The sequence below is a fragment of the Melospiza melodia genome, chromosome 5, assembly GCF_035770615.1.
Source record: "Melospiza melodia melodia isolate bMelMel2 chromosome 5, bMelMel2.pri, whole genome shotgun sequence".
NCBI classification, from domain to species: Eukaryota; Metazoa; Chordata; class Aves; order Passeriformes; family Passerellidae; genus Melospiza; species Melospiza melodia.
This window is the reverse complement of record NC_086198.1, coordinates 37,915,992-38,032,007: the sequence shown is the minus strand read 5'-3', so window position 1 is coordinate 38,032,007 and position 116,016 is coordinate 37,915,992. Positions and strand designations below refer to the sequence as shown.

Sequence of the window (116,016 nt, the reverse complement as noted above, 5' to 3'; positions counted from 1 at the left end):
CTTGTTCTAGTAGGCAATTAATTTAAATACTAATAAATAATCATAAACTATTATCTTTTTCCTGCTGCTGGAATAACAAAGCAACTCCCAGTATTATTCAAAGGCTACTTTACAGATACATATTTACTTATTAGCAAAGGCTGGGAGAATTCCAATTCTACACTTCAGTTCATCCTCACTTCCAGGAATAGTATTAACTGCACTTCTTAATATACTAAATTGTACAAAATTGGCATTTACACTTGAAAATATGCAATTCCCACATGCAGCCACTGGATGGACTTATGGAACCAGTGAAACCTTTTGACTATAGGCAAGATGCTCAATTAAGTGAGCAACTGGCAAGAGATTTCCCTTCTGGCCAGGAGAAGCTTTCTGCAAAAGAGGGTTTGAGCCTAAAAAGTGAGGTACCAGCAGAAATTTGAGCTTCTCCTTTCAGTCAAGTATTTCTTTTTCAACACAGTTTAAAGAACAACTAGTTGTTGAAATGAACCAGAGCGATAAGAAAATTGGTTTGTAGAACATACAGGTCAGTTCCAAATGTGATTATTTGGCATTCAAGTTTTAGGGTAAAAGCACTAAAAATGGTACTGAAAAGAAGCTAGTGGTTTTTGGATAGCCCAGTTTGCAAACAGAAGCAGATCATAGTTATTTAAAATACTGCTTAATTTTTTAAATGTATGCTATTTTAAAATGCTCATATTCTTTAAGAATAAGATAGAACAGTATTTGCTTAAGCTCCCTTACCCTTTTCTGGAATAGGAACCCACTATTCTGCATAGTAAGTGTAAAACAAGCTCTGCATCAAGAGTATGGTCATCCACGAATATAAAAATTTTATTTCCTTTTTTATTGCTGGTGTTAAAATTACTCCTGAGTATTTTGTGTGTGTTATATTTAACTTACATTATTATTAATACATTATATTTATATTAAAATGAATTTAATGCATTTTTCTAGACCAGTTACCATTCCAGTGTATACAACAGTGATAAAACACAAATGTAATTCCATTCACTGTGTTTTTCTGTTGTGCAGGTAAGAGTATATCAGGTATTTCAGGAAGTTGTATTAGGTATCACTTGTAGCAGGAAAACTCAGTAAATTCACCTCCAAGGAAGCAAACAGGGCTGCTGTGGAGAGAACTAAGTGAAAATGGGGAATGAAAACAGATGTATGAGCTCAGGAGATGAAGAGCTGTTGCATAAGTCTCCCCATACCTGCAGTTGTCAGTCTGTGGGCAGTGACAATGACAAACATGGTCCCTTCACCCCCCCTCTGCAGACCGTCTCAGTAACAAGATCTAAAAGGGGATCGTGTGGTTTTGTCATTTTGTCTGTCTGCCCTCACCCTATTCTGTCCCAGACAATTCAGAATGGCACCAAACCTAACTCCTCATGCCTGGATTTCTTCAGTCTTTGTGTTGTGAAGGTCATATGCAGAGTCTGTGTAGTGAGTGAATGTCCTCTGACTCTTCCTTTAATTGCATGGGATAGTCTTACTAGAGTACCTATTATAGCCAGGATGAATGAGAGACAGTGAGAAAACAGCCCAGCCAAGGAAGGCTGGCTCAGGTTCAGTGCTGCTGTCTATTGCTGTCAGTCCTCTCCTGGAACAAGGCATGAAATGAGACTGCAGACATTTGTCAACTAACAACCCCTCCCCAGCTTAATTCACTTCTTCCCTGTGTGTAACAGCAACTCTGTGCATAAAAAAACACCTGCAAGAAAAATCCTTCTGGATCCCACTAGTTTTGCTGTTTTTTACCATATTCTTTCAAATCCTGTTATTTTTTAGAAAAGCAAGTTGCTCACAGGGCCCAAAGAAACTAACTGAGCAGCCACATTTAAAGTGATGCATGCACTTTAACACCATTCTAAGTCAGGAGCTGACATCCATGAATTAATTGCCCACAAGGATCACACAAACCATGGAACAGGATGGAATAACACTCTTACAATAGTCATGGTGCCCATCACTGGGCACAGAATGCATGCAGTGTGTCCCTGGCATGCCAGGACTCCTGAATGCCATATGCTGTCCTGACCTCAGATGGGGGAATACCATCTGGCATAAAAGCCCCACAGTTGGCACTGCAGACTGCAGGCTCCTCTCTCTCCCACTCCATTTCTCACCCTACCCCTCCTGACAATTAGAGAAACAGGAATCCTGCAGGAATGAAGTCAGGCTACAGGAATATTGGATGCCTGACTCAGAGACTAGGAATGGGGCTGGAAACTCCAGTGCTGCCTGGCATATATCATTGCCTAAAAGCAAAATTGTGACAAATCAGGTTCTCCTGTACCATGCACCAGGCAATGAGATCCCTTCCCTGTTCTCCCTACTATACAGTGTCATGTCACAGGTGTGTGTTTCCCTGCTAAAATCTTCCAGGAAAAATCATCCCTCTGCCAGGAATGCTTTCCCCTGCAAAGCCCCTGAGCATAGCTTGCTATTCCTGGCTTCTCCTGACCTCCTTTAATTTCTTGACCTTGTTCTGGAACTAGGTGTTGGTCCACTTTTAACCTCAGCAGACCAAGCAAGCAGGAACCCTCCCATAGCAGTGTTGATTTGCAAAGCCTTTGCTAAGCTGCTGCACTGGGAATCTTCCACCCTGCAGAGATGAGGTCACAGACTTCCTTCCAGGGTAGGTAGCACCAGGAGCTGCCAGCTCTGAGCTAGGACAGTAAAATGGGTGGGGCAGCATTGGAATATGACACAGGGAGACGCAGACAGAGCCTGTGGAATTAGTGGTATCACTAATTTAACCACCTACATAAGCAAATCAAGTGAATTGTCTGCCTTACTGGTCTATCAAGCCTCTGGCACACACATGATACTGGGTATATAATGGGGGACTGGCTCACATGAATTAGATTTTTAAAGCGCTTCTAAATTACATGTTACAATTCAAGTTGCTTAGAGACATGAGCTCAGTTTGGGAGTGGTCCTCCTTCAGACAGAAAATCTCAGCAATTTCTTATTCTGCCTGAACCACTGCATACCAAACTGTTTATTCCTATAAAGAGAATATTTGTCTAAAATTCTAAAACCAAGGAATTGAAGAATAATTTCATTATTCTACTGCTATGACAATTATTCCAATCTACTCTAGTTAGGAAATATGAAGTATCTACACCCATAATGCTGCTTTTATGTAGAGTTCTGCCAGGCAATTAGCTGTTAGATTCCCCAATGACAAAACTGATGCAAAACTCAGAATCTTTCTACTGACAGATTGCCTGGTAAATTGGTTTATTTGCTTTGGATGCACCACTAAAACCATTCAAATTAGTAACCAATCAGTTCCTGTTACTGTACACCTGAAAGTGTAGTAGCAAATCTGTCCTGCTACAGCCAAATGACAAATAGCAGGAGAACTGGTGCCAAGGCTGCCTGGTTTTTCTGTGTTGAGGCCTGTGGATTCCCACCTGTTCTGTGCAATGCCACTGCTTATATTAAGTCACAGCACAGGCTAAGCACAGCTTGGAACACTGCAAGTGTGGACAACATGTGATATTCAATATGAATTCCCCTAAATTAATTAACATGGTGTACTTCCTTTGACACACAAACCAAAATTAGTAGCATATTCTTCAAATTTAGAGATTTGATTTCTCTCTGGCCATTTGTACATGCCATTCTGAGGAAGTAACAAGATAAAGTGCTCACAGTGTTTAACCCCAGCAGTTGATATGTCTAAACTTCATGCCAAATCCTTTTCTGAAAACCTAAAGTGCTTACACACACTCATGCTGATAGGTGTTTCTTATCTCCTGACAGTTCAGATTAGCTTTTTAAAGGACATTCTTCTACTACCAGGACATGCTTCCATGCATTCTGTAACACATTTCAGACTTTAATTTCTGATACCACACACACATAGGCTTTTCTCATTGAAAGCAAACTCCAATGCAAATGTAAAGGAAAAAGAAGAAATCTGAAAGAAAAATAAGAATTTGCAACTGCAGAAAAACAGATGAAAATTTTGATAAACATTCTATCCTGGGGAACAGCTCCTTTTATTAATGCATAATCAAATTCCAAAGCCAGAAGTTGGTTAGAACAGATTTGTCTCCCCACCAGCTTATGTGTGTATCCAGAGCTGACCAATTTCATAGGCACAACGAAGCAGGTCCTGATCCAGGGTAGCCCTACTTTTATTTTGCTGTTCCTCAGTGATTCCTTGTCCTATGTCCCTGCTATCCATGCCTGACTTTGATCCTCACTGCTGTACAATGAGGTATGTCTTTTTATGAATTTGTTCTTTACCTAAACTCATGAAAATCAGATGTGGAAGGGTGTTACACAGTGTATTCCTCCTTAGAAATGCAAGTCTGATGTGGAGATTGCATGCTGTGCAGATTGCATGCCATAAATCCACCCTCATTAGGCAGCCAATCCAACCCTAATAAGGGAATGGATTCCTTGAAAAGAAGTGGGAAGGACAATGCAAGGTATTAATTTCATGTACCAATATGCATTGGTATGTGCCAATATGTATTCTAATTTCATGGATGCATTTCCTTTTCTGCCATTCAGAGCCTCTGGATGAGCTCAGAGCTAATGATGACTCTAAAAAATCAGTGGAATGGCCTTTCTAAGTACATTTGAGACATATTGATGGAAAGAGAGGCCACAATTACATAGGGAAAATGTACATTCAAGTGTATGGTAATTAAAGAGGAATTGAGTGGTTCAGCATAAATTGTAAAACTCAGCACTAAAGAACAGAGAAGTGTACTGTGACCTTTTTTGTAAGATGCTGTTCTCGCATTAAGTGGCTTCTAAATATAGCAGCATTCTGTAGTCAGACTACTTAGATAAAATGGAGTGGCAATGCTATTTCATCTAAAAATAGTGAAACACTTCTCCCTCAAAATACCTAGAACCTGTACCTGTTCTGGCAATCTGCTTGCACACTCATGGAAAGCAGCTGTCCTGTCTTCCACCCTCTGTTTGTCAGGATCTGCTCATGGTGATAACTCTCCACTTCACAAAATGGTGTTGAGCCTTGGTCAGAGGCAGGAGATTTGGCCTAATTTCTTCTTTGGCCAAATGCAGTGAAACACAAACCTCTCTGAGGTGTGCTCTGATCATCAGGCTAACATTTGGCTCTTGGATGAGGGCTGGAGCAAAGGGAATGGTCAGGCTCTGGTAGTACTTGAAGTTGTGCTGCTTGAAGGGAAACCAGAATTCCAAGCTCATTGGACAAGACAGAAAGCACTACACTCATCCTTTTATGTAACAAGAAACAAAGAAGGAACTCATCCTCATGACATGATGACCAACTGTAGGTATGGGAAACAGCTCTACACATGAACAAGGGGGAAAAGAAGATTTAACTTTCTCACACGTGAGCTGCTAGTTACTGTCAATTAAAATCAAAACAAAAACCCCAACTCAAACCACAGATCTGTCCTCTAAAATTTTAAAAGTCTGGGATTTTTTTCATACATCCAGGTGGAACCCGCATGTTTATTATTAAATTTAATTTGCTTTATCAAGTATTATATTATCAATTTACTTCACATTCATTTACTTTATCAACTCTGCAGTTCCTGCTGCAAGGTAGCACTCATACAGAAGCCCCAATTTCCATCTCAAATTCCTTCCCAATTACCAAAGCTATGTGCATAATGACAATGACAGGTATTGCTAAAATGTAGCTTATATTGTTGTCCACACAATTTGGATTCATTACCCACTGTGCAACAAGCCAATAATTACACACTCAAAAGAGACTTGGATTATTTAATTCAGAGTTGCACAAGCCTGGCTGCTCAGTGGTATTCCACAAACAAAGCACACCAACTACCAAAACTTTTTTACTATTTACACATTTTAGCAAGCAAGGGAATTGGTGTTCATTGGCTACAAGCCACATAGTGCTCTTATTAATTAGTAGTCCATCTTCTATTGGTTAATGATTCCCTCAGCTCTAATGCTAATTAGCCTGCATGCTCAGACTCTCTCTTCTTTTGGATTATGTGTTTCTTGGACTGGTGATCTATGAGTTGGTGGCCACAGATCTACTCCTGCCAGAGCTACCTTTCAGCCACTTGGAGCTGATTACAGCACAATTTCTCACTTGGGTTTATTAGTTCCTTCCTTATCTTGGGGGTTCTGCTAAACATCCTCACAGCTCCTGAATTCTGCCTTCTTTGTGTCCTCTATGAGTGGTACCTCCTTCTTCCCAAGCTTGGTTAACCTCTCCTAAGTCTGAGATCATTGAAGCATGTCCAGCCCTAAACCTTAACAAGGCAATTCTGCAACAGGTAATTTGTCTTTCTAACACCTGGGCATCACTTAGATCTTGCTAGGTGCTACCTGCTTCACAGATCAAATCTCCTTTCTTGCTATTTAGGCCTGACACCATACAAAGATCAAACATATAAGAACACCCTTGCTTAAAAAAAAAAATTACATATTCCACATTTTGCAACAATCAGCTGTGAGATTTTTTGAAAAGGTACAGACATCACCAGTCCTATTTTTGAGTTCCTCTTCCCTGAATTGTACAAAAGAGTGACAAGGCTACAGAGCCTCATTTCTACTTTTTTCCCTTCCTATGGGCTGCAATGATTGCCTTTCATTCTCAAGATGTTTCCAATTGTTGATACCAAGGGAAGGAGAATTGCTGTTACAAGACTGTAAACAAGGAGACTGATTGAAACCCTGTGTCATCTTTCCACAGACATCACACACAGAACTTTCATCCTCAGCCTCAAAAGCCACCTGAAGACTTTCAGATTGGGCTGTCCTGTTAAACCAGTACCTCTGCTGCTCCTTACCAAAGAGCTTTCTCATGAGTTGACACTCAGTCACCTGAATTTTCAACTCAAAGAGCTGCCATGCCCTCCCATATCCACAGCAACCCTCACACCAAGGCAGAACATCTCACTCAGATGAACCCGCAAGTGCCAATCAACAGAGAGGATACAGAAGGAAAAAGTAAGGATTGGCCACAAACCCTGCAGATCCCCAGCAAGACAATCATTAACTGCCCATTCCAGTTGAAATCTGCAGTAAGTCACAGAACTTTCCTTTTTTCTGGATCATGAAGAGCAGTTGCAATATGGATATTTCTAAGCCTTTCAGGACATGGAGTAGGAAGGTATTTAAACAGGGAGACAAGTCTGTATCAGCTGCTCTTTGAAGCTGGCTATAAAATAAAGTAACACTTGGATTCCTACCTGTAAAATGTCTGGAATTCAGTCTGGTTTGAACTCTGTGTGCATATGTGGGTCAGTTCACAAGGCAGGACACTGCAAGTTGTTGGCTGTATCTGAGAAATGTATTGCAGGTCAAAGAGAAAGAAATAAAATGTGCAGGGTGGCCAGGTGGCTGCTGGGAAGTGCTGGCTGAGAGGGCATTAGTGACACTGCAGCATCTCAGAACACAAGGAACTGTTTTCTAAAATAACCTGTTTCAGCTGGGAAGGAGGAAGGAAAGGGAACTGTTTGATTTCAGTCTGCTGTTCTTGCAAGATCTCATTCTGCTTCTTCACTTTTAACTGTGATCTACTTCAGAGTACAGAAAGAGTAAATATAATCAGCTATAGATGGGGCTCCTGCAGCTCAGAAACCTGCTATTGCCTGCAGCACAGCTAAAGGCATGGAAAATTCAGCTGAGATGTGAGATTTTATGATTGCATTAATCAAAGTGCCACTGAAGACACACACTCCATGAGTGGGCTGGAATGGAACCGTTCACAGCTGATTGCAGGAGGGGAGGAGCACAGGTACAAATTACAGCAAACACAGCTCTGCTGATGCATGGAGGGGCTGTACCCTTGCTGGGCCAGCAGGTGACTGCTCCCCTTCCCTTTTTGTACAGGGGGACAAACAGATCACAGGTATCCACAAGATGGGCTTCTTTAAACTCAAACTATGCCTAATAGCACAATTAGAACTTCTGATTTTTCATAGGCAAAAATATTTTTTCAATGTTCTTACACTGAACAATGCTTTTACAAAAAAAATATCTTTTTTTAATGAAATCAAAGAAGAGTATGAAAGGGTGCCATAATGAAGCATCCAATCTAAGAACTCTAGTTGTGCTTCATTTTCCAAGATTAATTGTCAAAAACTTCTAGGATCCTGCAAGAAGAAACAGAACTTTTGGGGTTTTTATAGTACTAGATCAAGTTTTCTTTCTTAACAAATCCTTTCCTGAAAAGAAGAGTGTTTTTTCCTCTTCTTCTCTTTAATTAGTCCGTTAGACAAAAGCAGTATTAGCTAGACTCTGTCACAATTACCCACATTCGGTAGCTAATTACTCCTTGAACAGTCTTAAGGCTAGCAGCGATTTCAGTCCAATTGGCAGCCCGGGGCCCCCAGGAGCTGTTCCAGCAGCCAAGAATAGCTGGAACAAGGGGGCGGGCCAGCCCTGACCCTTTCTCCTCAGCCACAACCTAACGTAGCTGCAATGCCAAAGGCAAGAGTAACACAGAGATGAAAATATTCCCGCGTGGCTAAACGTGCTCTCTTTATAGCCTTTTTAAACTAATGGAGTGGCATAAAGGGACTACGGGGAAATAGAAAATAGGACCTTTTAAATGCTAAAGCATTGGCAGGACTACTAATGATTTTTCAATTTTGCAATGTTCCATTAAAACAACGGTACTAAACACTTATATGGGATCAAATTCTGACAAGAGAGTTTGATTCTAGTGCAATTTTATTCACTGATGCCTCATATTGCAGCAATTTACATCACTGCAATATGGGTGTCAAGACAATAAAAAATGCTGACTTGATTTAGTAACACTTCACATGCATTTTACACAGGTAGAAATTACTTCACAAGGGACACAGCAATGTCTGTGATTTCAGTAAAATTATTCCTGCTGTACACTTGTGTGACACCAGTGGAAGACTAAAATTAACATAAAAATTTAAATGAAGACCTCAGTTTTAAATACACTCCTAATTCAGATTCTATTCCACAACTGCAAAGAGCATCAGCAGCACTGTGCTTGTAAAGAGCCAGGAATTCCTTTTAAAAAAACTTCACCCATTTATGAGGCATCCTTTTCCACTACATTCTTGAAATTTAACCTTTAGCTTGCCACTGCTGATGAGCAAATTGTTAGGAGTACCTGGATGTGGCAGCATTGCAGAGGCTGACAGTAAGATGGACACAACAGCAACAGCTCAGCTGCCAGCAGCACAAGGCTGTGCATTTGGACAGACATTGCTTTTGGCAGCAGGATTGACTTAAGATGCCTCCAATTTTTCCTTCCTTGCTGCCTGTCCTGTTCTCTCAAGGGCCATATGACTTTTATCAACACAACTATCTGTAAGGGCACCCTGTGAATCAGGCTCAGGGAATTTAGCAAGTATTAGAGAAATTTTTTTAAAAAAGCATTATTAGTCAGTTTAACCTGAATCAGTTCCCAAACATAAACACATACAGCTGTGTTGGCACAGCTGAAAGGGTTTCAGGAACAAGCAGCTGGCAGTTGAGGTGGGCCCTGGCAATTCCTGGAAACAGGCTGCTGCTGGCAAAAGTGTGCATGGAACAATACATTCACTGCTGGCATTGCTTACCTGCATGTGCACTGGCCACTTACAGGGCTGTTGTCCACAGCTTTAAGTACTGCAGGAAGTTGAGGCAGCAGAAATCCTTTAGCAGTGTTTGGGAGGGAATCTGCCTGCATTTCTGGGAGCAGAGCAGGGATTGGAGAAGCAGCAGTGCTCCTAGCACTTGACTGCAAATCACCAGCCTAAAGGAAAACAAAAATAAGGCATCAAATTTGGGTTGCAGTCAAGTGCAAACCTTGATCCTCCTGACTGCCCTTAGCAAAAGGTATTCCTCAGTGGCAGTTATATTAAAACCTTGGCCAAAGCACTGCACAAAATCCTCTCTGGTTTTAAAATCCAGAAGGATCCCCATGATAACTCTGTGGTGGTCTGATTCAAGATTTCCTGCCAGTTGTGCCCCGTGAACATCAGAGCCCAAGACCTGAAGAACAGACAAGTGCAGCAGATTCTGAAGAGATAAAATTACATCCTAAAATGGTCTTGGTCATAGATTAGATAATAGGGGAGATGGATTGTAGGCCAGACAGAACAGCTACTGTAGAAAAATTTTAAAAAACCCAAAAAACAGAAAATATAGAGAAAGATAGTCCAACAGGTTGTCCAAAGGTGTCTGTGGACTCTCCATCCTTCAAAACTCAACAGGATAAAGCCTCAGCTAATGTGATCTCAAATGGCCCTGCTTTAGTCGGAGATTGAACAAGTGACCTCCAGGATGCCTTCAAATTAAATTATTCTGCAATTCTGTCACCAAGGAGTCCCACGGGCATGACTGATGAGGCTCTAAGAAGTTCAACTAGGTAATAGTTTAGGAACAATCCCAAAAAGTGGTCCAAAAAAAGCAAAGCCTCAATCCTTTTTATCACTTATCCATTTCCTCAAGCTCTTAAGGTTACAAAAACAAAAAAAAAAAAAAAAACAAAAAAAAAAAACAAACAACTTTTTTTAACTTTAATTCCCCACTAAATTATGACACGTAAGCACTTGATAGTAACAGGTGGTTTGGAGAAGCTCAGTGTTTAGAAGCAACACCAGAAGGGTGAAGAGTTCTGTTCAATTTCAGTTTTGATAGTAGCAAAGGTTTTTAGCCTCTTTCCTGACAACGCAGCTCACATGTCTTTTCCCACCTCTCATTCCAAATGCTTTGGAAATTAAGGAAACACCCACAGCTCTGTCACTGCTAGTAGTTGCATCAGAGCAGTGAGGGAAACAGCAGCTTGTTTATAGCACAGGAAATGCTCTCACTCTTTCTTAGCAACTCTTACAAGAGTAGAGAGCTTATGGGAAGCCTTGACATTAGGGAAGCTTAAGTGCAATTCAGGAAAAATTGAGAAGGATAAGGATAAGAAAAAAAAGCCTTATCTTTCCAAACCAAAAAAACGTTGCAGTTGAGATGGCCACCATACACAGAGTATCACTGTACAATTTCAGAAATTTTTAAGCATTCTGCCATACACAGTAACACCCCACCTCATCAGAAGGCTTCTGGTGTCTGCCCACACAGCGTAACATCCTGCCACTTCAGAAGGCTGCAGGCATCTGCCCTTCTTGTCCCTCAGCCCAGCCTTTTATCCCCTCCTGTTGATGCCCTGCACCTGTGTGCCCTCTGCTCCCTTTGGTGGTTGGGCAGTGCCCCTGGGCTCTCGTTACCTTCAATAGCATTCACCTGCTGCCCACAGCTGTGGCCCATTGGGGATGAGGCTCTGCTGCAGCCCCACTCCCAATCACCACAAACTGTCTACAAAGAAAAGAAGTAAAATAAATACTTTATAAGAACAATATTATTATTTTCTGTAAGGCTAGACAACGTTAGGAGACCTGCTCAGGAAATCAGAATGTGGTTTTGCCTTGCATTAGAGCCTTTCCAAGCACTTTTTGTTTGGGGGAATTCCTTTCCTATCATCCGTGGACAAAGCCTAAGTTAGGTGTGCCATTATCATTGCTGTGCAATGAGATCTAAGCACACTGGGAGTTAACAGCATAGCAATTATAATAATTGCATATAATTATAAATTGTGTGAAATGTTTCTGTGCATTTTGCCTCACTAGTGCAATGTGAGAGCTATGGGGTTTTTAGAGATTTCTATCTAAAAAAGGCTAATTAGACCTACACAAAACCTGTACACATGACATGTTAAAAGTATACCAAAAATCCCTTGGTATATTCCTCAGTCACATCCCACTATTCTCTCTCATATTGTCCATGTCCAAAATGGAAGAGTAAAGTGTCAATGTATTTTTTAAATATCCTGTATATTTTGAATTCTGATAAAGGCCCAGCATGTGTGAGTTTTCTTTTTGGGAATCTTCACATCTTCTGCTCTAATGTAATGTTGCACCAAGGCCTGTGACCAAGCTCAGTTCACAAGTGGCCTCAGAAAATTTGAATTCTAGTCCTCCCTGTACTTTTGCCTTTTCTATACAAAGAGCAAGAACACTTAGGTGTTCAGGATAGCATTAATGGGAAGGGCACCAAAAAGGCAGAGGAAAATTCCAACTCTTAGAGTGTGATGTTACACAGATTTGCCATTACTTTACAGGAAAATGCACCAAGAGAAATCCCATGCATGGAGGTTTGTTGTGGTTTTTTTTTCCCACAACTCTGATTCCCATCTGGTTTACCCCAAAATTAACAGGTCCTATCATTCAAGGAGATTGGATCCTCTTGGAGTATTGAGCCATACTCAACAATCTTCAGCAGTTCCTTTACTTGAGGATTTGTGGTCAGTCCTGAGAGCATCCACAGCAGCCTGCCTAAAAGAGTGGCCCTATAAGGCCTGCTGCTCAGCAGCTGGATCCATTCCTGGAACCACAAACAGCACAGCAGGTCTTTCTCTTGCAGGTAGAAGTCAAATATATAAATCACTTTTTGGCTTAAGTATTCTCATATGCAGCAAAGTGCTATGTATCATCAGCCCTTAACTTGGTATATTTCAGCAACTATCCCTTGCAAGTGTTTTCTGTTGATGAGCTTTTTGCAAAATTCAACCCCAAAGGATGTTTCAAGTTCTTGTATATGTTTAGTACTTGCACATAATGTAAAGTGATTGCAGCTAAAATGGCACTGCTGGTGCAGATTCCCTCAAAACGGTCTGGAGTCCAAGTCTGTGTCTGTCTGGAGTGAGAGGTGGGAGTGCTTTGTAGGAATTGCATTGTGTTGTGCTGCCCGGTTATTCCTGCAGAGGAAACTGGATTAGAAATACCAATCTCTCAGTACAGTCTGGTCCCATCTGGAGAACAAACACAAGCTTTTAAGAGGTAATAGTGGTAGAAGTAGTAGTAATGGAAGAATGCTAAAGATGCTCCAGTTGTGCCAAGACTGCTTTTGGAAAGTTCACCAAAATGTATGCAGGGAAGTAAAATGGCTCTTCAACTTCTAAAAGGCAACTTCTGCATTCTCCCACAGTGCTAGCTTAGTAGAATAACAGCTCTACAAACTCAGACCTGCATAATGGGAATTCCTGTTTAATTGGGGTGTGCAATGTTTACAGTAGATGGGTATTTTATTTACTGATTACTGATTCCAATTTTTAGGGATGTTATACCTGTAAAAGTTTCATTAGCATCACTCTCTCAGTTAGGAGGAAATTTTTATTAACAATGATACCAGCACCACTGGTATAGATGTAGTCATACAAGGACAAATCTGACATACAGCCCCCAGTGCATGCTGTACTTTTCAAGTGTTCTTCTATCCATATGAGTGCCTCTATTCAGGATATCTTTACCTGCTGGCAAGGAGGTACAGCTATGCTCTTACCTCAAGTTTGCTAGGGATAATACTCCTTTCAGTTTATTCCACACTGCCATCATACCCTTGTGCCAGGTCTGCTGGAAGTTCTCAGATCCAATTGTTTTCATAGACTGGGTAGTTTGAAGGAAAAAAAAAAAAAAAAAAAAAACAAAAAACCAAAAACCAACCAGTGATAGTGCCAGCTGTCATAATTCCTGCTACTCTTCAGTTAAATCAGTTCCATAGGCTGGCCTAGCAAGCACCCACTGCTGTTCCAGCCCAGGAAAGGCTGCAGTACAGAAAAAGGTAGCCAGGGTGGTTTGAGCAATGCTAAGCAGTGCTGTCATTGAATGTTGCACTGCAGTCACTCACAACTCCTGGCCAAAGACTGACAATGGTGCAGTGACAAAAATAAGCTAATAAGTTCTAATGAAATTTAAATGAAAATTAACAAAATCCCAACAGAAATCTTACAGGACCTCAGCCAATTTTATATCCAAATTGGTAAAACCTGCATATGCTTACTGATGGATTCAGCCCTCCAGCTTAGGAGATCTCAAAAATCACTGGGTTCACTCTATAATGTTCTGGTTTGCTATTTTTACTTCCCACAACTATTGTCATGACAATTCAGCTTCAGAATGAAATGCCAAGTATTCATAATATGGCATAGAAGCTACATGTTTTAAAGATGAAACATGGTGGGACACACAAAATCAAATCCTTTTTCTTTCACAACATGGGCCCAAACCTAATCAAATAATTTCAAGAATTATGTTTCTAACTATCACTATGACTCATTTTTTTTCCCACCTCATTATTTACATTTACACATGAGTACACTCAAAATTTCTATACAAATCATATTCTGGAACATTTCTGTACTTGCCGAAGGTGTAAAATATAATGTGAGTTTGTGACTTTCCCCTCCTTTCCCTCTGAGGAAAAAATTGTCAGTCTATTTACAGCTAATCAGCTATAGACATGCTTTGACTTTAAACAGGTTTTTCTAAGGTCTATGCAGGGTTTATAGCATATTAGGGTGGTAGGCTATCATTCTGTGTGATTGTAAATAGCTTGAAGAAATAATTTTGTCCCAGGAGAGGTCCTATCAGATGAGATACTGTCTGTTTGGACCACTCTAACTTTGTGCTGGATCAAGCATAATTTATCAGGCTCAACTGACAGAAAGCTGGCATAAACCCTGAATAAACAATGTAACATATGCTCTGGCTCATTTGGTAAAAATGCAGTCGTGTGCTCACACCAATACAGATCAAATTTCAACTGCCAGGAAATCCCACATTCACAAATTTTATATGACTTGCTGCAGAACCACAGCCTTACACTGCTTTATTTTCTTCTACATATTAATTAGGTTTTAATTACTTTGTGGTGGTCACAAATAAAGAATAAATAAAGAATACAGGTATTTGAAAAAATAAAATAAAAAATATTTGACAATTTCCCTGATAATTATCTTGTGGAATGAGTCTACTATAGCATAATGGTTCCTCAAGTAGGGAAAAACATGATTTCCAGAGAGTCCCAATGTCCCTTCCATAACACTGGTGGACATGATTGTGCACCTTTGTGGTCTGTACAGAAGTTAACTCACAGCAAAGCAGGCTGTAACATCCCTCAGCAATAAAGATGTTGGGCTGGCAGTGTATCTGCACCACAGGAGACAAACTCATGTGTTCTTTTGGGCTACTTTTCACCTCTTTGCAGCCATGAACAGCACTGGAATAGAGGAAACAGGTTACTCTGGCTTCCAACAGCTCCAAGTCCTGCACAGGCTCTATGTTGTGTCTGAGCTCTCCTGTGCACCTCTGCATACTTGAATCCCTTTTCAGCACAAATTAATACAAGTGCATGGTTGCTGTTACCATTGGAGGAAAACTTCAGGCTCTGAGATGACTTCCTCAAGTCTGCATCAAACACAGATTTTAACAGCAAAGTTCCCAAATCCTTACCTGTGTTAAAGACAACCTCTCTGACTCTCTCCAGGCTTTGTTTCTGCCTAATGTCTGTCCAGCTTCCAATTCTAACAATCTGATTGTTAAATTCTAATATTGCATTGCCTCTTTGGAACATGGATTTCTCACTCAGTTTCAGCCTAGTCCTGGTCAGTACTCCAAATCCAAAGGAAGACACAGGGGTACAGAGATAACAGATGGATATACACACACTAAGCCTGCTTTTCCAGTGTTTTGTGTTTTCATTAGTCACACACAGGCCTGCCAGGTGACTGCAGAACACAGGACAAGGGCTCCTGTTTTAATCTCTTAGTATTATTTACTTACTTGCAAAAAGGTTTTAATAACCAATGAACTTAAAGATATCTAGTGTATCTCACTTGTGAATTAGAAACTGAATCTAGCCTTGGATAGTCTCATAAATATTTCTTGAGAAAACATAACAAAACACAAAAATTATGTTGTTCTTCTTTCCAGTTGTCCTTCAAATTTTTAAATACTTAATGTATTTATTATATGCACATAATTACACTCCTCTCATCACAGGATCTAGATTACTCCTAAAAGAATATGGTTGTGTCTTCTCAAATAAGGTTTGTGTATATCAACTACCAGAGGAAGTACTCCACCTCCAGAAGAAATATAAGTCCAGTTCTGAATGTCTTGAGGAATTTGGTGACACCTATGTAAACACCACTATTTTCCAGTGCCAACCACTGCAAGGACAAACTGGAGCCTTGCTCAGAACCAGTGGCATTGCTTGCAGTGAATTAGCAGTTGTTAACATACTTGGGTTAACCTCATCTACCTTCTCCTGACATTATTTTAGGAGCAAGTCCCAGACAATGTGAGAGCTGCAGAGAAGAATCAGCCATTGTTCTCAGCCAGTGCTGAAACAGAACATGGGTTTGGCAGGCAGGACAACACGTCCTTTTATGCTATCAACACTTTACACTCATTTGTAGCCAGCTTCACTTTGCACCTCCACTTGAGAAACTGAAAGTGAGGACTCTGACAAGGTTTGGATCTTGCAAACTTTCTGTTAGGAGTTGATTTGAGCTGACTCACACTTTTGGGAAGCATCCATGCTTTTGAAAAGAAATCAGGAAGACTAAAATTAGAATGACTACGTGTATTCAGATGAGGCCATTTTAGGGAGCAGTTTATGGCTGACAGACAGGGTGGTTTGGTGCTAGGAAAATGGTTTGGAACCACCATGCCTGTATGTTATGAGGCTTTTATAAACCTGTGCTGCTTATTCTTTAACAAGCTTTAGGTTAGATGGCCATAAATCTCAGCTTTATGGTGCCAGAATCATTGTAAGGCTTCCATAGGGTTGATTGCTTTTATAGATGGCTTGTCAAATTAAACGTAAATCTTGGTGTGCACTTTTCTGTGAGCACAGGGTGCTGTTACAGCTGATCTCACAGGTTAGTTGCTTTAATTGTCTTCAAAAATTCTGAAAATGGCATGATGGCCATTTCTTCATTATTAAGTGAACAAAAATGTCTAAACAAACAACTTAATTAACATTTAAAACATTTCAAAGGAAATGTTTAAGAGCAAGGCTATCAAACCTCCTGTCAGCTAGCAAAACCCTGGCTTTTAACTACCTAGTGGAGCTTGGCAGACCAAAGCCAAAGTGAAATCTGTGAAAATAAACTCTATAAATGCACTGTCATAACTTTTATGTGCTACACTACACAAGTTATTGCTCAGGGACCTTGTAATTAGTCTTTACAGAATTTGTATCTGCACATAAACTTTAGATGCTGGAAACTCTTCGTTGCCCTTCTAGCAAGTGCCTTATTCCCTTATTTTTCCTCATGTCAGAGTATCTTATTCTTTGTTCCTGAAGTACCCGCTGCAAGTTTGGAATTTGGTGTTCCTCTTGTGCCTCTCCACAGCAATGTCACTGGGAATGAGATACAGTTCCTTGCTACCTGTGGCAGAGGCTTTGCTCAGCCTCCTAACTGGCCCTTCCATTCTCTGAGTACCTGCACAACTGGAGAAAGAGGATTTGTTGATCTGAGATTTCAAAGAAAAATGTTGTCAGGCTTGTCCCTGATAAAGGCCCCAGTTTGCAAACTGAAACACAAAGGCTGTGCTGTCTAAGAAATGAAAAGGTGTCATGTTCCAGTACAGCAATGTCCTCAGCCAGTGAAAAGGTTTTGTAGACTCTGTGACAGGACCATGTACAAGTGAATGTGAATCCTAATAACAGAAATTACCCAGAAAAATTAACTTTATTCATCAAACCAAAATCAAAATTCTGGCTGTGCAAGAAGTTCACATTTTATTAGAAAGTGGGAAAGGCTACTGATGAGCTGCTGATGTGTGATCCTACCTGATACACAAAACCTGACTGTATTCCTCAACTTCCTCCCCTTTCTTCATCAAAAATAGACAAATACAAAGGGCAAACCCTGAAACAAACATGGACTTTGCCACAGAGGACTTCAGCAATTCACTCCTTGCTAGGACGGCTTGCCAAAGAACGGGAGCTGCATGTGTGCAGTTTCTACACACACCCCTCCCAAAAAGAAGGAAAAAAAAAAAAAAAAACCAAAAAAAGACAAGGACAGACAGACTTTGGTGACTTTGAACCCTGACAGGCTTTGTCCAATGAAGAGGTCTGATTATCATGACAACTCTATCTCGATCTATTTGCCACTATGTGTGAATGATGCAGTTCTAGATTCTGCCAGCACACAACAGCAAAGGCACCTGAGAGTATGAATGGTGCCTATTTAAAATATATAGGTCACTACTGTGACACATTTCCACTTGGCTGTGTATTTACCATTCTCCCTCCTCCACAATGAGCAGGACTTGGAAATGGAAGAGAGGCCATAAACTCGTGTGTAAGCTCAAATGGCTTTTGCCCTTTACAGAAGCTGATCTCTCCAGGAAAAACCAACACTGTAACAGATAGGGCTGAAAAAAATGGATGTTGGCTTGGGTTCCTCCACTTTGATCCTGTGGAACATGTCAACACAACAGCATTTTACAAGGACAACCCCAAGAGAGAGTTAAAATTAAAAACACCATTTGTAAAAACTAAGAAATAACAGTTGATTTGTTACCAGTGAAAAACTGAGCTCCAGACCAGTAAGTCTGAAGAATATTAACCCTCTCCTAGCCCAAACCTGCACAGTGGGCCAATTCTGTTATGTGACTGTTCATACTGCATTTTCAAATTTTTTAATTAAATTCCTGAACAATTCGGCAGCCCTTCTTTAAAAGACATGATATTAAATGATTTTTCATAGGTCTACCTAGTAGAACTTGAAAAAAATATGTGCAAAGGAATTCAGGCAGGTACTATCTTGAAATAAGACCTCAAGCATTGCATTGACCTCATCAGTGTTTTCAAGCTGTATCAGCTTAAAACAAAATGGTTGGTGCATCCCACACATTAACTGGGTTTAAAAATACCCCAGATCAATGGAGCTGATTGATTGTTCTGTGACTCCAAATTTACTGTGAAATCCCTGCATTCCTTCACACACAGTGCACCTCCTATTCCATCCTGTGGCCTTGTCCTTGCACAGTAAGAGATGTCTCTTCAGCTCCAAAATCAATGGGAATAGGCCTCAGCCATGAGAGGGGTTGGCAGCAGAGCTCAGTTCCTGTCCTGGGCTCTCCTTGTGCTCTTCCCTGAGTTCTCTTCTTTCCAGAGGCTGTAATGAGCAGTGTTTGAAAAGTAAAAGTGAGCAGCATCACTCTGAGTCAGGGCATTCACCTCCTAATGGATAAGTTACCCAGAAGATGAAGCAGAACAAGGTGAGACTGAGTGTGAATGCAGTGATGAGTTATTCACTTTCTAGGTGTACTCTGAATTTTCTCAGGAAAAAAAAAAATAAAATTAAGCAGTTACTCAAGAACAACTAAAGCTATAGCATCTGTAATTAGAAACTTCTTTCATACATTTTTTCAGGGCTTGTTAAGCACTTTACGGGAAACTGTCATATGTAAATATTATTACTATTATGTGAATGAACTAACTGTGCGTGGATCTCAGAATCTGAAACATTCTGGGTTTTTTCCCCCACAGAGCCCAACTTTCACTCCTTTAATCATATTCCTGCAATTACATACATTACACCTGAGCTTCCCAATCACAGATCAGCATCTACAACAGCTGGCTGTCAATCAGATCAAAATAAAATATTTATCACCCTGAATAACCTCTGAGGAGCAGAGGGAAAGAACAGCAGAATGCTGAGAGACTTCTGGAGACCATTTATCAGTTGTGTAACTCTCACACTGTGCAGGGACAGACTTCTCATCTTGGCAAACCAGTCAGGCAAGGAAGAAACGCTGGGAAAAGTCACAGTGGAGAAACTTTCCTGGCATTTTTCTTCGGCAGGTCAAGCTAACAGCACTGTAACATTTGAGAGGTTTGGAAATGGACTAATCCAGATTTATTTAGTGTTTGCCTATTTTCTACTGCTTCAATTCCTTGCAAGTACAACTCTTCTAAACGTGGTGTTTTAAATTATTTAGTGTCCTTAGGGCGGGTTCCTGAAATTCCTCTTGGTTTCCAGCTCTTATCTGGGGATCAAAAAGAGCCACCATGGCTCACAGAACTAAGCCAAGGTGCCCCAGCCAAGCAATATAATCTCTTAAGAAGGCATCCAGAACAGGAAAAAATGAAGATTAAAAGGAACTATTGCAGTTGCCACACTGATTTTTTTTAAAGTATTCCTGCCAGGAATTGCCACACCACCACATTCATGCAGTGGGAAACCACTGGTTTGCAAAGAAACATGTAGAATGATTTAGCCTCTCTGGGTGGATTTAGAGGCAAGATCTTTCTAGGAAGATGGGTGAAAGTACTTCACATCTCTTACCATTTGTTTTTGTTTTCTGAAATAAAAAATACAAAGGAAGTTAACAGAACACTTTAAGATGATGTGGAAAAATTTGTATTAAACTTAAGAGGGAAGGAAATTCAGAGATAAGACTGTGTCTTTTTCTGATCTGCACCATAGCTGTGCCCAGACAATTTACACGTTATAATTCTGTAATAAAAACTGCTGTTAACCACAATCAAGCTGTGACTTGCTCAGATAAAAGGACTTTCTTAATAGTGTTTACTTAGACATATAATAAATAGAGCCAGCCAGGTTAAGGAGAATAGTGATAAGTATTTTAATTGCAGGTCTTTAACTAGCAAGAACTTTATCCTGTTTCCTCACAGAGGTAGTCATTACTGAACCGGCTCAGAGGGCAGAAGATTAAACACCTAATCATTATATAGGGTGTTGAAAACTCGGGCCTTCACGAAAATGCCAAGTATCCTTAATGTTATTTCACACTGGGTTTAGTCCCCCGTGCTGTCTTCCCAGCTTTGTGAAAACATTTGAGTTACATGATTGTAAATTACTCCCACAGCTGGTATTGGGCAGGGATGGAGTTACGTGGGGTACCAGGGTTTCTCAAGCCCGAGGTACTCCCTGCACAGCATTCCAGCCGCAGGGAGAGTGGCCGAGCCAGGCTCACATTGCCAGAGCCCTGGTGCACGTCCATGGAGTGGCTTTGCCGTATTACCCGATGGGATGGTCCGTGATGCTTGGGAACACCTTCACCAAGTGAGAGGTGCACCAGGGCTCCATTCTGCTCCCAGGTCTTTGCCTTCTCTGCAGGTGTGCTCCTGAGACAAGCTACAGCACCATCTCTAACCTCTGGAAATAACAAAACCTTTAAGAAGTCTTTCTCCTCACGTAACCGAGCAAGCAACTGAGGAGCACGGGTGGTACGTAACGAGGTATACGAGAGCCATCTATGTGCTGCCAGCGATACATTTCACAGCACGGGACGCCATCCTACTGCACCAGCCCTATGCCAGCAAGCACCCCGTTTTCTGACAGCCATAAACGGAAGAGCACATTCACCCTAAGCACCGAGCAGCCCCCAGAGCCGCCTCCGCCCCACAGCCCGGCCCTGTACCACCGGAGAGGGCAGCGCCGCCGCCTCACAGCCCTGCGCGGGCAGACGTGTCGCTCACTCGGCAGCTGCCCAGCGGGCCCCACACGACGTGGCCGCACCGTGGGGGCCCAACGCCGCGCCGGCCGGCCTTCGAGCCTCTCGCCGGTGGCGGGGATGGGCGCCGCTGGCGGGGATGGGCGCCGGTGACGGGGATGGGCGCCGGTGACGGGGATGGGTGTCCGCGGCTATCGCGGCGCCCTCAGACCCTGCCGCGGTTCCCGGCGCTTTTCCCGCCCTCAGCCGTGAGGCGACGGCGCGAGCGACACCCCCCCAACCCCGCGCGCGCCGCTCCCGCCAACGCCACCTGGACGCGCGGGGGCGATGGGGGGGGGGAGGGGGGGAAGGCGAATGGCAAGGGGGGGGGGGGGGGGGAGTTGGGGGGAGCGCATGCGCGCTGGGGGTGGCCGCGGCGCCTCTCGCGCGAGCGGCGCGCGCGCGCCGTTGGGCCGGGCGCGGGGCGTGCCCGCGTCCCGATTCGCCGGCGGGGGGCGCGAGGCGGGCGGGGGCGGGGCCGGCTCGGGGCGGCGGCCAATGGGAAGCGGGAGGGGCGGCGCGCAGGGGGCGCGGCCGCGGCCGGGCGTGTCCCGGGCGGGCGGGCGCGCGCTGTCCGGGCAGCGATGGCGGACGATGGGCAGGGGCGGCTCAGGACTGAGGAGGGCCCGGCGGGCGGCGCGGCCCTGGCGGGCGGCGAGATGCTGCTGCTCGGCGTGGGGCTGCTGGCCCTGGCGCTGCTGGCCGCCTACCGGCTGTACCTGCGCTGGGGAGCGCGGAGCGGGCCGGGGGGCGCGGCCCGGCAGGGCGAGGCCGCCGCGCTGCCGCGCATGAAGCGCCGGGATTTCTCCCTGGAGCAGCTGCGCGAGTTCGACGGCGCTCGCAATCCCCGCATCCTCCTGGCTGTTAACGGCAAAGTCTTCGACGTGACCAAAGGCAGCAAGTTCTACGGGCCCGGTGAGACGGCGGGGGGATGGGGGGAGCCCCGGCCGGGGACCCACCGGCGCTGTTCCACCGGGGATGATGCTCAGCGGGAATGGGTTCTCCTCAGACAGCCGTCCTTTGCCCAGATGCCTCCATTTGGATGTGCCGTGGTTAATTCTATTTTTTTTTTCTTTTTTCCCCCCCCTTTCTGTCTTCTCTAGTAGGTTTCCCAAGTGCAGCTGAGCAGTGCTTTCTTCGTTCTAGCGCTTGCGGCTCAGGAGAGGAAGGCAACCGGCTGGTTATTTATTTAGGTGTAAATGCCATATTGAGTGGGACTTTTAGTCGGGATAAAGATAGGCAAGGAGAGCTCTGGCACTAGTGTGGTGCTGCTGCTGTTGGGAAGAGTGCAGAAATGAAGCCAATCTCGTAAACAGCCAGCCAGCCAGCACTCCTCTTCGGAGACGAAATGTGTATTTCGAAGGTTCACAAAAGCAGGCTTCAGAGAAATGTTCTGGTTTTGTATTCACCTTGTACTCTGTGAAACTGCAGCACACTTTGTCGTGATAAGCAGCATTCTTAATGATGAGGTGGGTAAACTTGCTGCTGAGCACTGTGCTCACGACTGATGCCAAAGGAAATGAGGCTTATGAGTGCTGATAATTTTCTTCTTTAAACAATGGTGGTTTGGAAAACTTGCTCTAATCAAACTGTGCAGGAGTTTTCATAACCGTGGCAATCTTCCTTGGGAGAGGGGTGGAGGGGAGAGAGGATATTTCCCACTCCCCCAGGAAATAGTTCAAGTTAAGTAATCATTTATTACTATTTAATAATTGAGGTTCCAAAAAGAAAAATACAAAGCTGGCATGTTACAGGCCTTTGGTTCTTGGCAGGGAAGGGACAAGCAGTTCTGTGGTTGAACTGGGCTAGAATTTTGTAACTACTTCATGCTCCAAGTTGGTGATACCAGCTGCAGAAAGTGAACCTGCTGTAATTGAGCTGAAATGCTTTTTTGGCTGGGTACTGTAAAAGTTCACAGTGGAATCCCAAGTACCTTGCCGTGCTTTATGTTGTTTATTAACCAGTAAAGCTGAGAAAATGCAGCCTGGTGAGCTGCAGCTTGCCTGCCACTTAATCAGGCTAGTTCTTTTGTCTCTCTTATTTAGGGGTTTTTAAACTGAGACCTGTGTGCTGACATGAAGTGCAGGTAATACACATTTACACATATACAATAATACACATACTGCATGAAACTTCAACACCAGTGAGCTGCCAGAGTGCTCTGTGAAATAATACTGAGCCCTGATGTAAACATTGGCTTCCTCCCTTTGGTGTATCAGAGTTAAATGTTGGGCTCTCCTCTCCAGATACCATCAGTGGTTCACACTGTCAACCTTTGGAGGCCTCTCATTGTGAGGAAGCTAAAACTTCATGTTCTAGGACATCACTCTGCTTTCTGATAACTGGGAGCAGCTGGTTTTCCTTAGAAGCAGTGCTTCTAGCTTTTCATCTAGAGGGACAAAGGCTTTTTTTATTTTTTTGTCCCTGTAGTGAAAGATTGCCTTTTTCTAACAGGAGTGACATGGTTTTCAGATCTGTCACTTGGGATGGTGCATGTGCTGATGTTTCAGGCTGTGGCTGTGAGCCTTTAGCAGATTGTGAGGTGCTGATGTGCAGAGAGTGCCTCAGCTTGGAGGGCAGTGGGGAGCAGAGCTGAGGGCTGGGTTAATGTCACGTAAAGTGGCTGCCTCAGGTGGCAGGTCACTGCTCATCTCTTCATAGTAATGTCAGCTTTTCCTCCTCCAGTGTAGTTTGGATGCCAAGGTGTTCCTTTTTCTTCTACTTACAGCAGAAAGTTTAAAATGCACAAAACTGTCACCTAGTCCAGATTTTTGTCCAACTATTGAGATTCCATTAAAGCTGCCACCAAACTTTTGGTTTTATTCAGAGTTCTCCTGACTTTAAGTTTCCATCCAGCAAATCCTGTTATACTTTGGTCCATTTCATTGAAGAGCCCTTTACATACACACAGTAAAGGTATTTTTAAATAATGATAGACTATTGAAGCCCTCCTTTCAAACAGCCATGACTGAAAACTTCATTTTTTTGAACATTTAGTCCAAATGTTTCCCAGTTTTTATTTTTTTTGTTTTTGTCATGCTGTCTTTAAGCCTTCTGCAGTTTATCTCATTGGTATCCTGTTAGTCTCTGTTATCTCTTAATATATTTTAGCTAAGAATAAAGAAAGGCTACACTGTACATATAACAGTCTGTGCCTCCAAAAACCACTTTAAAATTTTATTTGCCAAGTTCTTTTCCAAAATGCTGCCCTGTCCTGCAAATACACCATTTGTTTCAAGACTTCACTTAGGTGTATCCAATTCCACCTCTGCTTGTGTCCAGATGAGTAAGTGACATAGAATGCTGTTACTGATTATTAAATCTAATTCATTGCCTTTCCCTTTATCACCCACAAACTCCAAAAGAGATAAAGTCAACAATTAGTGGTGCACTATTAAAAATATCACATAAGCAGACTGTTAGAGAACCTCTGTTGGGATGATTTCCCATCTGTAATCACATCTCATGACTTAGGGTCTAGTCATTAATACCTTCTGAGTGTGCTGTGTTGGTTTTATATCTCACAATGAGAGACAGTTTTTTACTTTTCATTTGTAGTAACATTGAACTTTGTGTACTTGCATCAAGGTTTCTGGTTGTGTATCTGTCAGTAGAAGAGCATTCTAAGAGTTAATGTACTTTATGTCAGCAAATCTTAATATTTAGCAGTTAAATTTGCATGCCAAGGTAATGCCACAAACAGGTTTTGATTAGCTTATTAAATACTTTGTGTATTTATGAAAAATACACATCTTTGAGCATGACAAAGCAAGATTGTGTGCAACCCTGAGTATGCAACTGTTCACGTCACTTCTGTTTCTTAATGTTTCATGATCTTAAAAAAATCAATTTCCTGACTTTCCTTCACTGCAGTGTGTTGTCACTGTCAACTCCTCTCTCATCCCACTTGTCTTTCACCATATCATGAAGATCTCTGATTTTCCAAGAAGAATAGATTAGATAGTAGTAGTTCCTTCCACAAAAAATATTCCATCACATTTCATTTTCCAGGAAGAGAAATCTGCCTTTATTTCATTGTAATAAACAGCCATCATTCTTTCTGATAATTTGTATAAAAATAATCTGATGCTGTTAGACTTTCTTTGGAATTGAGTGCCATAAATTTCCCTGTGTCTCTGTTGAGCACATGGCAATAGTGCTTTTCCATACATCCTTTCCAAGGGTATGCTTAGAGTGAAATGTTGCAGGAGGGACTCTCCAGATGTTGTATTTGGAGAATACTGTTAAGGGTGGCCTTATCTGGAGAACACAACAGGCTGAGGGGTTACAGATAAGTACAGAGGATAAGACTGGGGCAAAGAAATGTTTTCTGTAAAGTCTGAGAGGTCTTCTCAGTGGTTCTCATGTTTGTCACCACTTTGTCTATGTAGTGGAAGTGTCTCTTGCCTTGGGATTCAGCATTTCTGGACAGAGAAGAGGAGTTCCAGCCAGAAGCAGTAAAACTAAAAGGTGTATGCACACATATTGGTGAGAGATTGTTTCATATTCTGGTTAAAGAGAGTGGTGCCTCTGCTGCCAGAGTGGAGGTTGTTCTGAGCCTCCAGGCCATGCTCATGGAGAGCAGTGAAGTGGTTTTGTGCAGGAGGATCAGCACTCTGTCTCCTCTGTTTCTGCCCTGTGTGTCTGTCAGCTCTCTCTTTTTGGTTTTTAATTTTTTTTCCCTTTTTCACAACCTCAGTCTATCCCCTAAAACTTGAACAACTGCATGTTTCATAAGAGCTGTGTACAAATTCCTAGTTCCTATTTAAACCAATCATGTTCCAGTCACAGAATTGATTAGGCTGGAAAAAACCTCTGAGATCATTGATTCACCTGACATTTGAGGGTCCTGATCAAGCAGGTGTGCTCCAAGCAAGAGAATATGAAATGTGATAGTGACATCACAGGAATTGTTAGTTAATATGAATTGTCACATGCAGATGTTAAGTCCAGTACACAGAATGAAAAAACCTGGCCAGCTTTGCTTATTAGGAAATAAACTGGTGGTCAGAGCATTTTTCACTAAACCAAGATGTGGAACCTAGGTCATCCTTAAGAAAGCAGCTATCTTCCAAAAAGCTCCTGTGGGCTCTCTTACCAGTGCTTGCTGTCTGCCCCTTTAGTTGGAATTGGGTCATTGATTCTTGCACTTTTTTTTTTTCACGGAGTTAAAAAGCAAGTAAGCAAAAGAGAGAGTGAGACTCTCTGGCCTTGTGGTGCCTGAGGAGTCAGGTTTAGACCCCTGTTCTGGGCAATTCCCATCTTAGATCTACATTTCACATCTGTAGAGTTCCCTTTGAGCATGTGGATTGGTCTCCTAAGGACACATCCTTTCCATGCAGGCTGTAAGTTAAAATTGACCCACATCTTCCCTTTCATGTGAATCTGGAGCAGTAAAGTTAAAATTATGTCACCTTGAATTCCCAGTGATAAATGTTATTAGAAACCTTCTGCTTTCAAGCTACATCTCCAAATGGCTTAGTGTAACTTGCAGTTTTTCATTCTCTCCTGAAAGATGCAACACTGAGCAAACACGTGTCAGGATTCAGATACAAAATTTGAAACAGCCAGTGAATGTTTCACTTCAGTGTGGAGTGGAGAAAGTAAGCAAAGTGATAGAATAATGGAGTTGTTAATAATTTTGTAGCCTGTCTCCCCTTGCCCTTACTCAAAGGGAGATTAGTCCTTATTCTTGTCTGCAGATTAATGAGTGTTATCCATGAGTATCTAAACTTCAAACAAATCTGGGGTTTATTTCCAGTGCTGTATGGACCCACAGATGCATATTTGGTGATTGCTTCAAAGTGCTTTTTGACTAGATGAAGAAACCAAAGCTGCTGCTTTAAAACTGAACTTTGTTGTTAACCTGTGTGCCTTCTTTAGAGAGATCACATGGGCCTTGTGAAAAGGAGCACAATTCTGAGCTCAGCTCTCACTTCATTAGCTGTAGAGTCCACATGTGGCTGTCTGTGGTGTATTCCCTGTGCTGCCCCTTGGAGCCATCCAAAGGTCAGTGTGCAACGTTGCTGTTGGAGCAATAGTCTGGGATGTTCCACAGAGCTGCTCCCAAACTGAAATGCTCAGGGAGCCTCTTGGCAGCCAGGAATATGCTCTGAAGTTGGATCCAGCATAGCTTTTGCTGGGGGAACTATTGGCCAAACTGGCTGAAAATTGAAATAGGTGCTGTTCCAAGATCCAGTTCACCCTGTTTTGGAGGAAGTGACTAGAAGCAGTACTTCCAAATAAAAACTTTGTTGTTCAAAATTTTTAATATGTTGCTTTAAGTTGAATAGATCTTTTCCTTGTCTGCAAAGAGAAATTAAATTTTCATTAGAGAATCAAACCAATGCTAGGGGATGCAGAAATCTTTTTGAAGATTGTATTTTTATGGTCTGAAGAGACTTTGACTTTACCAAATCTCAAGGTTTATTGTGAATAGAGACAAATATCAGGCAGAGCAGGGTGTCAAATTCATCCAGGCTGCTAAAGTCTTAACTGGATTGTGAAAGGAAGTGAAGCTGTGCAGGTGGTGGGTAGCAAGGTTTTGCATGTGTTGTAGCTGAGAGAAGGGTGTACTTTATCCAAGGTGGAGTTGTAAGGTAGATGAGGACTTTATCCAGGGGAAATGCAGAGTATGGACGTGGAGGTACAGATGTGCAGATAGGCAGGCAAATCTGTGGGCTTGATAACTGCTCTCAGGGCTAAGATAAACACAGGCTCTGGAACAGAGCTCTTGAAATGTGAAAGCCATGATGGGAATAAAAGCATTCTTCAAGGAGCAGCTTTCCTTTGTGGAAAACTTGTGCCTCCATATACCCAAGTAACCTATAGCAGACATGTTTTAATTGGTTTTGACACTTCCCTGACTCTTGTTGTTGTACTATCCCAAACAGGAGTGGGAGGAGAATTTTTTAAAGATATATTTGACTGTGAAATGGGTAATTTGGGAATACAGCAAAAAACCCCCACTGAAATGTAGTGATATGTCTCAGAAGCTTGCTTTGGTTTCCATACCTGTGCTCCAAGCCACTGTTCCTGCCTCTCTTCAGCCTGTCTGTCATGTCATGCTGCAATCAATTATTTACAGCAGCAGCCAGGCTAAATAGGTGGGCAGACAAAAGGAAAGGAAAGGAAAGGCAAGGAGGACTGTGGGTAGGGCCTGCAGAGTAAATTGCATCAGGCCATGAAAGAGCTCTGTGGGAGGGTGTCTGGGGTTGCACTGATGTCTCCACCTCAAGCATGTTCCTGAAAGATAGTTTCTCCCTGGGATTTTGTGTGCTGGCACCTTCCTGGACACTTCCCCAAGTGCAGTGAAATCTGATGTGCAAAATGGCTTTTTCAGGCTGTTGCACCAGTTCTTTATATAAAAGGGAGTAATAGACTAGCAGAGCATAACCCCAGAGCTGTATGTTTTTTATTAATATATTAATATTTGTACTTAAACTCTGTGTAGAAGCACCTGAATGGAAGCTTTAAATCTTGAAGTAGATCTTGCTCATACTGGGATTGCTGAACTTCTGCTTTAGGAAGCAAGGTGAAGCCAAGCTTGCACCATTTACTAATAATCACAATTCAATATTTACCTTTTAGTATAGGATTAAAGAATAGAACACATTTCTAAATTCCATTTGCAGAGCTGGAATTTCAAATGCTGTCTGCTCAGTCCAAAGGTTGGTTTTTACAAGTTAGCATTCCACTGAGTGCTTGGATGTGGCTTGATGAGTCCTCTGTGACTTCTGAATACTTCTGGAAAAATCATTCTGCAATCTTAAAGTTCAAATTCAGTTTTAGGAAAGAAAAAATCATTGGTGTGGCATCTGAGATTACAAGATGCTTGCAGAAATTTTGCATCCATTGATTTTAATGCAAGCTGATGTATTCTAAAAGTTTTCATGCTTTCAATTAAGTGTGTTATTGAGATTTAAGAATGTTCAGTGCTTGATACAGATAAATATCATTCTCTTTTTAATAGAAGTCATTGGAATCAAGCTGGTGGACCAAGAGGTGGCATCTCAGCAGGTTCTGTGAAACTCCATAAACCACTAAATGCAGGGTAGAATGGAAGGGCAGCAGGGTGCTACTCTCTGATTAACCAGAGTTTGGAAAACACCTTGTGCAAATAGTAGGATTCATGGACATTTGCTTGAAACACTTCAGAGAAAGGAAAAAATGGGGACAGAATACTGTTAGTGGGGTCAGAATGTAACAATTTCTAATTGCTTTTAAGGATTTACTAATTGTGATGTTTGTAAGAGCTGTTTATACAAAAATCAGATCACTTGAGTGAGCAATCATTGGGTTTTGCTTGAAGCAGAACTTTTTGTTTGCAGAAACTCTGTGTTGTGTTGCAGATGATGGTCATTGGTGCCTCTCAGCCTGTCCTCTGGAAGTGACCAGGCATGCAGAGTGCATTGCCATAGGATTGATTTCAGTCTCTAAATCCTGCTTTTCAAATAAATAGCTAATTCAGGACACAGATAGCAAAGGGAGCCCTCTTGGCTTTGTGTCCCTGAAGCACTGTACCTGTAGTCCTGATCCCTGATGGATCTCATGGGTGCTGTTCTTGAGCTAAATACCTGAAAGGATGAGCACAGAGATGCTGTTCATCACTGTGGTCAGACTGGTACAGTGCAAACTTGCAGCTGGTAGTTCATTCTCTAATTCCTCCTTCTGGTGAATGGTGCTTTGAAACCAGTTGGTTTATTTGCAGAGAGAGGAGGGAATTGTCTTTGGCACCCAGGACAACCTTCTGTTCTCAGGTTTGACTGTGAGCAGCTCACAGTGCCAACACTCTGGGCTGGAGAGACAGGAGCAGTTGTGGTGAGGACATCATTTCTCCTGGTCCACATGGTGCTGAGCTTCCCTGCCTCAGGAGCTGGCCCAGCAGGAGCAGATAGGTGTGGGAGCCCCTGGGCAGAACCAGCCCTTTGGAATGATTCCCCCTGGCTCATCCTGCTGCAGAGGAGCTCTGAGGTGCTCCAGCAGGCAGTACAGGGGTGAAGGACAGTGTGTGCCACTTGTTCATTCTTGCCCCTGGGTGCTGCCTGTTCTTCAGGCTGGTGGCCACTGTTGAGAGGTAAGCCAGAGAAGGGTTCTGGCCTTTTACCACTCTGTAGCAAGCCTGCTGCTGCAGTTACTGCAGAAAATGTTAAAGTGTATTGTTATGATTTTTGAGGTTTTTTGTATTGGTTTTGTTTTTTTAATTGATCTGAATTTAAGGTATTTGGTTTTAGGTCAAGAAGATCTAAGATAACAATATGCCTAAAGTTCTTTGAGTTAATTAAAATTTGGGAAAGCCAGTTACTGATCCTACCCTGCAAATTGTTGGTTTACAAACCATCCATTTCTCTCAGTAATAATATTTATTTCACAGTCATTGCTCAGAATTTTATTGGGATATTTGTGCTGCTTTGCATTGGTCAGAAAGCACAGAGGAAGCAGTTGCTTTATATTCCTAATTTGACAATTTGTACTGGTTTCAAGAGCTTTACACCCTAAGGGTATAGGGGATCTGCTGCCCAAAATAAGTGAGTACTTCCTCAGAAGTGAGAAATGTCACAAAAGATGTAGAAAGTTGTTGTGATTCTGTAAGTGAAGTGAAATCATTAATTAGCCCTCTTAAGTTCTATTTATTTATAATAATGGATTTCTAATTAAGATGTCTATGCAGTTTGCTTCTGTTCATATCTGACTTGTAAATATTCAATGTATTGCTTAATAGAAGTGTATTTCTTTTGAATTCCAGCCTCTGGTCCCTTTGGAATTTGCATCAACTGGCTTGCATCAACTGACAGGGATTTTTCCAGATATCCCTTCAAAGCTATTTTCCTGGTTCTGCTTGTCTCAGCAGACTTTATCTCCTAGTGATATTAAAGATTGAATTGCAGTGCTGTTGAATGTCAAACAGCCATGGCATTGAAAGTGCTGCTGTTCCCATCACTGCAGAAATTTCATGTTTGGCTTTGGCAGACTACATAAAGAACTGAGCTTTGGTCACCATAAGCAAAGACATGAAGGTATCAATTTTGTCTTTTTGTTTTCAGAGGGTCCATATGGAATATTTGCTGGCAGAGATGCCTCCAGGGGACTAGCAACTTTCTGTCTAGATAAAGATGCACTCAGAGATGAATATGATGACCTATCGGACTTAAATGCTGTACAGATGGAAAGTGTAAGAGAGTGGGAAATGCAATTTAAAGGTAAATTCTGAAATTATCAGCTTAAGGAAATGCTTTTAATAAAAATGATTTATTTGGGCTTGGGGAAGCTTTTAAAGAGATGTTGACAGTAATATTATCACAGAATATGCTGAGTTGGAAGGGACCCCCAAGGATCATTGATTTCAACTCTTAGCTGTGCTTTTTTCCACAGAGGATTTCACTATATATCACTACAGCTTTTATAAACTTTTATTTTTATACAAAAAAAAAACTGTTCTGTTAGCTCTTTGGCACAGAATTTCACTCCCAAATCTCATCTGCTTAGCTAGTGGAACTCCTGCTCGACGTTGTTGGCTTTGGATGCCATGGAATTATCATTGGGACTAAGAGTTGTTTTAACATAAAGAGTTGAATGAGTTGTCTTGAAATAATTTCTGACAAATAAGGAATTATGCCTCTGGAGGGAGGGGGAATAATTTTTCACACTAATTGGAATCAAAACAGGCTGAAGGATTGGAGAGCATTGGTTTTTAGCCCTTGGGTGATAAATCTTGCCTGATCAGCTGGAAGAGAAGGGAAACAAAGTACTCACAGTTAGAGAAAATAATGGTAGAAAGATTGCTTTAGGAGGCTGAGCTTGCTGCTGAATTACCATCAGTTTCAGTGATTGAGATTTAGAACTGTAGTGTGTAGGAGAAAATTGATTTTGAAGTAGTATGGGCTAGCAAGCAAATGCAGCTGTATTTAATTGTAATGGAATCATAAATCTCTTTCAGAAAAATATGACTACGTAGGTAGACTCCTAAAACCAGGGGAAGAACCATCAGAATACACAGATGAGGAAGATACCAAGGATCACACTAAACAGGAATGAACTTTGTAAACAACCAAAGTCAGGGGCCTTCGGAACTGCAACCTCTTATTCCCCATCACAGAATGTCCTGCATCTTTGGGTACAGTTCATCTGCTGCGAAAAAACATTCAACAGGTTTTGTACAAGGAAAATAATATACTCACAAATGAAGATTTGAATACTAGACATTCTTTGTGCTGCCAAATTTTTTGTTGCAGTTTATTTGTAATGTCTGGTTAGGCTTCGTTAGTGAAGAGGGGCCAGGGATTTAAAGGTAAAAATGCTATTCCTTTTTATCAGTAAGCTGAAGCCTTCAACTAGTGTACCTTACAAGCTCTCTAAAAGATGAGTCTTCAAGCTCAGAGGAAGGTTTGAATCTTGTTTTGTGTGTGTCTTCTCCTTGAGCATTAAAAGAAAGATGTGCTCATCCACATCAGCAGCAGTAGGTGAGACTACTGAGGCTGGTGTTAAAATGTGAATTTCCAGTTTTGTTTTGTGTGTGGGTGTCAGAAGCCCAGCAGAACCCTTCAGTTCTCTAAGAGAAGTCCACGTAGATTAGGATGGGGATTAAATTCATCCTTTTCTCAAAAGGATTGGGTAAAAAAAAGTTTCTTCTACAACAACTATTATCTGAAACCTGCCTCTCCCCTTTTTTCCCATCCTCTAAATCAAATCAAATATTAATTGTGCCTTATTTAGCTTCCATAGACTTGAATTGTTTTAAGGGACAGCCCCCAAATTGCGGTTTCATAGTCACTACAAGCAGCAGTGAGACTGAATTGGAATGTTGTGTTGACTGGAAAACCTTGATGTCATTCTGTGTATAGAATGTAAAAGAGGAGCACTCAGTGTTACTGCCATATGTTAATACTACATATACTTCAATTAGCATTGTGATGGCCAAATGCATACTCCCATGCTTCTTTTTAAGGAATTACAAACACACAAAAAAAAAAAAGTCTCCCTTCCTCCTCTTCCAGAAGCTGCCTAACTTTTGGGAGCATAGCCTTCACACCCCCGTAGAGTGAAGGCGTTGCGCGTGTGTCTGTGTGTGTGTCTGTCTGTCTGAATGCAAGACTTGGGAGGGATTGGTTCTGCAGATATTGTAAATATGAGTACCATTTTAATAAAGCATGTACAATACCACCTGTGCTGTCAGACTCTGTGTGGAAGCTGGAATGTGGTGCAATAAAAAGGGGGACAAGTCTTGGATAGATGAAGCAGCCACTGCTCTCTGTCCTGGTGGAGTTATTTTCCCTTTCAAGTCCCAGCTGTTGAGGAATCCCAAAGACTTACCCAGGTAAGCTGTATTTAAGAGACTAAACCTGTGCCAGTGAATTTATGGTGGTGGGGGAAAGAGTGATAAAAACAAAGCATTGTAGTAACTAAGTGCAACATAGAGTGTAAGGAATATGTCCCATGGCTTTAACAGGACAAGAGCAGCAGCCTCATGGCTTGTGTTTGTACCTCTGGTTGCAGATTTCACCTGTGCTAAGTCTACAGTAACAGTTTATATATATATATATATACATTCTGTTGAAATGTAAACTGTGAAATTCCAGGGATGGCTACTTTTTTATTCCTATTTGAAAGAGATTCATATTGATGTAAATGAAACAAATAAACAAAAACTGCTCTGTGGAATCGTGTGTAACTCACATGTCCTAGAAGGCAGGGTGAACTCTTGTTTCTTGCATCTCCAGCCTTGAAATAGAACTGTTTTGGCCTGGAAGCAGTAACAGAAATGGAGCTGTTTCTCCATAGAAGTGTTTGCAGGCTGGACACTCCTGGAGGTGTGAATGCAGCAAGCACTGGCTTCTGTTTGAGTCACATCCTTATAAGCTGAGCAGTGTCCAGGCTTGGATTGAGTGTCTGCTAATCATCTAACTCTGCTGAAATGCTGGGCATGCTGCTGGAACTAACCCCAGAAATACGTGCTTTAGATGGAGCAGTGGGAACCAACAGGATAAATAAAAGCTCCCTTTAACCATAGGACAGGGGCTGGGAGTAATTAAACACCAGTTCTATATCTGGATGTTGGCTAGGGAATTTTTTTCTTTTAGGCAAGTCTCACTGTAAAAGGTTTTACAGTATGCCTTTCACTTTTAGCTATTGCACAGCTGTTGCAGCTCATCATGGCACCCAGCTTGTCTAGCTGTGGAACAAGAAAAGGCAGCTTGCCCAACATCCCTTGGGACAATCAGATAAGTGTTTGTCCCCAGGCTTGCACATGAAAATACATGTATGTGTTACAACTTCTGCTGTACTGAGCCATAGCTGCAAGTTGTTGGCTCTGAGTTTCTCTGCTCTTCACTCAGTGCAGCTGTAGCATTAGCTGCTCCTCCTGCTTGTATCTAATTTCCTACTGCTGCAAGAAAGGTAACTTTTGAAGGGAGAGTAGTTTTGTATCTGCTCTGACTTACTAGCCCAAGTGCAGTCTTCTCCTTTCCCTTGCTTTTAGAAATTCAGTGAAGCTTAATCCCAGTGAAATTACATGTAGTTCTGCTGCTGGAGTTTCAAAATTGCTTTAGGAGGACAATGTTTAAAATTTAACTTTGAGGATTAGCTGAACAACAAGATGAGTACAGGGTGAGGTTTGCTTTGAAGCACCATAATGGTAACTCTGAAGGATACAAAACTTGTCCCATGGCAGCAGAACATTGCATAGACTTAATGTTTAGTGGATTTAAATTAACCTCATCCATCCTACATACTAGTGATCTAAAGCTGACAACCTAAAAAAAGTGCTTTAAAGCACACTGTAGCTTTCATATTTATAAAAAGTTGACACACATAATTTAGCATAACATCAGATCCATCCAAACTTCAGTGCAATTATAAAAATTTGATGGAGGCGTTCAACCTTGGAACATTTGTATCAATCTCTTGGTCAGAATTCACTGTTGGGTAAAATGACAGGCACGTTGATGCTGTGGTAAATGTTGTTTAAGCAACATGAGGGTCTTGATGGAAAAATGTCTCATCTTCAGAAACAAAATACATTTCCAGTTTAATATATTACTTGTTTTCTTAGGCTAGATTTGACGTTAAATTAGTTTTAGTCATCATTTGTTTTGACACTTCTACCTCATTTTGTACACCACTTCCCAAAAATGCTTCATTTTGGCAGTAGATGTATTTTCAAACCTCCTTGGTTTAAGCAGAATAAAAATACCATGTTGTTACTTGATCTGAACATTTTGAATTTCAGTAAGGACTACAGAATTATCTCACATGCTTGTACTTGTTTGTATCTTTTTATTGAGCTAGATCTACTTTTCCTTGACTAAGGCTTAAATTTTCTATTATTCTCAGTTGGACAAAGCATATAAAATCAGTTTGGCACTCTCCTATGGATGCTGTTGCACTTTAAATTTCTCAGTGCTGAGCTATTTTCTAACTTTTTTTTTCTTCCTGCAGAATCAGTTTGATTTTACTGTTTTTGCTGTAAAGGGCAGGGAGCAGTTAAACCTTTTAAAGGTTTTGAGTCTCTTTGACAAAATTCTGTTTGACAACACAGCAAGAGTTTATGAGGTTTTATTTCCTCTTGGGAGAGGTACTATTCCTGTGTATGGAATAGTAGAAAAGATTTGGCTATTTATTCCTTTCACCCTAAAAATCAGCAATAATGTAACTCTGGCCTTACAAGCTGGATAACAGATGGAAGGCAAATCCTTCTCCTGGCTTTTAATTGATGGTTAAAGGTGAATGTTTCTTAACAGGTGCTCACAGCTTGGCTTTAAGCTTGCTCTGACACAACCTGTGTGCCAGGTGAAGGGTTGTTTACCTGAAATCCCAAAAGCACAGAGGCTGAGGGCAGCAGAGAAGAAAACTCCTGAGGTCAAGCCTGGTGTAGCTGTGGGATTTGTCAGATCCTTGGCCACTCTGCAGTGTTCCTCTCCCAGGGAGTGTCATCTGTCACCTCAGCAGTGCCTGAAGCAGAGGCTGCAGCGTGGAGGCTGCCATGAATACCAACTCCTCTCCATCTATTCCAGTGCTTTATCTGCCACAGAAATCCCAATCCCTGCTAAAACACAGACAGGCTGCTGCTGCTCAGTGTAGGAAAACATGATCTGCTCTCCAACAGCAACAAGAGCCAGCTTGAACCTTCCATTTTAAAAAGCTGTTTAGAATCCAGTGTTTTTTGAGCATGACAAAAATCTGGGTTTAGGCAGGGTAACGCTTTGAAGTGCTTGTATGGTTATTTGTTAACAGAAGAAATAAAGACAAACCTGAAAATTCTTCAGCAAGCACATGGGAGAATTTTTAGACAAAGTCCAAGACTTGCAAAGTGCTCAGTTACAGATCACTGTCCTAAAACATAATTAAGGTTGGAATAAATGGACCTAAGAGGATGTTGGATCCACAAACTCCATCAGTTCCTGAACCAGCCAGTGAAACCATCAGCAGTGCAAGGATTGTTGTTTCCACTGTCTGCAAGGAATGAAAAGGAAGATTCAAGCCTGTAGGAAGTAAAAGGGGCATTCCTGAGAGGCAGCCGGAGCTGTGGATGGATGAGGTGGTGGTTTTGTCCAGCTCACTAAAGGGACAGCAGGTGAAATATTCACTCTCCTTGCCCTGCCCCATGTTAATCATTCACCTGGCATATTTTTGACAAATACCCAATCATATGACAAAAATAAATCAATATTCTTCTCTGGATTCTTTTGAAGAAAGCTGGCTTGCATTCCAAGAAGCACTTCTGCCTTTACGAGGCAACACCTCAGTGCAGCAGAAATTCCCATGCAAATCTACAGCCTTCCACTCTTTCAAGTTGTTTTTCTTCACACTTTTAGGGGGGAAAAAAACTTGATATAGAACACTGTTAGGGTTTTTTGTTGTTTTTATAAAATTTTTCAAGATATCACAAAATTACACACACTAAAAGCTTAATCTGAACATTTTCCAATGAAAAATTGAAATATCTTAAATTTATTACTCGTATATACAATTTCAATCCAAATTTACATTCGCATTTTCATGGGTAGCAAAAGGCATGGATCAAACACAGGATTGAGATGTGTCACTTCAGCATATTTATAGGATATTTACTTCAAATCTTGGTATGCGTTCATTTAAATTTCTTTAGAACAGGCCACTGACAAAAGGCTGGATTTTGTGCTGAAATGGTAGAAACTGTGGGGAAAGTCACTGCTACCATCCACTCCTTTCAATGCAAACATCCATCATTTGTTTCAGTGAGATTCACAGCACAATGATTGAAAAATTAACAGATTCACTATAACTTCTGGGAGCTGTTAGTTTAAAGCTCCATCTATGGCTGTGCTGTCAGTTTAAGGCATCTGTGCTAGATATCACTTTATAACTTTTTTTTAAATTAACTGAAGTAATTCTGCAGTTAACTAACCAAAAGCTGGAATTCCTCTCACCTATCCCAGAAGAGAAGTTATTCACTTGGTTCTTCTTGAGTCTTTAAAAACAAAGTAGTGAAGTTAATAAGACATGACAGGTTATAAACATCCCCCTCTTTCAGCTACAAAAATGGATTTGTATTTGAGTAACTTACATTCAGTGAAATTGTCTTGAGACCTGTTTGAAATCACTTAGGCTTAGCAAGCACAATTTAAGCAGAACTTCATTCAGATATTGCAAAACAAAGCAAATTAAAATTAAAATTTACAAGGAATACTTCCTTTCCCTCCAAACTAATTATTACTTGAAGAATGGAGAAAAAATAAAATTCAAAATTATGCTTCTCCTGCTAGACTTCATAATCATAAGAGAATTCAAATGAAGACACCTCTCAAGCCCAGAGTATGAATAGTTGGCTATTTTAACAATCTGCACAAACTGTAGATACTGAATGTTAATTTAAGACACTACAAAATCAAAAGCTCAATTTTCCCCTGTAGTTTTCTGTTGCTTGAGTTATTAAAGAACCAGCACTGAAGGAAATACCTGCAAAACTATCCCAGTTATGTCCACTCAAACTCCATACTTAATAAAATACTAACTATGGAGACCCTGAAAAAAATAGAAACTCTATCTTTAAATAGAATCCAGAAATGCAGTTTCATATACAGCTGCATGTTCTCCAATGTGCTTTTGCAGAAAAACATACTTTTTGATAGTTAGCCTTGAAAGCCAACCTGTCACATAGATCCTTCCTTTCCATTTAATATTCTACATATAATGGAATATTTTTTTTTGCTTTGGTAAAATACAAATAACAGGGAAATATGGGTAAGGAAAGCACAGTAAATAACATGGGTATACATCATACCTTTTTTTAAGAAATCTGAGCTGAAATGTAAGGCATCCCTCGAAGTATTTTTTTGCATATGCAAGGAATGCAGTTCTTTGTAAACAAAAGCTTGAGGAAAGCAATACTGAAGCCAAAGAATCTTCCCTAGCATCCTTCCAATGATCCCATAACCAAGAGCAACTCTCCTAGGGCAAGTGTTTTGGAACTATATCCTGCAAAAAAGAGCATCCCATCCTCTGTCTTCCCACATTTTTAATCACGCAGTAGAGACTGCCTCGCCTTGAAGATCTCCAGATTAGGGGAGTGATGCCAAAGTTGATTCTCGAGGGCACAAGCTCATCCAAAGTCTTATTTTTCTGGTACATCACTTTCTATAGATTTTGTGGCTTGCACAGTATTCCCAGAGGAAACACTTCCCAGTGCCCTGGACTGACAGGCAGTGGTGGGTTTGGTGGTGGGAAGGGTTTTGGAAGAGTTGGGCTGATGTCTGTGGTGTCCGGAATCCTCACCTGCTCTCCTCCTGCCAGATTCTTCACCAAGAGGAGGCTGAAAAGAAACATGGGCAGCCTGTTAGGTGTTTTGCCATAAAGCCAGGTATGTTTTACCTCCCCGCAGACTTGTAGGACTGAAAGGATTACGCTCTTTGAATTTATCAGGCTGCCATTTCATGAAACCAAGCACTGCTCTCAGATTACCTTACAATGAAAATATACCAAATATTATGTAAAATAGGCATTGAAACTTAATCAAATATTATGTAAAATAGGCATTGAAACTTACATCCACCCTGAAGTCCTCCAATCTCTTAAATTTACTCAGGTATTCTTGTAGTTTGGGGTCAACAGCTGGAGTCTTGTGCTGAGAGTATTTTAGGTAAGCCCAAAATTTTTCCAGTCCATACAGCTGACCTAGTAACAGGAAAAGATAATTTTACTGCTTTGCAAAGGTCGAATTTAATTATAAACTTAATTATTCATTGGGAACTATAATTTTAAGAGAACTGAAGATAAAAAGAATATGAATAAAAGCTGTTCTTGGTTAGTTAACAGGTCAGTGCCAAGGAATTGGGATTATCCTCAACTAATGTTACCACATTGTGAGCAGTGACAGGCCTGTGATAATTACCAGCTTCATAGTCCCTCTTTGTTTCTTGTTGGAAATCCTCAAATATTTCTTTCCTGAATTTCTTTTCCAGGCCATAGCTGTAAAATCTGAACAAGCATTCCAAGCCGTACCTGGAACAGAACAGAGAGATACAAGAATCCACCTTGTCTCTTTGCCTCAGAGAAACAGAGGTGGGGAACTGGGTGCAAGGAAGAGAATTCCATCCAAGAACTAAAGGGCAGTGACAATTTCCTTTGTGGTCATTTTCCTGGTATTTTTGTGAGGCAAGAACCAGTTTGAACAAGTAAAATGAGGTTTAAGAATATCTTCACCTACAGAAGGAAGAATGTGAGGAGTGTTAGTACAGAACTGACTCGTCATGGTCAACATGTTACAGGATTTTGTAGAATTCAGAACTGATTACAGGTCAGGAAATGCTGCACAGCCAGCTATTCATCTGCACAGCACAATTCTATACTGATTTTTGCTATTAAAATAATTTATACACACTGCTATGTTAAAGAATTACAAAAAGTCAGGTGCAGTACTAAAAAGGTTCACTGCAGATGTATGTAAACTTCACAGTCATTGAAAGGAATGGTAAGGCCTCAGGAAAAAATACCAAAATACCTGTAGTGTTCTTTTGCATCCTCTAGAGCAAGCTGTTTGAATTCTTCATACATCTTCTTGTTGAAGTGATCTCTCAGAAAAAAGGACCAGAAACGAAAAAGTGTGTTCATTTCTTGGGACTGGCCAATTCCCAACCGTTTCCTCTCTGGAAGAAAAAAAAGAAAGGGAAGAACAAAGGCACTATTTTAATTTTTCACCAGAATATTTTAAAGTGTCTTGTCTTTAGTAAAAAAACAAAAAAACACACCAGATTTTCTGGTAACTTCAGATTTGAGGGTGAATTTTTTTGTCAGGGAATGTAAAGTTAAATGGAAAGCAGGGTTCCTAAAACAGAGGCACCAAATAAATTTTGCTTGCCTTTCCCAAGGATGAGGAACAATGGGAAGAAAACTGGTTTTAGACAACACCTGGAAGCTTCTAAAAGTTTTAGGAAGCTTACCTGTTAAACACCTCCGCCGGTATTTGTGGTACACCTGCTGAGTGAAGCCATTTTCCTTTAACAGTTCGTGAGATGGGTGCTGGAATTTGGGAAGAGAATTTGGAGTACAGCCATATCCTGCCAGTGGAGCTCCTTCTGAAGGTGAGGCATTGGAACTGCTGGAGGAAAAACCCAACATATTTGTGGCCTTTTCTGCAGAGTCAGTTCTCACCCACCCTGACCCACACAAGAGCTGCAGTACGGTCACCTGGGGATGGCTGCACTGCACCTGGGTTTGAGTGCCCCTCAAGAAAATCAGATTTTGTGCCAATATGGCAAAAATAAAACAGCTTTGGACAATAATTAAACATTACTGTCCTGCTTGATTTTAAATGACCGCTGAAGTGAACATCAGTGCCTCTAGTAACATTACTGCTGCTGTACCATGGATCAGACAACACTGTGAACACCAATCTGCCTAGCTTGTTTCCAGACAGCTCTGCATTCCATGTTTTTGTCTTTCTTGATCATTCTTTTCTTGCTTCCATTGGATTTATAAATTGCCTTTTATAGCCTGCTTCTCCATTAGCAGTGACAACTACCTGCCAATAAATTTTGAGTAACAGCAACAGCATTTACCTCATGGAGGAAGTTCTTGGCCTGTGGTCTCTGGAATCCATCACCCAACCAACATGGCATTCCAAGGGAGGATTTGTACTGTGGCGAGTTTTTCTTTTTCTTGGAGCCTAAGAAAGTAAATGAAGGATTTATTTCCCTAATTTGACTCCATTCATTGCCTCCCTTTTAAAACAGACATCTAATCGTTTTCTATTCTGTTATCTAACAAGTTACAAAGTCACAAGACCACAGTTTCATAACCTGAAGATTAGTCTTATGTAACTAATCAAAAGTCTGAAGCACTACACTTCTTTCAGTAAGGACTTTCAAGGAAGAAGACTCAAAAAGCATTTAATAGAAATAAATAAGTGAGTATAATAAATATTTTGGAGTTAAGCAATAGGAGTAGAAGCATTTAACTTTTTGCCTTTTAATTTTTGTTAAACTGTACACACAAACATGAGTTTTATAGGCTTTTGCTCTTTTGGTTTTACTTTTAAATATGTTTTTCCATTTACCTTTACATCAAAGGATCTTGCTTCTTTAACCACAGGGTAGAACCTGGGTGTTTTGTTGGGATCCTGGAGCCTTGGGGTGCGAGGTGTTCGTGGGATGAAGCCGGGGTGGAAACGGGGTGAATCTGGGACTGCTGTTGGCAGTGACCGAGCCATTCCTGCTGTGGGAAGTACTTCAGCACTTGGGAAATTGCAGGCCAGCTCCTCTGCTAAATATGGAGGCAGGGAGGAGAAAGTGAGGTGGTTTTACTGAGCTCCTTTACAGATGCTATTAGCATGTAACCCAGTAAATGTTAATAGTATCACAGTATCAGAAATACCACCAGAGATAAGATTTGGATGTTGTGACTGCTCAGTAATGGTATGACACAAGTAGTAAATTCTTCTAATCTCATTTCCTTCCATCCCTGTTTCCCACAAAAAAATATACTGGTTTCTATAAAATGTTTCACAGCTTCGGTTTAACTTTACACATTGTAAATTCCAAGTCAAACAAAGAGCACCTGGTGCTGGTAGAGAGTGACAACAAAGCAGAACGAGCACCAGCTTCTTGTCATTCAACTGAAGCCAGACTACCCGTGAACAGTTGGCAATTTGAAAAATTAGCAAAGAAAAAGCCTCCTCAGACTGCGGACTGAACCAAAATTAAAATACTGCACAGGCAGAAAGAGCCAAAACTCCTACAGAGTTGTTCTTTATTACAGAGATACTGAAAAACAAATACTTCCATACTTACCTTTCTGTAACCCTGGAGGTCTTGGAGGAACTTCTTGGGTTGGATCAGCAGTTTCAGGTGCAAGATTAACAAATTCATCCTTATTAATGAGGTTCAGCTTCTTAAAGCTCTCAATCTCTTGCTGAATTAGAGAAAGCAAATTGTAAATGTAAAGCAGGGCAATAGATACCATCCTGAGAGACAGATGCATTTCATGAAGAGAAAATAAGCCAGAACTGATACACAAGTACCCACACACCTGTCTCAGGTGGGGCATGTCCATGGTGGGTGTGAAAAATCTCATCAAATCATTGTCAAGTCTGTACCAACAACAAAAAAGGAAAAATTCTCCCTTGCAGCTTGCTATTTCTCACTGCCCTCTTCATGTTTGCTGGTTTTCTTGGTGCATTCTAATCTGTATTCTAAATTCTATTTATTCTAAATTCCATCCACTTTATTTCTTGCTCTTATTCTCAACAAGCTTTTCCACCTTTCTCATCTTGCTTTTGTGCAGACATGCTCCATTCGTCCATGCAGCTGCTTCCCCCTCTTTGCGCACAGATGAAGCCCCTTTCCCTCACCACTCAGTGTTTAGATAAACTTCATCCTAACTATTGTTCTAACAAACCACGAGGCCAACAGAACCTTAATATAAAACTATTTTAAAATTACTCCTCCTCATCATCTCATCTCTCTCATGTACCCCCCTTCCCCTCTGGGTAAGGGTTTGCAGTTGTTATGAAATAAACTCACAGAACAAGAAAACATTGGAAAACTTGAACCATCTCCAAAATATTACAAAAAAAATATTCATTCAGTGTTTTTGGTCAAGTCTGGTTTTTTTGCAAGTCTGGCAAAACTTAGGTTTGCTTTCAACTGTAAAGACAATTCAGCAGACCTGCAAATTACTGTCACTTTGCTGTAGCATTTTACAACTACACAGCAGAAGGCTGAAATTAATGTGGAAACTGTTTGGACAGGCACGGTTTTCTAGTCAAAAATTGAAGAGAATTACCTTCATCATGGCATCATTTTCACTCTGATCCATCCACAAATCCTGTTCATAGTAGTACAAGCCATCATTAATGACTTTAGCAAGTTCTGATGTAATTTTTGCACGGCATGCACGGTTGCCAGTACGGTCTCCACAAGGATGTTTTTTCACAAATGGTGGTGTCTGTGTTACAATTAAAATCTTGTTTACATCCTGATCATCAATTTCATAATCAGAATCACTATCTGACCAATCAGTAAATTTATTTTTCCGACACTGATTTTGTTCCATCTCTTCATCAAACAAAAATTCAAGTTCTTCCTGTTCTTGTTCCTCCTGAGGTGGGGGTGGCTGGTGTTGATCTGGTTTTTGATCAGGTACAGGAACAGTCTCCTAAGTTGGAAAAGGTTTTACATTTGAATTGGATAATGATTTTCCAAACTTTATTGCATTCTCAAGCATCACATATGTTAAGATGTTTAAACCTTGTTTTATAGTGTAACCTCAAAGTTGGTTTTGCATTTGTTTATTTAAACATAACATAAAGGTTTTGGATTTTACCTTCAGCTTGACAGTGGATGCACGATGCCTCTTCTTCACTTCTATCCAAGGTTCAGAGTCCAAATCAGGCAAACTTGTGGACAGTCCTTTAGACATTGTCTGAAAATTACTTGATTCAGCGTTTTCCTTTGGACTCAGAGGGCTCCCCACTCTTGGAGAACTTGGTGCAGACTCTAGCAGTAGAAAACAGTAGTTCAGTTCCTGTTGTGGACTGCTTTGGTTCTATTTTGTTTGTTTTTCAATTGTTTCACTGGTCTTTCTTTTAACCACAGCTACCATTTTCCTACCTCTCTGGATAAACACAACACTGATCAAAGAATTTTTCATTTTTAAGAGACAGCTTTTCACAGTTCACTCAGCATTTCAGAACAAAATCAATTCTAAGAATTTATTTCCACAGAAAATTTCTTCATAGCCTGTGAGACATTACGTGTTGTTGAGGAGAAAAAAAGAGCAGCATCATTAGGATCTTGTCTTCTCTGTGTCTTTCTCTAGCTCTGTGGATGGCTGCCTAACTTCATTCTTCCCATTTAATTTCAGCCAACATTTTAGGAAAAGATTCCCTTGCCAAGGGTTGTCAGCAAACAAATGCATCTCCCTATTAAAAATGTGAATGAGTTTCCCATCCAAAACAAGGATGCCCCAAATAAAGAGTGAACTTCCACAAAAATGAAGCAGAGTTTAGGACTAGTTTAAGATTACTATTACTAATTCCACTGTAGCCCACCATTCTATATCCTGGAGAATGGTCACAGCCATAACACACAAGAGACATTTTTATCTACTTCACATCAGCCATGTGACTTGGCAAGTGCAAGGCTGGCAGGCAGAGCAGCTGAATAAACCATTACCAAAAGTACAACTTCTATTATGAAATCAGTATCATGAGACAAATTTCCTAAGCTAGACAGACAGCCCTAAACTTATGTTTCTGTAAAATAAATCCTTTACCAGTATGAGAGCCAAAAGTTTGGCCTGGTATGAATTCTGGACAATTGATGAGCTGGGAAAAGTCAGTTGGAGGCAGGTTGCATGGAGGAGGACCTGGAATTGGCCACTTTTCTGGATCAACCCTTTTTCTTAGTTTCTGATCCACAGTTTCAACTTCTGTACTGTCCTTTAGGGCCTGTGTGACAAGCATATAATATCATTAAAATTATCAAAAAAGGAAAAAAAAATAAACACCAACTTGGCCACTTATAGCCTTGTTATAGAATCCTTGTCATTACAAAGAAAAATTTTTCTTAACTGCATAGTTCTGAAGCTATGAAGCTCTGAAAGCACAAAATTAACCAAGGAACTTTTCAAACACATGCTTCTGAATGATTTTACCTCCAAAATGAGTGCAGCATTCGTGGTCAGAGCTTGCATCCGACGGAAACTGGCGATCAGTGACACAGGCAGAAATCCTTGTTGGTCCATCTTCCTCCTCAGGAAGAAATCTCTCTCCAAATTTTCTGTGCTGAAATAATACTCACTGCAGAAAAAAACACACAAACCTGAGCTTACTCTATGGTTAAAGAAAATCCTAAAGCAGCAACCTAGATTCCTTGTTAAAGGCTTCCATTAAAAAACCAGAGTATTTTGACATCAACAAAACCATTCTTCAGCGGAAGACCCAGAGAGCAGCAAGGTTAAGACAGATTTATGACTCAGTACAGCACAGAGGGATAAAAACCAAAGCCTTGTGACATTTGCACAACCAAAAACTACTCTCCAATTTTCCTTCACCCACCCCCTCTCTCATTACTTACACGGACAGAAGGGAACAACACTGTCTTGGCCCCCATAGAGATGAAGGACAAGAACTGCAGTCCCACACAGCAGTACCAGTTCATCCTGAACTGAGCAACCTTTTACTGTCCCAGTTTCCAGTGCATTGGAAGGCTTAAGTATCCTATCTGAGTGCTGAGGCACAGATAGATACCCTGAACCATCAAGCATGCTTGTGGGAAGATGAGAAAAAAAAATCATGTTGGTTTTGGCATGAAACTGTACCAAAAAAAGGCACAAGTTCATGGAGGAAAAAAGCCTTAAAGAATGGATGATGTTGAAGGACAAGGACATTTCTGGATTCTGGTAATACCACAGAGATGAGGGACAAACAGCAGAAAGACAAATTTTCAACAATGAAGCCGCTCTAGGAAATAATCCGGGTGTCAAAGATGTTTTATACTTAGTGAAGACAAAAAGCAAAGAATTCAAATCATGATCTGTCACACAGAGCAAGGGAATGAGAAAAGGTCCTATGGAAAAGAATGAAAAACCCCCTCAATTGACATGGCAGCTGAAATCTAGGCCTTTCATAGAGCTTACACACCACAGCATGATTTTGCACAGTACATCCAAGGAAGACTAACTGCTCATCACATTCAGGAAAACACAGGTAAGGAAAGACTTAATGGAAAGCAGTTCAAATTGTATGACAAAAATAGAGGGAGCACACAAAAGAAAATGAGAGGGTATTAAAATGCCGAGGAAAAGAGCTGCACATGCAAATGGAAATAAAGATCATTCTACTTTCAAAAAAGAATAAAACAAGTCTCTCCACTGAAGCTGGGATCAAGGCCAAAAAGTCTCCAAGAGCAGGGCACTCTGATGCCATCACTGACCCCAGCAGCACCTTGATACATTTCTTTCTCTAATTTTTTGTCCTGAAGAAATGTGAAGGAAAAGCTGGCTCTATGAAACACACAGATCACACAGAGAATATTCTGAGCTGGAAGGACCCACAAGGATCCTTGAACCCAGCTCCCAAGTGAAAGGCCCATGCAGGGATGGACCCTGAGACCTTGGCAGTATCAGCACCGTGCTCTGACCAACACTCAGCTCCAAGGCAGAATGAATTTAGTCTCAATGCTGGACAAGACAGGACAAATGGAAACACTGCAATTAAATCAAAGCAAACAGAGAAGAGAACAAGGCTTTTGGAGAATTAAGCTCTACCTCAGAGCCAAGTATGATCAGTGAAGCAACTGGGCACAAAGAGATAGTTTCTTTCAAGAATATCCTGTCTACTGTTCTGAGCTGCTACGATATTTTTCCCCTCCCTAGATGATAAGCAAGCACAAATGCCATTAACCAACATTTTACTGGTGTTACCTTTACAATCATACAGTAAAGGTAAAATCCTGTAACGATTCACCTAGTTAAAAATTCCACAAGCAGAAATGGACAATGACTGAACTTGACTCAAACTGCCTCACTTGATGTCCATCACTCTAGAAAAAGGAATGTGAAAGACCATTAATGATAAATGAAGACAATGCATAAGTTTGCTCCAAGTAGAGGGACAAACCTAAACACACACACCCCCCCAGCTTTTCTCTTCTGCCTTTTCCTCAGAGTCCCTTTCCTTATTCTTGAATTGATGTTTGAACTTTGATTTTTTTATTTTCTAAAGCAAGAGGACTTTTTAAATGGAGTTCTGCTGCATGCTGCAGAATGAGGAGCTGCTAAGCACTGAAACTTTTCAGGCTGACAACTTCAGCCTCTGGTTAAAAACATAGAAGATACTTTTGTGTGCAATCCAAACTTTACTCTCTTGTACATGTAGTTGGTTCTTGGGACAAGCACAAATTGCTTGATAGCAATGTGTTTCTTCCTGTAATTACACATCAACTCAGTTGGACAGTGTCTAATATTTTTCCTCTATTAAGCAGGTAAACTTTTAAAATTTATTCATCCAATAGGATTCAATCTCACTTCTTTAATACATCCTGATTTATCTTGGACTCCAATAGGATCTCTGAGACATAATGATTTTGTTTATCTTTATTCTGTATATACTTCCTTCTTTGGCATAGTCACTTTCATATTTTATAACTAAATTATGAAAAGCAGACAAAGCCACCCCAATCTAGAGGCTAATAACAGATAACTGAAGAATAAAGTCTGTTTCCCATCATTATTAATGTGATAAAAGAAGGGAATAAATAAAAAACACCTTCTTTTTTTTGTCTAGGGAGAATAAAGTAGTGAAGTTCTGTTCTAAATCTGCTCAGGAATCTCCCTCTCATGGAAAGCAAACTCCATAACCAAAAGCCTTAGGAGTTCACAGCAGGCAAGCAACCAATGGCCATGCCAAGTCTTCTACCAACACCTGCCAACCTGTCGGTGCCAAAAGGGAATACCAAAATACCCAAAGTCAGGTGTGACCAGTGCTGTAACTGACATTTTTTCTCAGCAGAGGGGACATCATCATGTCCTACCTTAGCAGGTCTGGATTCTACACTGCATGCCCAGAAATCTGGCCAACAGTGGAGTGGCTGTGATCCTCCCCCACTTGTCTGAGCACAGTGAAGGCCGAATATCCTGACATGGGGGTACATGTCCACTGTCAGGTCTCCTAGGGGCCTGGCAGCAAGAGCAAAAAAAGACTGCAATAGAAGTTTTGAAGTTGATAGCCACATGTCAGATACTTTCTGCCCTTTAAAGAGGCTTTTTCTCTTCCTTTTTGCGACAACTGTAACAAAAGAAGCGAGAATAAAATGAGCAAGTTGCTGCACAGAACACGAGGGCAATCAAAAACCACCAGAGAGGCATCCTGAGAAATGCAAGTACAGAGGATGAAATATCTGCCAGTGGTGGAAAGTGTCTCTTTAAAATGAACTAGTGCTTTCCAGGCCCTTTTAGACTTGTCTCCTGGTGATAATCAGTCTTCCAGATGGTTTCTCATTGCCTAATGGTATACACGAGAAAGTAAACATTTCAGATTATTGAAAAATCAAGTTTCATTGCAAAACTACTCTCTCTCTCTCTCAGTTACATGTTTCAGGTGAAACACACTGAAAACATCAAACTAACGAGACTTCTCAAAGTGAAATTGAGAGCAAATAGGGGGAAACATCACCCAAGAAGAGCTTTACAGGCAAACAGACCAACAGTACTCAAAAGCACAAGCTCAGAGACATCCATATCTCAATTACATGACAACATAAAGAGGGCTGTGTACCATAAATCAAGCAGTTATACGAGTGAGCCAGACTACAGCACAAGATGTAGAAACAGCTTCCTTAAAACTCCTCCCCATTACTCAAGATTTTCCACCCACCAGTCAATAAATTCGAGTTGACACTAGTAATGGTGTCAAAGTTAACCCAAAGTGCCTTAATCTTCAATTTGACATGGATAGAAAGGATTCAATACCGTTTGAAATGAAAATATTTATACATTAAGCAATCTACTTACATTTGGTGTTTGATATATTCCTTGAGAAGTGCTTCATCCACAGAATACATCTGAACTCCTGTTCCATCACCATAGTAATAAATCACACCAGGGTTAAGCTCAGGCTGAAACACTTGGTCAATTCCTTCACCATACAGCTCTTGATAACCAACTGAATAGTCAAAGTTCACTTCAACACAAAAGAGAACACAAAATAACAAGATCAGAAAACTAAAACAACATTATAACCATAGCTTTGATAGTTTTTGCCAGGTATCTGTTGGATTAGCATACTGCTGGGGTTTCCTCTGCCTCGTCCTCTTCCTCTGCTCCTGCCCCTTCCTCTGCCTCTGGAGAAGCCTCGGCCGCCGCCGCCGTCGCTCCTCACGCTGCACACCTCGTCATGGTCCTCCCTCTTGTCCCTGTCGCGGCGCCAGCCTTCAGGAGAACAACAAAACACCAAATAAATACCTGCAGTCACAAAGAAACAGCCTGGTGGCTCCAAGGCGATGCCAGCCATGGTCCTTCATGGCACCAGAGTTCTCAGCCTGAGCCTCAGCCACGCTGCAGGAGAGGAGCAGGAAAGGTGTGCCAGCCCTGCCAGAGGGCTCAGGAGGTCTCAGCAGCAAGGAGGTAATGGATGGACAGGCAGTCAATCCCAAATGCTTCTGAAGCAGCTGGGTGCCAGGGTACCAGTTGTTTTTTGGGGGTTTGGACTGAAGGCACTTGAGACAATATTTCGTGTTCAGACTTATTATTTCTTATCATTAAAACAGTCTGACAACCATGAGTTCAGCAGCTTTTCATTAGAAGGCACAAAAGAGCCAACAATCTCTTGTTACAAGGTATTTTAAGACCAAACTATCCAATGAATAACTGACACCTGGATTATTTTCCCTTTTAACCCAATAACTGATCCCAAAGAGCTGCAATGGGGACTTTTCTGCCCAATTACAAAATGCCACCCAAACCCATGAAGAAGAAGCAAGAAGCAGCATGAAGAAGAAACCCAGGACAACACCCTGTGCCCTCCATCTTGCTTCCATCCACAACACACTAAAAATCCCAAAACCTCAATTTCTCACTAAGTGATACACCTACACTGCTCTCTATAATCTGTTTCACACTTTTGTGGATTCCAGTCTTTCTTGAAGTCTAGGAAACTTTCTCCATGAATGAGGGTCAAAGTCAGTGCTCCCCTGGGGGTCAGGGCACCCCAGAGCAGACAGAGAAATATTCCCTGGGTTTCCACAGGTGGACACCCTGGTGCCAGCTCAGAGGTCACAGCACCCATGAGCAGCTCAGAGATGGAAGGAATTATCACAAAAGCTCAGTCTCCTCCTGTGGACAACTCCCACCACTACTGGAGTGAGATTGCAGAATGGTTGGGTTGGAAGGACTCTTAAAGACCAAATGGTTCCAGCCACCCCTGCCATGGGCAGGGACAACTTCCACTGGACCAGATTGCTCAGAGTTTCATTCAGCCTTTCCTTGAGCACTTCCAGGGATGGGGCATCCACAGTTTTTCAGGTAACCCTACTGGATCAAACTGAGAGCTGCTAAATTTAACAAAGAACTGGCTAAAGATATGTACTAAAAATTGTATTAAAAATCTTGCTTTAGTGAGCCCTACACATGTGTGCTCACACACTCAAGCCCTGTCAAATAAGGCTCTGAATTTACAGTAATTATATTACAGAGAATATAATCTATATGTGTGTGGCTTTCAGTCATTTGACCATCCTAATAAAAAACTGCTGAAGGAAGTAGTGATAACTGGTAAAAATCCTCCCCCACCTCTATTCATCCTTCAGACATCCAGATCTAACTCTTACATCCACGTTCCTAAAATGACTTCATAAATTCCTTATCAGTAACATCCAGTAATTATTATAATGAGCAAACATTCAAACTGGCAATGTATACTGCAATTTTCAAACTTAAACCAACAAACTTCCACTCAGCCTAAGATTTCTGCCACCTCACCAGCTATCTTCCCAGCACCTGAGGACCAGAAGCAGCAGCAGTTGTGGTGTTAGTGCAGCTTTTTGCATAGCTGTGCTGAGAAATAGGTCAGGGAGCTGAGGGAATCGGTCCAGCTCAAAGGAAAAAACAACATCAGCAGAACTGCCAAAGCAGAGTTCAAAGTGTAGCTCCACAAGCAGCTGCTCTGGTAGCAACAAGCTGTGGGAATAGCAGCAGAGCAGGACTCAGCAGACGCCTTCTGAGGCTTTTTTCCGAACTTTCTGCATTGTGAAATTGTGGGATGAGATGGTGTAGGGCGCCATGAAGAGGAATATAATATAATAATTCTATTCCTGCTGGCCACTGGCAAACATAAACATCAGGTTTTACCTAAGTTTTGACACAAACTGCCAGCTCATTCATATTACACTTTATTTGCCACCACCAGCAAGACCCAGAGAGTGAGAAGCACTTACTTCTTGCCTCATTCCTTCTGTTGTTATGAGGTATTAACTTGTTTGCTTCCAGCACAAATCTGGAGCTCGTTCGAGAGCCCGCTCTGTCTTGACTGTCTGACCTCACGTCGTCCAAGTGCAGGGGCACCCATTTCTGCTTGTTACCTTGAAAAGTTAATATATTACTCTTTATTATACTAATACTTGAGGTTTCAGCTCCTGAAAAGACTCCATAGAATTTTCCTTGCAAAACTAGCAACAGTTAAATTTCAAATTTTAAAAAGCGGGAGAAACTTAACATGGAAATTTTAATATCTTACAAATACTAAATCAAAGCAGTAAACAAGAATTTCTGAAACTGAAATGAAACCTCACCTAAACCTCAAATATAAGAAATAAAGGCAAACACTTTATTTAATGGCTTTTCAGATGCTCTATGATCAAGGATTTACAGCTATGTCAGTGTTAAATACAGACAGTAAATTCCTTGCTATATAATTTCACAACTTGTATATGAAACTTTGAGATTAAAATAAAACATATAAAATTAACCACCCCAATAAAGACTTCAATTACAAATCATACAAATTTTCCTAAGAATTTAGCTGTGGTACTGTACTTGCACCTCAAGATATTCAAAGTTCATTCACATGCATCAAAGTTTTTTTTTGTTTCATTAGCAAAGCTTTATTTTGTTGTATTTGCAGGCTGGCCTAAAGTATCCATTAACAATTTATTTAACTAAAATATTGATTGGTATTGTGGGGTCCATTCTTTTGTGGCTAAGAAATATAAGCAAGTACATAAAAAATGTCTTCTCTGCACTGGGTGGGGGGAAAGGAAAACATGTTTTACCTGTGGAATGCTTTGCTTTAGATTTCCACTTAGACTGAAAAATTTAAAGCAGTATAGGTTTTTAAAATATATATCTATGTATATAGGAAGATTAATAAATCTGAACAGCAAAGGTCTTTAGGATCTGGAAAAACACCAGCTGGGAACCAAGAGAAAAACAACTGATATTGATACACTTTCTGCTGTTTCTCCAGCCTATTCCAATCTCCTGACCAAAGCAGGTTTGCTTCCCATTCTGAGTGTAACAGATTGGATCAAAAGGAAGCAAATAATCTGGTTTTGTTTTCAAATGATCATGCTAATAGTAGAGCATGAAAATGGAAGTGCTGGTGTATATGCAGTAACACACACACACACACATATATATATATATTTTTTTTTAAGTTAATTTAACACAGTGCTACCTGTCGAGGGAAACAAAGATATCAGAGACAGAAATGGCTTGTACAGCCATGATAAAATCTTCCAGAAATCCTCAGAGCTCCAAGGACCATCAGCAGAGCATGAGCTGCTTTTTCCCCAGAAATCTGACTGAACAGAAGGCTCCAAACCCTGAGGGAGGCAGCCTGGCTGAGGCTTCCATGCAGACACCAATATATTCTGTATTCACCCAGCAAATGCACATCGTGAGAAGTTTTATTGAGTCACTCAACTGGAATCAATGCAGCTGTATGAACAGTGCCTTACTGCATTATACACAGTGCCTAAACTCACCTTTTTTCCTTTGGTTATTAGTTTGAGCTTCATCTTCACTAGTGTTATCTGCTGGACCATCTGGCTTTGCCTCAGGATTGTCCTTGATTCCATTATTGCTTTTTTGATCAGATTTCTCCTCCTTTTCTCTTCTATTTGTTGGCTTCTTACTATGACTTCCAGTCTTACACTGTAAGAGACACAGGTAATTATTTCTGGCAGTACAGCTGCTGATAGCAGGAGCTGCACATTTCCTTCAGCTATTAAAATTCTTTTTTATTCCTGTTCTCAGCCTCTTCAGCAGGGTGAACTTTAAGAAATGCCTTTCTTTGTAAAGTCCCTTTATAAACAGCTTTATTTTCTGCTAACATGGCAACAGCATAAAATGAATTTTTAGATTAAGAAAGTCTTTGGGGATTACAAAAGGGGGACAGACCTTTTAGCAGGGCCCGTAGCAATAGGATAAGGGGGAATGGCTTTAAAATAAAAGAGTTTCAGACAAGGTATAGGAAGAAATTTATCACTAGGAGAGTGGTGAAACAGTGGCACAGGTTGCCCAGAGAGGCTGGATGTCCCTGGAACATCCTGGGAAACCTTCAAGGCCATGCTGGAGGAAGCTCACTTGATCAAGTGGAAGATGTCCTTTCCACTTGGGTTGAGGGAGCTGGATTAAAGACCTTTAAAGGTCCCTTCCAACCCAAATAATTCTGTGATCAGATATAAATTTTTACCTGCAACATGAGACATTTTGCAGACATTTCTGCTAAAGAGAAAGAATTTTCCTATGTTGTGGAGACAGCTTTGAACTTGCTGGAATACATACAGTAGATACTGCAGTAGGGTGCTCTAATTAATTTGAGCACAAAGCCTTCCCCTAGACAAATAAACTAAATTTAACTACAAACTGAATGTTATTTTGTTTTAGAGACACTACATGAATTTGGACCCTTTCAGCTATAAAATGCATGTGGTTGAAGCCAGATGTTGTGGTTTTCCTGCCCAAGAACACAGTAAAAGCACCATAGGGATGCTGCTGCAGAGCTACAGCACCGTGAAATGGCACCTCACCACTTGCAATAATCTGTGCTCTCTTCTTCTTTTAAATAGCATCAGAGAGGTCTAAAATACATTATGCACTTATCACTTGAGATAAAGAGAAAGGAGGATAATTTGACAGAATAGATGTTAGCTTAAAACCCAGAAGGGGAAAAATACATCAGAGGAATAAGGTAACTAAGAATAACTAAATTGTGTTCAGACAATGGGCACTAAGCACTCTGAGCCACAAGAGAGGGCAGCGTCCTCACAACTCCAAAGGCCTTTTCATCTGTGCAGAAACAGATGAAAACATCAGAGAAGGTAAATGAAACTTCTTTAACAGTGGAGTTAAAAAAGGCACTATTTAATGCACATGTCTGTGGCACACCACTAACAAATTCCAGTACCAGTGCAGACAGCACACACCAGTATCCTGAATTACTGACAAAACTTCTACTGAAACCCTACAACACCCAAAGCACATTCTGGGATATATAGCATGAAACAGATAAGCCAATATGGTTAAAAAAAAATAATAATCCTGAGGATTCCAAAGGACACTTACTTCATTGTTTGCTATCTCGCTCGGGGTCGGCCAGCTTGTGATATCACCCAAATCATCAGCCTGAAAAAGTGACAAACAAAAAAAAGTTTATATTCCTTCCTTGGCACAGCCCTTTTAACACAAGAAAGATGCCAGTCATGGCTCAGAGAGCCAGACTAACCCCTGGAGCAGAGCTGTCAAAAGTAGCTATTTTTAAAAAAGCAAGTAATACAACAGAAAACAAACACACAACTTTTGAAAGAGTTTTGAGCTCACATCAGACAATTGTCAGATTAAATGTTGTCCTACACATGTGTGATTAGAAGGTGTCTACTGCTCAAGGCTTTCAGTTTTTGGAAAAACTTGACAGCTATTTACCAGCCTAAAAGGGGTGGCTGTACAAAATTTTAGGAACTTAATGTTTCAATGAAAGGACTTGCTGTCTCCTGTAAAGGTAACTTTATGCACATAAAGGACACTCATCACATGAGATGCAAAGAGGATTTCCCAAACCAATCTAGCATCTCTTCTACTCAAGTGATGCTGGGTTTTTTGCAGCCCCTTCACATATTTATGGAATCCCAGTGATTATTTAAACAATAATGCCTTTCTTTATCCTTCATCCATACACCAATTTAGCAACGCTCCTAATTTTAATTTCCCTTTTTTTTTATTTCTCTCGGTTTTCTATTACCAAGGCATAACATAACACTTCTGGTTGGAACTCCAAAATATCTTCTACCCTTTTATTAGAGCAGTATCAGCTATTTATCATACAAGCAAAAATACAGACCTTGCTGCTTTTTCTTGACCTGGGTTTTCCCGCTTTTATCACTTTAGTGGAATTTTGTAGTTCTGAAAAGGAAGAAAAACATTTTCAGGTGAAGAATTAGGCTGCACTTCTAAAGAATAAGGCAGGTGTGTGTTAACAACTCTGCCATGCTCTATCATACTACACCAAAGTGTTTCTGAGGGCTTGATATCAAAGCCAATGAACCTTTTTTTTGTGAATAAAGTCACTAATAGTACATGACACTGAAAACTCACATTCATAATAAGGGCAAACACTCTTGCAAACCAGGTGTACAAGATGCTGCCTTACTCTGTATTTAATCTTTTTTTTTCTACTAATTTTCTACTTTTTTTTCAACTAAGAAGTTCAAGGCTATGTAAAAATGCTGGTATTTTAACCTAACAAGTGGCTAAGAAAATCCCTGATACACATTTAATAAGTCCTCCTATTAAAAGCTATATTTATAGGGCAGAATTAATGAAATATATAATTATGCAAGCAAGGGGGAAAAAAACCATTAAAACAATTATATATTTCCAAATTCCTAGTAATTTTCTAAGTAATTACTCAGAAGCCAAATAAAGTTTAGCCATATAGCTCAAAATCAAGCCATAGTAAAAAACAAACAAACAAACAACAAAGGAAAATATGCAAAGAGGAAAATATTACTTTGTTAAAGCCTAACCATTATAATAATGATCCCATCTGATCTCCTGAGCAAGAGGAAACCATATCTTAATTTCTTCAATGCTCTCCCATTGGAGAGCATGCCTTCCCATACAGAGGGAGTCACAGGCATTCCTGGAAACCTCCCATTGGGTGTTTTATTGAAACGCTGAACGTGTGTGAAATCACAAATGGATTATTTTATACGGGGATAACATCACCTCCTCAGCCCTTATCTCTTTCACATCCAGTGACTAATCTCCCTTATCAGGGCTCCACACTGGGAACCCCACCCTTGTGCCCCAGTGGCTCTGGAAAGCCTCTCTGGCTGCTTCCTGGAATACACAGCGAACGTTACAACACAAACTAATGCTTACTCCACACTCCAGCCTCAATTTTAATATCATTTATAGCCATATCAGTGATGAATTTCATGGATGTGCTTCCTACAACCTGGACATCTCACCAGACACAAATCCAGTGAATCCTGACCAGCATCTGCCAGCAGGTTTTTGCCTCTCCTACAGATCTGCTCTTTAAAACAAAGACAAAACACACATCTCAATTAACTTCAGACTGAGAGCTTTAAGAAACACACAGTGACCATGTAACCCTAATTTTCACTTGCCACTCAGCAGTAAACTAATTACCCTTCTACAAAACAAGACAAACAACTGCAGGGGTGGAGCAGCAAACAAATTTGTAATTCTCTCCAAGAGAGCTGCCAATTAGCCATGCAGGTAAACTGAGTGGCTGTAAACACACATCCCTGTCCAATTACCTGACTGAAGCCCTTTTTCCACCTGACAGCACTTTTACTCCAATTGCTGCTGAAGGATTGCTCTGCCAGAGCTGCTGCTCTGCGTGTCAGCAGGGTATAGCGAGGCACCCACAAGTGCAAGGCTCATTGTTGCTGCACTCTCTTAGTCATGGGATATAATTTATTCCAGGTGGCAGGAAAAGCTGCCTGAATGGAGCAGAATGAGACCCAACTCGTTTGAAGGAATCTCTCTTATCTGAATGGAGTAATCCAAGACTTGAAAGATGTATTTGCAAGCTAAACAAAAAGAAAATATTGGGCAATGCACTGCCTGGTGGATGATGCCCTTTTGGAACTTGAGATCTCATCTCACTCTGTGCTTCCCCACCTCCACAAAGTTCCTTGTCCTGCTAAAAAAGCCATGCTGAAAAGCAAATTTACAACCAAATTTACCAACAGGTCCTTCCTGGGCAGCTTTCTGGGGCTTATCACGTGGGAGCTGGACTTCAGTGTGAAGCATGAAAGGGAAGATAAAGGGGAAGGAAAAACAAGAAGGAGGGTGGGAGAGTAAAAGAACATAACATGACAACACTGAAAGGCTTTACCCAGCTCACACCTTTTCTGTTGTCATAAACAGGCCTAGAGCCACAAAACACCTGAAAAAGCATCTGGACACAGGCAAAGCACGTGTTCAGATAAAAGCCCCCTGCTTAACATCAGCCTGGGGCTTGGTTTTAATATCCCATAGCACCCCAAAATGGCCTTTTTAGTCCAAATAAACTATTTCACTTGTTAATTCCAACACAACACATGGTTTATTCTGTGGTATGCTACAAGGAACCTGTTAATAAGTGGTGTGCTGTGCTGATGAAAGAATTCACTGCTCTTCAATGATTTTACTCGCTGGTTTCAGAGTTTTGAGAGTGTGAAAGAGAGAAATAAATTATGAATTTTAATTGCCAATGATCATCTTTCAATCACTGAGCTCCATCCAGTAGGGATGGCATTCAGATGAAAACAGAAATCAGCCTCCAGAGCCACTTTTATTATGGTTCTTCCAAGTTTCCCAACAGACCACATCCTAACAGGAGGCAGCTCCTGCAGAAATACAAGGCTGTACAAGCATGCCATGAGCAGCATGTCAACACAAACGGAACAACAGCTCTGAAAAATGAAAAAGATGAATTTTGGAACCACCAAAACTGCAGCAATCCTCAGGGACAACAGCAACAGAGAAGGAAAAGCAGAGTGGATGGCCGAGGAGCAAAGTTTGTACATAAGAACTCTCACCAAACTACCCCTGATCACAACCACAATAGGGTCACAAGACAATAGGATCACAAGTTATGGGACTGCAGAAGGATGGTTTGAAGCCCCGCAAATAAATAGCCAGCAAGTAATTTTTTCTGATGGAAAGGGAAGATGATACTGCCAATTTCCTCGAAAAGCAAAGTCTATCAATACAGGTGGTATTAATTCTGATTTTTGATACAAACACTGTTGATGCTGTGAAGCTTTCTAGACAATGCTCAGGTTTTACTTTTACTTGGACTGTACGTGTGTTCCCTTTTGTGAAGGAACAGCACCCCATAAATACCAGAAGTGCTTCAGGGAGCAGATAAAATCACCCAGCTCTTCAAAACTTTATTGGAGCCTGTGTGTTGAACTTGTACAATATTTTTCTTTCAATGCTCAGTTTGAAACTAGACAGTATATTCAATTTTTAAACAAGGTAAGCTATGCTTATATCTATTGTTTTAACAGATGAATTATTGCAAATGTAACAAAAGTTATTCCTTGGAGAATATCATTAATTAAAATCCACAGCATGTATTAGAGCAGAGATTCTGCAAAGCAATAATTAAAAAAAAATCCTAATTACTATTCTAACATTCTGCCCTGCAGGAGTTCTAGAATTTTATATCAAAAGCTACATTAGATTGTCAATCTCCACAACATTTGAACAATTAACCAAGGCAGTGAGTTATGACACCTGCATCCTTCCACTTATTTATGCTCAAAACCCATCAATTTTTCAATACAACAAGCAATAGGGGGGGAAATTCCCAATCCATGATTGATTCACCATGATGCTATTTATTTTCTTTAAATTTAATTTCTCAGTTCTTTTTTTTCTTAGCTTCTTCATAGAAAACTGCAACCTGTGACTCAATTTCTACCAAAGTTTTCATGGTTAAATGCAGCACATGCCATAGCACAGGGAGGTGGGTTTCAGTTTCATAACAGGTCTCCAGTTTAGAAACAAAAACCCCAGACAAAAACCAGCTGTACAAAATTACACATGCTGTTATGTACAACTAAAATACTGGCAGCAGCTTTGTATTGATAACATTTTTAATCCCTTCAGGGTTGGAAAAATTGTCAAGGCTGAAACTTCTAATAATGCTTTGAATAATTTTAGACACTGCTATTAAAACACTCCATGAATTCATAAGAACTAATGAGAACAGCTGACTTACATACACCCAAAAGAGTTGATAATCAGATAATTTATGAATGTACTCATCTAAGGTTTGCTGTTGATAGCAACACAGTGTATCTTCATTAAACTGTACTTTATAACCAGTTTTACTATCAGGCTAAAGCAAATTGATTTACACAACAGCACTACAGTGAAATGGTTCTGCTACCAAAATATCAAACTGATAAAATGTACTCTTTGATACCCCAAAATAAACACAATAAGAACAAAATAAAAGAATTAAGTGTGCACTTCTTTTAATTAACTACATCATTCAAGCACACACAAACCCACTTCAACCACTTCAGCAGCACGAGTATTTTGCTTCACTGAATATTTTCACAAATTTTATAAAAAACTTTTGAATAATCATCTAATAACTCATTAGAGACCCACATCAGCTATACAAATCACATAAGGATTTGAGAACTTGTCATTCAGATTCCCTTTTTGCAACCTCACAAAAAGGACAGTGCTGAAGGTTTCATCAGATGAAGAGGTGGGAGAACTTTTGAAATAAAATTATTTCAGCCACTCAATCCTGGGTGATGCTTTTTTATGTGCAGGATGGAAAACTCACAGTTTCAACTAAAGAAGTGAGGACTTACTGCAATACATTAGCTTGGCACTACAAGGGGAGGGAGGACAGGTCAGAAGCACTTTCATCACTTAGCAGCCTCTGTTGAAGCTCACTCCATGCAACCACCATCACCAGGATTAGAACCATGGAATCACCAAGCTTGGAAAAGACCTCCAAGATCATCAAGTCCAGCCTTTGACCAAACACCACCTTGTCAACTAAACCCTGGCACTGAGTGATTTCTTGAACCCCTCCAGGGACTGGCACTCCACACCTCCCTGGGCAGTGTGCTTCAAAGCTCAACCACTCTCTCAGGGAAACAATTCTTCCTGAACTAGAGAGAAGCCTATTAATTTCACTAGCAATTTTATACCTGATATGAGTCTTTCCTCACAAATTAAAAGCAGATGAGGATGTAAAAGCAGCTTCTGAAGTTATTCTGCTTAAAAGCAAAGTTTAATGCAACTCTTGGTCAGAAATACTGAACTGTGGTGACAAACATGCCATGAAAAGTTCAGGTGTGTTTGCATTGGGTGTTTGGTTTACTGCAATGTCTAAAACCCACTATGGTATCTGAGACAAAAATATAATCAGTTCTAGCTACAACACTTGGACCAAATTCTTCAGCCAAAATTTTACATTTTCTTGGTAGTATCAGCTGACATTAACAGTTTGTTTCATAACAAGAGCCAGGTTTGCCTCTATCACAAACCAATCCCATGCTAAATTGAAAGTCCAAAGATGACAGGCTGGAGCCAATTTTCTCAAGTCTGTAACTATCACTGAACATACCATAGGTGCACGTCTCAGGAAACTTTGAACAAATTACACCAGGATCAACAAGTCTAGCAGGATCCAGCCCCTGCTTTGATGTGAGATCCCTGTACATTTTATTATCCTCTTTACGGATAGTTCTGCATTCCATCCCAGGAGTATTTCTGCTCATCCACTTATTATTTCACATGACTAATTTCCATACTACAACATTCATCAGGGCCTAGTGTGACAGATTCTGCTTTGCCAAGGTGCAATTAGTTCCTTCAAAATACATCCCTTGTTGCGGGTGGAGGCACACGGCAATTTCTTCCTTCAAACAGCCACCAAGGATCAGCTGCTTTGCCTTTTACAAGGGTAAGAATGGTGGTGGCTTCCTCACGGTGCTTCTGGAGGTGGCCAAACCAAAACACACCCTCCTGGTGTGTGTTCTTCACCAGTGCCCCTGCCAGCAACGCTGACTCCCTTATTTGCTCAGTTACACACCTGGCCGCTGAAAATTATGTTCTAGTACAACTCCTCAGCTTAATTATTAATTCCATAAATGGCAGGCACAACTTCTTGCAGGAGAAAAACAATATAAGGCTCTCCTAAATAATGAAATGAAGCAGACAATGTGCACAGTGTATGAACACGCTGCTTGCTGCCTCCTCCTTCCTTCAACACCTATTTGTGTGTTTTATCTTTGCTGGGAAAGGAAACTTCACCGAGGTGAAGCACTCAAGGTGCTAACACAACAAAAGCAGCTTTCCCACTGCTTCTGATGCAGCACTGCTGCTATTGCTGCCACAGCAAGGCAAACGAGTGACAAGTCCCCTTTCATGCATGAAGCAGACCACAAGCTTCTGCCCAGCCAGCTGGATTTTGGAAGCTGGGCACAAGCAGGTACTTAGGAGAGCGTCAGTACACCTAAACAAAACAGTGCAGATAATAAAGATGGGTATATAGATGTTGCCAAAAGTTCTGCTCTTCAGCCAAGTAAGAGATTCTGTGGTCTGGAATGTGGGCTCCGTTTGTATGACCTGTATCCTTGAAACTGTAAATTATATATTTCTCTTTGTCAAGGAAGTACGTGTTTAATTCAAGGATAAAAGTGACTGTGAGATCACAAAAAAGGTTTGTCAGGTGCCCTCAGGAGCAAGTGCTGAGATTGAAATTCTGGGGAAGCGCTGGTTGAAGTATTTATTTTGAGGTCAGCAGTTTACTTGCAGCCAAGAACAATACTCCAAGAAGCTCCAAACTTCTAGGAACTCTCTGCTAGCCTAAGCACAAAGCCTGGCAATTTCAAGTTAGGTCCTTGATGACCAGCTTTGTAAAGCCATGTCAGCGTGCTGCCCATAAAGCAGCTTTATCTTCCATGTAGTGATTTAAGGCCAGGAAATTATCCCGCGGCTATGTAAACACACCAAATCCCACCAGCGAGCGCACTGTCTGCCTTGGTCAGTGCTCAGAGCCTCCGCAGCCCCATCCTGCAAGCCAAACCCAGCTAACGGATCCTTCCCAGGGCCTTGCTGCACAAGCAGCCAAAAAGGAGCTGCGGCAAAGCGGCGTGTCTGAAGGAGCCCGAACGAAACGAGTGGGCGAGCAGCGCTCCCTGCGAGCGCCAGGGCCGGCCGGAGGTCACCGCGGGCCCGGGGTGGCCGCTCGCAAGCCCCGGGAGCTGCGGCCAGCCGGGCGCTGCTGTCCCCGGCCGTGTCCCCCGCCCCGAGCGCTGCCTGCCGTGCCCATGTATGTCAAACCCGGCCGCGCCGCGCCGCGCACGGGCCCGGCTCCGCGGCCGCCGGCAGCCACGCGCTTTTCCTTCCTAAAAACGCCAAAAGAACCCCAAACCCAAACCCGCCCCGCTGCCATGGAGGCGCCGCGCTCACGCTGCCGGCCCCGCACCTGGTTCCTGCGCTGAGAGCCGCCCGTCCGGCCCCGCGGGCGGGGAAGCGCTGTCCCGCCGGGCTCTGCGCCGCGTCCACGCGTTCTCCTTGGGCGCCGGGGCTTCCCTGCTCCGGCCGCCCTCGTCCGCCGCCTCCTCGCCGCGGGGCGAGCCGGGCTCGGGCTGCCGGGGCTCCTGGGCCGCCCCCCAGCCCCGCCGCTCCGACACCTGCGCCGCGGACATGCCCGGCCGTGCGCCCGCCGGAGGGGCCGCAGCCGGGGCGGCCGAGGCGAGGAGCCCGCGGCGGGGGAAGGGGAACCCGCCTCCTCCTCCTCCTCCTCTCCTGGCCGCCCCGCCCCGGAGCCGCTGGCAGCGCCCCCCGGGCCGGCCGAGCGCCGCCGGCTCCCTGCTGCCGCGGGGGGCGACGCGCCGAGCGAGGCACAGCGACAGCGACCGCGACCCGCCGGGGCCGCCGCCGCCGCCTGCGGAGGGACGGGCGGCGCTCCGGGCGCGCTGCCCCGGCCCCGCCTGCGCGGGGGAGGGACCCGGGGCTCTCCCGGGCTGCGCCGTGACCTCACGCGGCCGGGAGGCTTCTCCAGGCCCTCTCGGACGTTTCGGCTCCGCAGGCCTCGGCCGCACCTGCACGGCGAGAGAAGGGTCTGGGTAATGCGGGCAGGAGGATGGGAGCGTCTCGTTGGTGAGAAGGGGGCGCAGCCTTGAGAACACGCTCAAGAGGCACAGGACAACGTGCTTGAGGTGCCAGCAGCCAAGGAATCCCGTGTCATTTAAGCATTCCAACAGACAAGTGCCTCTGCCATCACACCATCCTCCTCTGCTAAAAATCGCCCAGAAAATCATCTCACGGTAGCACATACACTCGTTCCACACTCACCCATACTCGGGTCACAGGATGAGGAAAGCCACCACGGCACATTAATCACTCCTTTCCCTCTTTGCCAGCCCCTAGTGCTCCCACAATTCTCCTTGATTACACCCTAAGACACCTGCTCCTCTCCCATTTCCTTCATTCATCTCTCAGCGGTGTTTTACTCCCTTTCTTACAAAATGCCTTCCAAAAAATAACACTTTTCACTTCCAACACTTCTTTAGTGAACTAAGCAAATTCCCAAGTAGGCTTCTACAAAGCTAGTAAAATATTTTTGAGGTAGTATCACCAAATAAACAAATTTCCTGGGTTTTGCAGCACTAAAATATGTTCTGGTTGGGGTAATGCTCTTTTCTGCTCTAATGAGATCATTTGGAGTTTTACCCCTTCATCAGGAAAAAAAAAATCCACCACAAATCAACCAAAACCTCAAGCAACTCCCACCACAGCTGGCACATCAGGCACTGAAACATTTTTAGGATTATTCTGGAACTTTGTGTCCAGTAGTAGCAGATCAGTCCCAGGCCAGCTGGGACTTCAGGAATTCTACAGGTCAGGAACTCAGAGCAGGAAAAAACCAGGAAATTAATTAGGGGCTAATTACTTGGGGGGTGAAAAAGCACTAAATTTTGATCAGTTACGTGGTACTTGGGAAGTTTTTGACCATACTTGCTTTGCTAGCTCTGTAGGATGGAGCCTCCTGCAGACTTTGTTGGATGGACTGGGACTGCAGAGGACATAAATGCTGTTACAGTTGCTAGGACTCATCCTTCGCATTTTCTCCACTTGTATCATCCTCCTTGTTACTTTCTAGCAGTGTTAGTCAGACTTCCTTGCAAAACTCTCCTTCCTTAGGGAACACAGTACTTACAATGCTCCTGTTTGGAAAAAGGGCTGATTTACACCAAATGAAACCAGGAAAATAACAATTCTTATTGATGTTTTAATGCTCATGCCTTATCTTATGTGCCTAGCAAGGAACACTGCAAATTCCAGGATTGCATGGAATAGCAGCATTTTACTTGTAGAGGGTGAAAATTCAGGAGGAACTACAGGGTTACAGACCACCCCAAAGCTCCTTTCTGTGCTGTGTAACTTATCATCACTGCCAAGCTGCCAGAGAACCTGACAGTCTGAGATAAACAAACTTCCCTGCCCAACCAACAGCAGCTCAGAACAACATTTCAAAAAAAACCAACACAAGACAGAAGCAATTAAATTAAAAAAAAAAAAATACCTGGCTCAAAGTGTCAGCAGCTACCAAGCAGAAATAGTATTCTGAGGATCCAAGGATTTTCACTTTTCTCTTTTTTAGAAAGTATCTTAATGAGAAGCATTTGACATTCCAGTAAGAAGTAAGAAAAAGCAGCAAGACTCCATTCCTTCCATTCCTTCATATAGTGTTTCCTTTCTGGAGTAATAAACCACAAGTGATCTATCCTTGCTATAAAAAAAAGGAAAAAAATCCTGAGTGGTTCCTTTTGAGTTGTTTGGGGGGGTTAATTTGCCTTGAGGAAAAAACAGATAATGCTCCATCAATTATTAGATGAGTTCTGCACTGGCAAGTGTAAAACTGGAATCACAATGGTATCTTAATTAGCTGATACAAGCTTATTTTCTTTACCAGGTTTCTAGGCATGTAGAAAAACATCAAAGCAGCAGCAGTGTTTGTTGTGAGAAGCTTTTATCATGCCCTGTAGATTACCTGCTCTCCTTGTGCTACAGCCCTAGTAGGGATGGAAAGGATTACAGGATGACAGTGGGATGCATTTTGAACACCTGTTAACAAGAGAGAACAAAACCCCACCCACACCTAAATGTTTTTAGGACTTTTATTGAAAAAATTTAAAACCAAAAAATTACCAAGGGCAGTTTTACAATAAATTTAAGACATACAGAATGGTTTACCTGTTACACAGAAGAAACCTTATTACAATATTTCTCTCATGCAACTCCTGGATTAAAACCATGTTCTCATTTAACATCAAAATGGATTATTTATACTTTCTTAGGATTTAACCTTAAAATATGATTTAAAAAGTCGATTTTCCAAGGGTTAAATACACATACACAGCAAGATTCCCCCATTCCCAGACCATCTCCCTATGTCTGATAAGTGGCAGAAATAAACCACTGAGCTCAATTTTCCTTTTTTTTTTTTTTGTTATTCTAACCTGAGAAATCCCTTAAATAATGCTTACTGGGCTTTCATATTTGGCAACACAACTTCAGTTACAAAGTGCAATTCCTTATTCTTGTCAGAAACCTGTCTTTCAGTGCTTGTCCCAAAAGACACTGTCAGAACCAGGAGTAGCATTTGTCCCAAAAGACACTCTCACAGCAGGATGGCATTATCCTAAACCTCCCCCTGTGCCCTTTTGGTAGGTTAAACCTTGTTAGTAATAGCACTGGGACACTAACCTCAGGATGCAGAGTTCCCATCAGTTGTGTAATTCCCAGTATTGTGCGCTTTGAAAATATTGACTTTGGCATGTTATACTTTGTAGCAGAGTTGATTTTTTTTTGTGCTTACTCCTGGCCTTTACAAAATCTGTCTTTTCTCTCTTGCATTTATTCAAGCCTTTTCCCTTGCCATCAGTTATCTCCCTTTCTCATAGCTGCAACAGAAGCTGGACACAAAGCACACAATTACATTTAAAAAGTCAGAGCTCCAAAAGCTGCTGAACAGCAGACAGTGCTCTGGTAAAGCACTCTCAGTTGATGAATATGCTTGTAAATCCTGTGAATCTTTTAGTCAAGACTCAATTTTAAATTTGTAAGCTTACTAATATTTAATTTCAAACAAAATTTCAAATGTTTGGTGTTTAAATGTGCTAGTCACTTCACACTTGCTCCCCATACACAAAACCAACACTGTCCAAAGAAATAATGAAAAACCACTTGAAAGAAGCAATTTAACTTCCAACAGACTAGAATCTCTTCTATATTTTCAGTAAATTTGTATGTTACATCATTTGGGTTATTCAGAATTGTTTCTCTTCAGTTTTATCTGAACACACCTGATTTTCAAATGAACAGTGATTACTAGTCCTATCTACCTGACTAAAATCCAAGAGAATATATAAACTGAGCTTTGTTTGCTCCATACTCTGCCTACCAAAAACCTTTACAGTAACCATGGAGATGAAAAGTGCTTGATTGGAAAGGTGCAGAAGTCACATATCCTGAGAAATGGCTGCATTTTTTCTGTTTGTTTCAGAATAATCCTGGTTGTAACTGTTCTAAATACTGAAGTGTTTCAGTTTTCAATTTCTCTGCATATTGGTTTTAAAAGAATGTCATAGGAGATTACCACAAAAAAAAAAAAAAAAAAAAAAAAAAAAAAGATGTGGAGAGATACCCACACAGTTGGTACATGACAACCTTTTATTCTGCTGTAATTTGTTGGCATTTTTGATCCCAAAAGAGGAAACAACAGACTTTGGATTTTCTTAAATGTGTTCAAAATCCAAATTTCTTTATTTTCCATCCAATTAAATTAGACAAGTGTTGAAAAATAAGGAGCAAACCTAACTGTTTCAATAACATTTAGTCTCACATTTCTTTTAAATTATACAGTGCAAGTGTATTTTGCATATCAGCACTGAGTGCACTTTAGAAAGGACATCTGTTGAAGTATTTCCAACAGGTCTTTATAGCACCATATAATCTGCTGTCAATTTAACTGCTTAGAAAGTAAAATGATATTTCTATTTCATCTATCAATCCAAAAAAAGAAAATAAACCTGAAAGCTTATGTTATCCAACTGAATTAATGTAAACAATTAATTACCAGACACTTGATTTTCACTTATTCCAGTTTTTTGTTGATGAATTGCTACATGATCCTTCTGTAATGGCACGGTTTAATTCAGTGGCAGGAAAACTTCACAGACGTATTGAATGAAAACATCTCTCTCTCACTTTGACAATCCAAGGAAAAGTCTCTCTTTGCAAGATGTGGTGCTGAGCCCTCTGCTGAGGCTCATTTTCAATTCATAATTGAAGAGAAAAGCAGTGACAAACACAAGAGGCTGAGTGCTGGCAAAGCCACGGCACAACACAACAGGAACAGCAAGGCCATGAGGAAGCGAGAGGTAACCGAGGTATCTGGAACAAACCAAAACTGCACCAAACACAAGGGAGCAGCTTAGCCCACAGCACATTTTACATCCTTCCAATACTTAATTGGTTTGTTTTCTATTGACACAGGATTCAGAATTTATTCAGAATTGAAGGAACACACCACCTGATTAGACATGGAGTACATGAACCATCCATGCACTGACAAAATCTGCTGCTGTTTTTTCACAGGTAACGCTGAAGCAGCTGTGTCAGAATGGCACTGGGTTGTAATGAAAGCAATGCTGGTACTTCACCACTTCTGGTAATTGTTACCTACAACAGTCAGTGACCATCTGCTCAACACTACAAGAGGCTTGTTTTCCAAACATGAGTTCCAGTAAGCTGAATTACAAATGAGATCAGTCTGAATGCATTAGAAAGATCACATGGTGTATTTCTGGAGGAAGCGGTCAAATGCGTCGTAAATTGCTTGTCTGGAACAGGAAAAGAGAACAGAATTTGTATGATCTGGGAAAAGGCAGATAGAAGTGGCATTTTTCCATATATTTACAAATATGTCTACAAAGCTATCATCACAACTTCAAAACAGTGTTCAGTAAAAATGTGGTATCAGGTGGTATTTTCTCCTTCCCTTATTTCTAGGATCTCTCACTTCAATCTAGTAATACATTTGTGTTTCAGGAATGAATGGGACTATTTTCCAACTTCAATGCAACTGGAAATGTAGATGAATTAGGAGTTTTCTACTCAAACACATCATCGACATGCACAGCTTGAAATTTTTGAGCAACTATCATAAAAGTGAGGCTGAAGTTTTAAATAGCAATAAATGACTGGTTAGCATACATTGACCTAATATAGTGCTATTCTTTTTGTTCTCGCTTAGACTTCCTAAATTATGTGTACAGTCTTCCTAATTCCTTGTATTTTAAAATCACCAGCACAAGTATTTAACTTTTTGAAAACTACAGAACTGCCCTCATAAAACTGATCTACATAACTGTCTTTAGAAAATCAAAGCTTGACATTGCTAAGGCACAAATTCATGCAAGTACTACTTATTGAATTTTGATTAAATCTAAAATTTAATTTTAACCCTTTCTGTTCACCTCACCTGAGGAGTCCTTGTTTGAAGAGGTAAGCACTGACATGACCTCCATCCAGATACCTGATTTCACAGCCTGGCCAGATCTCCTGGCCAGAACTGCCCTCATAAAACTGATCTACATAACCGTCTTTAGAAAATCAAAGCTTGACATTGCTAAGACACAAATTCATGCAAGTGCTGCTTATTGAATTTTGATGAAATCTAAAATTTCATTTTAACCCTTTCTGTTCACCTCACCTGAAGAGTCCTTGTTTGAAGAGGTAGGCACTGACATGACCTCCATCCAGATACCTGATTTCACAGCCTGGCCAGATCTCCTGCAGGCTGCGCACGCCGGTGCGAGGGATGTACGCATCCTGCTTGGCTTGGACCACTATGATCAAACTTGGGTCAACTGGAACTAAGGGACAGCAAAGCACAACTGAATTCATCTGGGCTAAGAAATAGAAACACAGCTGAGATTTCTGTTGTCTGAATGCTGTTTTCACAAAAAATTCAATTATTTGAAGCTTTAATAAAATTACATGTTGTAAAGTCTCCAGCAGAATTTATCTGGTTTTGGATGTTACAGTGGTGAGGCCATCAGTGGAAAAACAAACTAGCTTTTACCCTTCCCACCCCTAGAGCAGAAATTCCTCCAAGACTTGTGAAGTTGACAGGAGAATTCTCTTTCCTCTTATCAACAAAACTCTAGAGCATTCGTGTCAGTTCTTTGAGATCCCTTTTTATTGGCAAAAAGAACTATGGAATTCAACAGAGTAGAAGTTTCATATATTTTTTTCCTCTCAAGGAGGAAAAAAGACAGCTTTTCATACAAGAGGTCAGAAAGTACAGCCCATGTTCACTTCCTTTTCTGTTTCCTACATGGTTTACTTGCAATATAAAAATCCCAACATATTGTTATACATATTTATTACTCATAAGCAGAACTGCACCAATCAGATTACTAGCAGGATGATGTTGAGAAAAATAACACCAAAATTATGTTGAACACAGAATATGTCTCCTTCAAAAAGAAAATATGTGATAAGTTAAAGGGTGACCAGCCAAGATGTCTGGCATTGGGGTATCACAAATAATTTAAACCCTTCCTTCTTTCATATTAAATCATATATAGAGAATATGCAAAGCTAAGATAAATTCAAGTCTTCCATTCAATTTTCCATGAAATTTGAGCATTAGGCAGATTTTCTGAAGCTCCAAGGATACCCTGGCAGGGAAAGCAAAGTCTCCCAGAGAATGACAAAACCTGGGAGACTACTGACACAATAGACTCCATCACTGACAAGTGCATCAGGGTCACAGATCCTTTTAAGTTCCCAGAAAGGTCAGTGCTTAGCTAAGTGATACCTGGGCAAGTCTAGATAAACAGGAACGTCTGCACATGGAATAAAACTTACAGGGCTTTTTCTGTCTACTGAAATAACTTTAAAAGCTTTAAGGAAAGCACTTCACTGGTATTCATCACAAAACATCTCTGGCTAGCAGTGAAAGAACCTACACTGGTGTAGATTCCTTTTATTTTGTGTTTCCTTTTATTTATTTGGAACACTTATTTAAATCTAAACACTTGTACAATGGGGTACAGAACGCCAGGATTAAGAAATGAGGTGGCACAGGGGCTCAGTACCAAGAAAGCTTTGACACTAAAAGACAACTGTGTCTGAAGTGAAAGCACGTTGTATGAGATGCCCTCAGCATCAGGTTCATGCAGAGCCAAACCACAAAAGGAATTCTGAGCCCCCACTCCAGCAGAACCTTTTAAGGAGGCTGTAGGAGCAATCACTACATTGCTGCAAAGGGTTTGGCCAAGGAATGCTGGACTACAGCTCCCCCTGTATGCTGTGCCTGTCCTGGGAAACATTCAGCAGCCTGCAGAAGGACCCCCAAAATGTTTTTACTGGCAGTATCATTCAAACTTGAGGCTCAGTTATGCAGGCTGCTTTCTATCCTAAGTCAGGGTGAGATTTCTGCTTGAAAAACCTTATTAATTAAAATTTATTACTCCTAGGTATTACTCACATCACACAGGTGTTTTCTTCCTTTAGATAATACAAATTTGCACTAATACATATCTGAACAAAGCCACTGCAAGGAAGAGGAGAAAAATGTGCAAAGATACGGAAAGGCAATTATTTAATTAACTTTCTCATTAGCTGGCCATCAAGAAGGAACAGACAAACAATTAGGAAATGGAGTAGTAAATAGACACTACAGAATAATGCTCACAATATTTCCATATGTCAGCAAAGATGCCATCAGGTAAGAAAATGCCTTCCTCCTCAGTGTATTGTATTCAGCTTTCCACACTGAAACAAAGAGATACATACCTGGGAAGTTTGCTACGTGGGTACATTCATCCATTACTCCCTTCATGAACATTAAGGATTCTCTCTGTAAAGTGTCACTCCTTCTCCTCGTGTTTATCCTGTGTCCTTGTGGGCTGGTTAAGTTTTTATTGCTACTGCTACTGGTGGAAAAGGTTTGATTTATGCACTGCATTTTAGGAGCATCTTGCATTAAGAGTCCTTCTGAAGAGGCACTTAGAACACTTCTATTTGTGGCAAAGCTGGGAACAGATTCCTTAGATACTGTGTCATTCAAGGACTCAAAGCTGAATATTCTGGAAGTCATGTCCATGTCTGCCAGACTGTCCACACTGTCAGGGAAGTTCTTCACAAAGTCTTGGCCCATCTTGAAAGAATCCGTCTAAACAAAGACAACAGTTAAGGGTTTCTTCCTTAAATCAGTTGGTAATTTTATTTTTAAGATGAGGTCATAATTTAAAAATTTTTTTAAAACTTTAAAAAGACACTACTAGCACTCCTCACTTCTATTTTCAGCTTGCAGGTCATTCAATGAAATCCTGATCATCATAACCTCTTGATAATTTCATTCTACATTTCTGTCAGTTTAAAAGAATGCAGGAGGTTACTTACATATATAGAAGTTTGTGATATAAACAATTGTTTTTCTTTCTATATTAAACTCTGAATTTGTAATTGCAGTCATTTAAGCTTAAATGACCTAGTAATAATAATTATAGAAAAATTAACATATGCAACCAGGTCTAATCTTATGTTTAAGACCGAAAAATTGACAGTCTCTAAATACTAGAGTGACACAAGCTGAACATCTTGAAAAACATTTCTTCTTTTCATTTTGTCTTCTCCATCAGTGTTGGTGGAGTGCATTTGACTTAAAAATGACAAGTGCCCAAGTAACAACTATCTGCTCCTCTTCTGCTGCTGTGAGGTATTAGAAAAAGAACTATGACAAAGGCAAGAATCTTAGGGGAAAAAGAAAAAAAAAAGGCATTTATCAGAATTTTGATAGAACATATTTTATGTTGCAGATTACACTGTGATCAAAGGAAAAGCTTGTAGCAAGGGCTACACTTTAAATTCATTATACAAGCAAAATATTAGTTTTGTTTTTCAAGTTTTTCCTTCAAAGACTAAATTCATCAAAGCATAAAGAAACAACATGCCAGTATGTTCTAGCTAAGAACTGTCTGCTTTTAGTGGAAGTAAAAAGAAGTTGCATTATTTGCTAGATTTGCACGTGTAAATATTAGCAGCTGGGTAAAATAAACCATACTTACTCCACAGTACTCAAGCATTTGAATGATTTCTTCTTCATACACAGTCTGTGTGAAATACTGTTTCTCCAGCTCTCTCCAGTTCACTGCCTTACTCAGCACACCCTGAGATGAAAAACAGAAGTATTCAAGTAAAGTATTACTGGTAAAACCCAGAGGTCATTCTAAAATAACGATACAGGCAGGAAATTCACCTGTTCCTGTCCTGATTTTTTCAGTGCAATTCTGTTCCCAGACAGCCCTCAGAACTATTGCAATCAAAGCACAAGCACATATTATAACACAAGACATGGAATCCCACCTCCCTTGTGGCCAGCCCAAATATTTTAATTTACATTTCTGATAATAATCTAGCATATTAACAAAAAATGTATTTTGGAATTTTTTAATTACCGTAGTGAAGACTGCAGAGGCTGTTGACCAGGAAAGACATGGGATCAATGGCAATGGTTTGGGCCAGTTTGTCACTGCCAGTGAAGCCATCTAGAATCAAAGGCACTTATTACACATTTTAATATTGAATTCACAATATGGTAAAAAGAACTCTCTCATCTTCAGTTTCTTTGTTGACATGGTATTTATGAAACATGTGGTGCCAAAGAGTTAAGGACTGTGGCAGCTGGATATACTTTCACCTGTTTAGAAGTTACTATCTACTCTCCAATGATATTTTAAAAAATAAATGTTGCTCTGGAAAGGACTCATTTCAAGGCTGAATATCATTTGGTTATAAGAATTCCCAATTGAATATTTACTAAATATTCCATTTATTACAATTAAAATTCAATTAATTATATTTGTAATCCATTAATTATCATTATAACTATAAAAAATAATACAAGCTATTACTTGTTTAAAACCATAAAAAAACTTCTAGAAAGCTCCCCACCAAGCTCTTGCAAGTTTATTTCAAGGCAAAACAAAGGCAATCTATGAGAAGGACTATTTAAAATTCTTTACTTTCAAAATCTGTATACAGGAAACAAAATTTGAAGGAGAAGTAACTCAACATGTTAAGAGCACTCTTTTTATGTCCTTTAAGTTTGAATTATTCCTTTTTTAAATTATTACTTACTTTTGCATTAGTTCTCAGAACATATTTTTGTGACTATTCTGTTTATCCCAGAAGAAGCCAAAGCAAGTTCAATGTACAAAACTTCCCCATATGATATGTTCTTGACAAATTTTATTTTATTAATATGAAACACCTCGTGTCTGTTCTAGATGTTCCAATAAGTGGATTTATGCAACTGAACTCTAATTCTATTCTAATTATTTTTATTAATAAAAAGTTACAAGAACCACACATATCTATATTCTGATTCTGTCTAGTAGAAGTCTCTTCCCTTTAGTGGAACTGAATCAATGCTTACAACCCTCCATTGTAAAACACACTCTGTAGAGGATCAACATCAAATATCACCTATTTCACAGAATTTTCTGATTCAGCAGGGTGATGTTGATGTAAACCAAAGGCTCTGTACATTTATGACATTTACAGTTATAAAACTGTGCTTTAGGGGAATATTTTCCTTTTGGGAAACACTACCATTACCATTATTTACTGAGTTCCTAACAAACAAAGGTAGGTATGTTGTTTTAATCAGCTTTGCCCCTGTGTCTCACAGAGCTGTGAGAATCTGCAGAGACACAAGCAGTAACATTTTAACTGTGCATTATTCTTTCCTTAGTGATCCACTGCTGGTTTAGTCTGAGCATGTACAGTGTCACACAGAAAATGTTACCCACCTCACCACAGAAATCCCTGATCAGTACCAATGATCACTGACACCAAAAATCACCTCAATTACAACATGCCTACAAAGAGGGGGCATTTCACACAATGCATTCAAACACAAAGGTTTAAGCAAGAAGAAAGGAGGAAAAGAGGGAGAATTAGCAATCGATCAGTGCAGACTTTCTTTCAGCAAACATTTCTGCCCCCCACCCTTGTGGAAAAAAAAACAATTATGTGAGAAGTTTATATTCTTATTAAGCCTGCTGGGAGCTGGCTGACAAAGGGCTCTATGATTTGTCAGTACATATTAAGGATTATACTAATTCAGCACCACAGAACAGGAGAATTGCCAACAATTTGTTTCTCATGACTCCAAGTGTTTATTTTAAAGCACTTCTGAGATCAACACTGTAAAACAAATTATTTCCGTATGCTACATGATCAAATGAGAAGTTAAAAGAAAAAATTACTGAACAGGAGATATAAAAGCTTACATGTCCTCCCATGGATATTCCAGTCATCCCTAGGGGTCCATAGCCTTCTCTCTCTAGCCAGTGCAAAAGAGCTGCCGATTCTAGAATTAGAGCTCCTCCCATCACAAACAGGTCCGAGACATTTTTTAAACATGACCGTCTTTTCTCCCCAGAAAAGGAAAAGAGAGGGTTTATTTTCTAAGATTAGACTCTGACAGTTCTTATCATTCTATACAGACTTTTATACACAGCTTCAGCACAATCTCAGAGAATTTTGGAGCTGAACTCCTGTTGATTCAACAGGAGGAAAAAGCAAGCCCAGATTTTCTGACACCTGTAAATTTTGTCTAAATGAGGACTAGAGATAGACACCTGCCTATGCTTTTAATATAATATCACTGACAGCTTTGTCTTTTGGAAACAATTACCAACATTAGCACCTCACTAGCAGCAATATTCTGTCCTGTAAAGTTATAACAGATATTTTAGAAATAGAATCAAAGCGATACAGTCCTAGGCATACACTAGATTGTTTGCAGAAACAAGGATTTTTTTTTTCTTATTTACCTGTTTTACACCATTGAAAAATTGCACACAACATTTGAAGAGCAATCAGAATGTCAGCTTTGGAAGCACTCATCAGTGTCACTGTAAGACTGAAACTGTAAAGTGGGAAGTTTGTCACGGTATTGAGAATTCTGCAAAGCACTAAAACACAGAAGACACAAAACAAGTAGAAATCTATTTGGCTGAGCCATCAGAGGGACTCTAAAAATAACAGACCTCTAACTTGGGGAGTGGGGCTGAGGATTTTCAGTACCACAGCCAGGTTACAAAGGGCTCCTGGCCTCTCCTGCCAGCATGCCAGCATCACATTTGCGACACTCTGAAGCACAAGGACAAAGCTCACTGTGAAGTCACACAGAAATGAGCAGAGCTGCTGCAGAGCAGCATTTACAGCCTAATGCAATTCTCTGCTACAGCTCAGTGACATTCCTCAGCCCTCTGCAGCTGCTGTATTTACTGAGCACTGTCACCTGTTACACTGGGGCTGTGTGACCCTGGATTGGAGAGTGACAATCACCTACTGGGGCATTAGAGTCCCCAATACTGGAAATTAACCTACCAATGGATGTATTCCAGCACAAGCTTCCTCCTGTCATTGTCCCATAATCTTACAAAAAACACCTTCTCTGTGTCTTCTAGTCATGTTAAATGTCTGAGTTAGGATTAAAAAGGATTAAAACACCAACTCATGTTTGGACTTTCAGAAATATTGGGAGACAAAGCTTTGCCTCGGACACGCATCCTGCTGAATTCTGATAATAAATCTGTGGTTTGAAAAATGTAAAAACTAAAAAAACCAAGACTGTCAATTGCCAATTACAATTTAAGAAACTGACTGAAGAAATAAACCCTGTAAAATACTGAATATTGCATAGTGTCCTGACTAACAACCAATCAACACCAGGTTTATATGCCTGCAAATTGCTAAAAGGTCTTGGAAAAGCAAAATCATAGCAATTATCATTTATTATGTAAATGATAATGGAAATATGCTATGTGAGCAAAGATTATTCAGAGCTGACTGAAATATAACAGCAGCACTTGTACTGCAGTTGTGAGTCAGGAATATAAAATGGCCCTGGCTTTTACTCACACAAGATGTTTGCATCTCACTCATACTGCAAGTGCATCTTGTGCAAACTTCCCTGATCCCTGAGATCTCCTAACACAACACCCAAAGCAGTTTAGCAAAGAGCAGATGATTTCCAATTTCACATAGGCAGGCTACAAGTGGTTTTTGAAATGTTTTTTTCTTAATAAGCCATCAAAGTTTAAACAACTATTGGCTCAAAAGAGAAGAAAAGAAAAGCAGTATTTTAAACACATGGTATCCATAAATGTAACAGGAATACTTACAATTGATCCTTAGGTTTTCTACAGCCATGTAAAAGATTCCAGTTAAAGAAAGTAAAAAAGGTTTTAAATAATATGGATAAATAGCATGAATTAATTGAAATTTGGAATTTAAACTCCCATTGTTTAACTGTCACTGCAATAAATTCAATCTATTTCAATGATGCAGTTTGCAACATTTTACTGCTGTCAGATATATGGGTAGGAAAAAAGTGTAACTTGAGATCCTATTTAATGAAATAGAATAATATTGCTATACAAGATGACAGAACAAAACTTGATTGTTTTTAAAAAAACCCACCTAAATCTGAAGTGGTAACAGCAAGTTTCTCAGAAGTTACCTGAGGCACCATAGAATTGTGCTTCACATCATGGCCATACTTTCCTAGCTTCTACCCACTGCATACCAAAAAGTTGATATTTTATGAGTGTGGTAACTCTTCTAGCTTCCAGAGGGGACATTAGAGTAACTGCTGTGTTTTCCACAAAAGGATATAGTAAGGATTTTCTAGCAGCAGGGAAGCCATAGAGGCTTCTTTGATCATTGGCCGTGCCATTAACGTGCGTCTCCTCCAGAAGTGCTGAAGACAAGATGCACAAACAACACAGATAAGGCAAAATTTATCATTTCATTTCTCAATAACAATTAATTTTATATTTTCTACACTCACATGGTCTCCAGTGCCTGCTAAATGAATGCACACAGGTCTGTGCTTGCCATTCCATCTTCTGGGTATGATGAACTGAAATCTGTGAGAAAAAACATCTATTTTAGCAGAGTAAGAATATTTATTAACAAGCTGCATCGAGAGAAATTAATTAAAAAGCAAAACCAAAACAACAGAAGTATTTGTAACCCATGCAGGCAAACTGCCAGCAATTCAGCAACATCATTTGTCATGAACACATTCAGCAAACAAAGGAATCTGAAAGTAGGACAGAAGAAAAGCCAAACAAGAAAAGGAGCCAAGATGAAAGATCATGTTCCTAAAAAAGACTACTACCTCATCATCACAATTTAAACTTTGCAGAGTGGAGAAATGCAACTTCAGATAAAGAGCAGCCTAAACAAGCATGTCCAGCTCTCCTAGGCATCATTGCTACTTTTCTCCTGAAGGCACAACAGCTGAAATTGAAGATTAAGATGAGTAATAAATAAAAAAAAGATCAAAATCCCAGCATACAAACCATGAAATTATTCTATACACTCAACAACAATCAATTAATGTCTTCTGCTGCTACTTATTCACAATTTAAACTACTGAAAAAAAAAATCCCTTCTGAGCCACCACTGTTTTCCCCACAAGATGGAGCACTGTTACCTACAAGAGTGTTACACTTCAGGAAATATTCATGAGGGAAATTTGTACATCTTGAGGGAAATTTCAGGGAAATTTGTACATCTTGAGGGAAATTTGTACAACTTTCCAAACTGTCACAATTCTGGCCAAAGTAACAATTATCATAATTGGCTAAAAAGCACAAGAGAGCAGAGATAAGGAAACAATGAGCATACTGCACTGTCCAGTGTGGCACTAATTAGTTTGGTAATGTTAACAAACAGTTTCTTTCTCTAACTAGTAGAGGTAGAACTGATTTCTTGAATCAAGATTTTTCTCACATTCCTTAATGTTCCATGCTTAAGCACACATACAAAAACTAACCAGAATTACTGACAAAATTTCCAATGTCAGTATCAGCTCGATGTTTACATTTAAACTCAACTTTTATGTTTATGTTATGAAACAAACAAAGTCTGGGAAAAAAGATTCATCATGACAGTTCAGCACCAAACTAAAAGCAAACAGAAATTCTGCTCCATTTGCAAACCCACTCCTCATCTGCAAAGAAGTGTTAGTGTGAAACCAGCACTGTTAGGGAGCCTCCAGTTTTCTGTAAGAATGCTTTTTTTCACTTTCTTTTGTTTGTATGCCAAGGAAGAAAGGAACCAGATTCTCTGGCTACAATACAATAAGCTTGTTACTTTATCACACATACAAAATTTTTGTATTCAATGGAAATGGAAAGCTGGAAAGGCTCCTTCAAATACAACACAATATGCTTTGATATGAACAGCTTCTCCTGCTACATATAAAACAATAATTACTGTTCCTCATTTCCAGCATCCCCCTCATTTGCAAAACCCAAACCAATAATTCAAAAAACTCAGGGTATTCCACAGCTTTGTGCAATATGATTTCTACACTAAAAAAAAAAAACCAACAAAACAACCAAAACCAAACCACCAAAGCAAAAAAGTAATACTTTGCTAGTGGATATATTTTTTTAAATACATAGATTGAACTATCACATAAATAAGATTTATTTTAAAGATTGTTTGCATTGCAATCAATTAGCTGCACAATAAAACTACTTACAGACCATTATTTCTGCAGCACTAATTTCAGAAATACCTGCTGGTTTCTCTTACCTTGCTACAAGAGATTCCACTGGCAGGATACCTGGCACACAATGAGCCAAGGGGGAAATGAAGTGCCCCTCAAGGATTTTACAGTCTGATTGCCCCTCAACCTGCAGAAAGAAAGGGACAATAGCAATAAATATTCTGTCAGTCTTTAACTTGCTCTGAAAGCAAATTTCCTAAAGTAGGATTTGTTATAGTATAAAAAGCTTGCTTACAAAACCCCAAAGCTGAGGCCTACTCCTAAAAATTTGTTATCAACAGGGTCAAAACACTTGTTTTCAACTTTGCTTTTATTAAATAACCTTTTACAGGAATCAAACAAAGGTGTAATGCTGCCCCATTTTAAATACATTTGATAACAGACTAAGTTTTGAACGCTTTTTGAGTTTTAACATTTGACATCTCACTGCCCAACTATTGTGGGGAAAAAAAGTATCTGTGCAGGCACTGCTTTAGTCTCTATTTCCTTCCACTCTCTTCTAGCAGCCTATAAAAGTAGCCTGGTGTTAAGCTTCAAGTTATTTCACCTTTATATAGCCTTAGGAAAATAAATGTAGTTAAATCACATCATCTCTTGCTTTGAAGTACCTTGTCAATGAACACTGGGTAATCTTTGGAAACCAGCTTCTGGCATTTTTCCCTGTTTCCAATAATCTTTCTGAATTCAAATATTCTGTTGAAAGGAAACAAGTAGAGAAGATTCAACTTTTAATCTAAAAAAAAAGAAGAGACATATTTATATAAAGTTTCAGGAGCTAAAGTAAGCCACAAACAAAGAAAAGTTATGAAGCCAGCATTGCATTTACAGATTAATCAGGCCACCACAGGATGCTTTCAAGTTAAAAAAAGTCTCAGGAACCTTGCTGGGAAACAGAAAACTAAGAGGCAAATCTGGTTGCTTTCTTCTGCTGGTTAAATGGGCTGCAGAGCCACACAGAGTAAATAAAACAAAACCCTTCTCAGAGGTACACAGTGAGAGGACAAGATTACTGAACGACATGAACATTCAAGAGGCAATGGCTGTGTGCTGCAATGTAAGAAATCCCTCCTGGAGCAAAGTGAAAGATTGCTTTCACAGTTAAGCACATGAAAAAATAACCCAGGGAAACTATAAATGATCTTCATCCTCAAGGGATGAAGTGCCAAGAGACTTGAAGAAACAAAGTCAGCTTGGTTTTGAACAGGGATTTTGACTTGATGCCCTTACATTGGCCCCTTCAACCTTAAATACTCCATAACTTGCTCATTCCTATGCTCATAAATACACATTTTACCTGACAATCTGAGTGAAAAGTACAGAGAAATGACCTCTTCACCTCCCCAACACCACAGAAAACCCAAAGAATGGAAAGAAAATCCAGTTTATCAGCACACAAAAAATAGCTCTAGTTTTAACCTTTGCTTTTCTTATGGAAAACAGCAAGTGCATTAAGTATTTCTGAGCAAGCAAAGGTAAGGATGTGAGATGTGAGTGTGGAGGGTAAGCTAAATGAAGAGATGCTTTGTTTGACAATAAAACTTCTAAAAATACTGCATTTGTTTTTTCTAGAGTTAGGTGCATACTGAAGGCTAAATCTCACCTCTGCTGAGGAATTTCAACCCTTGCTAATGAGTTGAAGACAAAGAGTTTGGATATTACCATTCACCACATCAAGGGTGTGCACACAAAATTTCAGATTAGGCAGAGCAGTCTGTCACTCAGTCTTGGATAAGACTGAATAATGATCACTCACCATCACAGTGATGGGCTAACAAACAAAAATAAAACCCCTCCTCCCACGAGGCAGTGTGAGGAGTCAGGAGAACACAGCATTCCTCCTCCTTCATCCAGGTGAAGCCAGGCTGCTGGGGAACAGCTCATCATCCTCCCAGTCAGGGCCAAAATAGAACAAATCTCTTCCTCTTTTCAGACCAGCTAGCTTGCCTCCTGCTTCCCCCTCACTTTTGATCTGCTGGGAGCGGGGTTTCCCCTGGATGAAGAAGGAACTGTAGCTGCTATCACTGCTGCCACCAGCAACACTCCCCTGCTGCTGTTTGGTGTGGGTGTGATCACCCTCCAGAGCCCAGGCAGGCCTTAAACTGGGGAGCAGCAGCATCAGGCAGAGGCTCCCTGCATGGAGACACATTTGGACTGGAGGGAGATGGAGATGGGGCACTGCAACTTGCCTGTGTCTCACCAGGAACCCCAAGGTCTTTACAAGAGAGGGGTTGATAACATGAAAGCATCCCATTTTGGATACACACATGGAATAGAACACAGAAATGCTGCAATCAAAACAAACCTCACTGGTTTTGGTTATTCCAACCAAAGCCAAGATTCCCATTTTGCAGGAAAGTCTGCTCTTTAAGAGAAATATCAACTGAAGAGACACACAAAGCAATCCAAGTGCCATTTCCACATCAGATCTTGCACATGGACTTAAAAACAAAAAAAAAAACAAAAACAAGCTCCCATAAAACTCCACTGCTATCCAGTGCACAAAATTTTATTTCAGTAGTTTTCAAATGTTTCTTTATTGATTTTCATATACATAAAAGTGAGCTTATTAAATGCAGGTTTATAATTTCTTAACTAAACACTGCACAATGCAGAATATATATACTGTCACTTCATTTTTATACTCAAGAAATACAAATGCTCAACTTTATATACTTAAGAAATACAACTTCTCAACTTTATCTCAATAGTAATTAATAAAAATAATCAAATGCTTAAAAAATTAAGATACTTCAATTTTTTCCTTATTTTAAAGACAACTAAAAAGAAAGACTTTGCTACTTTGGGCTGGGAGAGAAACTTCTGATTAAATCTTACACTTTTAAAACTAATTAGGAAGTTACAGAAAGATAGCAAGAACCACTTTATTGTTAAACAGAAAATTCTTCTGCAGAAATTTGTCAAGTTTTGCTTTTGGAAAACACTTGCAGAGATGCTGTTTCAAGTATGTCATCAGATAAACACCAGTAAAAACTTAGTTGGACACACAGACATTCTCTCAAAAAGATCCTCATTAAACAGGAAAAAAATCCTTTAAAGGCTTCTTTTAAATCCAGTTACTCCCTTGGTACAGAAACACACGATTTCTGGAACAGAACCAACTTCAACACTTTTGCTATTTTAAATACAGGATAGCAATTACTGTTGGTACTTCAAGGGTTGGGTTATTTTCCTTTAATGTAACATTTCATTGATGCTGTTACTTTTGAACAAGTCACCTTTTCAGATCCTCTGGCTTTCCCCATCCTCTGATGAACAGTTTAGTGAGGAGAAGCTTTCGGTACAAGACATCTAATTTACTTACACCCATTAGCAGCACACTGTCATCTGGGGAAAAAGCAGAGGTAAAAACAAGGCAGTTAAAATCCACCTTATTTTATTCATTGATTGTAAGAAAGAGGAAGGAGGGAAGCAGAAGAAGCTTTCTGCTGCAGAGAAAGTTCATTTTTGTAACCTTGCCTTCCTTGGTGCGGTAAACATCCTAATGCTTATTTTATGTGTTCCTTTCCAATTTTGATATTTCTTATCAAACTGATGCTCCTCCCACTCCTTTCTGGGAAGAAATCACACCCTCAAAATCCTTGCCAGGACCATTTCTCTTTCTACAAATACACCAGCTCAAACAGAGCTAAATCTACCAAGATTTTAGGCAAGCTGAGTATTATTTTCAAAGCAATACTTACTGAAGTGAACAGGGAGCCACTGCTGAGCTCTTCCAAGGAAGAAGGAAGAAAAAAAACCAAAACAAATACAACTAAAAAGAAGAATTTAAATCTGGTTTCTTGGTCAGCAGGATACAGGTTACTCAGTTAAAGTCCAGGATCTGTGTGCACCTAAGAAAAGAGCAGATTTAATAATCAAACATTTGGTTACTGAGTTCACTTCAGGCATTTTCTACTATTTGCAGATCTCTCCATACTAAATGTACTCCATAAGCTCATCACACTCCAAAATAGTGAAATTTAATTTCTGGGTTTTTGAAATTTTATTTTCATCCAAAAGCATTTATTCTGCCACACTCCAATATGGTCATTTTTAAAAATAAACTTGTTTGACTACAACAAGTCAAAATTGTGATCAGATTAACAAAATCATTCCTCTGCACTTCTAGAAAGCGAGCATTTAAGAATCAATATACAGCATAAAAAGGAGAACTCTCTTTCTAGAGAAAACCTAGAAAAAATTACTATTAAGAGAAATTATAGTCACTTGAATTTTAGAACAAGCATGCTAGAAAGCCACAATGGCTCTAGGATGGTTCAATCACTACGGGATAAAAACAAATACATGAAATGAGCAGAAAGTCACAGTGGGGATGCTTTGTTTTAAAACATGAAGATGTAGATTTTGCTTTGAGTCCAAAGTCTGGTCTGACAAGCTCTCTGCTGCACCAAGGGAGTGCCAAAACAACTTTCTAGGCAAGTGCATTATATTTAAATGTAATATTGATTGAGGCAAAAGCTTTCTCTCATCCTCTCCTCTGCTTCATTGATGGAATGGAGCCTCTGAAGTAACTCATGATATTTCAATTAATCAGAATCAAGATAAAAGCACTACTGGAAAGAATACAGGACACTAAATCAAATAAAAAAATATTCCTAGTATGTGTAGTATGCTGCACAGAACTTCTCAGAAATATCAGTGAGATAAAAAAATTTGGGAGGATTGCCCCTACTGTATCTCTGTAACAAAAGGGCAGGACATGCTCCAGTCACTGCCCATCCATGCCCGCATGGCTAGACAACTACAAACAATTTTAGTGCCAGGAAAGGCAAATCCAGCTGCTGGAGGCTAAAGTTTTATAATTTCACATCAACAGGAGTATTTCAGCAGTGAGGATTTGAAATGAATGAGAGAATCAGGAAAGGCTGTTTCAGAATTCAGCTTGATTTCCTCCACTTGGCAGCTCCCATGCCACATCCCGATCCCGCTGTGAGACAGGTCAGCTGGAAGCAGTGACCTGCTAACGATGCTGTGGAGCTGTGTGGCCCTAGAGACACGATCTGTGCCATGAATCTTGAATGAATATACTGTTAACACAGAAAGCTTTACATAACTGCGAGCTGCGAATGGAAACCGCAGCAGATACAAAAGCACGCTAAGAAGAAACATAGAAACAGACACATAAACTCATCCAAAACCCAGCACCTAAAAGGTCAGCTCTTGGTTTTCATCCGTGCAAAGAGCTTCGGTTACAAGAAAATCAGCCCTGCAAAGTACAAGGCCCACAGTGTAGTTTCTATTCTATACATGGATGTGAAAAAGCCAACCTGAAAAAGCCACCGAGGCTGTTTTAGAAGGCGGAGCTGCCAACTTCCCTACCCTCCCTCTCTCTATTTAAAAAAACCTCCCTTACAATTAACGCCAGCTCCTTTTCTGATAGAAGAAACGCCTGCTTAGGAATGAAAGAAATCACACAGAAGTCACGCCAAGGCAGACACAAGCCCCACAACAACTCCACAAAACGGGACGGGCACGCAGGAGCCGGAGCATAAACAACGGGGCCTAAAGCAGGGCTGCGAGCAGCTCCCTGCCAGCCTGACCCGAGCACTGCAAAGGGGCAGGTGCGATCTCAAACCTCTGCCATTCCCCGATCTCAAACCTCCGCCATGCCCCCCGATCCCAAACCTCCGCCATCCCCCCCGATTCCAAACCTCCGCCATCCCCCCGATCCGTAGCCCCAGCCCCCGCAGGAAGGGGCGGCAGGGGGCAGGACACGGACACGGCCACCGCCACCCCTCCGCCAGCCTCAGCTCGTCCCGGGCCGGGCAATGCCGTGAGGGGGAGCGGCTCGGGCAGCTCCCTCCTGCCCGCCCTCCGCGGGAGCCGCTCTGGCATCGCTCCCCCAGCCCGGCCCGGCCCGCGAAGGTCACCCGCTGCTCACCCGAAGCGCTGCCGCTGCTGAGGCACCACATAGGAGGGCGGGAGCGGGAATTGGAGGAAGAAGATGAAGAAGAGGAGGAGGAGGAGGAACAGGGGAGGGCGAAGGGCGGGACGGGGACGGCGCGGACGGGACGCGGCTCACGCGCCCATGGCGCTCGCGTTCCGGCGCCCCCTGGCGGCGTGCGTGAGGCGGCCGCGGGCGGGGCCCGGCGCTGCGGGGCCATGGCGGCCGCGGGCTCCGCTCCGGAGGCGCGTCCCGACGGGCGGGAGCCGCTGCTGGGGTCCGCAGGGGTCACGGCGGATGAGGAGGAGGAGGAGGAGAGCAGGTAAGAGCTGGTTCTGCTGTGCAGGGGCGCTGCGGGTGCACCGAGGAGCCGCCCGTGGGTGCCGGGTCCTTCCCCGCCCGTCACGGGCGGCCCGGGCCGGGGGGCGCTGCCCGGCCGGGGTCCCGGCCCAGCCGCCGTCCCCAGCGCTCCGGAGCTCGGAGCCCGTGTCCTGGAGCGCCCCGGGCCCGGCTGTGGGAGCGGGCTGGGGGCTGCTTCCCTCTGCGGGAAAACACAAACGCACTGCCTTGGGAAGTTGCTAAAAAACGCCCAGCGGGATTAATATACGGCAGAAGTCTGGGGCTTTAATAGCAGCCTTCGTGTGTGGGCAGCTGTTCGGCGTTTGGGGCTTTTACCCCCTTCTGACAGCAAAACAAATGTCATGAATTTAAAATCGCAGATTTAAGTCTAGGTACGATTCGCATAAACAGCGTTTGTAAACTATGTTTAGGCATCTATATCTATAACCTGAGTCTGCATCATCTGAATAAACATTACTTTGTAACTTAGTTTGTAACTTCTATTTTAATTTTTTCCAGCCCTTGCAATCTACAGCAGTATCTTTTACACACAGCTTTTACGTTGTATGTTGTTATTTTCTCATCATAAAAACAGACTGGGTGTAGCTTTTAGTCAAATCAAGGGTTGTTCAGGTTTGTGGTTCTTATAAGGTTACAGCTGTGAGGGGTTTAACACCCACTTTTTAAAAGTTTTATACTCCAAAGTGTCTATACAGAGTTTGCAGAACTGAAGACCTGCCTAGATCAAGATCTCTCTGTGTGACATTTGGTGCGTGATAGCATTTCTGTTATTTTGTTTGATTTGTCAATCCAGTATTTTTCCAGCAAAAAATATATTCTTTATAGTCCTTGCTGAGTGGAAATCCACTCCTCCTTAACAGGTTACACAATTGCATTGAGAGATTGGTGAAAAATGTTTGCAGTGCCATGTGGGAGCAACTAGAAGAGGATCTGATAATGATTTCTTTCTCCCTCTTGTTTTTTGTTTGAAAACCAGGGATGTTGTGGAATCACAGGAGCATTATAAGAGCAGGTGGAGATCCATCTGGATCATGTACCTGACAATGTTTCTCAGCAGTGTAGGTGAGTAAATACATGTGGAATTTGGTGTTACTTGTTTAATTAATATACTTTGGTTTGAAAATAACAGGGTTTGAAAATTCCAGCTAGAGAGCTTCTTTGATGCCACTGTTCTAACCTCAGAAAAGGTGCATTGTTTTATTCTTTAAAAGAGAATGTCTGAATCTTAGCAAATCAAACAGAAAGTTACATCTGGTAAGTAATAAAACTGCTTTTACACAAAGAGATGGATTACATAAGCCTGTGGCTTATGACTAGTTTGGTAGTGGCAAGGTAAGGGTATTGCTCAGAACCCAGCAAAACAAAGGTTGCACTTTTATCACCCAGAGTGAAACTTCTGGGCAATGAAAACAGAAATAACATGGAGTTCTTAAGTAAGATTTTTATGGGAATGTATGCTGTCTATTTCAAACATGTATCAAAACTTGTTTTCTCTTACTGGCCTTTGCATCTCCATTGCAGGACTAAATAACTCCCCCCAGAAACAAGAATTGATTTTTGACCTTTGATGATTTTCTGTGGGCCTAGAAATTATCTTGAAGTTCATAGGATACTTCAGTAACTCTTTTATTTATTATTATTAGCTAAAATCTCTGTGACTAATGAATACAGATATGTCAGTATATCAAGAAATTCTTTTTACTTTGGGGACCTTGTTTTCTTTCCATTGGGAGGACAACATAGGAGATTTTTTGTTTAGTGTGTATGCACCTATAAAATGAACTTTTGAATATAGTTCCTCCTGATAGGAGGAATTAGCACTCCTTAAAAGAAGCAGGAAATGCACAGGTTTATTCTATAGGGGGTATAATACAGAATAATGGACTTGTAATAACTGCTTCAGAAAATAAAATTATTGATAAAAATGGCAAATAAAATAACTTCATTTTTTTACTGTGTTACAGGTTTCTCTATTGTAATTATGTCTGTGTGGCCCTATCTCCAAAAGGTTTGTAAATATGGGGTGTTTTTTAAAATAATTAAGAACAGAAAACTCCTGCTTAGAAAGTAGATAATAGAAAACCTGACATTTTATTTAGGAAAAGAAAAAGTGGATGGAGGTGTGTGACTTTAAGAGACTTTTATTCTGCCATCCACTTAGACAACTTTTATTATTTCTTGCAAAATTGTTAAAGGTACAATTGGTAAAGGTACATCATAATCCAGAAATGTTTGGTTTTCCAATATCATGATTTTCAACAGAAGTCTTGTTATTAAAACCTAGTAGACAAGACTTGTCTGTGTTTTGGAAAAAAAAATAATAAAAGAGGAAACTGAAGGTAGAAGTTGCTCTGTAGGTATCACATTGTTGCACAGAGATCTTGGTATTCCTAACAGGGGATGGCCATGGTTTATTTGGAGGTCTTAGATCTTAAATCTAAGATCTTAGATCTTAAACCTCTTAGATCTTAAAAGCAGCACAGAAGTCCCTAAAACTTCAGTTTAATCTGTGCTAGGATTTCAGTGCCCCTGGAACTGTAGAAGGAACTTTTCAAAAGCAAAATTTGGAGAGTATAACCTGGGCAGGGACCTAGAGGTGTCACTGAAGGTGAGGCTGATGCTGAATTCTTGCAGAAAACAAGAAAATGCATTGCCAGCTGTTGCTATAGGATATGAAACAACACAACATGCACACACTGTTGTTTTTAAGGTGAAAAAAGGGAAGTTTATTTTTTGATTTAACACTTACAGATTTTTAAAAGTGACTTTGGATTGGTGGGTGAAAGTGCCACCTCTCCAATGACACTGGACAAACAGTTTATCAAACTTCTTCTAGAAAAGAATGCAAAATAATAAGTTATTTACAAAAAGTGTGTGAGAAAGTTTGCTACAAGAATGTAAACATCAGAAAATCTTAAAAAATGAGAGTGACAAGCAGTAAATCACGACAGATTGAGGCATGTGCAGAGACAGTGACTCCTTGCTGCTGGCATGGAAGGTGCTGCCCTGCTGCTCAAGGTCTGTCTCTACCAGAACATGAAAATCTCCTGGAGTTTGCTGCCAGTGAGCCATTCCCAGGAAGCAAAGAGGGTTTTATTGGTTGGGTGCATTGCTGGAGAGAGTGATCAATGCAAGGTTTATTACCCAGAGATAGCATGACAGTGCAGAGTCCTTGGTGTGCCAGGTACTCATTCTCAGAGGGTGTTGCTGGTAATGTCAACACTGCAGTGCTTTCCCCACAGATCTGACTCTTGTGTTCCTGCAGATTGATCCAACAGCAGATGCCAGTTTCCTGGGCTGGATCATAGCTTCATACAGCATTGGCCAAATGGTTGCTTCTCCCCTCTTTGGCCTCTGGTCCAACCACAGGCCCAGGAGAGAACCTCTGGTCATTTCCACTGCTATTTCTGTAGCTGCTAATTGTCTCTATGCCTACGTCCATGTGCCCCATGGCCACAACAAGTACTACATGCTGACTGCCCGTGCTCTCGTGGGCTTTGGAGCAGGTAAACACAGCAGGATGTACATTTCTGGAAATTGTTACATTCTGTGTCTCGTGTAGGATGCTTAACATTAAGTTTTAATACCAGATTTATCATTATGTGAATGAGAACTCAATATTTAACAAAGCAAAGGGTTGGCCTGTAGTGGTTTGTAACAAAATTGTGTAATTGTGCTGTTGTGTAAAAATACCGGAGGGAGTGCTGGCTTTTATTACCTTGCAAAATCAGAATCCAACCCCTGAAATAAATGTCACTCAACATTTAACAATATGAACTTGATGCTTACATGAACACTTGCTTGGTTTTGGGGTTTTTTTGAAGGCCATGTGGCTGTAGTTCAGTAGTATATTGCAGGTGCCTATTCTCTGATAGAAAGAATGACTGCTATGGCAAACACCAGTGCCTGCCAAGCAAACCAACCCCTGAAATAAATGTCACTCAACATTTAACAATATGAACTTGATATTTAGATGAACACTTGCTTGGTTTGGGGTTTTTTGAAGGCAATGTGGCTGTAGCTCAATAGTATATTGCAGGTGCCTATGAATGACTGCCATGGCCAATAGCAGTGCCTGCCAAGCAAACCAACCCCTGAAATAAATGTCACTCAACATTTAACAATATGAACTTGATGCTTACATGAACACTTGCTTGGTTTGGGGTTTTTTGAAGGCAATGTGGCTGTAGTTCGGTCGTATATTGCGGGTGCCACTTCTCTGACGGAAAGAACGAGTGCCATGGCCAACACCAGTGCCTGCCAAGCAGTTGGCTTCATTTTAGGCCCAGGTAAAGCAAAATCATCTTTCCTCACTTCTCTTACTGGAAACTGGGCATTGGAAGTAGGAATCCTCAGCAGCTGTATGCAGGGGATTTTATGGCATAGTTTTTCAGTGATATCACGATTGAATAAATGGGGTCCACTAATCTATACTTCTCTAAGCCAATATAAATGAAACATACTTGTCCAATTGCTCTGCACCAATCTAAAATTTAATTTAAACCTCACCCACTGCATCTTTTCTCTCTAGTTTGCCCTTAGCATGAGGGATAATCCAGTCCCAGGACCAATGTTTTCCATTAAGAGCAAGAAGAAAAAAAAATAAATTGTCTGTCTGCCAAGAAAATTAACTATTGGTACAGTCAGAATTCAGTTCTATAAGTGCCATGATGCTGTTTACACTGTTTATTTTGTGTAATCAAGTACTTTCCTGGCTAGCTGAGATCCCACTGGTATCCATTTTGTTTATTTAGAGTATAATTCCCAAAATGTAAAAGGTTTGACAGGTATAATACTTAAATTTTACTTGACAGTTAGAACTTTTATTATGTGTTCTAATGTTTTCTTAATGATTCTCAAGATTTTCACAGTACATTGATGTTTTTAAGTTTTTCAGACATGTTTTACACTTATTGGAGAAGAAGGAGTAACGTGGAAATTCCTTTGTCTTCAGCTGAACATGTACACAACACCTGTGTTATTTGGAGCTCTCTTAGGAGTTATTAATATTATTCTCATCTTTGCCATATTCAGGTAATCAAGTAAAAAAAACCTTATAAATACCTTACCTTGTTTTGTGGGTGACTTGGAGCAAATAATAGCTGCTCAGCAGGAGGAGTAATAAACCTGCTAAAACTGTAAGTTGTTATTCATTTTTTAAGTGTTTCTACCTTCTTTAATACTGTATTTTTCTGCTGTTCATAAAGGCATCTTGGTGATGTTATGGCTAGAATGTAAACTGATTTAAAAAGTTAAAGATATTGGACTATTAGGCTTGATATAGTTTAATGTTGGTAGCTGCTGCCCATGTATTTTCTCTAAGGAGAAATTAGGTTGTCTGTAGGGATCTCAGTGTCTGTCTTTCCTTTAAGATTCTCAGGGGACTTTTTTTTCATTATCACACTGGTGCAAATGCATATGGATATATGATATGCTCCCACTAGAATATTTCCTTTCTTGAACAGTGTTCACTGCAGTCAGGTGCCAGCTTTGAAGATGATGTTTAATGGAGCTGCAAATAATTATCCTATAGATGATACCATTTACAATTATTTTAATAGAAACAGTAGATCAAATAAATGTGTGTATTAATAAAAAAAGTTTTACATTTCTAGGGAGCATCGAGTGGATGACATGGGACGCCAGTACAAAAGTATCAATTCTGATGGAGAAGGTACCAGTGTTTCCTTGAAAACTTATTCTGTGATTTTAATTTTGAAGTACTCTCTTATTACATAGAAGAATTTATAAGTATTCTAAAGTTTTATGCACTTGGAAGCTGATGTGGAAAATAGGCTGCATCTCTCCCTAGCTGTTCCAGAAATTGCTTCATTTGTTGTGTTGTGCCCATGGTGCTGTCTGGTAACAAAGAAGGAAAAAAAAAAATTGTATGGATCCTTCCATATTTTCATCCTGAGAATCCTGCTATGTAATTTTGACCTGAGAAGAGAACTTTTTGGTTTCCATTGTTCAGATATTTCAAGAAGTTTGCTTATTTTGCTGTCACTCAAGATTCATTGGGAAAACAGACCTTGTAACCAGTTTGGAAATCATTTTCTCTAATTGACAGTGGAATTGAAATTTGAACAGCTCCATTTTGATGTAAAAACTTGATAATTTGAATGTCAAAGTGTAACTGCCTAGCTGCCCACCAACTTACATGCTAAATACTTGGAAGACCAAAGGAATCATTGCTGTTTGTAATTTTTGATGGTATCAGAAAAAGCTCAGTGTGCAGTTCAGGTAATTCTTTTGTGTTGCTGCAGGAAGTGATGTTCTGGATCAGAACACAGAAGGAAGCATTGACCACGTTGCTGTGGTAGCACTCAACGTTCTCTTCTTTGTCATCCTGTTTGTGTTTGCTGTCTTTGAAACGTGAGTTTGTCTGTTTTCTCTCAAAATATTCAGACATGTAGAGTAATTAGAGTGGGGGTGCATGCAAAGGCTTTTCTGTTCCACTCATCTTCCTAAGTAGAAATCCAAAACCACAGGCAATCAAGCTGATGTGCACTGATAATGTATCAAAGGTCAGTGATAACTGAAGTAACAAATTAAAGGTCAGCAGTAACTAAAGATATGTACAGAATAGTACATATCTTTACCATATCTACCATATTTGTGCTAGAGAAATCATTAATGTAAAAGCTTTTCAATGGAGGCAAACTTTTTAACCCATATCCTCAACTTTTTAAGTAATGAAAAAAAAAAGCTTGACTTAGGCTGGCTAAAATCTGCAGAGAAAACATGTTTTCCCTTGAGTACCTTATTCTTTATTTTTTGTTTTAGTTTTGTGTGATTTCTTAGTATGATTCTGATTATCTCCAAAAGCTTCAGTGCATCTTTTATTTCAGTAATGATTAAAACAATTTTTTTGATAGAGTTAATACAGTTGTATTCTGAAATACACTGTTTTGTATGACTGGGGTTTTTTTAGCTTAAAGATGTATGTTATTTACTCCCAAATTTTCTGTCTGTAAGAAAAAAAGTAAAACATAGCATCATTATCTCAGGCTCAAGTGTGTACTTCATTTTTTTATCTTAGGAAATACTTTGAATATATATGATTTATTCTGCAAGTTTTTTGAGCTCTAATGTAGTTAAAATTTGTTTTACAATTTGGCTTTGTCATGAGTTGCATTATTTTTAGAAAACTGAGGTTTCAGAGACTGGTTGGTTGCTAAAACTTAAACATTATCAAAATTATAATTTTTGTTCTCACAGGGTCTAATTTTTTTTTTGTGTCTCTATTACTCTTGCTTAGTTTTCACTCCAACATTGTTTCATGAACTATCAAAAATAGATTAATGATGCTTCAGAGTATATTTGGTGTATACCAGATACTTGCATGGACACTAATGTATGGAAGAAGGTTTTTATGCTTACTGTATTTTTGTTCTGTCATTCCAGTATAGCTACTCCACTGACAATGGATATGTATTCCTGGACCAGGAAAGAAGCTGTTTTTTATAATGGAATAATCCTTAGTGTGATTGGCATTGAATCAGTTATTGTTTTCATGGTGGTTAAAACACTATCCAAAAAGTAAGTTTTTGGGATTTTGTTTCTTATGTTGGCTAAATATAAAATGTTTTATGGCAGGGCCAAATCTCTTACTCAAGTCTCTTACTGGCAATGAGTCTGGGTTTGCTATGACAATGAAATACTTCCAATTCTGGCACAGCCTTGCTGTTGTGGTTGCTCTTTATTCTGTTAACATAACCCCCTCTTATTTGACTGTCTGTTCTCCTTGAATCACAAGAAAATTTGGTTTTAAGTTACTGGGATTTTGTAACTTTTCTTGCCAGTGTTTTGGTCAGATATCATGGGGTGTGTCATTAGCAGCTACCTAAATTTTACATTAAATTATTTGATACATTTAACTGCAATTTGATTGTTTGGCAGGACTGGTGAGCGTGCCATACTCCATGCAGGCTTACTGATTGTCTTGGTTGGATTCTTTATCTTACTGCCTTGGGGCAAGAAACTACCAAATATCCAGTGGCAAGGTATAGTTCAAGTCTTACCAACCACCTTCTTTTGAAAGCCTTTCATTGCACTTTTGTTCCTAATGATATGAATAACTTATTTTTACAGAAATAAAGAACAACTCCATTCCCAGAACAGCCTCCAGTGAAATGTTAGCACCTTTCTGGAGTCTGCCAGAGCTGCAGCTGCCATCCAACCACACAGCAGAACCTGTGGGCTGCCCTGTCACACAGTCCTGGTGCCTCAACACTCCCATGATCTACCTGGCCCAGTACATCAGCTCTGATGTGCTCATAGGCTTGGGCTATCCTGTTTGCAATGTCATGTCCTACACTTTGTACTCCAAAGTCCTGGGACCAAAGCCTCAGGTAAGCACCATCCCTAAAAGCTTTATGTCACTTGCTGTGCACTCTCTTTATTAGAATGAGAGATCTAGTTAAAATTCCTTTTGTCATCAGCCAAATAATAAGCAGGGCAGGACTTTGCAGGGCAGAATAATAAGTGTTTTAAGCAGGGCAGAACTTTGCAGGAACTCCAATCTTTTTCAAAATCCAAGGCAAGTCTCTAGGGGAATTAGAAAGCAAGGCTTGTGCTACTCATGCAAATCTTACAATGTGAAAATTTCATGACTCTTCTGGCAGAGTCCTCTTCCTAAATACCAATTATATATTTGGAATACCAGCATGGAATAATGTCTCTTACTAAGTTTATTATATAAACTAAGTTTATTCTATAGACTACTATAAAGACTACTACTAGACCCCCCCAGTATGGGCAGTTTTTAGTATACACCTAACTCTAGAAAAAAAGACATAAATGCAGTATTTTTAGAAGTTTTATTGTCAAACAAAACATCTCTTCATTTAGCTTACCCTCCACACTCACATCTCACATCCTTACCCTTGCTTTCTCAGAAATACTTAATGCGCTTGCTGTTTTCTATAAGAAAAGCTAAGGTTAGAAAGTAGAGCTATTTTTTGTGTGCTGATAAACTGGATTTTCTTTCCATTCTTTTGTGGTGTTGGGGAGGTGAAAAGGTCATTTCTCTGTACTTTTCACTCAAAACTGTTCTAGCTTGTCAGGTAAAGTGTGTATTTATGAGCATAGGAATGAGCAAGTTACAGTGAAACAAAATAGCAAACTTACATTATTGCTTAACAAAAAATTTTATCCCCCTTTTGCCCATTTTTTTCCTGTTATATTTTGGTGAAAGAGACTTAATGCTTTGAGCCAGAGCACAGCCAGAACTTATTTTTTGTTAGAAAGCAGTAGAGTACCTATGAGTGGAGCCTTGGAATAAAGCTTGGAGAGGCTCAGCAGTACTCTTGGAAACAAAGTAATCAGTGTCTTAACTCATTAAGACAGATAAGTGGTTGTTTAAATACTTCCACATTTTCTAGTTAGGCTAATGGCTTGGAATTAATGGCAAGCTAAATAATGCCAGTATCACTTACATAAGCTTTTGATCTGCTGCAGGGTGTCTACATGGGATGGCTGACTGCCTCTGGAAGTGGAGCAAGGATCCTTGGGCCTGTGTTTGTGAGCCAAATCTACACTCACCTGGGGCCACGCTGGGCATTCAGCTTGATCTGTGGAGTAGTTGTAGCCTCTCTCTTACTCTTGGAGATAGTGTACAAGAGACTAATTGCATTTTCTGTCAGATATGGGAGGATGCAGGAAGAGAATTGTTAAATATGTATTTTAAAAAAACCCAAACAGTACAACCAAGCAGAAGTAATAGTTTATTACTGCTTTTGAATGAGGAGTACCTAACCACTGACCTTGTTGGCTGTGTGCTAACAACTGTACACCTGTACTTACACATTGACAGAACATTTAACTTGGTCATACCCCAGTACTGGTTACCCCTGCTGCAGCTGGCTTCTGTGTCCTGCTTTTCTGGCAGCAGAGGAAGGAATGTGACAGGTCAGAGCAATACCATGGCATGTTAGAAGTGTGTACAGTTTATGTGATGTACATGTGCACTGAGTGCAGCTGTGAAGGTCACAGGTTACGTGCATCCTTTCCCGAAAGAAGTAAATGAAACATTATCTTGATTCTGTGAATCAGGATTAGTAACTCTTTTGCAACTACAAGATTAGTTGAGCTGCATGCACTTTGTATGGAGACAGCACTACTTGAGCAAACCTGATGTTGGGTTTGTTGGCTTGTAAGCACAGGTTAATACAGACATCTGGTTCTGGAGCCTGTTACATCTCCCCCAGGTGACAGAAACAGAGCAAGGGAGGTGCCCTGTGGGATTTGGGTCTTTCAGTTGACCAAGAGCCATTGAAAATCACTTTCAGCAGCTGTTACTTGAACTACAGTGAACCAAATGTGCACTTTTTCCTCTACTGTTTTGCTGAATGCCTTTTTGTAGCAAGAAGAAAAACCTGCAGCATTGAAATATGCACAGCTTTTCTTAACTACAAGAAAAAATGTCTAAGCACAATAGTTTACACTTTTGTGCTTGGTGAGAATGAATGCACTGTGCTGAGCAGTGGTGGTTAATTAAGAGGAAGGAGAAGACTGGCTCCTGGGTGTTCACTGCTATTTCTTCTGATATTAGGGTACAAGAAACAGTGTAAATTCCTGTTTTAGTCACTCAGGATTTATTTTAAAAAGTGAGATCTAATTTTCCTTCATAATGGGCCTAAGCTCATCTGTATGGGTTTGTTTAGCCCTTTTAATGCTACTGGGGAAAAAACCTCTGGAGTAACTCCAGTATGAGAGTTGTGGCTGCTGTCTAATGTCTCTACTGTTTGAATTTAATAAATGTAATTCTTATTCCTATGTACTCAATTGTTCAAACACTAAGAAACTACTGAATTAAAAGATGATTTTTTTCAATACTAACTGAAGAGGATACAGGAGTTTTATTCTTATGGGTTTTTATGCTACAGAATCACAAAATGTTGTGAAGAAGGACTTTTTTATAAGCTAATTCATAGCAAGTGCTACTTGTATATTGTTCTGAAACGTTCCTAGTACTAAATTCTTTATTCGCAAGCTATTTCCTTGATTTGGACATGACAAAGCAACCAAAGTTCTGTCTTTTAAACAGCAGCTGAACAAGGAGAACTGGCTTGGAGCAGTTCAGCTGTGCTGTGCTTGCACACAGCCAGCACCAGCTCCTCTGAAACTCTTCATCAACATCATTTTGGATTTAAGTTCTTTTCCTGCCTGATAAGGAAGTCCTAGAGTATTTAAGTGCAGATACAAGCACCATCAGGAGTGTTAGCACACCTGAAGCCAAATGCTTGGGAGAAAAGCTGCTGTTAATGCTACTTCAGCTGTTTTAAGTATTACTCAATGGTAAAACAAGGTAGAACCACCTAAGTTATTAACTCTTCTCCTTTAACATTACTTGACCATGAAACAAATAAATAGATCCAGGCAATTACCACTGCATTTATTTTTTTTTTTTTTGTATAACATGCTTGTGCAGGGAAGTTTTAAGCTGCTGCTACAAAAAATAAAAACAGACTTATAAAACATATACATATTTACATATATTACTTGTAAGACATAAAAATATAAGTTATTTACAAATACAAATACTTGAACAGCACAGATGCATTTTCCTTGATTGTTGGCACTGAGTAAGCAGTGGAGTAAGAAAAAAAAATAAAACAGATTCAGATTATTTCCAAAGACTTAACACAGTCAAGAACTAAGTTTCTCAAAGCTTGGCTTGAGTGAGTTTATCCATCACTTTAATGAAAAATATGTTTTGGATGAGACTTCACACACAATTTGCTACACATAAAGAGAGCAACCCTCCCCTTCCTAGCTTTTTACCAGATTTTGGAAGAATCTCTGCATAGGCTGAGTAAGATCAGTCACTTGACTGGGAAGCCAGTGAGTGAGTTTATTAAGCTCTTGTGCCATGACACCCGGTGTCCTTGAATCAGTGAGGACCAGCAGGATTGGTAAACATTACAAGAATAGAAGACAGACAGTGCAGCTTCTCTTTGATGTATTCTGGCAACTTATCATCTTCTCCATACCTGGAGTGGCAAAGCAGCATAGAAAAATTGAGATGCTTAAATACTTTATTTCATGACAATATAGTTATTTCAAAACATGACTTTGCTCAAGCTCCCTGTTTTTAATACTACACATGAATAGTGGCTGCACTCTGGAGACCAAGCAGATGCATTCCCAGCTTGTTTTAGTCATTTGTTATCCAGATAACAAATGAATATTTACTTGTTATCAGTTGGCTATGGGTGCTTCTCTTTATTTAAGGAGCTTACATAAGCTAACCAACTATGAAGTGATGGCAATGCTAAGGTTTAAAATTTACAACCAGAGTCAGGAGCAGCTATGAAGTTGCCTGATGTACAGCAGCCTTGCACTGAGTTAGCTGGATGTTTTTGTGGCAGGAACAGACTCACCTGCTTGTCTGGCCCTCTGGAGAAGTGTAAGTGATGGAAGAGACACCTGCTTGGGCTACCAGCTGGGATCCATCATTGAACTGAACCCATACTGCTCCACTGGTCAGCTGAGGAGAGAGGTTACATTGTGGTTTGAGCATACAAAATACAAAATTACAAACCTAGAACTCTTCTAATAATGGAAACTGAAAGCTTTTCAAAATTCCTAAAGGGACTTAGGTATTTTGTCAGTCTTCCAAAGAAAAAGATGGCATGGATTTTACTTTGGAGGAAGTAGTCTCATGCTGACTTCCTCAGGTTTCAGATGCTTGGCTTTAGATATCCTTGTCAATACCAGATAAATGAAGCATTACCTTTAGCTTAACCACTCCTAAAGAAATCTTATGAAGGGCCAAACACTAAAAAGAAGCCCATTTGTGAGAGATCACAGCTATACACAATTTAAACTTTATATATAATCAAGAGAACTTTTTCTGTTAGGAGAGGAAGCTTACTTTATCTGGATAGCCAAGAACGTTTTAAATTTAAAGTTTATCCAACAGAAAAGCAGAGGGAAGATGGCTTTGCCAGGAAACAGCTTCTCCTGCTGTAGAGGAAAATACATTTCTCTTATATAGATCTGGTCTGTAGCTATTACAAACTCTGTCATGACACCTTTGTATCTGTATTAGTGAACAGAGAAGTGAAACAGTTTCAGTTTTTTACTAGAGTCAAATTTAAATGACAAAGGACACTGAAACAGGCAGTAATAGCCACAGGAAAACTGTGGTAACTGAGATACTGAATTATTATTTTGGTTTCTTCTAGTTATGTAGATCACTATGGTTTTTATCTAAGACACTTATTTAAAAATATCTTTATGCATACAAATTTTAGACTTAAGCTGTAGTGCACAACTGAATGATTCCTCACAAATCAAGTTTCAATAAAAAATAGCTATCTCAACCTCATAGGAAAAAGAACAGACATGCCTCCTTTGTTAATTTCTCACCTGAGAAGCCCAACCAACATTTTTCACAAAAACAGATTTGACAAGTTGGGCTGAATTTGGGCTGCATTCCGTTGGATGAACAGAGGAGCAGGTCTTTTCAACAGTGTCAGTCAGAAATGTAGGCTTTTCACAGGGCACCACCTAAAAGCCAGAGATGCACAGAATGAACAGAATTAACAACCTTGGCATTAATCCTCCTGAGGGGCTGCAGTGGTCAGTGCCACCTGTTCATGTGTACAGACAGATTCAGCATTACAGTAGAAAAACCCCACAGGGACACAACTTTTTGTTGTCAGTTCACTTCAGGCAGGTGGAAATGTGCAGGATTCTGTACTAGGGACATGAACTACACAATCAAACAGATGCAGATCCTACAAATGTAGACTGATGTATATTCAACAAAGCTCACAATACAAACTCAGTGTGCCAAGGCCCCAGTATGATTCAGTCAGCTGAGGAAGTTTTATCAGGGACCAAAGCTTGGTGGGCCTTTTAAACAAACCAGATGAAATTGCTCACAAAGCCTTATTGGCTACACATATATTCTCACTTACCCTTTTCTTATATACACATTCAGACTTGATAATTTCAGAACAACAACATCAAGTGCCAATACCCTTTGTGACACCATTTGTTATACAGCGCTGAGGGCACATCAGAGCTTTCAAACTAAAGATTCTTGTCTAACACAAATAAGCAATTTTCAAACTCTGTTCCCAGGGGGAATTTGTAGCAAAGTTTTGGAGTGTTCTGATTTTTCAGATGCTCTTAAATCCAGGTATCAAAATCCACATATTCTAGTCAGTATGCTCACAAATGGCTAATAAAAGCCCATGGCCATACAAATGAAATTCCATTAATTCAAGTAAAACAGCAACATGGGAGACTGGTTGGTACATGTAATTCCATTAATTCAAGTAAAACAGCAACATGGGAGACTGGTCTCCATGGTACATCCTTCTGTACTTACAGGAGCACAGTTTGGAGTCTGAACTGGAGTAGAACTGGCAGCTTGATTTCTATCCCATGCCACAACTTCTTTTGAATAGTTTGTCTTGTCCAACAGTGGAGGTGCTACAGCCAGTGGTGATTCAGTATTACCAGGTTTCCTGGAAAAATAATGAGAAAAACAGGGAAAAGGTCTGTACAAAAGGGATTAAAGAAACAAATGAAGAAACAGCTCTTCCTTCATTTTACTATGGACTGTCCAAAGCACTTGATGGCAGGAGTTTTCTACAGAACTGTTTTTCAGTTCATGTACATAAGTATGCAATAAATATTCAATAAATACATAAATATTCAAATACATCAGTATTTTGAACTGAAAGATATTACCTTCCAACAATTATTGGAAAAAATGGAGCACTTCCACTCCTTTTCTCTTCTTCCAAAACAGCACATTCCAGTGCAAGGCATATACGATGTCCCTGAAATGAGGAGTTTATTCAAGTTTTAAACTGAGACTTGTATAACTATTTCATACACATTTTGTGGCAAGTAAGGCCGCCTAAGGAAACTTCAACAGTACTGAATTTTTCAAGTTGTATAAAGCAGCTTCATTTGTAGTGTCTAATCCTTTCACCAGACAGACAAACCTGCTTTACACACTAGTAAGAATTTCCCCTCAGTCTTGCTTGTGAGGGATGGTAACCATTACCTCTACTCTGATATTTGTTCTTCCAGAAACAACACCCTCCCTCTTTAATAGTGTAATGAAAAACATGCAGAGCAACACAGGAGGCACATTTGTGAAAGGGAAGGTGAATTTTCAGGAAGATGCTTGGAAAAGGTCTGTGTAAAACATCTCACCTCATTGGCATGATCCATATAAGCCTGGATTTCCTTCTTCAACCCTGCTTCACTTTCTCCTTTCAAAGTGAAGGATTTCCCTGACTTTTCAATCACACGAGTTACACCAGCCGTCTTATGGATCTTTGCTCCTGCAAGAAAATGTGAATACTTTCAGTGTGAGCTGTATAAAATAACAGTTCAACCATGGAAATAAGAGTTCATGAATAAAACCAAAGTATAATTCAAATAACACTTTTGCAACACGTACTTCCTGAAAAAAATATCACTAAGGAATTAAAGAATCAACTAAATCTACAAGTGCTAAAATAAAGGCAGGGTGTCCAAAAAACTGCTTATAGTGCACTATTTTCTTCAAACTGGAGTGGTGGTTATTTAGTGTTAGGTAATATTTTAGTGCAGCCCTAAAATGATGATTTAACTATTAGTATAACTGCAAAAATGAATACATACCATCATAAAAACAAATTTCAACATCTGCAGGGGGTGAATTTTCCATCAACATGCACTTGGCATATCTTGTATAAAACGTCACTTTGGGGGTTTTTGTTCTCACCAACTGCACAAATTTAGCTGCATACTGGTATTTTTTCCAGTACTTTTCTAAAAAAGAAAATTTAGAATTTAGCAGATTAAACACTCATGCAGCAGCTTGAAGAGAAATAATTTAAATTATATATTTGATAGCTGAAAGTTGTGAGTAGTATTTAAGTACTTGACAGGCATGTTTAGAGAAACTGACTTATTTCCACCAACAGCTCCTGGTATGAATGAGGAAAATATTAAAAGAGTTTTAATTTTAATACACTACGTTATAAAGGGGAGACTCCTTAAAGCTTCCATATAAAAGGAATCAAAACCTGTGGGTTACACTTCCTTGTGAAGTTTCAAAACATTTTCCAGTTAAATTGTATTTTAAATCTAATTCTGAAAGGACTTTTACTTCAGAGTTATCTGAAAAGTAATAGACGAAAGCTATAAAGTCACAAGATTCACTTAAAATATCACATTAATCAAGATAATTTTTAAGTAAATTTCAGGTTACCCGGCAAGTTGTCAAAATTATACGTGCAGATGCCTTCAGGAGGAGGAGGAGGTCTGTCATCAAGAAGGAAACCTCTTCCTTCATTTGGATGATAAACTGCAATCTACAAAAAGGGAAAAAAAATTGTGCGTAGTTGCAACTTACTACAGCATTGTGCACTTTTAACAGGTATGGAAATAACTCACATTTTAATTAAGCTCTATTCCTCTAAGTAATTATTTAACAGCAGCACTTCTTCACCAATACTTCACCTATTCCAAAAGTCAAGTCCAATTTTTTTCTGAAATAATTGCTTGCTCCTTGTATTTATATGGCTTTATTATGGAGGGGCAGAGTTTACAGCTGTGCATATATAAACAGAGGATTTCAAAAGAAATAATCACTTAAAAAGAAAAAACCAGCTCTGAATGAACTCCAAGCACTTCATAAAACTGAAGAAATCAAAATTGTACTCACCACATTTCCATCACAAGATATTCTGAGAACTTCTTTCACAAGTTCCTGCGAGCGGTGTTCTTTCAGAAACTCCATACACACTTCCCCAGTATCTAGAATGCTCACCTAAAATATATTAAACATAATTTACTTTCTGCAAAAGGTAAGATACCACTTTTTTCCCCCCCACAAATGCTTTAATAAATGCTTTTATTTTTCCTTAAATGCCCTTCAAACAGATAAATGCTTCTTACAGTAACTTTTGTTATTAGTGCTATTTTTTTAAAAGCAGAGCACTTCGAGATGACTGAAGGGTATCAGCCTGGTAACTGAGGGTGAGGCTTCCTAAAAGCAAACACAGACAGGTCTGCTCTATCATGCTTTAAGTATTCTCTATACAAAAGCTAAGATGCATCTTACTACTATGATTTTAAATGAAATTATCCTAGATTCAGTTTCCTAAAAACATCTATTTCTATTTTACCAAGTGATTTTAAAGAGGCAGTCACACCATACTAAGCATTTCAATTGTTCCCATTTTCAGAACTGATACTTACCACTGCATTTTTGGTTTTCTGCCTGATGGGTTTCAGCCTGTGAGCAGTGAGAGGTGACACAACACTCCTCAGTGTAGGTTTCTGGTGTGCTGATGGTTCTTGGCCACAAGTTTGCTTTTGCTCTGGAGCTGACCAAAGGCCACATGTCACTCTGGAGTTCAGCCAGAGGCCAGGCTGAACTTTCTCATTTTTGCAGACAACTCCAGGGATGCATTGCTTTGGGTTTCTCTGGTTTAAAGAATGTGGGCAGTCCCCAGATGCTCCGTGGTTCCTGATGTCTTTTAGGGTGTTCCATGCATTCCTTGGTGCATCCTGCTGCACATCCAGGTGGTACCGAAAGCCTCCCTGTGTGTTACTCTTGGCACTCAGGTCTGCAGGTGGCCCCAGAGCATCTGAAAGCACCACAAAGGACATTGCAGATTCAGAGTCAGAGCCAGAAGGAAAAAACTCTACTATAGCTCAAAAGCTTCTTAAGGGATTGTATAGAAGGCTTATTTAAGGGAAGAATGGGATTTCTTTAATTCTCAGTCCAAATCATCAGGCCTTTTACCAACGGTAGCAAAATTACAGTGCTACTTTAAGCTGCTCCTACATTGCAGTTATGATGGTCTTCAGTTTTTATACATCAAATAATTTTAAAGAATAATTTATAAACAAAATTCTAGGACTTCAAGTAGATTCTTATACAAGAATTAGTTTCATTTGTTGAAAAACAGCTTATTTACTATTCAGATAACCACTAGTAGCAGATTTCATGTAAGTTGCAGTTGATCTAAGTGTTTTTACCATCTACCAGAGGTCTTAGTACTCAAAATGTTAAATGCACACTACAAAACCCTTGTTTTATTTTTAAAACACTTGTATTTATTTATTTTGAACACCTGTTTTTATATTTAATCTTCCTATAACTCCTTCCCTAGTTTTGATATTTAAGCCCTTGATCAACTTTCACCTCACCCACATCATTATTTTGCTCCTTCTGCTGTGTGGCTGAACAGTTGAGAAGGGACCAAAAATTAAATAGGATTATTCAGACCATATGTTCTCTGATTCCAAATCCCTGTAGACAGGAAGGGAAGGAGTCCAGTAATATCAAAAAAGGCCAGAATGGATTTATGGTTTATTCTTATGATTAAATTACTTGATTTGTAAATGATGTAATATGATGCACAACAAAGAACACCTCCTTCCCTTCTGTGTCTTTGTCCTTTCCTCCACCCATCCTTCTGTAGCCTTATTATTTTTCTCATTCATTGAGATCCCATCTTCTCTTATTTAATTGTAATTGCACAACTAAATCAACAGGGCTTTCAAGTCACCTGCTAGTATTTTGTCATATATTTACTCTGACATATTTACACAACAGGGTCTAAAATTCTGATTTCCTCTTTGTTTTGGTTTTTTGTTTATTTTTTTGCTAAAATACTAGTAGAAAACAACAAGCTTGTTTTAGGAAACTATACATTCAAATTCAATGTACAAAGAAATAAAAGAAGAATAGAAAATCTCACTGAAACTAACAGAAGTCTTTAACTTGACTGCAAAAATACAGAAGTGATGAGTAACACACCATTTGTTTGCATGCTTCCAAGCCACTGCTGCATGGTCTCAGCCTGGGACTTCTGCTCTAACAAACCAACCTGGGGCTTCACTGGGCACAGATAATTTGGGCTACAAAATAAAAGTTACACACATAATCAAGTTTGCATCAAAGATACTTGCACAACAAAAATTAAAATGCTACAGCTGCAGAAACCACAACACTTAGAACATTTAGGAAATGCAGGTGGCATTTTGTAGCTCTAGGCAGCAAAGAAGGTGCTGCTTTTTATTTTATTTTCAAATAAAATCATTTCCAAATGGAATGAAAAGTGATGATAATGCTGCCAGCAGTAGCTGTTCTGACATCTAGCACTTAATTCACAGCCTTGGAGAAGACCCAGTGACGGCATGCATAACAAACATGCAGCTCAAAGATGCCAATCCTACCACCCAAAATAATCTGAATTTGTATAAAATACAGCCAAACCCAGAAATTATAATGACTTTTTACCAGTTTTTTAGATGATCACATATATGTAGCCACAGGTGATAGAATGCATGTGTTGAAGGATAAAGAATACACACAAAACCAGTTACTGCAGTCACTGATCTGATGTAAATTCACACTAATCTCCTGGGAGTTTTTTTTAATCTCCATAGCCTGAACCTGTCTGCACTTTCTTGAGTGATGATGACTGCTTCACCATTGGCAAGGGCTCATTTATCAGCCAAACCACCCCAAAACCACAGAATATAAATCATCAAATTCAAGTCTTAGGACTTGCATTTAAGATTTTGCTGTGCAAGCTATCTACAGGTGTAAAAGGCTTTCCTATAATCAATTATTATTTTAAAAAAAAGTTTTAACCATTAAGTTAATCCCACACATTAATATCCTCTCATGTTTACATTCAGCATGGCTTTGTGAAGTCATGGGGAACAAAAGTAAGCATTAAGTAACATTTGTATAAACTTTTGATTTATCAAACATTTCTCATACTAGAAAGAATGCACATGCCCACTGAACTTTGCTTATGTCATACACCTGACAACAGTCAAGAAAAACTTCTTACTCCATTTACTTTTTTTTCACTTTCTTGTTTGTCTTTTCCTTGAACTGATTTGCAAAGAGAAAACAGAGGAAATTATGCCAGTTCTTCATGTGGAAAGAAATGCAGGAACTAAGATATGGAAGTCCTTATATTAAAACAGAAAATTATTCTTTTGATATTCTGCTTATAGAAAATCTATAGAAAAGGAGCCAGGATTTTCACAGAGAAGTTACAAATAAGTACAGGACTCAATTTCAGATAATTATTTATGATTGACACCTTCCTTCTGACACATCTCTATAATCTATTGCCTAATCTTTACTAAATTTTTGTTTTATCCTCTCCAAGCATAAATAAAAATCACCTCAAGAGATGAGCAAGTAAAAATGTTGATAATTGCACCTTGAATGCCTTCTCCCTTCATCTGTCTCTTCTACAAAGAACAATCAGCAAGACTCTCTACTACAATTACTGTGGGGAAAGAAATCATCAACTTGTTGCAAGTGGAAAGAAGACAATAAAGGAGCTCTAAATTTCATCTGAATAGAAAACTGATTCTTACTGTGGTTGATCTTTTACAGGTGGAGATATCTGCTCTTCAAAAGAACCATGAGTACTAGAAGTCTTCTCCTTAAATATTTCTCCTATATCAGAATAGCTGTTGGCAGGTGAAAAGTACTCTGTGTTCTCCCTTGCTCCTATTTTAGGCTGGGAAAGCACTTCCAAGGAGTGACAGCGATCCATGACGTTGGAGATGCCCTGAGTGTGGCTGTGGGACGTGCCAGACCTGTCTGAGGAGTGGGCTCTTCGGAGGTAGCGCGAATGTGGCCTCTCCTCAGCAGCCTGTGTGCTTCTTCCCCTGCCACTTACTCCAGTTTCCTTTCCCTGAATTCCCCACTGTTGGAAAGAACCACTTCCATCTCCTGATGAATTTGTACTGGAATTCTTGTTTGTAGGAAAAAAAGTGATTTTATTTGGGAGCGGCTGTCCAACTAACAGCTTCTTCTTTTCCTTCAAGCTACCACTGGTACTGATGCTGGAAGAGCCCATGAAGGTCGTAGAGATGGTGGCATTCCCACTGTCCATGGAATCTTCTGAGCTCCCCAGATCTCTGCTCCGTGCAGAGCCACCCCTGGCCATGAAAGGATGATCCAAGACGGAGGAAAGGCTCAAGCGATCGGCGGGGTTTTTGCGCAGTAGCCTGTGGATGAGGTCCTGTGCCTCTCTGGACAGGAAGGCTGGCATCTCATAATCTGCCAGCACCACTTTGTTCAGTGTGTTCCTGACAGTGTCTGTGTCAAAAGGCGGCTTGCCAATGAGCAGGGTGTAAAACATGCAGCCCAGAGACCACACGTCCGACTCCAGCCCGTGCGGGCTCCTCGTGGCGATCTCCGGGGAGATGTAATTGGGAGTCCCACACATGGTGTAATGCTTCTCATGAGGCATCTTCAGCTGAGTGGCCAAGCCAAAATCAGCAATCTTGACGTTCATGTTGCTGGTGAGTAAGATATTGGAGAGGGTGAGGTCCCGGTGCAGGATTCCGTGGGAATGGAGGTACAGCATGCCCGTGATAATCTGGTGCAGGAAGTGTCGCGCTGTCAAAACAGAACCACACGTTGCACTCTTAGATTTGAAATCCTAGCTCTGAAGATAACTCAGCTTTAAGCCTGCTATTTGTCTTGCTTCTATTTTTTCTTAGGTGTCAGACTAGTGAAGCTGGAATTACCTTCGTACAACTTTGTTCTTTATTGTAACACAGGAAACGGGACTGGAAATATTTTCAATTGGCCCAAACTTTCTCAAATTAGATTCTTAAGAATCAAAGCCAGATACAAATTAAAGTAGTGATGCTTTTATAGCAATACCCCATTAATCCAGTCCTGTGGCCTAGGTCCCAAAAAATCCCTATCTATAGCAGAATCATGGAATTAAATTAGAAACTGATAGAGAAGCAGGTAAGCAGGAAACTTCTTAAGCAGGTAAGAAGTTCTTCTCAGTAAGAAGAACTGAGTGAGAGGTGAGCATTGAGGTGAGTCTGGAAGCACTAAAGGCAGAGGTTGCCAATTTTCCTGTTCTTCTTTCCTCTTCCAATTTTAACCTACATTCCAACAGAATTTTAAGTACTAAGGTAAGCTCTACTTTCTCTCTTTATCTGCCTTCTAAGATCACCATGTTTTTATACTCCACATAGCACAAAAAGAAACAAATGTTCTGTTCTTCTTTCCTCTTCCCAGTCTTGACTCACATTTCAACACAATTCTAAGTACAAAGGTAAGCTCTACTTTCTCTCTGTATCTGCCTTCTAAGATCATCATGTTTTTATACTCCATATAGCACAAAAAGAACCAAATGTATATAGAAATACAGGTGAATACATACACAATAATAATCAATCTTTAGATTATCACTTACCACAAGATTTTAAGGTATAGAAACTGTGATGGCAGGTTTAAACACTCTTCCTCTAGAATTTAATAGTTATTAATATTAATAATTAGTTATGCAGACAGCTCCACAGACCAAAAAAAAATCTCACCTTCATCTTCTGAAAAGGGTTTCTTTCTGTTCTTTATATATCTGCTCATTTCGCCATTGTGACATATCTCAAGTATCAAGTACACATAGTTGCTATCTTCAAAATAGTTATAAAGCTGGGAAAAAAAAGACAATGAAAAAATGAAATTCCATTTTGTAGACCCTGCAGCAAGTCACATATACAGCCCTCTCCACAAACCCCAAGGTTCTTACCTCGAGTATAGATGGATGCTTTAGCTGACAATGTATTTTCACCTCATTCTGAACCCTCTGTACCATTCCAACTTTGTGCATGGCTTTTTTGTCTATCTGTAAGTGGATCACAGCATAACTTAAGACGTTCAGTGCATGTTTGCCTGGCAATTTTTAAATATAAAATTTTCACACAGTTTAACTTAATGAACTCTTTTAATGATCAAGTCTTATAGATAATTGGAGGAACACCACAACTGAAAGCAGTCAAGTGATAACATTATCAACACTAACGCTTATTAATATTTTTTCTGAAATACTTAAGCAGAGAAACCTAAATCTCATTTTGCTACACAGATAGGCTAAATGTAGCCAACACTAAAAAGCATTTCTATTAGATATTAAGTCTTTTTCGTTGTGGTGCATCTTTCAGGATCGAGTCGCGATCTTAATGTCCGTTATTTACAAACATTTAACCCAAACACCAGTGCCCAACTGCATAACCCCAACCTGTTGCAACTTTGCATTCGGTCTCTAAGGAGACGGATACTTTCTGGCCGCCTGCCTTACCATTTTGATGGCCACTTCCAGGCCGGTTTTCAGGGACACTGCTCTGTAGACCCCCGCGAAGGAGCCCTTGCCCAGGAGGTTCCCCACCTTGAAATCCTGCAAGACCAACAAACCGCGCTCGTTAGCCGGGGCTTTGTCACTCAAACCTCGCAGCTCCCCTCTCGATGCGGAGTCCCCGCACCCCGAGATCCGGCAAACCCGAGGCGAACCGGGGCTACCTGCAGGGAGCTCTCCGGGGCGCGGCGGCGGCGGGGCCCGGCCGGCCCGCACAGCCACCCCCGCCGCATCCTCCTGCCGGCACCGCGCTGCCGCTGCCCGGCCCGGCCCGGCCTTCCCGCCGCCGCTCCCGCCGCGGCTCCCGGGACGCGGGACACCCCCGCCCCCGGCTGCCATGGCAGCGCCGCTCCCCGCCGACACGTGGGGCCGGGGCGAAGGCGCGGGAGGAATGGCGCTCCCACCAACCCGCGCCCCGAGGGGCTGCGCGCCGCACCTCTATCCTCTCGCCGATGCAGGTCGCCATGGCGCCGGCCGTTCTCCCTCGGGTCCCGCTACCGGTCGTGCCGAGAGCCTGGGGCGCGCTTAACCCATCAGGGCGCCCTGGGCCGCCCGCCGCGGCGCAGCCCCGCTCGCTCCCGGGCCCGGGAGCGGCCGCTCCGCGCCCCCCCCGCCGACATTTTGAAAAGTCGCGCCGTTACCCCCCGGCCCCGCCCCGACCCGGGACGAGGCTGCGTCTGACGCAAGCGCGTCACGCCGCGGCCGGGCTGGGAGGAGGAGGAGGCGCCGCGCATGCGCGGGGCGGGGCGTGCGCGGTCAGCCGTTAAAGCGCGTGCGCCGTGAGGGGAGCGCGTGTCCCCTCAGCCTGGGTCGTCCCGGCAGGGGGGAGTCCTGGAATATTTTGGGGTTGCCCTGAAGGTCCTCTGGTCACAATCCCCGCTGCCAGGGGCAGGGACACGCCCCCTAGATCAAGTTTTTGGAATTGGTTTAGGCTGGGGAAAAGATTTTTATTTTTGTTGGTTTCGATTTGCCCCCTGAATTATCCCGCCTCATAAACATCCTGTCTCCTGTAGCAGGGGAATGCTCCCGATGTTATTTTCGCTAGGGATGCACGGAGTGATGTAGCACTTCAGCTTCTCCAGTGTTTGCCAGCTTGTGGCTGTAAACTCAAGCAGGTCCTCCACGACCAGTCAAATTTCATTGTTGAAATAAAATACAGCTAAAATCAAGCTGCACTTTCTCCTTCTTGCACTCCTTCATGGGTGTAAAATGGATTGTGGATAAGCGTCTGTGTTAATCACCGAGAATCCTTACAGATAAACCAGGAGCTGTGTGAATTAACATCACTGGCTTGTGTAACTAGGGTGGAAGATTAGTAAAAAGAGACTTAATTTAATTTCAAGGCTAGATTATTTCCCTGAAGAGTGATGAAGGTGCACCTCCACTGATTGTCCAGCCTGCAACATGCAGTGAAATGATGTTTCATTAAAAAGGAACTGGAATCACTCTTCTGTTGTTGGGTTGCATTTATGACTGCAGGGGTCAGCATCTGCCGCGAGCAGAAAAACCAACCATGTAATAAATCCTTTGCTAAGTCTTTTTATCACAGAGCACACATACCTCATCTTGTTCTCAGGGCTTAAGCATTGAAAGAAATGCTATGATAAATGCTTCTTTAAAGAGTTTTAGGAGAGTAAAAGTACTCCCTTAAAACAGGGCATGCAGGCCTTCCTTCTACTTTATTGCATGACCAAAATGTAAAGATTTAGGACATCATCAAGTGGAGAAGCCTGATGGGCAACAAAAGTAAAAAGGAGCTGAGTAGGAAGGATGATAAAAAGCAAAAGGCAGCATAAAGTTACATTTTATGAATCGTAATACATCATCATTTGTTGCTCTGCAGCTTTGCTTGTGTCTTGGCCACAGGGTTCATGACACTGGTAGTTGCACTTGTTTCCCATAGTTGTATTTCTTTCTTATTGCTGCTTTTCACAGACACAGGGCAGCTTTCTGAGATGCATCTTATAGTGCCAGTCTAGACAACAGACACTGAATCTTGTTGAAAACATCACTGGTGTATCCTGGGTAGATGATAAATTGTGAACATGTAATGATCCATCAGTCCTGGCTTCTGTTTGACCACTAGGACTTAAAAAACCAGTTAATACATCAAATATATTTGCTTTGATGTGTTAACCTTGTGCTCTAAATATTCAAATAAATGTTGCCTTGCCTTCCCCAGCATCTGCCCAAGAGGTGGCTGTGACAGGGTGTGTGTTTCAGTGGCACAGCAGGATGAGCACCCAGCAGTCCTCAGGGCCTGCCAGGGTGTGTCAGCAACGTGAGACACTCAGTGCAGTTGTTGCCAACTCCTCTTGTCAAGAACAATTTATTTTTAAAAATTGGACTTTGTAGTTGTAAACTCACAAAACTTCAGTGGGGTATTTTCCTGCCTAACATCACTGAAATGCATGTTTTGTTTTCCTTTTTCTCATGACCACCCTGTGAAAGAGGAGCCCCATTCCAGGTGCTGTTATAGACTGTTTTCTTCCATGTTATTCATTCTGGAGGGTAATGCTAGAAAACTTAGGGAAGGAGAGATTTACCCAAACCAAAACTGAATCAAATCCAGGTTATGTTTGCGGTGGGTTTATTGTGTATTTTTTGTTAATTTACTGTATTAAAGGGAAAATACGTGATCACGGAGACTTGGCTGCTTCTGTCTCTTCTTCACTAAGAATTCTGTGTTTCTACAAAGAATATAAAATTTTATCAAATGAGAATTTGCTTTGATTTTATTCTCACCCATCCAAATGCTCTTGGAGCTCACCTTTCAGCTTTGCTTTCAGAAATGTGAAAGCCTGCTCTTGTCATTTAGAATCACCTGTCTGATTAAAACTTGAGTGCTGAAAAGCAAAATTTCTGTCAGTAACAATTCATTTCCAGGCACTTGTTTCAGTCTGGTGTTTCAGCAGTTTGATCATGAATTTTGGAACATACTTGCTGGGTGTTCACTGTTTACAGTGGTCTGCAGTTTTCATACCCTGCTTCTTAGGTTAAATGTAGCAATGTCATAATTGCAATAAGTACATTTTAAAGATGAGCAGAAAAAGGGATTTCCACTCACATACTTTATCTTAAAATGCACTGGGCCAGAATTTGTGAGAACAAAACCTCTCTGTCTTGATTATGCTGAAGCTTGAAGTAAAACTCATTAAAAGTTTTGGCTCTGACTGTGCTCCATTTCCTAATGGATATGGTATATGACCTATTCCTTGTGGGTATTATCCACACCTTCACTGTCTGTAAATTTTTTTTGTGCTCTAAGTTACAATCCAGCCAAATGATTTAGTGTTCTTCTGTGACTCAGAAGATAACATGGGAAAGAAACCAAACCAAACCCAAAAATGCTCATGCAAGGCACATTCCACCTCAGACTTAATCTGAGCTGAATTCAGCCTGGAAAAATGAGAAGACTGCAGCATCAATTTATTGCCAATGCATTTCATTCATGTTAAGGCTTCAGCCTACTCTTTCTCTCTCCATCTTGAGCATCACAATATCCAGAGGTGATGCTGGTCTCCAGTTTATCCTCAGGTGGAATGTTACCTGTTTGCCTCCTGCTCTGCAAACCCTTTCTCCTGTGTTTCTTTGCCTTTTCTCCTGGCAGCTGAGAGCCATGGTCACTGGAAATGCAGCCCTGCAGACAGGCACTGGGTGAGGGGTGCACTCAGTATGGTTTGGTGTCTGAGGATTTGCTGCTCTGCTGGTTTTGTCCTTGCCCAATGCCAGCATTGTTTCCACCTTCCTTGGAGTTTATTTAGGTGGTGGCTGGAGTTTTCCTAGGTCTCCCTTGATGAATATTCAATTGCCAGCAGTGGGTGTGGCTGCCTGTGTTGACAGCTAGTCTTACCTGCAAAGGTGGACTGCTCCCTTAGGCACAATTCCTTTGTTAATGGTGTTTCCAAGCCATATCAAACTGTGCAACAGTCATGACAACAATTACTGTCTCATATTTTAATCATTTTTTTAATTAGCATTTCTTCTTTTATATGTTTTCAGAACTAGGGATTAGCACTTACCTGCACATTGAGCTTACTGTAAACACATGAATTTTGTCTGTATTTCACAGAATGCAAAAAGACCTCTGAATAAATAACAACTGGTTTTGAATGGCACTTTATTGCCTCCATGCAGGAAGATACAGTAAGAAACAGTTTTTATATTAAATAAATGGAGCATTCATATCTCAACAGTCTTTTAGAGCTAAAAAGCCCACATCTTATTGAGTAGACATCTTCTTTCAAGACATCCTGGGTAAAAAGATTGAGTTAACCTGCCTTGATAGAACTGTTTATTCCTTCTTCTGTCAGAAGAGAATGAATGGATTTCCTCTTTGTGCTTCACACAAGCAGCAAAGGAGGAACCATCTGTACCTGTCACAGGCAGCACAGTGTGAGGTGTGCTGTGAACATATAGGATTATTCAGGCATTACCTGGTGTCACATGAAGCACAGGAGCTCTGTGGTGGCAGTGAACAACCTGAAGTGACCATTGCTGCATTCCTGGGATCCCAGACAACCTGTGACATTTACATAGCTCCTGGGCCATAACAAGCTCAGCTTCCTCTTCCTCTAAAATAAGAGGAGCTTGGGAGAAGAGAATTAAGATTTCTGTCAGTTTTAGCAATAGAACCAATCACTAACTAAATGAATGTGGTTATTTGCCATCATCTTGGCTGAAAATAAATTTGCAGTCCTGCTTAGACCATGCAGCTCCTCTGAAGCAATCATAGGACAGCATTTTCCAAGGACAGAAATTGTAGTGGACTATTTTCAGCTGTAAACATAAGCAGCTGTAGATCCATCGAAATTAGAGAACTTGTATAGCTTTGTACAAAGGTGCAATTTGATTCCTAGGTTGGGATTTAAATTTTTCAAAAGCAGGGATGTTATATTTCTTCTGTGACATTTGCACCTCAATAGTGAACAGCCTTGCTCATATTGAATAGGAGGGAAAATTAGAATGGGAGTTTTTCCCCCAGTGAAATTCACATTTGGTTTGTTTGTGGTTTTTTTTCCTGCATGCTCCATTCTCAGAAGTACTTTGAGTTAATTGCTTCACATCTGTGTCACTTCCATGACAACCAGTGTGCCTGGTTTTACTGGAGCCAGAGGCTGGGCCTGTGTTTGAAGATCAAGTAGCCTGTGCTGAGCTTTGTGCTGCTGTGGCGGCACCAGGACTCAGACAAGATGCTTTCAAACTGCCTGGGGTATATTTGCAATGTGCCTCAAGTTGGAGGTACATGAAGCAGTTCAAAGCTTAGCTTTGAAACTCCTTTCTTAGCCAAAAGTCTATGCTCAGCTTTAATTATTGAGCTCTTAGTTCTCCTCCCTGATATTTTCTCCTGCCAGGCAGACCAGACTGGTTTCCTTGAGAACTTTCCATGACATGTTTATTGCTGAAGTCTGACTAACAGTAGCATAGCTGCAGTGCAGTACAGTCTCTGTTTTCACTTGCAGTAGCCCAGGTTTTGGTTGTTTGTTTTTTTAAAACTTTCTCCACTTCAAGTTCCTCATGTATCTGCTTGTAGCCGCATCTCTCTTCACAGAGAAAAACAAAGCACAGCTTCCCAAGGATATTTTCTGAGGTTCACATTCTCTGAACCTCAGAGAAAGAAAAAACAATTCTTATCTCAATTGCTGCTCCTCTTGTTGTTCACAAGTGGAATACATTTTAGAAGATTGTTTACCAAAGAGAAATTAGTAATTAGATTCTAGTGTGAGTGTTTTGATTCATTAACCCATTAAATCCATGTGTGTGTATTGGGACTATCAGCTGACAGTCACGAAATTCTGAGCAGTGGAGTGAGGTTGAGTGCTTGTACAAATTCAGTTTAAATGTAGTGTAATATAGTATAGAATAATATAATAATTAATTAACCTTTTAATATCCAGAGTCCTCTTTGTCATTCCTCCCCTTTGTTGGGGTGCCCTAATTTACAATAGCTGCTCAAGAGAATGGCATTTCTCTCTTCAGCATGCTCAGAGGAAATGTGATTTCAGATGGCAGAATCTTTGTGTTGAGACAGGCTTGGAGCTGAACAAATATCCTGAGACCTGGATCACTTTTGATGCTTTGCCTCACACAGGAAAGGGCTGCAGCTCTCATCTGTCTGTATGATGGCGAGTTCTCCAGAGGGAACATGTTCCAGACAGAAAAAAATAACTGAAAGCTTCTTCCTCCTGGAACTGACTGTGCCACTGCTGTGCTGATCGAGAAAAAAGATGTGGAAAAAATTGTTTCCTCACCTCCCCTACTTCTTTGGTAGTGAAATTCAGTTTATTTCAGAGAAAGAATTTTTTATGTAAATCTGTATCTTTAAGAAACAAGTTAAACTTGTTAGCCATGTGATTTAGTTTACTCATCTGTAAAAGTGACAACATGTTTCATCCTTGGCTGAAGGGAAGTAATTTGTAAAGTAAGTGAAGAAAAAAAAGTTTGTTGAAAGAATGATTCTGAGAAGCTGGTCATTAAATATAATCTGTTTTAAGTAAAATGCTTGGTGTGGCAGAAGGCTTTGTTGCACTAACACACTTTTATGGACATTCCAGCTTTGAACCCTCCTATGAAGTTACTGGCCTTAAGCCTATGCTACAGGAGCATTGTGTTGCTTGTGTCAGTGCTGTCAAAGGCAGGTGGGTATTTTGTTTTTACTGGTTGTGTTGGACTGTACTGGCAGCATTTGGTAGCCCAGTGGGACTTTACCATTTATGCCAGCATAAGCTTCCCCCCTCAGATCTTGTGTCCCTGTTAGTGAAGTTAGAGCAGTTGTGACTGTGTGGTACATGGAGCCTGTCCCTGTGGATACCAGGGCTGAGCTTAGGCAGGGACTGAGCACCAGAGCCAGGCTGACATCATGCCTGGGTTATGGAAACAATGAGCTCGTTGGAAGGATTTGCTCATTTGGCTGATGCCTCTCGTGTAGGTGTCTGTGTTTGTTGCTGTACACAGCCCCAGATTGTGCCCTGTTCCTGAGCAGGACATGAACCTCTCTGCAGGTTTTTCCAGATGCCTTTTCTGTGATTGTTTTGATTGTACTGCACTTGTGAGCACTAAGTGATAGTTTCTAATAGAGAAAACTTTTGCAAGTCAAAATAAATTCCATGAAAAAGGGTGGTCTCAGTATGTGACCTGTTTATTAAGACCTAGCTTGGTCTGGAATTATCATTAAATCCATCACACAGTCTGCACACTTTGCATCTCCACTCTCTATGCTAAAACCACCATATAAGAGCATTTTGTCCTGGATATTGTAGACAAGGCAGCACAGATGGACTAGGTGGGGAATATTTATTGCAACAGGAGCATTTGAAACATGTGAAAAGAGTAAGTAAAATGGGAAAGGTTATTTTTGGTTGAGAAAGGAAACTTCTTGGGCCGCATCTTCCTGTAGTATTGTCAAGACAAATGTTTCCTGTTTTGTTTTGTCATTTTATTTTCCAGGAGTAGTTCTGCTGGTTGCTGCCATGCTCCACAGGAGGAACTCAAAGCTCTGGCTAGGATTTTTGTGCTGGTGTGTTGCCTTCCTGGTGGTGTTGGCTCATTTTCTGAAAATGTAGCATGTTTTTCCCCCGCAGTCGATATTCTGTGACTTGAATGCATCACTTGAATGCATCACTTAATTTCACTGTCCTTCAGAGGCATAAT

The 116,016-nt window shown here is 40.6% G+C and overlaps 5 protein-coding genes and 1 long non-coding RNA gene across 7 annotated transcripts; 2 read left to right on the top strand and 4 right to left on the bottom strand.

Moving 5' to 3' along the window:
* Positions 1-20,390: 20,390 nt before the first annotated feature.
* LOC134419036 (uncharacterized) lies at positions 20,391-21,317 on the bottom strand. Its single transcript, XR_010027944.1, has 2 exons — positions 21,271-21,317; positions 20,391-20,947 (listed from the first exon to the last, which is right to left on the bottom strand). It is a non-coding gene; the product is annotated as an uncharacterized LOC134419036 (long non-coding RNA).
* A 551-nt stretch (positions 21,318-21,868) lies between these two features.
* PGRMC2 (progesterone receptor membrane component 2) lies at positions 21,869-33,443 on the top strand. The gene is made up of 3 exons (XM_063157097.1): positions 21,869-22,199; positions 31,328-31,483; positions 32,221-33,443. Exons 1-3 carry the CDS (start codon positions 21,869-21,871, stop codon positions 32,316-32,318), a joined length of 585 nt encoding a protein of 194 aa, XP_063013167.1. The 3' UTR covers positions 32,319-33,443.
* Positions 33,444-37,122: 3,679 nt separating this feature from the next.
* LARP1B (La ribonucleoprotein 1B) lies at positions 37,123-62,959 on the bottom strand. 2 transcript variants are annotated; one of them, XM_063157095.1, is made up of 19 exons: positions 62,737-62,959; positions 55,591-55,652; positions 54,819-54,878; positions 53,237-53,405; positions 51,689-51,832; positions 49,542-49,685; positions 49,269-49,437; positions 45,411-45,555; positions 45,030-45,204; positions 44,079-44,251; positions 43,539-43,910; positions 42,545-42,665; positions 41,812-42,017; positions 41,315-41,421; positions 40,697-40,854; positions 40,258-40,402; positions 39,649-39,758; positions 39,304-39,431; positions 37,123-39,069 (listed from the first exon to the last, which is right to left on the bottom strand). In XM_063157095.1, the coding sequence occupies exons 1-19, from the start codon at positions 62,957-62,959 to the stop codon at positions 38,872-38,874; spliced, it is 3,009 nt and encodes a 1,002-aa protein (XP_063013165.1). In that variant the 3' UTR covers positions 37,123-38,871. The 2 variants fall into 2 exon arrangements, with proteins under 2 accessions (XP_063013165.1, XP_063013166.1); XM_063157096.1 differs by lacking the exons at positions 49,269-49,437; positions 49,542-49,685; positions 51,689-51,832; ... (2 more) ...; positions 55,591-55,652; positions 62,737-62,959 and adding an exon at positions 48,290-48,507.
* A 2,461-nt stretch (positions 62,960-65,420) lies between these two features.
* On the bottom strand, positions 65,421-84,981 carry ABHD18 (abhydrolase domain containing 18). The gene is made up of 14 exons (XM_063157094.1): positions 84,836-84,981; positions 82,635-82,784; positions 82,170-82,278; positions 79,542-79,626; positions 78,960-79,060; positions 77,200-77,278; positions 77,025-77,109; positions 76,532-76,559; positions 74,630-74,768; positions 72,791-72,880; positions 72,401-72,502; positions 71,127-71,505; positions 69,034-69,196; positions 65,421-68,161 (listed from the first exon to the last, which is right to left on the bottom strand). Exons 3-14 carry the CDS (start codon positions 82,259-82,261, stop codon positions 68,110-68,112), a joined length of 1,395 nt encoding a protein of 464 aa, XP_063013164.1. The 5' UTR covers positions 82,262-82,278; positions 82,635-82,784; positions 84,836-84,981; the 3' UTR covers positions 65,421-68,109.
* Positions 84,982-85,063: 82 nt separating this feature from the next.
* MFSD8 (major facilitator superfamily domain containing 8) lies at positions 85,064-96,040 on the top strand. The gene is made up of 12 exons (XM_063157093.1): positions 85,064-85,160; positions 86,175-86,260; positions 87,163-87,206; positions 88,464-88,704; positions 89,374-89,487; positions 90,088-90,232; positions 90,814-90,872; positions 91,465-91,573; positions 92,606-92,740; positions 93,101-93,204; positions 93,293-93,552; positions 94,661-96,040. Exons 2-12 carry the CDS (start codon positions 86,230-86,232, stop codon positions 94,874-94,876), a joined length of 1,458 nt encoding a protein of 485 aa, XP_063013163.1. The 5' UTR covers positions 85,064-85,160; positions 86,175-86,229; the 3' UTR covers positions 94,877-96,040.
* A 542-nt stretch (positions 96,041-96,582) lies between these two features.
* Positions 96,583-108,919, bottom strand: PLK4 (polo like kinase 4). Its single transcript, XM_063157092.1, has 16 exons — positions 108,803-108,919; positions 108,313-108,408; positions 107,764-107,859; positions 107,552-107,666; positions 105,578-106,610; positions 103,992-104,092; positions 102,422-102,813; positions 101,886-101,990; positions 101,430-101,532; positions 100,838-100,987; positions 100,385-100,515; positions 99,911-100,002; positions 99,546-99,684; positions 98,576-98,716; positions 97,585-97,691; positions 96,583-97,194 (listed from the first exon to the last, which is right to left on the bottom strand). The coding sequence occupies exons 1-16, from the start codon at positions 108,830-108,832 to the stop codon at positions 97,095-97,097; spliced, it is 2,931 nt and encodes a 976-aa protein (XP_063013162.1). The 5' UTR covers positions 108,833-108,919; the 3' UTR covers positions 96,583-97,094.
* Between the last annotated feature and the right edge of the window lie 7,097 nt (positions 108,920-116,016).

Bases quoted from the DNA above. Each gene is read 5' to 3' on its own strand.
- ABHD18 (XM_063157094.1), bottom strand. From the start codon at position 82,261: ATGGGTGTAAGTAAATTAGATGTCTTGTACCGAAAGCTTCTCCTCACT. The intron at 79,061-79,541 runs GTACTTCAAAGC...TTCTTTCTGCAG, and splicing joins ACCCAGTGTTCATTGACAAG to GTTGAGGGGCAATCAGACTG. The intron at 72,881-74,629 runs GTAAGCTTTTAT...CTTTGATTCTAG, and splicing joins GAATATCCATGGGAGGACAT to ATGGCTTCACTGGCAGTGAC.
- PGRMC2 (XM_063157097.1), top strand. From the start codon at position 21,869: ATGGCGGACGATGGGCAGGGGCGGCTCAGGACTGAGGAGGGCCCGGCG. The intron at 22,200-31,327 runs GTGAGACGGCGG...TTTTGTTTTCAG, and splicing joins CAGCAAGTTCTACGGGCCCG to AGGGTCCATATGGAATATTT. The intron at 31,484-32,220 runs GTAAATTCTGAA...AATCTCTTTCAG, and splicing joins GTGGGAAATGCAATTTAAAG to AAAAATATGACTACGTAGGT.
- MFSD8 (XM_063157093.1), top strand. From the start codon at position 86,230: ATGTACCTGACAATGTTTCTCAGCAGTGTAG. The intron at 87,207-88,463 runs GTTTGTAAATAT...GTGTTCCTGCAG, and splicing joins TGTGGCCCTATCTCCAAAAG to ATTGATCCAACAGCAGATGC. The intron at 93,205-93,292 runs GTATAGTTCAAG...TTATTTTTACAG, and splicing joins ACCAAATATCCAGTGGCAAG to AAATAAAGAACAACTCCATT.
- PLK4 (XM_063157092.1), bottom strand. From the start codon at position 108,832: ATGGCGACCTGCATCGGCGAGAGGATAGAG. The intron at 102,814-103,991 runs GTGTGTTACTCA...TGGTGCTTTCAG, and splicing joins TGGAAGCATGCAAACAAATG to ATGCTCTGGGGCCACCTGCA. The intron at 97,692-98,575 runs GTGAGAAATTAA...CTCTCTCCTCAG, and splicing joins ATGTTGGTTGGGCTTCTCAG to CTGACCAGTGGAGCAGTATG.
- LARP1B (XM_063157095.1), bottom strand. From the start codon at position 62,959: ATGTCCGCGGCGCAGGTGTCGGAGCGGCGGGGCTGGGGGGCGGCCCAG. The intron at 51,833-53,236 runs GTGAGTTTAGGC...TAACTTTTCAAG, and splicing joins TAATAACCAAAGGAAAAAAG to GTAACAAGCAGAAATGGGTG. The intron at 49,686-51,688 runs GTAAGTGCTTCT...GTTCTCCTGAAG, and splicing joins CAGAAGGAATGAGGCAAGAA to GCTGGCGCCGCGACAGGGAC.